General features: G+C 44.3%; 1 protein-coding gene across 1 annotated transcript; it reads left to right on the top strand.

The window, feature by feature from the left end:
* Positions 1-50730: 50730 nt before the first annotated feature.
* On the top strand, positions 50731-136404 carry LOC138467996 (bone marrow proteoglycan-like). Its single transcript, XM_069608356.1, has 6 exons — positions 50731-50843; positions 59826-59903; positions 62020-62246; positions 120280-120414; positions 125284-125386; positions 135552-136404. The coding sequence occupies exons 2-6, from the start codon at positions 59831-59833 to the stop codon at positions 135608-135610; spliced, it is 597 nt and encodes a 198-aa protein (XP_069464457.1). The 5' UTR covers positions 50731-50843; positions 59826-59830; the 3' UTR covers positions 135611-136404.
* The last annotated feature ends 7775 nt before the right edge of the window (positions 136405-144179 follow it).

Raw genomic sequence — 144179 nt, 5'->3', positions numbered from 1 at the left:
TGTGTTTGAAATTGAAAAGCCCCCCGGGGGAATCCCCTCCTATCCCGTGATAGTTTGCACAAGGAAGGAGTGAACTCCCCAGGGAAACCCTCTGGGGAAGAAAACCCTGACCGCCTCAGTTGTTGGAAGTCTTCTCTGTGAGTAGGGAAGGGCGAGTCTCTAGCACAGTTCCAGGTGACTGAATGCAGGTACCGCAAAGAAAAATAACAAAGGCATAGATTAGAGAAAGGTAAGTTTGCACTGAAATACAGAGTAGATGCGGGATATCAGTTGCCTAATAGTTACCCGTTATAAAGGAGATTGTGATCTACATTGTCTCACGATTGCATACGTTCGGATTTCATCTGTGAGACACTGAGAGCGAGGACTCGTGGATAACGTGATGTAACTTCGGGAGTCTAATACGATATAAAAAGGAAACATGAAAAGACCAGAAGGTAGAAACAGGCAGATCTTTCTAAAAACGAAAATAGAAGAGAAGGAGAGAAGGGTACCTGGCGGCAGATTAGATTTGAAGCAAAAACCTTATGAATAACGCAGCTGGGAAATGAGTGAAGCGGCTGAATAGAATCAATGTATGTGAAGTGTCCAACCCGGAGCGAATGGAAGCGGTTGCAGTAGAAGGGAGAAGGATCTGTTTCGAGCTGCACTGGCACTCGAAAATAAAGGTTACGAGTCGGAGTCTCTGCCTTTGGAGTACAACAAGAAGGCTTCTAAAAGACAGAAACAGAAGAAGATATTTAGCAAGGTACAAATGAGAATTCAGGTAAGGGTAAGCCTAGGGACGAACTTACGAAGCGCTGACTGGGGAGAGTAGCAACGCACTCGAGCGTTGTGCTTGCCGCAAGATAACCGGATCTCTGCTGAGGAGGAGGAGCCTCAATAGCCAGCAACTCTTGCAAGGCTGGAATACCGCCTTCGGATGGCGCCGCCATCTTGGGAGAAATAATGGCCGCCACCCGTGATTGGGACCAACGGCGCCACAACGACCACCTCCTTCTATGGAATATGACAGTATCCTATTCAAATTAGGTGAATCTAAAAGAGAAAAACAGCATATTGAAGTGGAGGTCAATATTCCAAAACATTTGATGGTAGCAATTCTCCAAAGAGACACTGCCACACGGTTAGAGGAAGGTACAGAGTTTCTACCTTTGGAGAATTTCCCAGAGGTGTCCAGAATTGTAGAGGAGCAGATTCAAGCTTCAGTTGCTTGCACAAATGAAGAAGAAAAAGACCAATTGAGGAAAATACTTATGGCGCTCAAACAGGTTTTTGCGAAGGATGCCTATGACTGTGGGCTGACCAATGTGCATGTTTACACACTACAGAAGGACATGGTAGTGATCTGGTATTTGTGCTGCAATTTAGGTAGCCCTTGGCATGTCTGGAGTCACTGACTGAAATAATGAAATACTTAGAATCTAGAGAAATCATTAGGCTCATTCATAGTACATCAAATACTCCCCAATGCCACGTGTGTGCAGTTCTATGAGAATTAAACAAAAAATATACCTGTTTCAAGGTGGCACCTTCCATGTATCGATCAGGGCCTTGTACAGGTTCACGGGTCAAAGGTATTTACCACCTTAGATCTTACAGCTGGATACTGGTGTGTTCCACTAGCTGAAGACATTCGAAATGTATTTCCATTTTCATTTGATAAATCACAATATGCATGGTCTCGGACCCCTTTTGGGTATGTCAATAGTTGGAGCGAGTTTGGGATATTCCTGAGCAAGGCACTCCCAGATGCAGCTGAAAAAGAACAATAGTTTATGTGGATGATATCTTAATCAAAAACAAAGATTTGAAAAGCCATTTCAATGAGATTAGACTTGTACTCAGTCAGCTACAGAAGGCTGGGTCAAATTATCTTTACAGAAATCACTGTGGTGCAGAAAAAGGGTAAACTTCCTATGCCATGACGTGACAGAGCATGGATTAAACCCACAAAAGAAAAAGGTAGAAGCAATTCAGAAACTAAAAGATCCCACTAACTTGAAAAGTTTAAAGAGTTTGTTAGGAGTGCAGAGATTACACAACCTTGGACTAGATGACTGAAGCAGGGTGTACCTTGGACATTGGAAAAGGAACAAAGTGAGGCAGTGGCCATGCTAAAAGGGTGTTTAATGAAAGTGCCATGTTTGGTATATCCAATGAAAAAACTGGATTTCCTTGTAGAAATAGGGTTCAAAGATCAATGTATGTCAGTAGTTGTACATCAAAAACATGATGCAAATAGCAAAAAACCATTGCATGTTCTAGCAAGGTATTGTCACAGGTAGAGATCAAATTTAGTGAATGTGAAAAAGTGCTTCTGACCACTGTCTGGGCATTACACCATTTCTTTCCCATAAGGGAATAAGATTAGGAAATTTGGCCCAGTCAAGATCACTTCATGGACAATGGCACTTCTGGGATTTCCAGTAGAATTGAGATCTGGACAAAATAAAAAGAGCCAAGTTGCATAAGGGCTAGCAGAGTTGCATGATGTATAGTTGTTTGTGCACCTGATGAGTTAGAGACAAGTTTAAATGAATATGAGCAATCCCCACAGAAGGCTTTCAATGAAGAATAATGTAAGGATTTACCAACTGTGTATGCAGATGGATGTGCATATCACATAGAAAATGATGCTTCAAAAGAACTTGTGGCAGGAATAGGAAATGTGTGGGCTAACTGTGACAGTATTCCAAGAGTAAGCATGAGGATAGGCCCCAAAAGCAGTCAAGCGGCAGAATTGGTCGCCATTCATAAGGCAATATCTACAGCAGTAGAAAATAGAATTAAAGAAATAGTTTTAGTCACTGATTCTGATTATGCACAAAATCGTTTTGTGGAGTATTTACTTGGCTGGAAGGTAAAAGGCATGCTCACAAATAAGCAGAAGCCACTTAAACATGGCAAAATGATTCAAACTATAGACAAACTTGTGTCAGAAAATGACATGGTAATCCATTGGAGGAAAATACGCGGTCATTTGAAAACACCACGGTGAGGATAAGGAAAGAAATGATAAGGAAGATCAATTAGCCAAAATTGGAGCTGTAATGGGAGTTATTTTCTATTGAACACCTGCTTATTGAAATACAGGTGTATGTGATAACACACTACAAACCCCTCGAAAACAGTTGAACAGCCTGTGGCACAATGGAGTTTTGATACTCCAGATCAATAATTCATTAAGGCACAAAAGGAGGATCTTATTCTAGGCCCCTTTTACAACCAATTGCTAGATGCGGAACAAAAATCTCTGAATGAAAAGGACTGCAAAGGGAGAGAGGAATTGAGGGTGTTATTTAAAAAAAAAAGAAAATTAGTTTACAAGATGGACTGATGATTAGAGAATCTGTGACAGGCCAAAACCAATGGGTAGTGCCTTTGCCATTTCGGGGCTTGATGTTACAAAATGCCCATGATGCAAAAACTGCTGGCCACAGAGGTTCACAGAAAATGTTGGACATTTTAAAAGATTATGCCTACTGGCCACACGTCTCAAGATGTTGAGCTCTACACCAGAGGGTGTTTAGTGTGTACACAGTTTCAGCCTGCATCACCAGCTCATAGAGCACCATTATTGAAAAAGTGTTTCACACTCCCATGGTCCGATCTGCAAGTAGATTTCGGAGGGCCTGTGAAGAGATCATCAATGGGAAACAAATACATGTTAACTGTCATTTGTATAATGTCTAAATGGGTGAAGTGTATTCCACCTCCAGACTGCAGTGTGCAAACAGCGGCCACTTTACTCGTGAATCATATTTTTTCAAGATTTGGTTTACCTCAAAGAATCGAACCAGACCGTGGAAGTCATTTCACTAGTACAGTAATGACAAACATGTGGCAAATCCTGGGTGTAAAGAGGAAGCTACACATTCCTCCTATTCATGGGCAGTGGAACAGTGTAACAAATCGATAGTTGACATGTAGAAAGCAGGATCTAGCTGGGATTTGCAGCTTCCTTTGGTATTAATGGCTCTCAGGTCAATGCCATCTAATTCAACAAATATCAGCCCCCACAAAATGTTGACAAGTAGGAAAATGTTTTTGCTGCAACACTTGCTCTAACGAACAAATGAACAGGTTCTTGTAAATGCGTGCACAATCCCTGAATATGTGGAAAAACTGAGAAAGCACTTGCAATGTGCTTTTGCATTTGCGCAGCAAAATTTGGAAAAAGCCGCTGACAGTGCAAAGCCATATTACCATTGGAAGACATCTGTGAGAGTATATCAGATGGGATACTAGGACTAAAAATTCAACTTTGAGAAAGCTAAGCATAACAACTCTAAATGTCTTGTAGCATAGCACGAGCCATATAGAATTGTAGATAAGGTTTCACCTGTGGTCTACAGAATTGCTAAAAAGGATGGAGAAATAACAGTGGAACAGTTTGTCCATGTTAATCAGATTGAGCCCTTCCAGCCGAAACATGAGTTGAAAAGGCTAGAGCAAATTGCGACTAGCAGGGAGTGAAATGTGTAAAGTGCTTACATATTAAATAGACTTACCATAGCATGTGAATTGGTATAAACAGTTTGAAGATATCAAAATGGTGTTTAAAGGGATGAAAAGGGAAAGATATATCAAATTAGTGAACAAAAATATAAATAGGTAACTAAGAGAAACGGGTATTGTAAATAGGTAAAGGCTTAGTTAATTTGTATTATTTTATTAGATGTTGTGTTAAGATTGGTTATGTTTGAAAAAGTGCTGTGTTGTATTAATGTGATTAAGTTATGTTATTTTCAAATGGTCCTAAAGAGATGTCCTCACTGCATTATATGGTATTTTGTCTATATTGTGCATTTCTGTGCCTAATTAATATTGATTTCAGATATCCAAATGAAAAGGGAAAAGTAAATGGATTGATGTACTTGATTCTTAAGTTGGCCTTTTCTTTTAATCTTAGAAAATAATGTATTTTTCTGTTTGCTCTCTGGGAGTTAGAGTGCGCTGGATCCCTGCAATCCCTGGATCCCTGGAGGATGCCACTGGAATGGAGTCCCCTGGACTACACCCTGGACCAAAAAAGTGAGTGAAGGTGATGACCCCAAAAGAAGTCCCACCTACAGAGGATGGAACTTCACTTCACCAAGAACAGTTTCCTGAAAAATGTCTGACTTCACAGGGAACAGAGGTTCACTTCACCAAGAACAGTTTCCTGAACAATATCTGAATTCATAGTTAGACATCATATTTTATTTTATTATTATTACAAATATTGTTTTTTTATCAGAATGTCTCATGGATTTAAGGTTGTTTTAAAATTCATAATATCTTTATTTAATGTTTTATAAAACAATTCTTAAAAAAAATAAAAACAAACAGGTCACCAATTAAAAGAAGATAAAATATAAAGGTGATCAGGAGATTAAAGTATAGGATAAAAAATAAATTCTAAAATATGAACAAAAAACATTTTATTTAAAAAGAAAGAAAATATTTTTCTGAAAATACAGGTATATTATATATATATATATATATATATATATATATATATATATATATATATATATATATATATATATTCAGTAAAAACACTTTGTTAAAGGGATCTTATGGTTCCATGTAAAACCGAAAAAACCCAGTGTGTACAAGGGATTGTCATTGGAATAAATATCATGAGCTACTTAGTGCATTAAGCAGTGCATTGATATAAATAGCATTCTATTATGAAATGTTATACAGTATACTAAGCTACTCATGTATAAACATAGGCATTGAGCCAAATTAGGAGGTAGGAGGTAGCCAAGGTGCTATTAGATTCTGAATACAGAATCTATGCTTTGCTTTGAATGAGGACAATCCTAGTGTTCAATATTGTCTATTTTTCTTTGATCCATACACCATGGCAATATGTTGCACAATGAGTTCTTTTTGCCTGAAGATGTTTATGTGATTTTCTTTTAGACTATATGTAAATTAACACATGTCCCCTGATTGAAAAGGGTGCACAACAATTGACATGATTTAATCTGTTTTGCTGTTTCCTAGAAAAATGCGAGTCCATGTTTAAGCTCTTGCAAGTTTGGAATAGGGTGATTACCTCTAAACACAACTACAGCTCACTTTAAATTAAACATTCTAAAATCTGAGAGTTGTCTCAATTTGATCATCGGTAACCACCCCCCTTGTTATACAGTTTTGTACCCAGCCTAAGGTTCCGCCAGTACGGCTTCCCCTTCTGTTACAACACCCCTTTGATGCAGCACCTGCTGTAATAGGGCCCAACTCAATAAGCTTTCCTCTGAGCATTAACCTGCTCTATTTAGAGACTAGCTACTTGACCAACTGGGGAATGTTTTCCTTCTGACCCAGATTGTCCGGCTCAACCCCCCTACCCACTAATTCAACCACGTTCACACAATGGACCATACCATGAGCTTCACAGAGGATCAAATAAATGCAATAATACAGGGTCCATCGCTGTTTAACATGCCAGGGGCACTACAAATTACCACCTCCACAGCCTCAGGAGATGAACTGTTGAAACTAAAAAAGAAATGTTTTCGTACCGAGGTTCATGGCCATTTTCTTAGGGAATATCTAAAAGCCAACCTAGTTCCAATGGGCCTGACCGTACACAATGAACCAGCTTTATTTCTTGAAGACCAGGAGTATATGCTAGGCTTCAGCCAAATTGCAACAAAATGTAGCAGAGACCTGATGGTCTTAACCATCATGACGGCACAACTAATCCATCTTCGTATTCAACTAGACATAGAAAAAGAAGAAAGGAAATTCCTAAGTAACACCGTATTGGATAATGCCAAAGAAAAATTGAAAGAAATTAACAAAATCATGGACCAATTTATGTCAGATACATTAGAGAAAAAACACAAAAAACTAGCTAAAGATATGAATGAGTTCAAACTGGAAAAGGTGTACCCATATCTAGCACCTGAATTCAAAGAAAATAAGGAAAAGGAGAGAGCGCAAAGCAATGCTGGTTCAGCAAGACAAAGAAAAAGATGGGTTACGTTCTCTGATACCTCTAGCTCCGGGTCAGGATCAGGAGATCCAAATCAGCAAACCAGACCTCATCTCCAACAGAGACCCCCATATTTCCAACACAAGCCGCCTTTTTTAGGCAGAGGGGGTCCGGGCAACATGTTCTCGGGCCCCCCACCAATGCAAATGTACCCACAGTGGCACCCGCCACAAGGACGCCGCCGCAACCGACGACGCTTGCCAACATTGACACCTTGCCGATCTTTAACCTCTCAGACCACAATCTTTCGGACGAAGAAACAGCCGTCCTTGGCAGACGGCTTTCATATGTACCCACCAACCCCACCAATTGGTTCACATTGGAAAATGAGCTCCAAAGTTTCTTTCGGAAAATTCGTCTGAAAACCTTTTTTCAAGACTCTGAGCCTCCCAGTATGTAAGAAAGCACAGGCCTGAAACCTAAATCCACTTTTTGTCCTAGTGACAATGAGACCAAACCAGCCCTCATAAGCTTTGAGAAATGCGTCATACAGGAGATCAAAAAACTCCAGAAGAAACAAAAACCACTCCGTCACAACCTCTCGAATCGAGAACAGCAAGCCCTCAGGCAATTATCATCGAATAACAACATTGTCATCAAGACAGCTGATAAAGGCGGCGGTATAGTAATACAATGTTTGAGCCAATACAAGGGGATGGTCGCCATACTTCTTGAAGACGAAAATAACTACAGAAAACTAAGTCAAGGCCCAACCCAGGCCATCCAACAAGAAATCTCTACCAGTACCAGCCACGCCCGAGAACAAAACTGGATCACACAGCATGAAAAAACGTTCCTTAACAGCTCTGAGGGAAGAACCCCGGCATTTTATGCACTTCCCAAGATTCACAAGGACGCCACCAACCCACCTGGCAGGCCCATCGTTTCAGGGTGCGGATCCATCCTAGAACACCTGTGCAAATTCATAGACTTCTTCCTCAAGCCCCTGTGCCAACTCACACCGACATACTTGAAAGACACTATGTCTACAATTAACATCTTTGAAAATCTTCCCTTTGGCAGTAGCCATGACACCCTTGCCACGTTGGATATTAAAGCTTTCTATAAGAGCATTCCCCAGACAGCAGCCATGGAGTGTATAAGATACCACCTCACTCACCATATGGAGCAAAGCAGAGTCCCTGTCAATTTCATTCTTGAGCTTTTGGAAATTGCTATGACGAGAAACGATTTCACCTTTGAAGAAACATTTTACTTACAGATCAGTGGCACCGTCATGGGAGCGGCATTCGCTCCGAGTCTTGCTATCATCTTCATGGCAGAATATGAAGCTTCTTTTGTGCTCAATCAACAGAACCCATTATTTGATAAAATCCTCAATTGGTACAGATAGATAGATGATATTCTGTTCGTCTGGAAAGGAACCATACCAGAACTCACTACGTTCCACACATGGCTGAACACTCAAGTAGCAGAAATTCAATTCACCTTGAACAACAGCCGTACAGCTATCAATTTCCTGGACTTAACAATCACCACAGACGACAACAGGCTTCAATGCACATTATACAGGAAAGAAACTGACCACAACACACTGCTCCATTTCAACAGCAACCACCCACAAAGTCTGAGAACTAATTTACCATTCGGTCAATTTCTCAGAGTTCGCAGGAATTGTTCAGAAACGCAATGGTATCGCCAGCATGCATCACACCTTGAATGTAAACTCGTGGCACAAGGCTGCCCTAAAAAACTGGTCAAAAACACTCGCAAAAGAGTCTTATGCATCCCCAGGGAGACATTGCTCCAACCCAAAGATCATGGCACACCAGAAGATCGTATCACCTGTGTGACCACTTTTGGACCAGACACTAACAGGATCAAAAAAATCATTAAACAATTCTGGCCACTTGTCCACCAAAACCTCCCAGACGAACCAATACCCAGGATGGCACTTAAAAGGTCAAAAAACCTCAGTGAGTGGCTCACCCATGCTCGTCTGCCCAAGAAATCTACCAGAACAGGGTTGTGGGACCTCAGAACACCAACAGGCCACCACCCCTGTGGCAATTGCACAGTCTGCAAATATATGAGCAAAATCAAATCCTTCAAAATTGAAGGTAAGGACTGGACCCTCAGGCTTTTCACCAATTGCACAACTCAAAATGTGATATACGCCATTGAGTGCCCATGCGGGCTCCGGTATGTAGGCCAAATGACAAGACCAGTACACAAACGCATTGGGGAACATCGCTCCAAAATAAGATGCCGCTTTATCACAGCACCACTGGTCTCCCACTACGTGCAATTCAAACATACACAGGAACAGCTGAAATGGTGGGTCCTTGACAAAATCCAGTACACCTCAAACATCAAAAATGCCCTCAATTATAAAGAGGCGTGGTGGATGTTCAAATTGCACACAATTGAACACGGACTAAATGAAGCCTCTCCCCCCGAAAACTACCACTAGAACTGAAATATCTGCCCCTTTTTTTGTGTTTTCTCAATCTTGTTCCCCTTTTTCAGCAGGGATAGACCTTACAAGATCATGTTCCTATAACATTTCCAACATAGGCACCTCCTCCACCCCCCACATTGGCACAGCCCAGCCTACCCCGCTTCAGCAACTCCAAACATCCACAGTACATGGTATAGTACTGACACACAGGCTCGTGCGCTCTACCACTCTGACAACCAGGCAAAACACACACAGCTTCTCAATTTGTTTATCACCTTTATTGCCCATACTTCACGACCAGACTATCTGTCTCCGCTGCCACATCTCCAGCCAGGCAGTCATCGCGGCCGAGCACACCATAGTAATGACTCATGCCCCTGGGTACATGCGCGAGTAGATGAGTGGCTCCACACTAGGGACACTACACACACTGTCCCTGAGCCATTCCACTAACTCCCAGCGCATGCGCCATAATGCTTGGCTCCCCGTTCTGAAGCGCACACTGCTCTTTAGCACATGCGCACATCAGTGCATTCACTGTTGAGCGAGCTTGCAGAACGAACGCACACCCGCGGATGGCAGCAGCGCTCGTGACAGCCGTATCCGCGAATTCAACGCAGGTAAGCTGCAGATCCCAGCAGTCCTCTACCGGTTTGCGCACACATAATACCGGTAATCTGTTTTTGCCCCATGACATCCTGCTCACAGAAGCTCTCCCACTCTTTCCAGATGCACCTTGTAATGAAGGCACCTTTGGCGCCTGATCGGGCCTCATGACCGGTCTCCCAGCCATACGGACTCACCCCTGCTCCAGTCACACAACAACTCCCCTAAGGCTGGGCCGTTAATCAGAGGTATGCTATATCTTGTATACCATTAGATACAAATGCTTATTTAACTTGCAACAAAGTTAGGATACAGCGGCACCCTTATATATTTCTCTCTCTCTTTTTGCTCCCTCCGATAGTATGCTATCGCTGCAGCCCTGCCTACGGACACTACAGGGCACAACAGCCATTATCCTGTACGCCACAACAGGGCACTCTACATACCCAGATACTGTATCCCATTCTACAGGGTCCAGTGCAAGTTCGGTCCACTTCCTTCCCCTCCCTAGCCCGGACATATGCAAGGTCAGTTGTTTTAATCCCTTTTAGACCAGAATACACATCCGCATGTGTATTCCAGTGTTCTTTCTTTTAACTGTTGACTTTATCGTACCTGCCGTGGATGCCTTCTCCCGAGCATGTCCTTTATCTAAAACAAATCTATCTTTTTTCTTACACAATATTGTAGGCTTCCACAATCCTTTTGGCCCAGAGGAAGGCTGATAATTCTAAAGCCGAAACGTCACTGCAGCAGGCTTTTGCCTGCCTCCAGTCAAACATCAGGGATTTTTCATTTCCTGACGTAGACCAAGGATTGGCCATCACCCCACTAATGTGCAAGACTTCACTACAAATCAACAGAACTTGGCTTTTCTAACCAAATTGCAAAAAGTCAGACTCTGTACTTTCCAAATAATGCCACACTTGAGATGTGTGCTCTTTTTCTCCTGACCGCAATGTCTTGTACACAGCTACCTAATGGCACTCACAGAACACAATGTACTTAACTTTCTGTGTGAATTTTCTGTTTGGTATAATTGTATTATATTCTGATGCCATAAACACTGACTGCATTAGAGAGTACTTCAGCTCTGTCAGCAGACCACAGTAGTAGCACAATTGTGTATATATACGCTTTAAAGGTTTCCGGTTCAAACATTAAGAACCTATTATTGTTGCAGACAGGTTCATGTAAAGGAAATATCCTTCTAACTAAATACAAATGTTGGTTGCACTCCTGAATACATAATCTATGCTTTGTTTTGAATGAGGACAATCCTAGTGTTCAACATTGTCTATTTTTCTTTGATCCATGCACCATGGCAATATGTTGCACAATGAGTTCTTTTTGCCTGAAGATGTTTATGTGATTTTCTTTTAGACTACATGTAAATAAACACATGTCCCCTGATTGAAAAGGGTGCACAACAATTGACATGATTTAATATGTTTTGTTGTTTCCTAGAAAAATGCGAGTCCATGTTTAAGCTCTTGCAAGTTTGGAATAGGGTGATTACTTCTAAACACCACTACAGTTCACTTTAAATAAAACATTCTAAAATCTGAGAATTGTCTAAATTTGATCGGCGGTAACCACCCCCCTTGTTATACAGACCGGACCTAACACCTGACCACATAATGCAAGATGAAAGCTGCCCTACCATGTAAATGATGCAGTGTCACAACCAGTCCATAGCCATCTACATGTGCACTGTACTTAATCAGACCGTATCCCCCTCAACACAATGCAGCTACAAGCAATTACTATGGCCAATACACAGTACCAAATACCATCAACTGAAAGGACAGTCCCCCATTACTGCGTACAAAGGAGTCACATGAGGGCCAAATACATGAATACACCACTACACTGACACAGAGGTCCAACAAAAGTGTATGTCACCATGTGTTGTGCATAGTGAGATCATCATGAGGCTGACATCAACGGTGCCAGGATGAAAGCATACAAATTACTGGACATCAGCCTGATCATGGAAACAACCGGCATGGACTAACACAGTGCATGAGCACTCACAAGGAACTGGAGCCCCCTGTGCCCACTAGTTGATGGCACGCACACCAGTGAGGAATACACACACAGCAGTCACATTGTTTGCCTCCATTCATGCATGGGAATGTGGTTGCTATCAGGAAATCAATGCATGCTATGGTGTCATTGATACAGGTCCCATACGATGTGATGACTTACACATATACATTGTTGCCCACATGCAGGTGATGCAGGCTATCCCTTGAAGAGGTGGCTCCTTACCCCAGTCCGGAACCCACAGAACAGGCATGAGGAGGACTTCAATCGTGCACATACACGTACCCATGTGGTGATTGAGCAGACATTTGGCCTCTTGAAGGCACGGTTTCTCTGCCTCAGTAGGTCTGATGGGGCACTCCTGTACCGCCATGAGAAGGTGGCCAAGATTGTCATGGCATGTGTCATGCTACACAATATGTGCATCAGACGGAATGTGCCCCTGCCCCCTGACGCTGAACTGCAACCACCTGACGATGACGATGAGGAGGGTGGGGATGGGGCAGCACCGTAGCGATGCACAGGAGGGACGTGCCATGCGTCAGACTCTGATCAACCAATGTTTCTAGCACACATGGACGGGGAGTGTGACATGGAGGTGGCACTCAGGGCACTGGGTGTGTCAGGGACATGGACACTGTAGACGGTTCACCAATAAAGCACACGTACGCAATAAGCAATGTCCACACATGTGAATCATGAGTTACTAAAATGTGTATTAAAGAAATATAACAAAGGGAACAAGCCCTCCATCCACACACCCTCTTCCCCCTCCCCCCTCAACTCCCCCACACACCCACTCCCCCCTCCCCCCTCAACTCCCCCACACACCCTCTCCCCCCTCCTCCTCAACTCCCCCTCACACCCTCTCCTCCATCCCCCTCCCCCTTGACTTCCCCACACATGGTGTGCAGTAGCGTGCACCAGTAGTCCACATGGCACCAGTATGCATGGCTGTACCTACTGCCCTCCCCCTCTTCCAGCACCAGGTGCCCCCCTGTCCGATCTGCACAGGTTCCTGCCAGACCTACGCACAGGCTGGTCCTGGTTGAACTAGCATTTGAAGATGTTCCAGGCTGTTCTGGCAACTGTGGTGGACGCATGGCCTGCATTGCTGCCACCATTTCAGAGACGACGTGCTGCACTGCTGCCAATTCGGCAGAAATGTCCTTCGAGGATGACTCAATAGCTGTTTTCAAGGATGCAGCACATTCCTGAATGTCATCCCTTGCCCTCCCACATTCCATAATATGCTGTGTCAACAGGCCTGTGAGCTCCTCCTGGCGCCTCCGAATAGCCCTGATCCCCTCTTGGCTGGTTGTAACTGGGGTGGATGTGTGTGGGGTTTCCACAATGCTCTGTTCATCAGGCACAGTTGGCGTGGGGCTGAAACTTGCCGGCCATGAATCACCAGGTGACAGCCCGTGCATGCTGCCGTCCTGCACGCTGCATGGGGATAGTTGTGGTGAGTGCAGGGGGCCTGTGGCGGGTGTTGCGCCATGCAGCTGTACATCTGCCTCATCGTCCAATATGGCTGCTGTGGCAGCTGTCTCACCGACTGTGCTGCTGGCAGCCGATGCTGTGCCCTCTGCCAATGCCTCCTGGGTGATGGTGGCTGGTGTGGGTGCTGTTGAGGGTGCTGTGGTGCACATTGGTGCTGTTGCCTCTGTGGTTTTCTTTGTCTTTCGCAGTGCTGCAGGTTAGGCCCCGGCCCCTTGTGGTTGAGGGGCGGTGTTCTCGCTCCTCGGCCCTGGCCTTCTTCTGTGGTGTGGCATCTTTCTCCCTGGTGTCCTCGTCACCGCTGTCGGTATGTGTGCCTGTGGGGGTCCAATAGAGGGAGAGGGTTAGTGATGGGTCTACAGGCATCAGGCATGCATTTGGGGTGGCTGCATTAATATGGAATGGTAGATGGTTAACATTGAGGGAGTGACATACGGGTTGCTTTACTTTTGGGTGGGTGATGCATGGTGGCATCTGGGTTGGATCACATATGGGGTGCATTATGTGGACAAGATGATGCTGTGCACTGCCTGTTGGCAGTCTTGTACATATGTGTCTAGTGGACCCTGCTCTACATCATTGCAATGTCATTTCAGGTGGACATCATCGTGGTGGTATTAGCATTGTTTCATTTGTGACACCTAGCTGCATCGGCTGATGACATGGCTCCTCGCTCCATGTCCCCCACTCCCTCAATTGCCTCCACCCCTTTGGTGCTGGCGCATATCTCCTCCCATGGTTGCAACTTGATGGGGGAGTCCGCACCTCCACCTGTCGCCATCCCCAGGTTGCGGTTGGTGGAGAGGATGCTGCACACACGCAAACGCAGATCGTCCCAGCGCTTATGGCAATCTTTGGAAGTGCGGGGTGTGGTGCCAACGGCACTTACTTTCTGGGCCACCTCCGCCCATATTTGTTTCTTGCGCTGCACTGCAGGGTGGGACATGTCGGTGGAGAACACGACATCAGTGTGTTCCTGCAGCGTCTCTGCCAGCATGGTCAATTCCTCTTGGGAAAAGCACTCCTTGAGCAGGCGATCGGTGGATTTTTTAACAACTTTTGGCATGGTGAGATGCAGCAGGTGGTGTTGGAGGTGTGAGAGAGTTCTGGGGATCAGATGGCTCCTGGTTGTGGTGGATGGCAATGGATTGTGTTTTTAAAGATGGCCGATGTGCTCTTTCCCGTTCCTGTGCGATGACGCTACTTCCGGTTCTGCTTATTAGCGGTGACCGCTAATAGCGGTTACCGCTATTAGAGGTGACCGCTATTACGCTAATGCCAATGGCTTGGATGCCGGAGGAGCTATTTACACTACGTACGTTGCCGGAAAGGGGGCTTTTTTTTACTTTTGTGGCATGGCGGTGGGGTCATTACCGGCATGGCGCAAAGCTTGTGCCCGCGTTCTCATAAAAGGCCGCTTTTAGCGGTCTATTGCCAGCATGGACACTGTACTTGCGCCATGCCGGTAATGACCGGTACTTACCGCCCTGGTCGTAATGAGGGCCCAGGTCTGGGTTCTCGGAATGGGTACTTACCGGGTCATTCCAACCTTGGAGGACCTGGTAAGTCCCCATTCTGAGAACCATTCCCCATTCCCATATGCGCCCCCAAAGGGCTCAATGGGAATGGGTAAGTAGCTAATAGCGGTACCGCAATTTGCGGTACCGTTATTAGCTCTGAAGTCCCTTAGCGGGTCCCGTCCGTAACACCTGGTCAGACCAGGTGTTAAGGAAGGGACCCGCAAAGGGACCTCAGAATATGGAGCTAAGGGATTACCGGCACCAGCACCCTTACCGGTGCCGGTAATCCCTTACCTCCTACCTCGTAATGACGCCCATTGTGTGCAGCATACATGATGGAGGTGCAATATTCATAATCTTGCCATTTTGAACAGTGCAATGATAACGGCTTTCTTATTAGAGTTTTGCGTACTGTGAAACATGTAATAAGTAACTAATGAAACCCACATACTAAATAATTTCTTTATTACATACAAAACTATTACATACAAAACACAAAGACCCAACAACACATACAAATATGAGTATATACAGGCAAAGCGAAGTATGCAAAAAGGCAGCAGCAGTACCAGAAAGTGTTCATAACCTAACTGTTTATCTTAATGCAGAGAAATTATTGCTCTGTTTCAAAGCTGCTACTTACCCTCAGTATATGTATCACATGATGTGACTGGACCCTAAGGAAAGTACAGTAATAAAAAGAACAACAGAACTATCAGAAAGTGCTGATAGCCCTATTGATTCTCTTCATGCACAGAAAGCATTGCTGTCTTTCAAGCTTGTGTCTTCCCCTATGTATATGTTTCATATGATGTGACTGGACCCTAAGGGAATTACTATAAGAACATACTTGAAGGATAAGTCTACAAATATAGAGCCTTTTCAATTTTTAGTTCCTGACTGTTACTGAAGAAAACCATTGGGCCTAGATATGTCAGTAAAGGAAAAAGGGGGTAGCCAGACATGTGATGTCATCAGTGATGTCATCAATGACATTTGTGATGTCATCTTTGATGTCCTGGGTGTTAGTCTTAGCAGTGCACAGTGGTGGCACGAGTTATGGTGCTTAGTTTACCATAACTGGCGAATTTCAGGGGTTTTTCGGTTTTACTTGAAACCATAACGTCATATGTTTTTAATAGCGCAACTTAACCATAACCTCCCTTTATCAAATTTATTTTACTGAATATACAAATTCATAGTGTGAATTTGATAGATGTTTGCTAGGAATCCCTTACTTTATATACATGTAAAATAGAGCATACTGAACCGGCTGCTAATGATTTTGATGTCCACGGACTGTGCATAAACTGCAGAGCTAGAAGCAACAGTAGACTTACACAATAGTACAAATACAACATACCAGAAACTAGTAAGTAAACTTAATTTTTCTTATATATTTCTAAACTTTTTGCATTAGGTACACTACAATTAATATATTTTTGTTTTTCACAAAGAAATGTGAAGTACTTTGGAGTGGCTTGAGGAAAATTTTCCACTTGATGAAATGTCTGAAGACAGTGATAATAATGGTAAACACTTCTCTATATAAGCAAATTAATAATCATTACTTTATGTGCACTTAACATATATATTACATGGCCACGGTAGTGGCCATGTAGTTATGGTTAAGTTGCTGTTTCCATAGGAAGAGCACTTTTTGGGTGGCTTATAACTTCGCTCTCCCTGGACGGATCCTCACCAAACTTTGCAAGAAAAGTATTTGGGTCACTCTGAATTTTGTTGCAAAGTTTGGTGAGGATTCGTCCAGGGGGGGCAAAGTTATATGGGGGGGTCCCAAAACCTGAGGGGGGTCAGACTGAATCGGAAACATTTTTTGCTTGCGCCTACAGCCCAAACCGCTGGACGGATTTCCACCAAATTTTGACCAGGAGCAGCGGCTTGGTCCCGAAAGCGTGCTTTTGCAAATTTGGTGAAAATCCGTACAGTATTTTTTTTTTAAAATGACCAAAAAGTAGGTAAAAAAAAATTTGTGATATCTGTGATCGGTTCGCGGACACACTTCCCTGTTCGCTCCGTGGACAATGTCCTGATTGGCCAATCGTCTTGCGTGATGTTCGCGGACATGCAACGTGTTCGCTGATTGGACGGCGTGGAGCGTGAAGCGCGTCAGATTTTTCGGTAGCGCACGCCATCTTGGATTCGCGGACGTCCGCGGACAGCGCTGTGAAACTTTGTTCAAAATGTGTATTTAGTAGAGTGTGTTGGTGTGTAGGAGTGTTTGGGGAGGGTGGGAGTTTTTGAGATAGGATGAAAGTTGTGTTTTTTATGTGTTAGACGTTCTTTTTGTGTTCGATTTGTTTGCGGACATCACGGGTGTTCTGAAATGTTCTAAATTGACTGGGGGGTGTTCTAAGGACTCAATATGTGTCCGTTTTGTTCGCAAGCAAAGTGAAACTGTTCTAAGAACACTCGCGGTGTCCGGGGAGTGTTCGTAGGGGGTGTCCTGAGGACACTGTCCGTATTGTTCTCTGTCAAGTTGAATGTGTTCTAAGAACAGTCGCGGTGTCCTGAAATGTTCGCAAATAAACAAACTGGGGGTGTTCTGAAGACGTATTTGAGAACACTCCCGGTGTCCTGAAATGTTCGTAGGGGGTGTCCTGAGGACGCTGTCCGTATTGTTCTCTGTCAAGTTGAATGTGTTCTAAGAACACCCGCGGTGTCCTGAAATGTTCGCAAATAAACAAAATAGGGGTGTTCTGAAGACGCTTCTAAGAACACTCACGGTGTCCGGGGAGTGTTCGTAGGGGGTGTCCTGAGGACGCTGTCCGTATTGTTCTCTGTCAAGTTGAATGTGTCCTAAGAACACTTGCGGTGTCCTGAAATGTTCGCAAATAAACAAAATGGGGGTGTTCTGAAGACGCTTCTAAGAACACTCGCAGTGTCCGGGGAGTGTTCGTAGGGGGTGTCCTGAGGACGCTGTCCGTATTGTTCTCTGTCAAGTTGAATGTGTCCTAAGAAAACTCGCGGTGTCCTGAAATGTTCGCAAATAAACAAGATGGTGGTGTTCTGAAGACGCTTCTAAGAACACTCCCGGTGTCCTGGAATGTTCGTAGGGGGTGTCCTGAGGACGCTGTCCGTATTGTTCTCTGTCAAGTTGAATGTGTTCTAAGAACACCCACGGTGTCCTGAAATGTTCGCAAATAAACAAAATGGGGGTGTTCTGAAGACGCTTCTAAGAACACTCACAGTGTCCGGGGAGTGTTCGTAGGGGGTGTCCTGAAGGCGCTGTCCGTATTGTTCTCTGTCAAGTTGAATGTGTCCTAAGAACACTCGCGGTGTCCTGAAATGTTCGCAAATCAACAAGATGGTGGTGTTCTGAAGACGCTTCTAAGAACACTTGCGGTGTCTGGGGAGTGTTCGTAGGGGGTGTCCTGAGGACGCTGTCCGTATTGTTCTCTGTCAAGATGAATGTGTTCTAAGAACACTCGCGGTGTCCTGAAATGTTCGCAAATAAACAAGATGGTGGTGTTCTGAAGAAGCTTCTAAGAACACACCCGGTGTCCTGGAATGTTCGTAGGGGGTGTCCTGAGGACGCTGTCCGTATTGTTCTCTGTCAAGTTGAATGTGTCCTAAGAACACTTGCGGTGTCCTGAAATGTTCGCAAATAAACAAGATGGTGGTGTTCTGAAGACGCTTCTAAGCACACTCGCGGTGTCCGGGGAGTGTTCGTAGGGGGTGTCCTGAGGACGCTGTGTCCTGAAATGTTCGCAAATAACCAAAATGGGGGTGTTCTGAAGACGTTTTTGAGAACACTCCCGGTGTCCTGGAATGTTCGTAGGGAGTGTCCTTAGGAGGCTGTCCGTATTGTTCGTTGTTAAGTTGAAAGTGTTCTAAGAACTATCGCGTTGTTCTGAAATGTTCGTAGGGGGTGTCCTGAAAACGGTGTCCGTATTGTTCGCTGGCAAGTTCAAAGTGTTCTAAGAACACTCACATTGTTTGCGGACATTAAAGGTTTCCCATAGATCATAGTTGAAATGTTTGACTCTATGGATGTGATATGCTGCGGTGGTTGTTGCCAGGGCATAGAGTCTTGGGTGCATGGCCATTTGGCCATGCACCCAAGACTGTATGCCCTGGCAACAACCACCGCAGCATATCACATTCATATTTGCTTATAACTTTGGGTGAAAAACAAATGTATGGTTCTCTGTCAAGTTGAATGTGTCCTAAGAAAACTTGCGGTGTCCTAAAATGTTCGCAAATAAACAAGATGGTGGTGTTCTGAAGACGCTTCTAAGAACACTCGCGGTGTCCGGAGAGTGTTCGTAGGGGGTGTCCTGAGGACGCTGTCCGTATTGTTCTCTGTCAAGTTGAATGTGTCCTAAGAACACTCGCGGTGTCCTGAAATGTTCGCAAATAAACAAGATGGTGGTGTTCTGAAGAAGCTTCTAAGAACACTCCCGGTGTCCTAGAATGTTCGTAGGGGGTGTCCTGAAGACGCTGTCCGTATTGTTCTCTGTCAAGTTGAATGTGTCCTAAGAACACTCGCGGTGTCCTGAAATGTTCCCAAATAAACAAGATGGTGGTGTTCTGAAGACGCTTCTAAGAACACTCGCGGTGTCCGGGGAGTGTTCGTAGGGGGTGTCCTGAGGACGCTGTCCGTATTGTTCTCTGTCAAGTTGAATGTGTTCTAAGAACACCCGCGGTGTCCTGAAATGTTCGCAAATAAACAAAATGGGGGTGTTCTGAAGACGTTTTTGAGAACACTCCCGGTGTCCTGGAATGTTCGTAGGGGGTGTCCTTAGGAGGCTGTCCGTATTGTTCGTTGTTAAGTTGAAAGTGTTCTAAGAACTATCGCGTTGTTCTGAAATGTTCGTAGGGGGTGTCCTGAAAACGGTGTCCGTATTGTTCGCTGGCAAGTTCAAAGTGTTCTAAGAACACTCACATTGTTCGCGGACATTAAAAGTTTCCCATAGATCATAGTTGAAATGTTTGACTCTATGGATGTGATATGCTGCAGTGGTTGTTGCCAGGGCATAGAGTCTTGGGTGCATTGCTATTTGGCCATGCACCCAAGACTGTATGCCCTGGCAACAACCACTGCAGCATATCACATTCATATTTGCTTATAACTTTGGGTGAAAAACAAATGTATGGTTCTCTGTCAAGTTAAATGTGCCCTAAGAACACTCGCGGTGTCCTGAAATGTTCGCAAATAAACAAGATGGTGGTGTTCTGAAGAAGCTTCTAAGAACACTCCCGGTGTCCTGGAATGTTCGTAGGGGGTGTCCTGAGGACGCTGTCCGCATTGTTCTCTGTCAAGTTGAATGTGTCCTAAGAACACTCGCGGTGTCCTGAAATGTTCGCAAATAAACAAGATGGTGGTGTTCTGAAGACGTTTTTGAGAACACTCCCAGTGTCCTGGAATGTTCATAGGGGGTGTCCTTAGGACGCTGTCCGTATTTTTCGTTGTTAAGTTGAAAGTGTTCTAAGAACTATCGCGTTGTTCTGAAATGTTTGTAGGGGGTGTCCTGAAAACGGTGTCCGTATTGTTCGCTGGCAAGTTCATAGTGTTCTAAGAACACTCACATTGTTCGCGGACATTAAAAGTTTCCCATAGATCATAGTTGAAATGTTTGACTCTATGGATGTGATATGCTGCGGTGGTTGTTGCCAGGGCATAGAGTCTTGGGTGCATGGCCATTTGGCCATGCACCCAAGACTCTATGCCCTGGCAACAACCACCGCAGCATATCACATTCATATTTGCTTATAACTTTGGGTGAAAAACAAATGTACGGTTCTCTGTCAAGTTGAATGTGTCCTAAGAACACTTGCGGTGTCCTGAAATGTTCGCAAATAAACAAGATGGTGGTGTTCTGAAGACGCTTCTAAGAACACTCGCGGTGTCCGGGGAGTGTTCGTAGGGGGTGTCCTGAGGACGCTGTCCGTATTGTTCTCTGTCAAGTTGAATGTGTCCTAAGAACACTCGCGGTGTCCTGAAATGTTTGCAAATAAACAAGATGGTGGTGTCCTGAAGAAGCTTGTAAGAACACTCCCGGTGTCCTGGAATGTTCGTAGGGGGTGTCCTGAGGACGCTGTCCGTATTGTTCTCTGTCAAGTTGAATGTGTCCTAAGCACACTTGCGGTGTCCTGAAATGCTCGCAAATAAACAAAATGGTGGTGTTCTGAAGACGCTTCTAAGAACACTCGCGGTGTCCGGGGAGTGTTCGTAGGGGGTGTCCTGAAGACGCTGTCCGTATTGTTCTCTGTCAAGTTGAATGTGTTGTAAGAACACCCGCGGTGTCCTGAAATGTTCGCAAATAAACAAAATGGGGGTGTTCTGAAGACGTTTTTGAGAACACTCCCGGTGTCCTGGAATGTTTGTAGGGGGTGTCCTTAGGACGCTGTCCGTATTGTTCTTTGTTAAGTTGAAAGTGTTCTAAGAACTATCGCGTTGTTCTGAAATGTTCGTAGGGGGTGTCCTGAAAACGGTGTCCGTATTGTTCGCTGGCAAGTTCAAAGTGTTCTAAGAACACTCACATTGTTCATGGACATTAAAAGTTTCCATAGATCATAGTTGAAATGTTTGACTCTATGGATGTGATATGCTGCGGTGGTTGTTGCCAGGGCATAGAGTCTTGGGTGCAAGGCTATTTGGCCATTTGGTTGTTGCCAGGGCATAGATGATGCAGTTAGATCTAGAGGTCTTGAATGTGATTGGTGCATGGTCATGCGATTTTTGGGGTACATCCAATGAGGGAATGGCAGAGAGAGTGTAGTGGAAATGGTAGAAGGGCTGTTCATGTTACGATATGTCCGCTGACATGGCGGTAGTTCGCGGACATCGGGAGTTACATCCGGGGATTTTTGGCTTCAGAAGTCATGCAAATGAGAATAAGCACTGAAAGGGATTGGTCAGGAAAGTTTGGTGGGTGTGTTGTGCCAGGAGAGATTTTCTCAGATACTCTTTTTGCTGAGACAACAAAAGATAGCTATGGCTGTGTGTTTCAGAAAACAGATTGTTTGGATTTTAGGAGATTCGTGGATACATTGCTTGAAGGTGCATGCAGAACCACCACTTCTTTCCAGAGAAAATGACAATGTTTGTGATGGAGTAGCAACCCAATTTTTTTAATGTTTGCGAACTGTCTGCGGACAGTTAGGAGGGTAAAGGAGGGTAAAGGGGGACACCAACCACAGGGATAAGAAAGGGCGAGCTGAGAGAGGAAGATGTAGAGTGGGTTTTATTTGGGTAGTGAGCAGGTCTTCTCGTGCTCTGAGACGATAGTCTCAAAAGCACTCCGAAGTCGCTCCCCCCTGCAGAGTACTGTGTCACAGTACATACATACAACTGTGACTCTCGAAAGGTAAGGGTCATCAGCATTCTGTATGGCCTGTGAGGCAGCTTGAGGAAGACGCTGTCCCTCAGAGGTGATCCTTGTGGTGACAGGATCAGAAACAGAGGATGAAGTAGAGGAAATCAACCTGCTACGTTCTTCGCAAGGTACAACCCTGCGAATAGCCCCAGAGTGAAATGACCTCAGGTGTCGCTTCATAGTAGTGGTCCCAAAGCTGTACATACCGTGCTTCCCGCGACTGAGTATCATTTTGCACTCATTGCAGGTAACACAGTTCGCACGAGCCTTAGGAACATTACCATGAATGGTAAATAACCGCCACACCCAAGACTCACGCATAGTGCGGGTAGTAGGGTTTTCCTCTACCTCATTCTTATCATCCTCTTCTTCCTCCTCCGCATCCTCACTCCTGTTCCCCTCTTCAGGCCCTTGGGGAGGTGGTGGTGGTGGAGGGGGTGGGGGTGGTGCTGAAGCAGTTGCAGCACCAAGTGGCAGTCCAGCAGCCAAGGATGCCATCTCGATGATGGTGTAGTCTGCAGGTGGCAGCAAAAATCACTGTGTTCTGAAGAATAGCCAGAAACACAATGGGAATAAGCTCTTGGGCGTGGTCTTTTATAGGGGTGCTTGTGCGCAGTTTGCGGACATGCACACTGTCCGCGGACAGATCGAACACAAAAAAAGGATCGGAACATTTGTGATGTCATCTTTGATGTCCTGGGTGTTAGTCTTAGCAGTGCACGGTGGTGGTGCGAGTTATGGTTGCTTAGCTTACCATAACTGGTGAATTTCAAGGGTTTTACTTGGAACCATAACGTCCCTTTAACAAAGTTTTTTCACTGAATATATATATATTTATTTTAACAGACCATACAAACATTGAAAATAATACACCAAAAGACACATTGGAAAAGACTCTGCAATGCATGGAACAGAAAATAGACATGCTCAAGGAAAATTTCAATGTTTTTAAACAGTTTCTGGAGGACCACATAAAAGAAAAAATTAAATACCATTGTCCCACATGTAGCTGTTCCCCCTCTCCATGTCCCAGTCAACTATCCCCAAACCCTCAACACCAAGAAAACTTTTGATGAGACTTCAATCCCTTCATCCCCTCCCATCCATCCTCTCCAAACCCCTAATGCCCCTGTATTTGTATCAGTTTCTGCTTCCCCCTCTCTTTCATAAATTGTGTATATGTATATAATAATAAAAAATATTCTGTTTGTTTTAATGAAATTCTTTGTGTCTTTTTTTTTTTCAAAAGCAGTTAAAATGTCCGGGGACAGCACACCTGTCCGGGCTGTCCTTAATTAACAAAATGGCAATGTCCTGAGGACACTATACCTGTCCGTACCATTTGCAGCAAAGATGGAACTGTTCGTAGAACACACCTGGTGTCTGGGATGTCCATAAATGAACAAAATGGAGGAATCTTAAGGACACTATACCTGTCTGTACCGTCCGCAGCCAAGTTGAAACTGTCCTAAGAACACGTGCGGTGTCCGGGATGTCCGTAGTCAAACAAAATGGAGGTGTCCTAAGGACACTATACCTGTCCATACAGTCTGCAGAACATCTACACACATGCGCACCACACCTGTAAGTCCTGCGAACATCGCGCTTGTCCGTAACTGTCCGTTTCACTTGTGTCGCACTTTTAATTTGTTTGAGGACCCGACCACTGAGGGCGAAAACCCGCGCGCATGCCCACGACCGTTCCCATGCATTTGGTGTCCTGCCGACACCCATTCCCTTTGTGGACGTGTTCCCAACGTCATCAAGTGACCACACCCATGCTGAGCATGCGTCCTAATTTGCGGACACTGTCCGGTTCCCCAACATTTTAAAATAACTTATTCTGACAATCCAAATTATTTTACAGTAAAAATTCACCATTGCACATCTCCCAGACAATGACCCTGGCTCTGGCCTTCCACATACTTTTTGGAACTTTTTGAACCTTTTTGGGTGTTTGATCTGTTCGCGAAGCACACCCCTCCACCCCTATAAAAGGCCACACCCCAGAGCTGATCTTCATTGTACTTCTGGCTATTGCAGATTGACTTTTGCTGCCTTTGCTGCTCTTGCTGAGATTATCTCATCAACCCTGATGGCATCCATGGCTGCTGTTGCTACATCTGCCTCAGAACCACCCCCAAACCCTCCACCACCACCACCTCCCTAAGGGCCTGCAGAGGGGAACAGGAGAGAGGATGTAGAGAACGAGGATGAAGAGGATGAAGAGAATGAGTTCGAGGAACTCCCTACTACCAGCACTCGCCGGGAGTCTTGGGTGTGGCGGTTGTTTACCATTCATGGTAACGTACTAAAACCATGTGCGAACAAGGTCACCTGCAAACAGTGCAAAATGGTGCTGAGTCATGGGAGATGTGGTTCGTACAGCTTTGGTACGACATCCATGAAGCGACACCTAACGTCGTTCCACGAAGCGGACATTCTCAAGGTTGTACCTTGTGATAAACGTAGTAGGTTGATTTCCTCTACAGCATCCTCCGTTTCCGCTCCTCTCACCACAAGAGACACTCCTGTGGGAGAGCACATCGCTCCAGCTGCTTCACAGGCCATTCACGATGCTGTTGACCCTTACCTTTCGAGGGTCACAATATTGTATATGTACTGCAACGGAGTACTATGCAAGGGGAGAGTCTTTAAAGTTCTTTCGAGACTACGGTCACGAAGCACCAGAAGACTTGCTACCTACCTAAGTAAGGCCCACCCTAAATCTTCCTCTCTCCACCTGCCCTTACTTATTCCTGTGGTTGGTGTCCCTTCCTTACCCTCCTTTTCCCTCCTCTCCTAGTGTGTCATGTGTAAAAAAAAACAAAAAATATAGAACAACTAAAATCCCCCAAAGAAAGGCTCTTTTCGGAACCGCCTTTCACAGTTTAAAAATAGAAGTGGCAAATAAACAGTGCAGGGCCTGTTGCTTTTTTTGCAAGTCCGCCGACAGTCCTAGGACATATAAAATTTTAGGGTGCTGCCCTAGCAAAACCAATGTACGTTTAGGGGTCACTCTGAATTTTTTTGCAAAGTTTGGTGAGGTTTGGTCTGGGGGGGCAAAGTTATAGGGGGGTCCCAAAACTTTTTTGCCCATAGACTGAGTAGGGGAAAAACTTTGCTCATGCCTACAGGCCAAACCGCTGGACGGATTTTCACCAAATTTGCAGCAGGACGGCGGCTTGGTCCGGAAAGCGTGCTTTTGTTAATTTGGTGTAAATCCGTCCAGTAGTTATTTTTTTAAATGACCAAAACTTAAAGCAAACAAATTAGTGATATCTATGTCTGCTCCGCGGACACACTTCCCTGTTCGCTCCGCGGACAGGACACCGATTGGCTAATTGACTTGCATCATGTCCGCAGACACCCAACGTGTTCGCTGATTGGTTGGTGTGAAGCGTGAGGTGCGCAGTGGTGTAACACAAGCTCTGGGGGCCCCCCTGCAAGCCATGCTGAGGGCCCCCCGCAACTCTGCAACAAAACACGAGTCGCACCACACTTTGGGCCACCCTAGATGCGCAATACACAAAAACGTATTACTTAAGGGGTATGCCACACACTGTATTAGGAGAAAGATATAAATATGTGTTTTAATGCAATATACAGCACACTTTCTGAGAACATTTTACTAAAAAGCCACAGTGTTTGCTATTGTTGTGCAGGGTAACAGCAATCCAAAACATGTAAGTCACCAACAGTGCACATGAACATTAATGCTTTGCTATAAGAAATGCCATGGCACAATGAAAACATGTCCAACTGGCTGCACAATGTAGACCAGTGTAGACACATAACAACATTACAGTAAAGCATGCCAGGCCACATTAAGACATACCTAGACTGGTTGCACCAAAATGTCAGTCAAAGCAATAAGGCTCATCAAGAAGAGAGCACACATTCAAGCCTGAGTCTCTGCGGCCTCTAACAACACAGCCAAACTCTTTAAAATCTGCAAGGAACTGGTCAATCCTGTTACGGTTTCTACCTCTCCTGTTCCCTCAACAGGCCGTCTGTACGGCTTTGGCCTCTCGCTTCTCCGCTAAAACTCAGGACATCCTGTCCACTATCTCCTCTTCCTCTCCCTCTTCCTCTCTCGGCCCCCTTTGGCCATCTCTCCCTCTCCTCCTACTTTCTGCTCTTTCTCTCTAACACCTGACAAGGTTTCTAGACAAGTCCCATCTATGGAAGTGTCGTCGAAACAGGTGCTCGCCTGCTCCTCCAGAACCATTCAGGACCACATTGACACCCTTGATCCAGCCTTGGCCAATTTCTGTAATCATTCTTTGGCCACTGGAACTTTCCCCTCTCCCAAATTCTTGGAAAAGCTGGCCAACTGCCAGCTTAGTCTCCACACTGAATTTGTTGGTTGTCTCCATGACCATCAGTCTGGCTTAAGAGCTGCCAGAGGCATGGAAACTGCTCTCCTGAACACCTGTGAAGATCTTAAATCTAACCTTGATTCCAGTATTCCTTCTGTCCACATCATCCTGGAACTTTCCTCTGCTTTCCACACGGTCAACCACACTATCCTGATCAATTGACTCTGTGAGAACCTGGGCATCATGGATGAGGCCCTGGAGTGGGTGACCTCCTTCCTCTTGGATAGCCCCTGCCAGGTCCAACTTTGTCCCTTACACTCCGCCACCTCTCTCTACATGTGGCGTTCTCCAGGGCTCTATCCTCCCACCCTGGTTTTTCAACCTCTACTTGGCCCCTTTGACCCACCTGATCTCTACCTTCTCCTCTAACTTACAGTGTTATGCAGATGACACTCAGCTTTCCTTCAGGCTCCCCTCAGCCTACTCTCCTCTCTCGCTCATTCCTGGTGTCATCTTCAACTCCACTCTCTCTTTCTCTCCTAACATCTCAGACGTCGCCAAGAAGTCCCACTACCAGCTGCACCTCCTCAAAGGGACTCTTCCATTTTTCATTTCCCCCAGAAGCTCACTGTCTCCAGAGCTCTGGTTCTCTCTCTAGGCTGGACTACTGAAACAGCCACCTTCTCAATCTGCCTTCCTCTACTCTCCACCCTCTGCAACTAATCCAGAACAGGACTGCGAGACTTATCCTTGGCCTTAAGCCCAGGGACTGTATCTCTCCAGCCATGAAATCTCTCCAATGGCTCTCAGTGGCTGCAAGGCGCCGGCACCGGCACCGTTCATACCGTCCCACACATTACGAGTTCTGTTCGCGGGTTCCCGACAGCACGTCAGGTCTTACCTGGCGGGCGGTGCGGCACCCACAAGTATGACTCATAATTGCACCGGCACCGTTATCAACGGTGCCGGCGCAACCATGCTCAGATAGGGAGCCTGGCAATACCGCCACGCGGGAATGGGCAATTATCGGCCCATTCATCTAATAATGGGCCGGTATTGCCCAATCGTAGGAGGCGGTGCTGCAGCAAGCATGGCGGTAGCCGTGCCTGCCATACAGGCACGGCTACCGCCATGCTCGTAATGAAGCCCATTGTCTCTTTTTGAAGTCACTCTGACTTCCTAAAGAAATTATTTCCGTTAAGGACTGAACCATAACGGAAATAATGTCTTTATGAAGGCAGAGTGACTTTTTTTATTTTTGAAGTCATAGGGATCCCCCACCCCATGACATGGAGGCCTCCAGACTAAGGTCTTCATGTCATGGGGTGAGGGTAGCCACCATACTTTTTGTATTCACTCTGCCTTCATAAAGAAATTATTTCTGTTACAGAAATAATTTCTTTAGAAATGCAGAGTGAATTCAAAAAGAAAATGTAAAAACAAAAAGAAACGTACAAACATTTTTTTTTTTTTTTACTCCAAGTGGGTGCCCTTTCCAGAACATGTGATCGCGGGGCCCCCCGCACCGCAGGGGGGTGCCGGGGCCCCTGTTATGCCAGTGGAGGTGCGTCAGATTTTTGGAAACGCCTGCCATCTTGGGACATTGGCCGGTGTCCTCGAACATCGCGGTAAAAACACATTAAAAAACACAACATTGCACTTGTCAAACTTATAAAATAATCTCTGGGGAGATGAGGGGTGATTAGGGTGGGATGGAATATGGCTGCAAGAAGCAAAAAACAGGTGGTTTTTACCGCAAAAGTCCGCAAACAGTCCTGAAAAGTTTGCAAACACCAGGGTTGGTGAAATGCAGTTCTTGGATGGCTTATAACATTGGCGCCACTTAATGGAACTGCATGTATATTCCTGGGCTGATTCTGAGTGAGTATGCAAAGTTTGGTGGGATTCTGTTGAGAAGGAGCAAAATTAGAGTGGGGGTCCCAAAATATTGTAAAGGCTTATAAATGTGGTGCCAATTGACAAATCTACACAAAGGTTTGCAAAAAGATTATAGATCTAGATTTAGATGTTTTCATAAAGTCTGAATGGATTTTGTCAAGTGGGGGCTAGGTTATATGACGATTGTATGTGCTTACATTTGATACTTTTGAAAAAATAAAACATGCATGGATTTCTAGCAAACTTGCGTAAGGAGCATTGGCATGGACCTACAAGCATGGTTTTGCAAATGTGCCAGTGTTTTATTATTTGGCAAGTGTCATAATGATGCTACAAAAAATAGCGGTATACCTTTAGTGACTGAGGGGTAGCCTGTGGCCATGGGCAGTGGCCAGATTGTCCGGGTCATGGAATAGGGTCATGATCCAGACAATCTGGCTACTGGCCCTGACCACAAGGGACAAAACATAGGATTAAAGGGGCCATGTCCACCTGGGTCTGGCTTTGTGGTAAAGTTATTCGAATTTAGGATAGATTTGAAAGGGAAGAAAAATGTGCTTGTGGTAATATGGTCATAGGGTTCTCTTTTTGCCTTCTGCAGGCTGCTATGGAAAGCGAAGAGGGGCCCTGTATGGAACCCTCACCTTCCATTTCCATGGTGGCCATCCTGCAAAAGGATTTTCCTTCCTACACCTGGATGCCGCAGGCGTCCCGGTGTTGGAAGAAAAATCCTATTTTTTAGCACCCCGGGTTCCCACTTTGGGAACCTAGGGTGCTAATGGCCTTCATCCGACCTTTTCAGGGGCTGGAATGGGGGGATAATGGTCCAGAGAACTAGTTAACAACCCTCGCTTCGCTTGGGCTGATAACTTGGGCTGCTGGGCCGGTATCCACCGTTCCAGTCCCAGGAACAGAGGATGAACGCCACAATATTCCCATTAGCATAGCACAAAATGCAAATGGAAATGTTGCAAAATCTTATGTACTTTACAGAGAAATATAAAGTAGATGGAGTCTACACATTTTTTTTTTAGTTCTATTTTTTAACTGAGAAAGTTGGTTCCTAAAGGAATATGTCGTTTCTTGTTTTGGATGTATTTTTTTGGCAGGAGAGCTGAGAACGAAAGGTGAGGAGGGAAATGAGGGAAGAGCAACCAAACACTAATATGGAGGGGTAGGTGGACAAGGAAAATGTTGCGTGTGTGTTATTTCTAAGTTAGGGGGCACTGTTTCTCATGCTCGTTGATTACAGTAGTGGTGGTGGCTCTTGGGGAAGAGGGATGGCATTAGCTGATGCCATTTTAAGATAAATAGCAGTTTCGCTAAAAGTATGTACTGTGTACTAGCTTGTTAATGGGTAATGAGTAGGAATAGGTGTTGAAGCTGTGCAAGGGAAATTTTGAAGTTGGAAGTTCCTAGATCAGTAGAAAATGCTGTTACGAACTGTCTGCCAAGCAGAGACCTTATCGTGAAGTGCAGATGGGTTCTCAGACATATCATCATGCCGTGCGCCAGTGTATGGTCATGTGGCACTGTCCAGAAGGTCCGCTATGAAGTCAGATGTTCGTAGACGTCTAAGGATGCAAAACTAGTTGAAATAGTTGCAAGAAGTGTATAGAAGTGTTAAAAATTATTCCAGATGGTGTGAAATGGCAGAGTTTTAAGGTGAAACTTTGGAAAATGCACACAAATATTGCTATATTGGGTAAGTATGATATTAGTAACTTGTAGGAAAATAGCATGCACTGGTAAAAACGAAAAAACTTTGTTAAAGGGATGTTATGGTTAGGTTGCACTAATATAAACCTTTCAAATTCACTGAAAAAACGTGGTTAAAGGGACGTTATGGTTCAGTTGGAATAATAAAAACCTATGAAATTCAAAGAAAAAACTTGGTTAAACAGACGTTATGGTTCCAAGTAAAAACTAAACACCCCTGAAATTCTCCAGTTATGGTAAACTAAGCAACCATAACTCGCGCCACCACCGTGCACTGCAAAGACTAACACCCAGGACATCAAAGATGACATCACAAATTTGGGCACAATCGAACTCCTCTTCAACGTCCCAGAGGCGGGCCTCTTCCCTGGCCTCGAGGTCTTGCAGGGATGCAGTCATGCCTTGTTCCAACTCCCTGCGAGTTGCCTAGAGGCACTCAGCCCGCCTCAATGCCCTGCGCATGGAGTTCTCCGCCCTGACCATAGTGAGCCGTGCCTCTTCTGCCCGCCGCCCCTCCACATCGATTTGCTCGCCCAAACGCTGTCACACGGAAGACACTCCCAATCCAGGGACCTCCTGCCCTCCGGTCAATGCCTGCCCCTGTGATGTTGATGGCCCCGAGCTATCTTCCCTCCCACCTTGAGCCTGCTGCTGCCGTGCATGTGCCCTGCCTGTCAATGCCTGCATGTCCTACTCCTGCTGGGGTCCAGTTGTTGGGGTGGCCACCCCTGCTGGACCTCCGGCTCCCGACTGTGGCAGGGATGTGTCCTCCACCAGCCTGGCCGCTGGGTCAGGAGCAGCTCTTCAGGATGCCCTGGTGATACTTGGACAGGAAGATGGCATGGAGGACGACTGGCACATAAGGGGTTCAGTTGAGGAGGGGGTCGCCAGAGGTTCAAGCACACGGAGGAACCCAGCCTTGCTGACCTGTCCTAGTAGGTCGACGCGGTCAATGAGGTATTCGAAATGACATGCATTGTCCTCACAAGGACCCTGCACGTCATCCCAAATACCACATTGACGCAATGCTACCCCAGCTAGGACAGGCCCAACACGGTCCCGGATTGCCACGTCCACAGGGAGAGGAAGTCCAATTGTTGTGTGCACATCCCCTCCCTGAAAACAGGTCTGGACGGAGGCCTCCCTGTTGGTGCCGGATGATGCATTCACAGGATCGGGGACAGGATTACACACAGGCAGCTCCGCGACAGCCTGTGCTGCCTTCTGTCCCTGCCCCTGGACTGCACCACTAGCACCAGTGGAATCCCCCTTCAGGCCCTGTGTGTGGGCCTTCCACGGCCTCCTCCTCAACCGAACCCCCCCACCAACCTGGATGACTCCGTGCCATCTTCCTCCATAGGCCCCTGTGAGGGCTCAGCTGCCCCTTCTGCTGCCGAGGAGTCCACCTCCAACCTCTGCCTCTTGGACCTTCCCTCGGCAGCTGGGCCGTGGACACGGCACCAGACTCCTCACTCCCTGAAGAGATGTAAACCTGGGAGGGGAGCTGGGCCTTGCATCTCCGGGCGGTGGTGGGATCGCTGCTGCTGTGCTCCACAGCCCCGTCTCCGCCCTCTTCATCAGTTGACACTGCATACAGGGAGAGACAGAACACAGGCATCAGGGTACTGTACAATGGTCTGAAACACACATGGCAGTTGCACATGAGTGGCAGTCTCAAACTTCACAGTTGGCATCACACTCCCCAACACACATATCATATGAACCCACACACATGTGCAAATTAACAGGAAAGTTGCAGCAGGCAGCAGCAGCTAGTTGCTGGCCCTTGCTTTGCTCAGGACTATATCTACATGGTCCATGACACCCGGTACGGGCCGAGCTGCAGATGGATGAAGCTATGTTGGCGATGATGGTTTAGTGATGCATGTCTACATGCATATTACATGTGTCATTGTGTGTTTGGATCCACTTGCAGCTGTGGTCAATTTGCAGTTCAGACATGCTTATGGTATGTGCCATCTCTTTGTTGCCATCCGTCTTTTCTGCCTGTGACCGAGGTGGTGTCTGATGGATGTGATATACTACAATTTGTACTTGTGTGGGCTTTGCTATTTAGACACATCCATTTCTGCTTTTGGGATGTGTTTGCATATCAATGCCACTGGATGCATGCCAGGTTCTCATTTGTGTGTGACATGTCTGCTTCATGTGTTGGCTGTTGATGTGATGTCTGTGTGTGTGTGGGTTATGTGATTCTGACATGTATACTCATGTTTGTTTTTTCCACTTTTCAGATGATGACGCAATGGAGGCAGAGGATGGTGATGTCAAACCAGACACAGGGTGGCTATCACACCAGCAAACCAGCACAAGTGGGGATTGTGGGGTGGTAGGCCACGAGAACCCACTTGTGCCCGAGACCATCGTGTCTAGGGCTGGCAATGAGTCTAGCCCGGATGATCACTCTGACGACAATGTCGAGTGGATGTGCGTCATGTCGATTAGTCAACGTTGAGTGATTCTGATGTGGACTATGGTCTGTCCGCGACACCTGCACTGAGGGGCCAGACACTGGTGGGACGTCCACCTGTGGTGGATCGGGATGCATGGTCACACTCCACACCAGTTGCTGATCTGCCTGGGGCATCACGTCAATGGAGGAATGTAGTCCTGAAGCTGCAGGCGGTGCCAACCCAACAAGGACTGCAGCTCCAGCCCAGCAACGCGGTGGCCGTGCACCACCGAGGTATACTGAGTGGGAGCAAGCCACGGTTGCCAATTCTGAACACCAGGGGGCAGCTATTGATAATATCGCTCAGAGCATGGAGCGTGTGGACCAATCCATGCTCCCTCTTGGCAGGGAAGGTGGATCTCCAGCAGCGGGCGGCACCGTCCATGGCCCGCTCGCTCAGGATGTGCATAGTGGCCTCAGACAGGGCACGCCGGGCTGAATTGGTGTCTCTGCGTCAAGCAATTACTGCTCATGGAGAGGCACACAGGGAGGCCCTGAGGGATGACCATATACTCTCTGATCTACTCTGGGTGTGCTCTTGATGTCCCAGAGGCAGCAGACAGAGGAGAGGTTGAAACAGCTTGAGAATTCCATCTCGGCTGAGCTATGTGCTTGCCGGGAGGTGTTCCAGATGTCATGACAGGCCATGCACGAAGAACTCTGTGTTACACGTGCTACCTTCCAAGAGGAAGCATGCGAATCACGCAAGGTTCTGCATGCTGACCTACGTGTCATCATCGCATGTGAGTGTTGAGGTGCACCCTGTACCTCCCCCCTCCTGGGTGCCCCCCCTGGGTCGTATGTGGCCATTTTTGATTTTTATAGTTAGTTTAATTAGTTAATATAGTTTAAAATAGCTTGTCTATAGTGCATTTATGTGATGGTGTAGTTCTTTGTGGCTTTTGAAAGCATCCACTGTCAGTTCCAGCTGGGCCCTTCAAGCTTGTCTCGTGTATGTGTTTGCAGCTTGGGGTCCTGACTCACATAAGCCACTCCTGCTTCCCCTATCCATGGGCTCGCAAGGATGGTTCGGTGTTACAACCATTTACACAAGGGCCTGTCTGCTGCTGTACTACTTGTGTTAACACCACTATTGGGGATTTTGTATGCTTTTTCCACAGCATGTATGCAATCAATTTTGGTGAGTAGATTATTGATATGTCCATTTATTGATGTTGATGTATGTTCTTTTCTTGCCTGTATATGTGCTTGATGCACTTCATGCTGTAGCCTGATGGTGGGAGGAGGTCAGATGTAGGTCTCAGACATGTCCCAGTGACAACCAGCATGAGGACACACACACAGGAACATTTCCAGCCTTATTAAAAGCGTTTATGCCCTTTCTGCAGGAAATTGAGCCTCCAGACTGGCTTTCCTAGCAGACACAGAGCCAAGAAGTACAAAAACCTGGCCACGTTGGGTGATGCACACGTGCGCATGTGTGCACAAGCAGAAGCATAGGGCTTGTGCTCAGACGTCTGACAGAATCAGAAGTGTTTCCAGGAGCTCCAAGCAAGGTGAGCAGCACGAGGGGCCACACCCCAAACAACCTTCCTCCAGGCCTCTTGCACATGCATGCTAAGTCGCGCCAGTGCTGGGCAGGTTGGCCAGGCATTGGGGAAGATGTGCACAGTACAGCTAAGCCACATTGATGACCAAATGGCAAGTAGCTTTCAAAGTTGTCAGGGGCACACAGAGGGGGCGTCACCCATATCCTTGAGCCCCCCTGCTCCATAGAAGCTAAGTTATTAGCGCAGTAGCGTTCCTAGCCAGGAACTAATTCAGTGCATGGAGGGCACCCAGCAACGCACAGACTCGAGTGCAGTGCATATCATTTGCATATGCAAATTGCCACATGCGCTACCTATGGAAATTCGTGGCTGCTGGAACACGACTTGTACTGAAGTCGCACCTCGCCACATGCGTCTAGCAGATCACCCAAGGACCATTGTATCATGTGTGATCCCTGACACATTGCTCTTCCATTTACCGTGGGCCCACATGCCGCTGCCTTACCGCATTGACAGTGTATGAACCATCATGGGGGCAAGCAAAAGTATACAAACTAAGCAGCAGACAAGAGTGTTTCTTTGGGGAAGAGTCACTAAGTTTGTGGCATGAATGGTGTGTGTGTGGTGAAAACACACACAGAATAGTAACTCACACTCTCTTTGTAGCATTGACCCATTTTGTACAATGTGCATGAAGAACATGGTTTCTCTGAGTGAGTATGTGTTATTGTCAATAGTTGTATTTTGTCTTTGCCCTACTTTCCCTTGCCCATCTACCTCCCTTCTCCTGACCCTCTTTCCGGTTTTCCTGAATACTGATGCCTATCCAAAGAACGGATCCCTAACCCTCTTTCCCCGCCAGGGGTCTCAGAGGCCTGTGTAAGTTTTACATTGCAGGCGCCCAGACCGTGGAGGGGGTGGTTGGTTCATGCCACTCCCACCCCTGGAGAACAGAGCTGTGACACTACCCATCAGTTGTTGCATCCTCATTGATTATTGTGTACTGAAAATGCTACCCATCCTGTTGAACCATTGTTGAACTGTGCTACCTGGGTTGTACTTCTTTCATTCTGCTTGGACTTGTACTTGTCAATTTTCAGTGACTTCTTTTAATCTACTGGAGACTTTTCCAGGGTTTTTTGGTGGCTACAGGCTTCTTCCCTGATTTGGGGGTTTGGCTCCTTGGAGTTCTCAGCGATTTGGTATTTTTACTAGTCAAGGTGACCTCTGAGGGGGCTGGACCCTATTTACACGCAAGGTAGAACATGGAAACCAAGGGGTGGGGGGATCCTGAAGCCAGGTAGACTAGAAGTATGAAGGCAACGGACCCCAGATACAGTTCTTCAGAAGGTCATGGTGACGTGTCAATGAGGGAGGGCCATTTGTTGTGGGACAGTACGCTTGGGTTACAGTGTTTGGGCACTCTCTGACATTCTAATTGCGGGGTACTATGTGCATGATGTGTTCTGCTGGTCAATGGCTGTTCCAGTGTTGTGTTTACTTTTCAGGTTTCAGGGGATTGTTGTGGTTTGACATGCTGGGGTGTACACATGGGCAATGTTCACAAGTGATGTGTACAGGACACTGTGGGTCACTTGATTTCACATGCATCTATTGAGTGCATGTCCCTACTGACACACACACTTACGCAATGCCCCACCACACATACAACCACCCTTCCATGCCCACACGTGCACACAGATTGCCTTCTCTGGCATGATGTGTCCCTCCAGCGCATGATCACTTACCATTTGGGGATCGTGCACATGGCATCAGTTGGTTATTTTTGTTGCTTGTCCTTTTTATATGATGCTCAAGGTGTATCTTCAACACCATGGCTGCTCACTTTGCTGTGTGTTGCAGGAGACACACACAGCACACAGGTTAGGGATTCGCGAATTTGGCTTGGCCAATTTGCATGACAACAGGCATTCAGTGTTTTGTTGATGGTACCACTGGTGGCATGCATTTGTGTATGACTTTGTATGTGGGGGAGGTTGTTGGTCAGTCATTTCATCTGATTCCATGTCAGGTGTGATTGTCTTGGGCCTCTTTCCATTTATCACATGTCACATCGTATCTAATTGGTCATGTGTTGGGCTTTTGCTGTTGCATGCCATGTCATGGTGTGGCTGACAAGGGTGATATGGGTTGGGAGGGTTTGGGTGACATACCAGTGATTGTCATGGCCTGTTTTGCAGGGGTTGGTGTGATACACACCTTGCATGTGTTCCTTTTGGTCACACAGGATTGGTTATGTTTAAGTAGCGAGGGATGCACACAATGTAGCACTTCTGTGGCAACATTCTCAGGGTGGTAAGGTTGTGACAGTTGACTGACTCTTTGTCATCATCGATTGTCACCTGGTATGTGCCAGGCCTGTTTGCACTCCGCAGGGGTGGGCGTTTAGGTGAAAAATGTGGCCTCAAACTGGGTCCGGGCTGCCTCACCACGTGCCCTTTCCCCTCCAATGGGCAGCGCCTGTGCCTGTGGTTGGGGATGTGGGGGCACCACCATGTCCACCGGTACGTCCCGCCATGTTGCAACATTGCAGGACTGCTCTGGGGAATTCCTCTGTAACTGTGACTGCTCGATCCAACGAGTTATATATTGGTTACGGCCATCACGGCTTGGACTTGACACCAGCGTAATACTTATAACGCTCTGCTTCTTGTGGGATTTCCCATTTATTGATTTCTCCGATATACTCTGTGTTCTTGTGCCTTGAAAACGACCTGCGTGTCGAAACACGTGTCGGCTGTTTCTACAACAATTAAAACATCAATTTTATAATTAGTGCTCCTTATTTATATGGTGTTTAGCGCATCTCCACCTCAACTCCCCTCTTGTACATATTTTGTGCAGGACACACGCTGCCAAAATTGATCCTGCACACTACTGGATGTGCGTATAGTAGCTGCCCGCCAGAGCGGTCAAGGGAGCGTAAGCGTGACTTGAGCACTCTGAATGTGCGCTCCACTGTGCCCCTGGTTGCAATATGGGCAGTGTTGTATCTTACCTGGGGTGGGGTGGTGGGGTTCCGTATTGGCATCATCATGTGGTTGCTCAGAGGGTAGGCACTGTCACCTGGGAAGGTGATAATGGCTGTGATTAGTTGGGTGTGTGTATTTGTCTGTGTGTGACATGCATGCATGTGCACAGGCATTTATACTCACCTAGGAGCCATGTGTCGCCATGCTTCCCAGCTTCCAGGGCTCGGCTCAGGGAGGACATTCTGTATATGAAACTGTCATGGATAGACCCAGGGTAGTTTGCATAGACAGAAGTGATGATTCCCCTGGCATCACATACAACCTGCACGTTGATGGAATGCCAGTGCTTGCGGTTTCGATAGATGTGCTCAGTGGCCCTGGGTGGACGTAGGGGCACATGGGTGCAATCTATGGCACCAAGCTCTTTGGGGAAGTGTGCCACCCTGTAAAAGTCCTGGACCACGGCTTGCCTTTCTGCAGGTGTTCTGGGCATGTATATGTGCCTGCGGACTGAGGGGCGAGCATTCATTATTGTCAACACCTGGTGTAGGCATCGTGACTGCGTGGCCTGTGAGACACCCCCGATTATGGCAGTTGTCCGCTGAAATGACCCAGTGGCCATAAAATGCAGGACATTGAGCACCTCTCCAAGGGGCTCAATGCTTGGGTGCACAGGGTGGGTGATGTAAGGTCATGTTCCCACTCCCTGACCAGGTCTAGGATGATACGAGGTGGAAACCTATACTTGCCATAGACCTGGTCGTCAGGCATCCCAAAAAGGCTGGTCCGGGGCAAAAAAATGCAAGGCTTGGCTATTCTCCTCCTTCTGCGGTGTCCCACGATCAGTGATGCGACACATGGGGCATTCATCGTAGCTGTATATACGTGTTTGTTGTTTGCGCGCACTTTTATACTGCGCAGGGATGCTTCCGCCTGCCTTCCTGTGGTGTACATGTTGACGCATGTGCACGTCTTTTGGCGTGCGCGGGTTTCCCGTATTCGATTCCATGAATACGTGTAGTTCGCTTGTGTGTGGGCGTTCTGTGTATTTCCTAGCAGCACTTCCCCAGTTACGCCCTCATTTTCACGCATTGTTCCCCATTCTGAGTGTTCCGCCCCGTGTTCCACCCCCTTTTGGTGTGTGCGCTACACGTTGTGCGCTTTAGCTGTGCACGTCCGCGAATGGCGTTCGGGATGGTGCAATGACGTGTGCGCCCGTGTGTGCCACCCGCAGATTTGGCACACTTCCCTGGGTAAACACGCGCAGGGCATTCCATGAATCGCACGCATGCGAGTGCGCTTGCTTTTTCACAGTTGCGCCAGCTTGTGCCGCATTTTTCGGCGCTTATTTGTACCATGAATCGGCCCCAGAGTCTCAACATCTTTTTGGCTCATCGCTTGTTCAAAACAACAAAATAAAAGACACACATCTGCACAAAGCTCAGCTGAAGGGTCCATGCCCATTTCCACCTGGTTTGCCCGGTTGAATAAATAAGAGGGCATTTCTGCGCATTTCAATTCACATCCTCAATTTAAAAACACATGTCCATTTAACAGCCTGATTCATGGAATTAGTTGCGTGAAAAACGCAGAATTCCGGGCCTTTCTGCCCGAAAATCCCTGTTTGAAGTATGGGGATTTTCGGGCAGAAAGGCGCACAAATCTGCAATTTCCACTCAAATGAATCAGGCAGTAAATGTGCAGAAAACAACCACAGTCCCCTGTACCTGTTTTGAAGAGACACATAGTGATGCACAATACAAGACAGGGGCAGCTCTGACCCGGTCAAGTGTATTTTATTAAGTGTGACAGCAGCAGTTTCAACGCTATTTTCAAGCATGCATTTCTATTAACCCATTCAGGGATAGAAATGTGGATGGCCAGTATATATATTGCAATGCTATAAAACCCCCATTCAATTTGTAGGTCATCTTTAAGAATAAGGTGACCTGCACATTTCTGAAACTAGCCCAAATAAAAAAGTGCATCCTCTTTGAGCATTTGTCACTTAGTATTTTTTAATAAACTATGACCAAATTAAGAAACACATTTTACTAAATGTAAGCAAAAAGTATTTAATTTTAATTCATTTAATCATTTTTGATTTTTTAATATGCATTTAGACAAACACTTATTATTGTATTTTTAATTTGGTTGGTGGTTCTTAATGCACACAATTACCAAACGTTGTTTAACGCAAAAAAGAGGGAGAGTATGAGGGAAGTGGTTGAAAGGCTAAAGGTAGTGAGATAAACGATTGTAACAGACATACACAACTGCAAAAAAGACCATAACAATAGTAACAAAATATGAAGAGCAAGAACGGACAAGAGCTAGGTGAATGAAGGGCTTTAGTCTCAGCGCAAGAGTATACTTAAATGCGAAATGCTTGCCAATAACATGCTGCCAGCTGGATGAACGGCAAGAGGCAGTGAGATGATCAAGTCTTTGGTGGTACAGTGGTGGTACATCTATCACTGGAAAAATGACTAAGGGTGACTAGGATTAGTGGGGAATGTTTTCTAAACAGATGCATGGGTAATGCACACTTGAACCTAGGGACTGTTATCAGACATTAGGGTAAGTCCTTCCAATACATAGTAACGTTGACCTGAAGGTGCCAACTTCATGATAAAGTCTTTTGAACTTAGGGACGGGGATCAATTCACTCTCATCTGCTGATTGGAGAGTTGCTTTGGGGTGGTAGCGCGTGAGAAGAACTGACAGGTATTTGGGCCCTTTGTTTTTTTGCTGCATTGTGTCAGGCTGAACACTTTGGTTGTGAAATTCATCTCAAGGCCTGGAACCTTGAAGCGATCATGTTCCCTGATTTGAGGAACAAGGTCAATTGTGCTGCTCGTTTTGCATTTTTTGTAACTGATGTAGCTGGAATTTGTTTAATCCATTATAGGAAATGTAACAGTAGTCTAATATCCATAACTCTAGCACTCTTACTTTTGGAGTCAGTTCAATGTTTGGGCTAAGTTTCCACAGCATCTGAAGTTGGAACTGTGCTTTGGTGACTACCTCTTCAAACTGTCCTACATGGTGTCATCCAATTTAAGACCTATGTTTCTAACATTTTGCATGTAGCCTAAAGTGTCGTGAAGGAGTTGGAGCAAACCCAGGCTAGTGACGTGAAATATAGAATATGAAAAAGTTTTATTTGAGTTAAGACAACATGTTTGGGCCATCCATTCCTGCCCCACCCGGACATGGGTGTAGGACATGGGGCGGATAAGGGGGACAAAGAGGGATAATTGTGTAGGTGGGGAGACACAGTGTTGGTGTGCATTGAAATGGTGTTAGGGAGGTGTTTATGTGGGATGCGTTCAGTGTGAAAGGAATGGGGCTGTGGGGGCTGAACCCGGGAAAGAGTTAATGAGGGGAGGAACACAATAAATAAATAAATAAATAAATAAATAAAAGCAAAGTCCCCAAGGTGTCCCCAGTCCCTCCAGATTTTATGTGTCTCCTATGCCCTGCACCGGGAGGCAATTTGTGGTATTTTCTGTGATGTGTTTGCCTTGTGGAGGTTAAGTGTTGGTTGCAGGTCATCTGCTTGCAATGTAGTGAACAGTTAAATGTGTGTAGTAATGTAACTGTTAAAAAGCAAGGAGGTAGCGTTGTTCCATGTAGGACCCCTAACCTATTTTTTAGGTTAATAAATGTGCATCTGAAATCTACCAACTTTATAGAGGTGGTTCTGTGGCTCAAGCAGGACACCCTCAATGCCTATGTTGGTGTGTAGTCTAGCAATCGTTGTGATCTACAGGATTGTCAGGAACATACCATCAGGGAATAACGGGGTTTCTTCTCTCATAAAATGAGTATCATTTCAGTGCTTCTTCTTGTCCTGAATTGGACTCATTTTCATCAAAGATGGACATTTTCATCAAAGGCATCCCTCTTTCCTCACCGGCATCAACACAGCTGGCTGTAACTAAGCCTCCCTGCGACCACAAGACTTAGTCCACCACCCACACAGAAACGGAACTTCACGTAAGCCCAGCAGGGCTTTTTCAGAATTTTACAGTGTTCCTTGTGCTACAACGAATTTAAATTGCCTGGCCTCTGCTATGATTGACCACCCGGAGCAGCCTTAAGGCCATCAGGGGACCTTGGAGGGCTTGGAGGGTCCCTCACTCCTCCCTTGCAGCGCCTCTCACCATAGACCAGTCCCCCAGTATGCTGATGGCTACTTCAAGATCGTGTGACTCTCCTGGAGCCTTACCCTCCCACTACAGAGCACCTGTGAGTTACCTGAATACCTGATGTCCTCTTCACTAAATCTCTAATGTTGAATGGAGCTGTGTTAAAGCCAATTTTCTGCTGTTTGTGTATCTACAACCTCCATAACCTCCTCTTATTTCATTTGTGTGTTGTTTGGGCATTTTCGAACCTAGGTGTGTTTAATAACTGAACACCTCCCACCCCCATTTTGCATTGCATGTGTGTGCTGTTTGGGCATTTTTTAATCTAGGTGTGTTTACATCTGCACTCCCCCAATTCTGTGCCCAACTGTTCTACTGCATGTGTTTGCTCTGCCCCTTTCCAGCTACTAGGACTCCTGGTAGGTTTGTGCTTGTGCTGTGCAGTATTTCCTTCTATTTTCCATCCTTATCTCTCCACTGCCCCTATTGCACTCACTATCTCGCCTATCTATTCTAATTGCTTTACTATCACCTATCCTCCTTCTCTCACTAAGTCTGGAAGGAAAAAGTTTAAAAAAGAGTTCCTGACCACCAACCCTGGTCTACCCATTGCAGACACCTATATCAGCACAACGTCCAGACAGATAGTCACAGAAATCCTCTTTTCTGTCCCCTCTCCAGAACTCTGTACCCCTCATCTTATCTCTGCTTTGTCTCCTGTCCTATCCTCACCCAATAATGGTGACACCAGGTGGGAAGAACTCTTGGTGGGCTTCTCATCATCCAGGTGTATCATTAATATCTATCGCAATGACACTATCAAGGCTCAGTGTCCTCAACCCAACCTCCTCCTCTTTGACCGGCGCCTGCCGTCCCTTATCAACTTCATTCCTGCACCTGCTACTCCTTCCTCCTCTCTCCCTTTCCTTCCTCACACTCCTCTGACTGGGGTACCACACCCCTGTACCCCTCCTCAGAAAACCTTTAAAGGCAGAGACCTGCTTCACCTAGCCATGCTTAACGCTCCCTCTGCTATCAAACACTCTTCTGACATCTGCTTCCTCCTTGAAGACATTGACCTTGATTATCTCACTCTCACTGAGACGTCAATGCCAGCTCACTCATTGCCTTTGACTCCCTTCTCCCTGACGGCTGCAAGATCATCTCTAAGCCTGCCCCAACTGCTTTTGCGATGGGGTTGCCCTTATCTTCCCTGAGTGGATCCATTCTTCCCTCGTACCCACCCAGCCATGCTCCTCCTTTGAGAGCATGGTCTGCAAGCTGGACATCTCACCTACCTCCTCCCTGACCATTGCCACCATCTATAGGCCACCTGACTCTATCACCCTGTTCCTCTCTGAATGGGCTGAATTATCCTGCTCTCTGCTGACATCTTCTTCTAAACTCCTGCTCTTGGGTGACTTCAACATCCTCCTTGATTCCTCATGCACAGCATCTACTCTCTTTCTGGTCCTCTGCACCTCTATTTTCTTCTCAGTTCTCCCCTCTTGTCACACCCACTCGACTGGACACACTCTGGGTGCCTTTATTCACACAGATCATTTGCGCTCTGCCCCACTCACTACCCCTCTCTCCTGGTCAGACCACTCACTCCTCTCCTCCCACCAGTGTCCTCTCCACCCTCTGACTGCACCTTCCCCAGCCCTGCCAACTTCGATCACAGACATCCACCCGATGAAATGAGTGTCATTTACTGCCTTTGCATCCACCTTCCTCCCACCCTCTCCTCCCAATACAGACTCTATCTCTAACTCTGCTCTCAGCAACCTCCATCTCGCCATTTCTAACACTCACGACATTCTTGCCCCAGTCACGAGGATCCACCTGAAACACGCCACCAAGCATAACACTTGAAGCGCAAATTCAGAGCTGCAGAATGGAAGAGGCAGAGCAAAGGCTCATCCTCTGACAAACTGGCCTGTCGCCTTCTCCAAAGGCAATACCGTCTCACCATTCACTCTAACAAGAGGGCTCACATCCATGCCCGTATCTCTGTGGCATCTAACAACATGGCTGAACTCTTTAAAATGTGCAAGGAACTAGCCAATCCTTCTGCATTCTCCACTGTGCCTCTTCCCGCTCAGGCACTTTGCACTGCACTGGGCACCCACTTTGCTGCAAACAACTCAGGACATCCTCTATGTTCCTCCCCTTCCCCCATCCCCCTGCCACCCTTGGTCTCCTAAACTCCTTCAACCTCCTATCAGACTGGATGAGGTCACTAAGGTTGTCTGCTCTATGAAGGTCTCCCCCAAACAGGTCTCCCCTGGTCTTCCAGAACTATTAAGGACAACATCGGCTCCCTTGCCCCTGCACTTGCTAAATTCTGCAAACACTCTCTTGCTACTGAGTCTTTCCCCTCTTCTATCAAGCACTCTCTAGTGCGCCCTCCTGAAAAAACCTTCTGGACCACTCATGTCTGCTAACTACTGCCCCATCTCTATCACTTCCTTCCTTGGAAATGCCTTGGAAAGCTGGTCTATCCCCAACTTGCCCAGCATACTGAGCTCTTTGGTTGCCTACACTAGCATAGATTGGGATTCTGAGCATCCAGAGGAATGGAAACTACTCTTCCGAACACCTGTGAAGAACTGCTTGCATCTCTTGAAACTAACTCTCCCTCTGTCCTCATTCTATTTGATATTTCCTTTGCATTTGATACAGTCAATCATTCATCCTCATAAAATGGCTCCACAATACCCTGGGTATCTCAGAGCGGGCACTGGACTTTCTGACCTCCTTCTGCAGTGACCATCCCTCCCATGTCATCCTGGGCTCTTTCTCCTCTCCAACCTCTATCTCCACCTGTAGTGTTCCCAAGATTTCTAACGTCTTATCCTGGCTCTATTTCGCTCTGCTTTCACACCCCATCTCCACTTTCTCCCCTCACTTCCAGTGTTATGCAGATGACACTCAACTCTTCTTCAAACTTCCCTCTGATGCTTCCCCTTCTTCCTCTACCATTCCTGACTGCATATCTGCTATCCATTCCTGGTGTGCCTCAAATGATCTCTGCCTCAATCAAGAATGAGATACTTCCTAATGGGACTCCCACTTCATCTTTCCTCCCTTCACTCTGGCCACCCTCTATGGGCTCCCCTCCCTCTCCTGCATCTGAAGCCAGAAACCTTGGCGTCATCTTCCACTCCTCTCTCTCTTTCCTCCCTCACATTTTGGAGCTTGCCAAGAAGGCCCATTTTCAACTCCACCTCCTCAGAGCTGTCCTTCCTTTCCTCACTTTTCACCAGAAGCTCAACATCTCTAGAGCTCTGGTACTCTCCAGGCTTGACTACTGCAACAGCCTCTTCCTTAATCTACCACTTCTTTTCTCTGCCGCATCCAGCTTGTCCAGAATAGGGCTGCAAGACTTATCCTTGTCCTCAAGCCTATGGACCGTATCTCTCCAGCCCTAAAATCCCTCCACTGGCTCCCGGTATTGCAAAGAACACATTTAAATCCCTCTGCAACATCTGTAAGGCTGTCTGGGGCTGAGGACCAATCTACCTACAACTTGCTCTCACAAAATACCATCCTTACAGATCCTTATGCTCCTCTGGCTCCAACTCTCTGTGTGTCAGGCGTTTTTCTAAGCAGTGAACTGGTGTCAGATATCTCTCCTCAGCTGCCTCTCTCCTCTGGAACACCCTCCCCCTCCTCTCCAACTTGAACCAGATCTCCTCAAATTACAGAAGCTCCTCAAGACTTTCCTCTTCACCCCCTCCTTCCTCCTCTCACTCCTGTGCTAATACCCCACAGTCACTGAGATTGGTGGCCTGGGACCTTATGTGTCCTTCTGGGCCCGACCTTTAGCCCAATAGCCTTCTGCATTCCGCACCATCCTAGCACTTGCTATCAGGCACCCACAGGCTTGTGTTTACACAGGCCTGCACTTATTAATGACAGGCAATAACTGTGTACAAAGCAATCTCTGCCAGGCACTTACTGTTGCACCCAACTGACTCCTCAGCACTTCCCTCAGTGGAATTCCTAGTACTTACCCTATTTCCCTTTCCACTCTCGCTCCCTGCACTTGCACGTTCTGAATGCTCACAAGGCCTAGTAGGACTGTCCCTTTTCCATATAATCTGTTTATTCTGTTGCCTTCATTCTCATGTTCTCTCCCTTTACCCTGTGGGTGCTTTGAAACACAATTTCTTTATGTATAAGAGACATACTAATGCACAATAAAATAAACAAAATGTGGTAGGTGATAGACTACATTCAGTGAGTTGGGTGGTAATGAGTTCTTCTACGATCCAAGATGTTCTGGGAATGCTTGAAATCAAATAGTGCTTTCTAGAAGTAGATGTTCAGTGGTGCACGGCTAACTATCGCCCGATCTGCATCACTCCTTTCCTGGGCAAACACTTGGAAAAGCTGACCATCTCCCAGCTTAATCTAGATACTGAATCGGTTGGTTGCCTCCATGACCACCAGTCTGGCTTCATAGCTGTCAGAAGCATGGAAACTGCTCTCCTGAACAACTGTGAAGACTTTCTCTCCAATGTGGACACTAATCTCCCTTCTGTCCTCATTCTCCTTGATCTATCCTCTGCTTTTGACACGGTCAACCATGCCATCCTGCTCAATTTTCTCCGGTTGACCTCCTTTCTCTCGGACCGACCCTCTCAGGTCCAACTGGGGCCTTTCCTCTCTTCTCTCTCTCTACTTGTGGTGTTCCCCAGGGGTCGAACCACTCTCCTTGGCTCTTCAACCACTACCTGGCACCTCCTGCCCACTGCATTGCTAGTTTCTGCTCCAATTTTCAATGTTATGCGGATGACACTCTGCTCTCTTTCAGGCTCCCCTCAGCCACCTCTGTTTCGTCTCTCATGCCAGACTGTCTGGCTGCAATTCAGGAATGGTGGGCCACCAATGATATCTGCCTTAATGTCAGTAAGACTCAGATCCTCCGCATTGGGACACCCGCGCCCTCCTTTCCCCTCTCTCTGCCAACCCATTCTGGGCCCTCTTTCAGCTCCTTCCTGTGAGGCTAATAATCTTGGTGTCATCTTTGACTCCACCCTCTCCTTCTCTCCTCACATCTCTGACATAGACTATTGCAACAGCCTCTTTCTAAATGTCCTGCCTCTACTCTTCGACCTTTACAATTTATCCAGAACAGGACTGCAAGACTTGTCCTTGCCCTCAAGACCACGGATCGTATCTCTCCAGCCCTGAAATCTCTTCACTGGCTCCCCATTGATGCAAGGATCTCCTTCAAGACACTCTGCATTGTACACAAGGCTTTCTGGGGGCTGGGACCACTCTACCTCCAACTTTCTCTTCCAAAAACACATTCCTTCTCGAGCTCGTCCCTCTACCACCTCCAACTCTCTGAGGGTCAGATGCTTCTCTAAACGGAGAGTTGTGGGCTGATTTATCTCCTCGGCTGTGACCTCCCTCTGGAAAAACCTCCCTGCCTCTCTCAAACTTGAGCAGAACCACCTCTTGTTCTGGAAGCAACTGAAGACCTTCCTTTTTTCTTCCGCTATCTCTCTTCCTCTCCCCTGCTGATGATATGATATGGAATTTATAACGCGCCTATACACAAGTGTTGCACCTGACTGCTCTGCGCACTGGTCACCTGGTCACCCTCTAAACTCGGGCCCAGGCTCCTGCATGTCCAGTTGCTCTCGCACTGCCTCTGGGCTCCCCAGCACTTAAATATCTGTATCTGCAACCCTACAGTCGCTTCTCTGTACACTTATGAGCCACCCACTGGATGCACTTGTGAATTAACTCTTGTTTCCCCCTCCTTGTCTTGTTGCGCCAAGAAACACTTGTGTACAGGCACGTTATAAATGCCACATCATATTATATCATGAAGGGAGGAGGTGAAAGCATGTTTGAAGGAGGGGTGAACCCCTTTGAGCTAAAAGAGCCTTTAAATACTCTTGCCATAGGTGTGACAAAATAAGTAATGCAGTCATTTATCAAGATGGCAAGACATGGTTCCAACTGAGTACCTGATGCTTTCATTGTTTCAATCAAACTTCTGATCTCCTAAGGCGAAGATTGGTAAAACCTTCTAAATGCAGGTTGGGCCTCAGGTTCTTTTGGGCACTCTATGTATTTAGGGATATGTTCTATCCTTAATTGTACATTTTAAGAATTATATCGGTTTGTAGTCATTTACGATATTGTTAAAGAGCTCTTGGGGGATAGTTAAGGATGACGTTGGTTGTGGGGCTGCTCTGAGTTCTTTGAATATCTTTTACACTTCAGGAGTGCTTTTGAGAGCTGATGCCACAGCCAACTTTGAATAAAGCAAATGTTCCCTTTGAATCATGGCATGAGATCCCCTTATTTGAATGTTGTAGTGAAGTTTCTCCTTTGTCTCTTTACATTCACAGTTTGTCTTTTTTCAGAGCCGAGTTCTACATCGAACCATCTGTTAATTCTCCTATTGGAGGTTGATATTTTTCTCATGTTTGGGTAACTAGGATCGGCTCTTCCAGTAGGAGGTCTAGATTCATCCCGGTATTTGCTTTGAGGTTTGTTGTATTGAAGGGTTGGTGGAAATTAAACAGTTTTAAGCATTTCATTGGTGTAATGAACTCAAAGGTTGTTACTTTCTGAGTGTTCATCATCTTTTATAAACAATGAGACCAATTACTGAGTAGTAGCTGGTGATTATAACACAGTACTTGGATATGAATAGTGGAGGCTGAGGCTGGTGTCGGTAGCGGGTGACCAATTATGATCAGTGTGGCTTGACGCTGTTGGACCTGGACTTCCGTAGGCCCTTTCCTCTAGCTAGCAAGTTGCTGGTAGTTGCCAGTTAGGATCGGACAATAGATTGCTCTCCTGGACCGGTTGCTTAATTCCTCTTGCGAGTTTTTTCAGGTGCTTCAGCTGTGTCTCACAGGAAACTGGCGGTAAGATCGTGTGGCAACAATCCTTGACAATTTCCGGTAAGGGGGACAGGCGACTGGTGGCCAGTGACCATGCGGGGGACCCTCTGCACCCTTCGGCACTTGTGCGTGTATTTTATAAGAAAGCGTTGTGGAGGGGGACATGGGTGGTGACTGCAGGGTTGTTTGCCCATTGAGCTGTTGTAGACTCCTTTATAGAAGTACTATCTTCAAGTGAGTTGTGCAAGTATGACTGCAACTCAGCAGTCCAGAGGCCCAGTGTGGGTATGAACAATGATTATATTATATTTAATGTGAGTGAACAGCTGCTACTTGTGCTGAACTACTAGAGATCTGATGTGCGGTGTATTATCTCTTCTGCTGAGGAGTGCACTCCATGAATATACACCTGTTTATGCTACTTGCTCAAGACTTTTAGCTCTGTTACATCTTACTTGCAGTGTATTGGCTTGTTTAAGCGTGAATTGGGAAGGGGGTTCTTGGTTAGTTTCACAGTACATAATCAGACTTTCCCAGGAATGAAGGGCAAGATTCTATCCATAATTACTGCTGACCACTCTTTATCCATGTGGAGAAATGCCTGCAAAGGCGAGTAATTACCATCTGTGAAGTGCGACCGATGCAAATCATTCTAAAGCTGTGTTGGTGCCGTGTGTGAAAACGGCAAAGGGCTTAAAAAGGCCAACCCCTATGGATAAGGTTTTGCCTTGGGCTGCTGGTGTCTCCAGCAAAAGAAGTGGAGCAGGGAAAATCACTTCCTTTTTACAGGCTGAAGGTGTCACCGATGGAGTGGTTTCGGAAGACATTGGATTAATTCTGCACAGGTCTTGCCTACACTTCAGGTTGAAGGAGAGGGCTCGGAGGGCAATGTGATGCTTTCTGCCTCAGTAGTTACTTTTCCTTCGCTATCTCAGGTTACATCTGTGCTGGCCTCTTCCATATTTGCATGGATTGATAATGATAATTCCCTGCTTTATCTATGTTATGCTTTGCAGAGGAACCCTTCATGTCCACAGGATATGATTGCCCCTACGGGAGGGAGGGAGGGAAGGAAGGAAGGAAGGAAGGAAGGAAGGAAGGAAGGAAGGAAGGAAGGAAGGAAGGAAGGAAGGAAGGAAGGAAGGAAGGAAGGAAGGAAGGAAGGAAGGAAGGAAGGAAGGAAGGAAGGAAGGAAGGAAGGAAGGAAGGAAGGAAGGAAGGAAGGAAGGAAGGAAGGAAGGAAGGAAGGAAGGAAGGAAGGAAGGAAGGAAGGAAGGAAGGAAGGAAGGAAGGAAGGAAGGAAGGAAGGAAGGAAGGAAGGAAGGAAGGAAGGAAGGAAGGAAGGAAGGAAGGAAGGAGGGAGGGAGGGAGGGAGGGAGGGAGGGAGGGAGGGAGGGAGGGAGGGAGGGAGGGAGGGAGGGAGGGAGGGAGGGAGGGAGGGTAACGTACAGGAGAACATGAACAATGTGGGAGAAAAGTGAAATATGAGAGGGGAAGGAAAAGTGGACAGAGGAGAAAGGGGAATATAGAACATAAAGTATGAGAGAGGAGCTGGGGTAGTAGCGGTGAAAAGAAAGCATGACCATAAAAGAGGAGAGAGAATGACAATAATAGAGAAGGAAAATAGCTAATTGGGGACAAAAGAAAGTGACTAGCAGAGGAAAGCGGACGAGACTAAACAAAAGTGAAAATGAATACATGGAAGAGGTGAAAGGATCGTGAAAGGAAAGTTAGTGGACACAAAGTGGACTACAGGCAAGAGAAGGGGTGGAAAGAAAGCTAAGCAGAAAGGGGAAAGAGTAGAAGAGAGTTTGAGCAAATTAAAGATGGAGGCCATTAAGTAATCGTAAGGGAAGGCGATAAATGAAATTGGGGATGTGAGGGAAAGAGGTATAAATGAGGTGAGTAAAAGATTGTCAAAGGTGATGGTGGCGAGGAAAGAAGTAGTAACGCGAGAAAATGTTGTCAAGCAATTTTGTGCAGTAAGCCCAAAAGAATAATCGTGGATGGATAACATAGAAGTGGTGAACTTTGAAAGGTTCAATGAGAGGATGACATGTAGAAGGCCATTGTGTAAAGGGATTTGAGACAGGGGAAAGAAAGACCTTTCACAGGCGCAGAAGAGTGGGAGAAGTACGGCAGAAGGAAACGGGAAACTTCAAAAAGGATGGCAGAGAATGGAGAGACGGAAGAAAAAACGGCGTGAAAGAGAGGGAGAGAATATGCGCACTTGAAGCAGGTGTTTCCGAACCCCTGTGAGAGGAACACTCGGATAACATCTTTAGTGGTTAGAGGGAGGTATTGGCACAGTGGGCGCATGTGATCTGCCATTATCTCTCCACCTCAACCCAGGTGCCTCATCTCCACTTCCCTAAAATATACAACATAAAGCGTTGCAGGTCAAGTCAAGCAAGGCAGGCCGTGCGACACAGATCTGAGAGCAGGCTTGGATAGCAGGTGAGTGAGGGGTTATTACCAGCCACTGGGGCGGCCTGGCCGTTCCTTCACCCAACTTGTACTCAGGTCCTCCTAGTTCTCCCTCCCTCTCACTATGGACTGAAATACTGCATTATTATGTACCCTAGCCCGAAGCTACGGTAACCTAGCAGAACTTGGTGGTAAACCCAGGCCTCCAATGCCCTTCAGTGCCACGTCCGTGCTATATCAGATGGCCCACAAAAACAAAATCGCATATCGTTCTCATGTATGTGAAATGCTACATTGTGCCAAGGTGCTGCTCAATGTGCCGAGCGCATTATGAATCCAAGGGCTAGGGATTTGGGCGCATGTTACTGAAACTATGCACCAGTATAAGTGCATGTGTTCCCTGTGCAAGCAGCAGCGACATATTGCCCTGTTGCAAACATACACTGAAAGAGTACGTGTTTGCAATAAGGCGACGTTTGCTATCGTGCTTATGCTTTTCAAAGTTGCAGTTGCTTCCGGGAAAGGTATCTGTAGGCTGGCCTCTGTCAGATGAACATGGCAAACTCACATGATTTCAGGCGAAGTCTTGGTCACGTAGAGGTATTACATGTACTGCATAGTTTATTCCACCATGTACATATTACTTTTTCGACATTTGAAACTATCTTGATGGGTTTTGGAGTACATAGAATTATTTATTTGGTGCTATCGTGGGGAATGTATGTTATTCTGAGAGACTCCACATTCATGAAGACATGGGCTGTGTGAGGCACAGTCTTCTGCTGCAGCACACTCAGAAGACTGGAGCTGTGTTATAGGACGTTTTCACCACTATAAGTGCAATGTTGCCCTAGTCCAGTGATTTTCCCGCATGCAAACATCTATTAACAGAATATGTTTTTTTGCACTAGGGCAGTTTATTGTCTAAGTGTCTGTAATACGGAGCAAGATGCCTTTAATATAGTAATGCTATTGCCAGAGAAAGCCAGAAACATGAACCACACTTGCTGTGTGAGTCCCGACTCTCTCCTGTGATGTTGCTGAGAACATAGACCCTAGGTGTCTGGCAGTAGCATTTTATGGAGAGCCAAGCTTGCAGCGGGCCCCTACCGCCAGGATTGGGCAGTGAGCACAACCATTAACAGGACACGGATTAGGACCAATGAACACGTTAGAAGAAGAACCACAGAAGTGACCAAGTGATGACCCAACCAACTGGTGTTGTTAGAAGTCGTTCATGGTTAACGTTCATGGTTAACTGCCAAGGACAGCAGAGAGATATAGAGGCAAAATGCTAAGATGTGACTATAATCAGTCAACATGATGCAGGTATAGGCAAGGAAGAAATGTGTCTGATTTGTGTGGCATTTCCTTATTACCAGATTACAGTGAAATAAAGGACATATGTGAAGAAGACATTTGAGGTCGCTAATTGATTATTAAGATTATCACTATATATTTCAACTGAGGAACTTGATCTGGGAGTTTTCCCGATGGCTATGCCAGTGAACTAGGTGTTCAACAGTAAATGGGTAAAGGTTTTTGGTAAGCCGCAAACAAATTAATAATTAGGTAGATAAAAATAAGCGGTTTCTGATTGAATAATTGGGTCGAGATCTGCAAGGGTTTGAAAGTGGCTTCGAGGATTAGAAGGAGGAGTGAATTGTTGGTGCATATCCTGTGAGAATATGGGGAATAGGGAACAGAACGAGGATGCAAAGCTTTGCTCTGTTTGTCTGTTCCTTCCCACAGAAAGAGGCTATAAACTAATTTGGCATCAATGGGTTTAAGGTTGTAGAAAGTGCGGAAGGTCGACAGTTGCAGATCTGGTGTGTTTTCAAGGGTGTGCATAAACAAAACAGATCAGTGCTAAACAAGAGAAGAATTTGGTGAGGATTAAGGCGGAAGAGAGACTACAAAACAAGAGTCCACATTTCATGAAGATGTCCATAAATATATGATCTTTCTCGATTTGTGAAGGTGGTTACCTATGTAGCATCTCATTTCGAGGAAAAAGCATGTATAAGATAGAGTTCGGGCTGGATCGGGGTCAACGTACAGAAAATATAGGATGCACTTTAAAATGAAAAGGGTTCTGGCAGTGATTGTACAGGGGTGTTTTCAGACATTGAGGGATGACAATGAACTGCAACTGGGCTCCTGCGCTAAGCTGTAAGGGGACAGCCAGCTCTGGCGGGCCTGTGCTGCTGATGCAGTTTTAATGTTGAGGTTACCTTTGCTCACTAGAGCAAAGAGAGGCCAAAGAGAAGGGGGCGTGAGGTTACTTGAGGTCAGAGCAGGAGTCATTGTTCACGGAACTCAGTGATTGTATGCAGACAGGCACTCAAACAGGAGGGACCAAAGTTAGAGGCTACGAGAACATTGACAGAGAGGGTCCTGTTAAGGTAGAGACACTCCACTCCTATGATGAAGAGATGAGGACAACAATGTGTGCTCAATGTGAAGCAACGTTGGTTTGACTCCGCCATCAGGGTGCGTCTAGGATTTTCTCTAGACAATTAACTGATGGAGGTTAAGGTGAGTCAAGGTAGTAGTGATGGAGGACTTTTCTGAATATGTATTTTTATTACAAAGGCAAAATGATAAGGTCAGGGAATAAAGCTGTTGGGTAAGGACAATGCAGGCTTAGAGTATTTTGGGATGGGGTAGATTACCTGGTTTTGGAAGTGCAACCCATCATCAGAAGTGGATGGAGGGATGTGATGCATTTAAAAAAGGGGTTCAGATTATAATGGAGGAACTGGGAAAGTGATGAGATGGGAAGATGTAAAGAAGAAGTGATATTTTGTTCTAAATGTGGATGGTGGGAGTTTAAGTTGAGGTGTCATGAGAGATGAATGCGAGCTACAAGAATCCAAGCGGAGGGGAGTGGTTTTTGATTGTGCAGGAGAAAATGGTGAGTGGGGACTGGTCGATTCATATTTTGGTGGGATAAGTTTGGAGTTGAGGATAATTGAGTGTAGGATGAGAGTGATTCGAAACTGAGCATTAGAGTGGTGCAGGGGCAGGACTGTTTTTGATGAGTTTGTCAACTGAGAGCTTTTGGTATTTATTAGAGACATCTCAGCAAAGAGAAAGAGAACTCATCCTAAACTCATGTGAGAGAACCACAAAGATATGCAGACCAAGAAGAGGGCACATTCAAATACATACTCTGACACAAGCCAAGATATGTTCCCACTACTGAGTAGTCATGTACCTAGTAGCAGATATACAAGACCACACATAAGCACACTGCTACATTATTGGACAGCGATATATGCAAAGACACAAACACACACACACACACACACACACACACAAATGCATATGCAGAGAGGCAAAGTCACACACACACACACACACACACAAATACATATGCAGAGAGGCAAAGTCACACACGAAGAAAAAGACACAATTTGCAAACACAGAAACCCCCCTCCACACACACACAAACAGAAATACATATACCCAATTCTCCACAGGCAGATATGCAGACATCCACCAGATGTTCACTGACAGAATTACACTTACACATGCACACTGAATAATGAAACATAGCTATAGCTATTAAACTAAATAGACACACATAAATTTTCAACTCTTCTTTCCAGGAACACAGGCATGCACAGCCCCAAAAAGACGACATACATAGAGGCACTGATTCTCCAACTTGCATGGGTAGAGGAAGTCACAGGTCAACAGTCATACAGATTCACACTTATCAATTCACACAAGCCCACACCCACACAACACACACACATACACACGCATTTGCAGGAAATACCCACATACACAATCTCATACAAAGGCAAACATAAGCATCTCATTGATTAATGAAAATACTGCAGTTCATCAGCAATTGCTGAATCAAGACAACTACATTTATATGCACAGAAATTAGATACAAGAAGACAAAGGCAAAATATTGTGCACAAGGAGATGACCTTACACATTAACACTAACATATCCACAGATTACAAGAAAATAAATAAAAATGCACACACACAAACACAAAAACCCACACGTCTCAAATCTCCTCCAGAGAAAGGCCTTAGCAGGGAAGCACTTTTAGCACAGGTACACAGGCACATATCTATCCACAGCAGCAGATAACTCCACACATACACATATTCAAGCACAGTAGTACAAATACAGAGACATCAAAAGAGAGCACCAACAGTACACAATTTTCTAAGAAGACTCCAGCACATATATCCAATAGACACATACCATCATCAGATACTTAGAACTGGACTACAGCATGGATCATCTAGATTCAGGCAAAGAGTTCAACCAAAACCAAGCATAGCTTTACCAAAAAGAGCACCTATTTATAGTTCAATTTGGCTCATAGGCTCTCCTCTAACACACAAAGCCAGCAACATTCCAACTACCTTAATAAGCTGATAGAAATTCTACAAATCACTCACATTCTCTGTGCTGGAAACAAATTCTACGCCCCTGGAACCAGGGTGTTAAGCAACATGATAATGTTGGATACAGAGACTTTGTGTGGCAGTGTCTCCACTTTATTTCCAGAGACGCTCACGTTACCTTGCATGAACTCTGAAACTAAGTGAGTAACGTGTTACTCCTGGATTGTGTTCTTCCTTTTGGGTGGATGCCTTTATTGTCAAAGAAATCCACAGCCCCGCTATTCAAGAATCACTGTTCTCTTTGTTCTTGTTTCCCCTGGAGAGCTCAATAACAATGGACCTGAATGTTGGGGATGTTTCACAAAACATTGCGAGAGACATATGAGGGGTAGTGTGCCCTAGGAGATAGTATGGTGCCTCTGTCCACCATGGTACACCTTTTGTCAAGCGTTTCCTGAATCATCCACAAGTCGGTTTTATCTTCTGACATAGTGTGGCTGTTACCACCAGAAAAAAAAAAACAATTTGCATTGAAGCCATCTGAATTTATTTCATGATTGAAAGATTGTTTTACTAGCTTAGGAAGACTGGAATTAATAACCACTTTGAAATCTCCAACCAAAAAATATGCTTTTATTTTTACATGAAATATAGTAATTCAAGTCTGGACCTTCATCAAAGGTGTATTCACTCCTGAACCTCTATAGTTCATATTTGTCATATTTCACAGTTGTCATATTTCGCTAGACACTCGCAGTTGATAAGCTGGAAGGAGTAGGTTCAGACATAGAAATCTCAGCTCATGTAGTACAGCCAGAACCATTAAGGATGCATGTCATGGCAGTTCCCTGCATGTTCACCATCACACGCGAGAGGAGATGGAGGTGTGTGTGCATACTGTATGTTCATTATTACGCAACTGCAGTAGGGTTTTCCATTGTGTTATTGTCAGTTCTCTCCATTACGGTTTTGGTGCATTACTTAGCAGGCATAATTATAGTAGTTTGAACTTAACCTTGCTCGCTTCAGGCATGACCGAGCTTCCGCTGCTGGTCTGCTGAAGCCTTATTTGACTCTACATCTCCTTCTCCCAACCCTTCAGCTTCATAACTCTCAAAGGCTTCTGCATCTTGAGGGGTGTGAGCTGCGACTCCATCTTGACTCGATACTCAAGTTGTTTAGCCTTCTGCTTGGAATATCCACTTCTCTACGGCTTGGAGTGTACTCTATAATCCTCAGCAGAGCTGTCTGGGTGTAGAGTGTTCCCCTTTCTCCCTTTACCTGCCTGAGCTGGAGGTTCCTCCCTTACTTGTCTGCATCATGATGTTTCCTGCTCTGCCGCAAAGGTTCTCCTTGCTAAGCCACTTGACTTGTTATATGTAGCCTGCGGTGGAGCTGTGAACGGAAAACCCCTTTCTGGTTAATCCTTCCTGTTGGCCCGCCAACAATGACCTCACTTTAAGGCTATTGCCTTCTCTCCTCAGCCCCTGTTGGCTCTGCAGTGACGGCTGCTTCTAATGCAAGCTTCTGAAACATTTGACTCTTGAGATGTTTTGAACTTCAACTTTCCTCAGCCATAGCCAGCATAGGCAATGGTAAGTGAACATGGAAGTCATAGTCAAATCATCTGAAGAGTCACAATTTGCAGACCCTGTTCCAATGTGATGTACTTCATGTTGTTTCCTGAAATATACCAATCATGTATAAACAATATATTAATCAAGTTAAGTTCAGCAGTCTTCAGTTTGAAGGCTCTACTTTGGGTTTAAGTGGAGGAGTCTAAACACTGTACATGGTTAGGGTTGCACTGAAACTGGAGAAAAAAACCTTCTACTTCACAGTGTTTGTTACAGCAAACTTGACCAAGGGCAAAAGAAAAGTTTGACCCCTGCAGCATCTCAGTGTGTCAAGCAACACATGTGTGGTTTACAGTCATTTTCACATTACAGATTTGAATGACTGTTCTTAAACTGCACCTGCAAAGTTGTGGTAACTTTTTCTGCGAACTAGAGTTTTCTCTTTCAATTTGTAAGGTCCCTGGAATACAAAATAGAGTTAGATAGTGCAAATTACTGCCAAACAAATCATTTACATTTAATTAGCCAATGAGGAATTATTATACAAAAGTAAATATGAAATAAAAATGGTAGCATTGGAAGTGATTTGAGAAGTAGCATAGTAACTGTAAACTACTCATAAACAGCTAAGTATGATTATGCCCCTTTCCACCACTTACCTCTGCAAACTGGTAGTTCGAATCTATCCTAACCAGACATCCTGCAATACCCCTAAATCTATGCTGGGTGACTGGTGTTGACCTATTTCCCAATCCATCAACCCCTCTTTAGAATCACATCCTTCACTAGTGCCTTCCCTTGGCTTCTACCCCACATCCCTCCCAACCAACCCCCTACGTGCCCCTTTGCCCACACAAACTAGTTTTGGGCATTGGCATGGATTAATGTCTAGTAAATATGTTCATTATCTATTTTAACTTATATAATAACATGGTTGTGTGTGTATTGCCAGACTATGGGCCTCGTTACGAGGTAGGAGGTAGCCATGGTGCTATTAGCACCATGGCTACCCTCTTACCGCATACCGGGTCCAGGTTCTCGGATGGGCTACTTACCGGGTCATTCCAACCTTGGAATTCTGAGAACCATTCCCCATTCCCATTTGAGCCCCCATAGGGCTCACTGGGAACGGGGAAGTAGCTAATAACGGTACCACAATTTGCGGTACCGTTCTTAGCTCTGAAGTCCCTTAGTGGGGACTTGCACCGTCCCTGCACCGTCCTTAAATCCTGGTCAGACCAGGTGTTAAGGAAGGGACTCGCTAAGGGACCTCGGAATATGGAGGTAAGGGATTACCGGCACCAGCACCCTTACCGGTGCCAGTAATCCCTTACCTCCTACCTCATAATGAGGCCATATGTTGCTGTACATCAGCATGAAAGACATTGCTACCACTGAGGACTGTTTCTCTTCTATGTAAAACATCCTGACAACCATTTGGGCTTTGCCCAAGATTCATAAAACTATACAATTTCAATAAAGAACATCTTGGTAGGTGAAGAGGGTGCTCAGGCTAGGCAGAGGCAGGAGTGAAGGGAGACCTTGGGGTACAAATAGAGGAAGGATAGAGGGATGCTCCAATGAATTAATGAATATGGGGGTCATTACGACTTGGGCGGTGAGGGATACCGAGCACTGGTAAGGAGACCAGTGCCAGTAATCCATTACCACCCAATTCCGAGGTCCCTTAGTAGGAACCGTAAAGGACGTGTGGTCGGACCACACGTTCTTTACGGGTCCCGCTAAGGGACCAGGGCTCTAATTACGGGCCTGCTGTTAGCAGGCCCGTAATTAGCGCGTTCCCCATTCCCATTGAGCCCTATGGGGGCTCAAATAGGAATGGGGAATGGTTGGGTGAATGAGGATTAACTGGGTCCACACAGGTCGGAATGTCCCGGTAAATCCTCATTCACCCAGACCGGACACAGACCCGGGTTTGGAGGCAGCAATGGCGCAAATAGCACCATGGCTACCTCCAAACTCGGAATGAGGGCCTATAAATCTTAGAGTAAAACAATGGGTCTCATTACACAGATTACGGTGTGGGATTACCGGCACCGGTAAAGGCACCGGTGCCGGTAATCCCTTACTGCCCTACTACGAGTTCCCTTTGCTGGTCCCTACCTTAACGGCTGGTTTTACCAGCCGTTAAGGACGGGACCCGCAAAGGGACCTTGGAGGCAATTACTGTACCGCAGTTTGCGGTACCGTAATTGCCGCCTTCCCCATTCCCATTGAGCCCTATGGAGGCTCAAATGGGGAAGGGCCAATGGTGAATGGGGACTTACGGCCCCGCCAACCCTGGAATGGGGCAGTAATTCCACCATTCACCATGGCGGGATCGGTAAATTACTGGCGGCAACCATGGCGCTAATAGCACCATCGTTACCTCCTTCCGTGTAATGAGGCCCACTGTCATCCTCAACAGCATATGGAGTCTGTTGTCCTGGGCAATTGTGTATTTAAGGTCCAATTAATGGAAAACCATTCAGGAACTGCCTCTTCTCCTGGGTTGGTCTCATTCTGGATATAGGCTTATTGGTTATGACAAAGCAGTGATTTACATGCGTACATAAACCATGATCCTACAATAAAAGAACATTTAGTCAAGCTATTGAATGCATAGTAGATTTAAAAATACATTTTAAATGCAAACTGAAGTAAAATCTGCACTTTGCATACAGTGTTTCACATTTTCTACTGTAACCGAACAGGGGCATGGGGGCACGAATCGTTACGCCAAGCAAATGTGGAATTACATCGAACCACTAACCCTGACCCAAGCCTGCAAATTTGTTGAATGGTACAGAAGATTTTGGGTAACATTGTTCTGAGGCACCTGATGACAGAAACAGATATTGGTGGATTTTGAAAAGGGGTAATTTAAAGAGTATGAAGAAATAAAAGGCATCAATTACTGAAATTCGGGATGATGTTCAAATGTGTGTCTAATCTGATGAATTGCGGCATAGTGTGATATGAAATGGCGGTCTGCATATAGGCTTGGTGATTCTCTCATCTATACATCTTTGGACCTATATTCTCTTTCCCTACAGAAGACATGATGAACGCTGTCACTGTGTCAATGTTGTTGGTACTCTTCCTGGGTGCAGTTACCAGCCAGGAGGCATCTGGTAAGACATCCTCCTGCTCTGCTCATACAGACCATAAGGAAGTGCGAATAAAGAGTTAGCAATGATCAGGATATCAGAAATAATCCAACCATTTTTGTTACATAATACATAAACAAGCTTTGGCAAATACACACTATTTTGGTTGGATGAACATGTTTATCACATGGAGGGATGGCTGGATGGACAAGACGTATTGTGTGGTCGGATGGATGAAAGCATGAATGCATAGTTGGGTGATGGACCTTATTGGGGCGATGGATGTAATTGTTTCAATGTGTGGGTGTATTCGTGTGGGTTAATGGCTGGATGGGTTAATGGATGGATGTGATTGTACAAATGGATGAGTCTGATTGGATGACTAGATGGAGGAATGGATGGCTGAATGGATGCAATTGTGTAGAATGATGGATTGGTTACATTGCGTGAAAGGATTGATGTAGGTGATTTGATAGATGTTTGAGTTTGATTGACTGGATAAATGAAGATGATTATATGGGTAAAGGTAATGCTGTGAATGGAAGTTTATGTGTGATTGCGGGGCGGATATGTGCATGTTGTTGTGTTAATTGATAGGTGTGTGAACTAGCATGGATTTATGAATGATTATGTGATGTTGGAGGATTGACAGATGGAGGGTCATCAGGTGACCAGAAGGTGGCAGAGTCAAACATCGCTTAATGAAACCAGATACATATATTTCAGCTTCCTGTGAATGCAAACTGTATTCTAGAAATATATTCTGCTAATAGAACCTCACTGCCAACTTCTATGTCAAAAACAATAGCCCACTTGAAAAACAGGATGTACAGCACAAAGGCGTAACAGCTTCCACCAGAAGTGAGGCCAGCATAAAGTGGTAGCTCTCAAGCTTCCACATGTGTAATGATTGTACTATGGCATCACTTTGCTGGACCAGCCTCAAGTTTACATGGAAAGGCATTGGATTTCCATTTTTGTTACATAAACAAGCTTTGGCAAAGACACACTTTTTACGGCAGGTGAATATGTTTATCACTGGATGGAGGGATGGATGGATGGATGGACTCGAGTAATTAGGCCGGAGGAAAGCTCAGGGGCAACGCATCATAGCAACACAAATTCAGGATCCGGTCACACGCTTAGAAACTGGTCTCTGGTATTAATCGCTTTATAAAAGAACAATTATAATTGTGCGGTTGGATGGATGGAAGCATGAGTGCATAATTGGGTGATGGACCTTATTGGGGCGATGGAAGTAATTGATTTAATGTGTGGGTGTATTTGTGTGGATGAGTGGGTCAATGGATGGATGTGATTGGACAAATGGATGAGTCTGATTGGATGAATAATGGAGGAATGGATGACTGAATGGATGCCATTGTGTAGAATGAAGGATTAGTTACATTGTGTGAACACATTGATGTATGTGATTTGATAGATGTTTGAGTTTGATTGGATGTTATGTTTTGTTATGTTAAAGGATGGATAAATGAAGATGTTTAGATGGGTGAAGGTAATGCTGTGAATGGAGGAGGAGTGCATGTAATTGTGTTAATTGATAGGTGTGTGAACTAGCATGGATGTATGGATAAATGTCGATGGTGGATGATTGAGAGGTGGAGCGTCATCTGGTGCCCAGAAGGTGGCAGAGTCAAACATCTCTTAATGAAACCAGATACATATATTCCAGATTCCTGTAAATGCAAACTAGTTTGCTTCATGTTGGAACCGCTTCAATAACTGTCAGTCACTTCAGCTTCTAAAAAAAACTTAAACTAAAGGCGTAATTATATTTAAATAAACAGTAGTCGAATGTGTTACATTGCATTGAAGGGGTTGCAAAGCTTCAAATTAGGCATAGAATAAGCAGCTCTCAGCCCCTAACCCATCAGGCCAGTCCATCAATCCATTCATCTGAAGTGGCAACCTGGCACTGCCACTGTAGCAGTCCCACATCTAGGTGTTGGATTGTATTGTCATCTCTGCTACTACAGATACATGTATTTCGTTCACCATCACAGTGACGTCACAAGCAGTGCAAACAATATGAAGAGACACATACATATATAAGTGAGAGCTACTGTAGCACTTCGATATACTTAGTCCATTTTCACTCCGCCTTGTCCTCTTCTTAAAGGTGAATATCCTCCTGATGAAGAATACATGCAGGCCAACGGAGATCCACATCCAGAGAACTGCAACAATGCATACCCTAACGAAGAAGATGACATGATGCCCAATAAAGTTGCAGCATGTACGAATGACACAGAGGGAATACCTATCACACTTCCCGGATCATGCGGAGAATCCAAATCCTGCCGCTATATCGTTTACCCTTGTGGCCGCCCCTTTCCGCAAGCTCAGGTGAGTCCTGGGTAGTACTAGGGAAGGTATTTTTAGAACAGTTGTTCTGGAGTCAGGTGTTAATGTGTATTTAATTATTCAGACAATTGGGGGAAAAATTATCTGATATCCACAATAATCAAACCTTTTTAGTTGATGAGCAGTGCTGAGTTTAGGATATAGGCATGGTGACTTCACATTCCAGAAAAGTATAATACATGGGGCTCATTACGAGCAGGGCGGTGCGGGGAAAAAGTGTTGGTAGCAGAAATGCTGCCTCTTTTTGTGCTTTGCCATACTATGAGTATGGCCCTGGAGTGGGAGATTTACTTCCATCATGCTGGCGGTAATCCTCCCACATTCCTCTGAAAAATCGGCAAAATTCCACCAGCGGTAATTTCGTCAAAACCCGAAATGGAGTCCTATGGACTCCAAACTAATGGGGACTAACACAGCCACCACCACTTGTAATCTGGCATTAAATCTGCCAGACAAAGGGGTAGTAATAGTAATTCTGTTGGGCAGCATTACAGCGGATTTACAACGGGAATACCACCCAACTCATAATGAGGCCCTGTGTATTTTAATTCGTGACTGTTTGTGATCACAATCAACATTCAAAGAAAAGTGGGGTTCCTGTCAGTGATTTGAAGTTAATTAAACAGATAATTGGGACTAGCTGTGTGTGTTTCCAAATAGATATTTAATAAACAAGGTTCAATAAATTCACAAAGGAAAATATTTAAAATGGTGATGGTTACATTGGGTGATCCGATACTCACTGAAAACAAATCCGAATAATATTAATGCACAATATATGAACTGTACACAAGCCCCTAAGAGGGCAACATATTGTTGACACCACAACACCACCTTAAAGCAAAAACCAATAGAGTGATACCTTCACCAAGACCAATTGACATGTAAATGGAAACACACAAATAAGTAGGACATAAGGATAACGAATGGTTCACACAGGGCCTTAAGACCCTTTGGGTGGTACACCTAGTGCTGCATAGACATGTCAGCCCTTACAATTGAAATGTCATCAATATTAGTGATTCTGTTAGACGGGTAGCTGTTGGCAACTGACTATGCCTCCATCGCTGGCTATTATTGAACATCAAACACTATAAGCAGGTCTAAAGACTGTGCTGTCTCGCCTACTCGGGTTTCGGCTAATGTTGGCCAGAATTATGTATTAGGGCCAAACATTCATCAGGAAGCATGGAATTCTGGTTGAGATAGTAGTAGTTGCACAGACTGTAAAACGCAATATGTATCAATAAGCACGCATGGCCTGCATTGTACGTGCATGTTTGCATGAACATTGCAATATTATTTACATACACTGCACCCCAACTCCCCACTTGAAACTGTTGTATTTGCTGGGTAGGGCATTTGCTAGTTTGATATACCTGATTGCCTCAAGCATTATAAGAACACTTCCAGGCAGAAATTAGTGAGGCAACACGTCTAAGCCCACAGGTTTTCCACACCCATACCAACGTGAAGCCCAGAAAGTGCTTGCAAGTCCCACTGTAGCTTAAAGTCAACAGTGATCGCCAAGATTCATAAAATCTTATTAAATAGGTCAGTCGTGTCCTTTAGATGGTTTAAAGACTACCCCACTGCCACTCGCCGGCACTGTAAAACCAAACAAACTTCACATTTTTACGACTATGCCTGTGCTCACAGGCACAGTGTCCTTAATGACTTTCTGTGCAGAGCAACACATCAAAGATAACCATACCCTATTCAACATTCCACAACCGGACGGATTTCAAATGGGTATGATTCCCCTCTCGTGTTTCAATACAGTTTCCTCTTGCAGCAGATATTCTGGAGAAAGGGATGTGCTGCAATCACTACAGGGAGTAGTTGCAGCAGCCTTGTAAAGTAGAGCAATGCATTTTTATTCTTTGAATTTTTTTCATTCAAAATTTGATTTTAAAGTTTGTGGGTTTTTTAATTTTGTTTACCAAGTTTTATCGTAAAACAATGAAAGTATGTGCTTCATGCCCTTGGTGCTTTTCCAAGGCAATTAATGTGTTACGAAATTAATAATTGGGTTGTACAGTTATCAGAAGCAGACTTAGCACTCAGAAGCCGAATGGGCCTTTCCATGGTCTGGCCCGCTCCCTTCCCATTCTGTTTACATGAAACACGACACAGACAATCCATCCCTCCATGCGTGCAGGTAGGCACAGAGAAGATAATGAAGATAACACAGAGCAGTATCGGCTCTCTGTGCATTGTCCGGCTGAACATTTGTCAGGGCTCGTGGGGCCAATTTCAATATGATGATTGGGTCCCCCTCTTGCCTATAGTTGGGAGGTGTTATGGGGAACAGTCTGTGGCACCGTTGGGTTGTTTAAATAGTAATGGATACAAATAAATGCCGACTGCAAGGATGTAAATCTCGCAAGGAGCGGAAAAACTAAACGTCCACTGAAAAGCTTGCTACTGCTCTGTCATCAAGTCCAGAGCAGAAGCCCATGAGGTGATGGCAGTATGTAACTTGCTGCAAAGCACACAGTTAATGAACTTCAATTAGGGTGACATAACATAATAACTGTGCATGCTTTAAAACTATGTTATTTGTGGAGAATCTTCCCTCCTTTTCGCTTATCCTGATAACCAGAATACAAGAGCCATTCCAGAAATAATGTACAATGGCGTTAGAAGGCACATAATGTTTATGCAGGGTTGTCTTTCTGTTCCAATCCTTGTTTTCAAGCTGAGAGATTTCCATTCTTTGACTTCCCTGGGGCACTGCCCTGATTTCCCAATCTTTCTGTCCCATTCTGCACCCCATCCCCGCTTTCCTGATCTTGGTGTCCATTGGGGCCTCGGCTTGTTTTCCTGGCCTTTCTGTCCCCCGCACCTGTTTTCCTCCCCTACGCAGAGTGGTCAACTTTATAAAATGGCACATCAGCAGCAGTTGTGCTGCACACGATTCAGTATGGCATCATATGCAACCCTCTTCCTTGCCAAATCCTCTTTTCTGGTACTGCAAAAATTATTTGAGACATACACAGTACAACAAAATACCAACACTGTATGATGGTTAGGCATACAAGGCACCAACATATTTGATTTCTCTTCTGGGCCTGCCCCTGGATTTAAGAGACCCTGTTCAGCAAAAAATATGCAGACCCCCCTAATTTGCATGACATGATCAGAAGCTAAATCACAGAAAATAACATTACAAGCAGTGACATAAGTTTTTAATACACTTAATGTTTGCCATTCTGAAAGCAAGATTGTAGTATCAGCCTGCCAAGCTATGTGGGCCTAAAAACAATTAATTTGGTTTTAAAAAGAAAAATGCAATCTAAGGTTATCTGCATGAGCCATTATTTTACAAGACAAGCATTGTATTCCCCTCCCATTTATTAACAACCACCATGTGCACCTCTTTAGGGACAATAGCCCTTCTCCACATACCCCAGTGGTTGGGTTATTAACCTCTAATCTGTTCATTGAAATGTTTTGTTGACACAAAGCTGAACTTCAGGGTGCTGGCGTAGCAGTGGGAAAAGCACTGTTGTTCCCTGCACTTTTTACTGCTACATGAAAAATGTGAACTGGGAAGGTTTTGGAGAGCAGATGCTATGTCACTTGAGTAAATTCAGGGCGTATTCCTGTCCCAAGAATGCTGTGTCCAAGGCACAGCTCATGAAATCAGGACAGTCTTGCAAAATGCAGGATTGTTAGTCAGACTACAGACACACCCCATGGTTGAGTCCCAACCTTTATCTTCACCTGCGTTTGAGTAGCTGCCCTCTTGGTATAAGATATACAAGGAGAACTCACACAAAGGGTATTTTCCTCACCCATGTGGATCTTTTCGGCCCATTTCAATCTAACCTCATCTAAGTGGTTTTAATTGTTTCCATGTTCATGTATCAGGTGCATCCGTCATGTTATGTGTGTAGAAAGCATGCTATGTACAGTGGGGCAGCTGTAACTGTATAAGGGTGGGCTGATCGGGCACGTGCCGCCCCTCCTCGCATCACAAATATTCTCCTATTTCACTCTTGATCCTTTTTTCCCTCACACAACATCCGTTTGGGCCCACTTCTAACTCGCTCTTTGCTGTCCACTATCCCACCCTTTCCATTACTCTCCCTCCCCTTATTTTTATGCTGATTATCTTGTTCCTGGAAATCGTGGGTTTGTTAGTGGGAGGAGTGGGAGAGAGCACAATTGCTTTGTGTTTCTGTTGGTAGCTTCAGTTTGGAAATAATTGTCACTGTGTGTGAGTTTGCTTCTAGGTAGTATGGGTTGGTGGGGGTTTGGGTGCTTGAATCTATATGGGAGGTCCTGTCTGCCTGTGACGTAGGGTGGATTGACCGTGTTGCAATTGTGTGAGTTATTGGATGAGGTGTGGAGTTTTGCTGTTTGGCAGCGTAGTAGTTGTCGTAGCTCTGTGTGTGTGTCATATTCGTTTGATGTGTGCTGTTTCTGCAGGAGTATGAAGAGTTTTAGTAGGGTTAGTTAAACAAAGGGGGGGGGTCCTTGTGCCATTGTTGCATAGAATGTTTGGTGTTTAAACTGAAATCTGGTCGGCCAATCTGCTTGGTTCACATGACCTTGCAATCCCGAGCGGGACCCAGTACTTCATCGTGTTCCACTTAGTATTGAAGATGATTCTCTTAGACCATGATGTGACGTTTTTGGTCAGCAAACCAAAGGGACATGTTTTTAGTTCTTTCCTGAAGGTCAGGTGTTCCTCTATTGTGTATATTTCCCTCAGAAGTGAGTTTCAGAGTTGAGATGTTTGAAAAGGCTGTTGCACCATATTTAATTTTCCAATATTGTTTAGGTTCAAGACAAATGTCATTGTTAGAAGGCGGGGTCCTTTTGGCCTATAGATGGAGATTTGTTCTTGCTGGAATTCTGCCCTTTGGCCAGTTATTTAAAACATATCTGTTTCTTGGCTGGTAACCAGTGTAGGGATCTTAATGCTTGTGTGATGTGTGCTCTCTTGCATAATCTGAGGAGGAATCTTGCTGGTGTGCCCTGTATCTGTTGCTGTTTTTTGGTGAAGTAGTCTATCATTCCAAGGTAGATGATGTTGGCATAGTCCATTTTTGACATGAGGACAGAAATGATGGCAAGTGTTCTCTATCGGAAGGTGAGAAAGAGTATCCGCACCCTGGTTGGTGTAGCCAGCCAATCAGGTGGCGAGGAACGCAGGCTTTAACTACGGGTGAAAGCCCACGTTCCATCTCACCTGAAGGCTGGATGCCCCCACCACTATCTTCCCCCATCCTCTGTCCCTGATATTTTATTTGTTTCTCCCCCTACCATTCCCAAATGACTGTATCTTTGCGGCGGTGGCACTCCCTGCCGCTCTTTCCTCTCCACTCCTGCAGGCCCCCATAGAAAGGGAAGAGCCCCACTTTCCTTTCCATGGTCGCCATCTTGGAAAAGGATTTTCCTTCGTACAATGGGATGCCACATGCATCCTGTTGTAGGAAGGAAAATCCTTTTTTTTAGCAACCAGGGTTACCGCTTTGGCGACCCGGAGTGCTAATAGCCTTAATTAGGCTTTGCTCAGCCGATAACTTGGGTCCTGCGGACTGTTACCCCCGTTCCAGCCCTTGGACCAAGGGATTAACGCCATATTAGCCTCTTGATGGTATGTACATGGAAGAAGCATTTCTTCACTACTGCATTGTCTTGGGGTTCCAGAGTTATGTCATTCTCCATCAGCATTCTGTGATTTGTAACTACTATGAATGCTTTCAGCCTGTTTCCCTTTTCAGGAGGCCATTGTATATGCTGTTGTACGCAGATCATAATTTCAGTTTTGTCTGAGTTGTGTTTAAGGCTGTTGCTGCTCATCCATGCGTTGAATTGTGGAAGGTAGTTGACAAGGGCTTGGTCTATGTCCTTGCTGGTATTGATTTTTTAGGTGATTTGTGTGTCATCTGCATAGTTATAGCATATGAGTGCATGTCCTTTGATGAGGTTCATGAGTGGTGTCATGTAAATGTTGAAGAGTAGGGTTGAGAGGGATGAGCCTTATGAATGGGTGCGTATGATGTTGACCTGAAGGGTGGTAGCCAGGTGATTTTGTTCTTCTTGTTAGGAAGGATGATATCCACTGTAGTGTGGTGTTGCTTATTCCTACTTCTTGTGGGGCCCATTTGGTGGCCTTGAAATGTGAAGTCTTGTAACTGCTCTAACTTAAACTCAATCATGTGCAAAGTAAAATGCTGCCTAGACTTGCCTGAACTGGGGCACGGATGTAACCCTGCCATACACCACAATTGATTCCAAAACGATTATTGAGCACATTTAACATCGACCGACAGAACAGACGTAACTTTATATTCACATTCATCATTTCAAATAGTGGGAATGCCTTCCCTATCTGGGTCATGTTTAATCCTAATATAAAACTGTCCATTGCAGACAAACATACAGCTGTGAACACACAAGTTTGGAAAGCATCTAAATGAAAGGGTAATTTGGATCAGGTTTCTTGCAATAGAATATCAAACAAATTGGTATACTTTAACAAATCAGGATCCCATTCACATTGTACAAAGCCTACCACATTCCAAGACACACATTTGACTATTTCAATGTAATGTAGAGGTTGCAGTTAACACGCCCCTTTGTATATACCGAAGGTGAGAATTGATTCTTGAAATGCAAAGGTGGGACATAACTTTGAAAAATGATCTCGAGGGATCACCTTTCTCCACTCTTGGCACATGCTTGAGTTTTGTAAACTGTTCTCAAAATGTCTTCCTCTTTTAAACCAAAACCATTCAGTAAACCGGACAGCAGAATGGAGAGGAGATGATGATGATGAGATTTCAACATGGAATATCCGGATCCCTTCTGCTTGTGCAAGTCTGCCTCTCTCATAGTCTTAATTTGAGTAAAATCCTTGAATGTAAGACTAGCTATGTCCTTCTGTTTGTCTAACACATTATGGGCTAAGGATATTTCCAGGGATTGTTTTTCTATTTTCAACACCTTTGACTCTATCTTACACCAACTCTCCATTATATTCTTTATGACACGTCAAATAAACTCAGCATGTTCTCACTATAGCTTTTAAGTGGTCACTCAAGGGAAAAGCTACAATAATGTATACTGGGCTATAGGTTTACATTGGTGAACAGTAACCTGCGTGTTATCCAAGACATGCATTGGGCCTCATTATACGGTAGGCGGTAGGGATTTAACGTTACCGGTAATGGAATACCGGTAACATTAAATCCCCATGCCAATTACGACCCGGCTCACCGCTATTAGCGGCACCACTAAGTACGGTGCCACTAATAGCGGCCAGCCCGCGTGCGCGCGACCCTCCATCCCGTAAATAACGCCATGCCGCTAGTAGCACACCATCACAAGCCAAGCGGACATGCCAATAGCGGCATGGTAAAGCCCCCAAAATCCCTTACCGCCATGGCGCTAATACCGGCATCGCGAACCACCCGTTAAGAGAACGGAGCAGTGTTCCCACCTGCCACAGGTGGACACAATCAGCATAGGTGGAGGCAATGGAGACTGTGGCAGCACAAAAGGAGCACACCACACCCCTTCACACACCCCTTCCCACACCAAGATGGTCCCAATACTAGCAGCATTACATGGGCTGGAGGACATGATTGCAGTGCAGCAGCAACAACAACAGGCAGCACAGAGGAGACGCAGGAGGAGTAGGAGGAGGAGGGCAAGACAGGCACAGCAAGCACCACCACGGCACCTAGTCATACCACAGAGGCAGCCACCAATCCCCAGGATCAGAGCCAGTCCATTTAACCTAACCCCTGAGCAGATACACACCCTGTACCGTCTGGACCGGGATACCATCACCAGCATCGTGGACATAATACATGATGACATTATGAGCCTCATAGACATCAGAACCGCCATCCCCCCTCTACTAAAGGTGGTGACCGTGCTCCACTTCCTGGCCAGAGGCACCTAGCAGCATACAGTGGGGCACATGCATGGCATCTCACAACCAGTATTCTCACGCACGCTGAACCAGGTACTCAATGCCCTCCTGAGGCATGCACCTGAACACATATTCATGCCACGGACTGCCCTGGAGATTGCAAACACCAAAGTTGGCTTCTATTCATCGGCAGGCATCCCAAGTTGCATTGGGGCCATCGACTGTACCCATGTGGAATTGGTGGTCCCACATCACAATGAAGTTGTCTACCGAAACAGGAAGCAATTCCACTCCATCAATGTCCAACTGGTATGTGACGCCAACAAGATAATCACACATTGTGGTGCCCGATTTCCCGGATCAACCCATGATTCCATGGTCCTGCGGAACTCAACCATCCCACGCTACATGGAGCGACAAGCCGGACAACGTTTGTGGCTACTTGGTGAATAGCAGGGCAAGCACTTGGTAGTGTGATTGGGGGGGAGAGATACATACTCCAACTGGGTGTGATTGGGGGGGGAGATACATACTCCAACTGGGTGTGATTGGGGGGATACATACTCCAAATGGGTGTAATGGGGGGGAGATACACACTCCAAATGGGTGTAATTGGTGGGGGGGGGAGATACATACTCCAACTGGGTGTGATTGGGGGGGAGATACATACTCCAACTGGGTGTAGCTTGTCGTCCTTAGGACAAATGCACATACAGATGTACGCCAATGTCCATCTGGGAAGGCCGCAATCTACCTGAGATGAACCGACATGCAAGTATAAGCTACACAACATAGCGAAAAATCTAGGTCTAGAAACATTAAACATCCATCCACATCCACATTGCACAACATTCAACACCACAAAATACACAAATCTCCTACATGCCGTCAAGACAGTCATACAGAATCAGCGCTGCACAACCACAATAATGCAATGTGCCCTTGAGTGCATGCAAAGGGATCACCCCTACCCATAGCATTGTACCACACACCTATAGCACCACTGAAGTGATGCCTCTCAGCATGGCAACATAAATGTTTGAATGGCAGTACACTAGCAGTGTGGTACCAATTCTGCCTGGGCCCAGGGACACGTAAAACCGGGTCTCACCCAGGACATGTCAATTACGTTAGGAGGCATTAATGGGGCATGTTCACTTGCAGGGTCGAGCTCAACTTTGCACATTGCAGTCACACAGATCGACAGCATGCATGCTGTTAATTGTGGACTTCAATCACAAATCAAAGTCAATTTGTGTAATATAAACAGGCCGCTCTCGAGGTGAACAGTAACCAGACCCCATTCGTCCCCTCATACAGGTGATGCCGGCTATCCCCTGAAGAGGTGGCTGCTTACCCCTGTACAGAACCCACAGAACAGGCACGAAGAGGACTACAATCGTGCACATACCTGTACCCGCGTCGGGATCGAGCAGACTTTTGGCCTTTTGAAAACACGGTTTAGGTGCATTAGCAGGTCTGGTGGTGCTCTCCTGTATGGCCATGAGAAGGTGGCCAAGATCACCATGGCATGTGTCATGCTGCACAATATGTGTATCAGACGGAATGTGCCACTGCCCCCTGATGTAGAAATAGAAGCACCTGATGAGGATGATGATGGTGATGAGGACGGAGTTGACGGGGATGCAGGTCATGCAAGATGGGATGGCCAGGAGGGACGTGCTGTGAGACAGCATCTGATCAACCAAATATTCTGAGTTACATTTTTTCTTTTTGTAGGAATGGATATGGGTAGTAATGCACTGGTGTCTGTTTGGAAGCGTACAATGGACCCTGTCGCCAATAAAGTAAACGTACACAGTGAAGAAGTGCAAGCCTGTGTATGGATCAAATACCAGTGTATTAAGAAATGTAAAGATGCAAAAGTGCATGTCCCCAAACATCCCACCACCCTTCCCCCACCCCCACAACAGCCCAAAACACCCTTCCCCCCACCCCCCACAACAGCCAAAAACACCCTTGCCCCCACCCCCCACAACACCCCAAATACACCCTTCCCCCCACCACCCACAACAGCCCAAAAACACCCTTCCCCCCACCCCCCACAACAGCCCAAAAACACCCTTCCCCCCACCCCCCACAACAGCCCAAATACACCCTTCCTCCCACCCCCCCACAACAGCCCAAAAACACCCTTCCGCCCACCCCCACAACAGTTCCTTATGTGTCTGGCACAATGTTGTCCAGCTATACACGTGGAAGCTTGACCATGCAGTCCCTATTTGCCATTGCCACCACCAGCATTAGGAGGCTGGCTAGACGTGAGCCTTGTGGTGCGTGAGGAGCGGCGGAGGGGGCTTGTCTGCCTCAAACTGGCGGATGAGGAAGTGGCTGACTGTCCTGGTGGTGGTGGTGGTGGGAACTGGCAGTCCATTGCGTCCGCTATCCATGTGAGGACCTCCCTAAATTGGACAATCTCCCCACACAGCCTGTTGGTGCAGGCCTTCATCGCCTCCCTGGAGTGCCTGGCTCTCTTTGTAATCTCCACCCTGAGACGGGCAGCCTCCTCCACATGCTGCCCAACCAGCACAGTTATGTCCTCTTGCCGCTGGCTGATTCTGGCCAGGTCAAGGGCACTGTTGCGTTCCGGTGGTGTGGCTGCTGCGCCTTCTGATGCAACCAGGACAACAGGTGAAGCCACCGGTGGGCTACTGAAACCTCCCATGTTGTCCTTGCCAGGGACACTGGACCCAGGTGTCTGCTGTGGTGATGCCTCGGGGGTGGCAGGGGGGGGTTGGGGTGTGCATCTCCATGTAGAAATCTGTCGTATCCGCCACATCTGAGAGTGGTGCAGTGGCTGCCACCTCTCCTGTGGAACTAGTTGCAGCTGAGGGTGGGCACTCCGTGGCTGGGATCTGTGGTGGTGGGTTCACCTCAGGAGGTGGGGCAGTTGTTGGTGGTGTGGACAGTTGCATCTTGGCAGTGGCGCTCCACCGATGTTTGCCACTCTGCATGTGGACTCTTCTACCTTTGCCCCTTGATGTCGTGGGGGTGTCCTCTGTGTCCTGTGCCCTTGATTTTTTACTCGCAGGGGGTGCCTGAGATGCAGTGCCAGTATCCTCACTGTCTGTATGTGAGCCTGTCGGGGACAAAGAAGGGGATGGCATTGGTTACGGTTCTATGTACTTAATGCAGTATACGTCAATAATGCAGTTGTGGGCATTTGGACTTCATTGGTAAGGATGCAGGTGATGTGTCAGTTCAGTGGCTCATCCATACATGGTTGTATGTGGCACCTGTCTCTGGTGATGTGTGCATGTGTGTGTGTTTGGGTTTGACACTAACATGCCCTGGTTGTATGCATCTGTTAATGTTTGGGCATCCATGAGGTGATTCTGGGCTCACATTTGGGGGGACCTTAAGATTCACAGTGCATACTTTCATGTGCACACTCACCTCCATCTGAAGTGGTTGCCACGCCATGCTCCATTGTCCCGACTCCCTCTAATGATTCCGCTCCAATGGGGTTGGCGCAGGTCTCTTCCCACTCCTTTAATTTAATCGGCGAATCAGATCCACCTGCTGTGGCAATGTTGTGGTTCGCAGACAGGATGCTTCTGACCCGGAGGCGGAGATCATCCCATCGCTTCTGCACTCACGCACATTGCAGGTGGTGGTGCCCACAGTACTCACTTTCAAGGCAACCTCTGCCCAGATTGCCTTCTTTCGGATAAGGGTCTCCCGACGCATGTCGCTCACAAAGACCACGGCGGCATTAGCAGCAAGGGTCTGTGTGAGCATTATTAGCTCCTCCGTGGGCAACTTTTCCTTGTGCTGCCAGTCAGTGGTTTTTTTAACAGCCTTAGGTATGTTGAGGGTGTCCCTGTGGATTTCCAATTGCAAACTACTCAAAACAGGTCCAGGGGGCAGAGGATGGCAATGGATTGTGTTTTTAAAGATGGCCGCAGTTCTCCTTCCCGTTCCTGTGCGATGACGCTATTTCCGGTTCTGCAATTTAACGGTCACCGCTAATAGCGGTGACCGCTATTTGCATGTAGCTTGAGGGCGGAGGTGCTATCTGCACTTTCGTCGATGCCGGTAAGGGACTTTTTGGGACTTTAGCGGCATGGCGGTAGGGTCATTACCGCCATGGCGCTATGCTCGTGTCCGCGTACTCGTAATGGTACGCTATAAGCGCCCTCTTGCATGGGCGGACAGGTTAATAGCGCGATGCCGGTAATTTGCGATTTTTACCGCACAACGTGTAATGAGGCCCATTATGTTTTTCACTGTTTATATGCAAGCCACCATTAGTATTCTTTAGAGAATTCTGGGCAGAACACATACTTCCAATTGCATTTGTAATGACTAAAGCAGCTAATAACTGGGTTGCAACCCTTACAATCTCATCTTCACCAGTGCATATAGTTTGATCTATGCATACCTTATATGCCTCCAAAGTCGGAGATAGAAGTTGAAAAGAATGTTAATCCTCTATAGTGGCAGCCAACTTCCCCTCGATCATTGAGCACACTTTATCAGATAAATATTTTAAAGAGCCCTTTTACGCAGGTTCTTGAGTCTTTTGTGCCTGTATCTTCTGCTGGTGGTGAGCCATTTGCCTTTTCATTCTATTGCACCAATTATGGTGTAGGTTCCATCCAAATCCTATTCCTTGCGCAATATCCCACTCCTACAATGTCCTTCGCTAGAATGCTATGTTCTTTGCCAATTTCCCATGTAAGAATGTAAGTTATGGAAATGATTACCCAGCTAGTAGATGTTAATCTTCTAAGTCGCATTCAAATTTGAAAGGTTGAATAGTGGAGATGAGTCGAGACAAGGCTGCGAGGAGAGAAATGACAAAAACAATGCCAAAGAAACAGAAAACCAAAATATGAAGTCACCCTTTCGCCCAATCAGCAATTGTGCACGATAAAGCTCCAAGTTGCCATTCAATGAACATCGAATGAGCCTCAGATCTGATGCATACAAACATCTGAGGTATCCTTTACCCATGGGGCTAGTACCATAGCATAGCATGAGTACTAGGTAACACCTATTTGAACTACATGAACTGCTGGCCCTTGCCTGGGCATGATACAGTGCTGATTCACCAGGGAGACATTCTGAAAACAAATCCCCTGATGAGTTCTCCAGGTTCTGATTAATTTGTTGTAAACTCAATAGCTTCCACTTTCAAAACTGTGTACATTTGGTCCAGTATCCAAACAAAGTGCTCACACAAACCTTTCAATTGACGATTCCTACTGCGCCCTCCTGGATCCTAGAGCTCTGCAGTTTCCTCCACCAACTACTTTGTGGTGTCCTCAACGGCCTCCATTGCAGGAACTGCCTGCCCTTGCCTGGACTTTATGTAGCATGGAAAAGTCAGGACGAAGGTCTAAACAAGGGTTCCATGTCATCCATGTCATTTCATTGTGGGATTTTTTTTGCAGGTTTTTTACCGCATATTTCTTTACGAAAAAACTCATAGAATTTTTAATTTTTTAATTTTTGGGGGGTTTACCCCCAAAAACCTCATCCCCTTTATTTATTTTTTATATTCCTGTTCACCCACAACCAATTTATATATTTTTCTAACCCCCCCCCAAAATGTGATGAGTTTTTTCGGCAAAAAATTCATTGTAAACAACCCCACGAGAAAACATCCCGCAATGAAAGGACATCATACATGAACAAGGATCCCGCAGAAATCTCTGCGGTCCTAGCACCTGTGTTGCAAATTACCAAGCCTAACATTGATACTTAAGGAAGAGGTTTTGAAGTAAGGCTTCTGTTGAAGTCTACTGGGTCGTAGAGCACTCCAGCTTCCTACGCCAACTACTGAATTGCAAACTCGACAGCCTTCATTTTAGAAACTGTCCTGGCCTCAGCATCATTCTGAAACCAAAGTTTTGGAGCGGCCTCAACACCATGTAAGGGGATGGAAGGGAGAGAAGTAAGGGCAGAATTAATATTTGTGTGTTCTGTAAGAGTGGGGTTTGAGATGTGTTGGTCTTCTGGGAGAAACAACCAGGAATTCTGGCCCCTTCAGCAATAACTTGATATATGCTTGACAAACACTATCTGTTGTGTGAAAGTTGTTGCCCTGATTGGTAACCGTCCCAGGAGGCTCACTGAGTGCAGCACCTGAGCAAGTTATATCCAGGTTTAATATGGCTCGCAGCCAGCCCCAAAAATATCACAAAGGTGAACTGAGTGCCTGTATTTTCATATCTCATGAACTCTTTACTTGGAACCAAATGTTCATGCCTACTGTGTCCGTTAGTACTTTGCTTATTGCAACGAGTAGATTCTCCAGACTATCCTTACCCTTCATCTGCCAATTACCAGATTCTTGTTGCACATGTTGTGCAATGCATCTGGTTGAGAGCGAGAGAGAAAAAACGAATGTTTGTGTGCAATGGAAAGAGATGGAGAGAGAGACAAAAATAGAGAGAGAGAGAGAGAGAGAGAGAGAGAGAAGGGAGGAGAGAGAAAGAGAGAGCGAGCTATAGCGAGAGAAAGTTAGAGATGAAGAAACAGTTTGACATTTGACCATGGCAAACTAAGAACGTGAAATTAGAGTTGTCCTTAGAGGCCAGTTGCGAAGAACAGGCCATGTTTTTTTGCCTTGTTAGGCCTTTTTCAAGATTTGCTATGTCTTTTAATATTTTGTAATGTTTTTCAAAACTTGTCATACCTTTTCATGCTTTGATATTGACATGTTAAAATGTGCAGAAGAACCTGCCTGTCAAGATTTCAATTGACTGCTCCCTTCACTATCACACACACATTCTCCATTCCCACTCACAACACACATAACGACTAAGCCCCCACACATGGGAATTGAACACTGAATTGCACAGCTCTCCCAACCGACATCAAACATCTCAACACAACAGTTACAATGCCCCCTCTGCTGCATCAAACCTGCACTGTTCCGATGTCTGCAACTGTTAGCCACGTTATGGAGGTACCATCATCGAAATGAGGCAAAATGCTTTGAACCAAGCTTTTGATTCATGATGGTCCATTGATCTGGAATCTGGGTGTTTTCATATTGGACATTTGAATCATCATGTACTCATAGTGGTCCTGAATCATGTTGTGCTCATTTAAAGACTCTGAATCATCGCATGCACATGCTGGACTCTTGCATCATAATGTGCTTAGTACTGACTTTGAATCATGGCGTGTTCATTCCAACTGTTTGTTTGCTCCTGGTCACTGATTTCCATTGGCGTTTTATCTACTCACCTTACTCACTGATTCTCAGTCTTCTCCCCCTCTCCCTGCCTGTACCTTCTCTTCTCCCCCCCCATCAGAAACGTTGTCAGGCCTAGTGTGGTAGTTATTGTCTGTTCCTCCCCCCCCACACATTTTTCCCTCATTTATTGTCAATGCCTGTGCACTATCAGAAAAGTCATCAAGCCAGCCTAGTACGGTAGTATTGTTTGTGTTCCCCCCCCCGCTTTTTCCCTCATTTATTGTCAATGGCCTGCACTATAAGAAACGTTGTCAGGCCTAGTATGGTAGTATTGTTTGTTCCTCTCCGCACCCCCCCTTTCTCCCTCATTTATTGTCAATGCTCTTGTCTATGTCATCAGGCCTAGTATGATAGCCAATTACTCATTCTTATTGTCTCAAGGCCTTATAAGAATGTAATTGTATTTTCCCCTGCTCCCTCCCCTGCCTTGAAGCGCTTTGAAACTCATTGTGTATAGGCGCTATATAAATAAACTATCATATCATATCTACAACGAGTAAGAAAACATTAATAATAACAGACACTAAATATGATCTCCTCCATCAAGAAATGTAAGACTATTTCTCTGCAACAATTATTTTTTCTGGTCACAACAAAAAAAGGGCACAGTAACTAGCAGCCACTAAATATAATCTCCCCCACCTACCAAGGAATAGAAAATGTTTTTTATGGTACTAGTAAATAGGTATGTCCATTGAAAGACAACACACTCAGTTAAGAATGCTGAATATATTCTTCTCCTGAATATCAAGGAATATAAAACATGTTTTTCTTTTATTAATTTTTATTGGCATTTCAAGTTTTGAACAATCACAGTAACAATCACCTTCATAACTGCCCTCCCTCCTCGTCCCTCCCGAGTCCTCCTCCAACCATGGATCGCAACACTAAGGGTTTCCTGTCCCGTCCTAAAACATTTTTTATCTACAATTGGTATTTGGTATGGCCACTAAAATGGTGTATTCGCTAACATCCATTGGGCCTCATTACGACCCTGGCGGAAAGTGACTGACCGGACCGCAACAGCGTAAATAGCGTTTCCGCCATTGCACGAAGGAGCAAAGTGCGGCCAATCACGACCCATCGGGCACGAGCATTACGCCATGGCGGAATCCGAAAGGCTGCGATGGCGGAAATGACCCCAAAACGGCCCTTACCGCCGCCGTACGCTGCACCAGGTGCAATACCGCCACCCATCTTAGCGGTCACCGTAATGAGCGGTCACCGTAACGAGCGTGCACCGCAAATTACGGCCACCGTAAATATACGGAAACGGAAGTAAAAGCATGTGGCCGGAACGGGAAACAGCACGCCGCACAACTATAAAATCCGAATCCCAACACAACCATAAAAAATCCGACCCTGACACACATCCCAACCCGTTAGCAACCCCAGTTAAAAAAATAAATATGGGAAAGGTAGCCAAGAAAGCGTGTGACCGCAAGCGGCAGGTACACTTCTCCCGAGAGGAACTGACCGTGCTCACCGAGACCCTCCAGGAAAATTCCGCCGTCGTCTTCTCCAGTCAAATGACCAGGACGGCCCTTGCCAACAAGAAGGCCATATGGGCCCTGGTGGCACAGCGCGTAAGTGCGGTGGGGACAACACCCCGCACGCCACAGCAATGTCGCAAGCGGTGGGACGACCTGCGGATCCGCGTACGCAGCATACTTTCTGCGAACAGGAACATCGCCACAGCTACCGGGGGGGGTTCAGAGTCGCCCATCAAGTTGACCCCCTGGGAGGAAATCTGCGCCTCCACCATAGGAATGGAGAGCATAGAGGGAGTCGGAGGGATGGAGAAAGGAGTGCCGACATCCGGAGAATCAGGTAGGTTGGCCAAGAGAAACAATGCGAAATCCACAAACCACGAACATGTGCAGTACCATGTGACCCCATAGTGCAATACATACTTTGCCCTGACAGCGCCCTCTAAAAGTCAGAATGAACAAACAAATCAATCAAGAAGCCATAAACAACCCCTACATGTGCAGCATGCACCCCCTAACTGCAGGCAGCCAAATGAATGCATCCTCAATCCACACGAAAATGAGACCACCTCCAAGGCCCAGTCCCAAATCAGCCTCATGTACCACCCCAATGCATTTGATACGTTGCCATTCCAAATCCGACAGACCCATAACTAACGCTCGCCCCTCTTTACTCCACCACAGGGTCCGATACCAACGACGAGCTGCAGGACACCCCTACCAGCACGCCTGCAAAGAGGGCCAGGACCAACGTCCCAAGAGCCTCCACCTCAGGTGCAAGGATCAAGACACGGCACCAGCAGGAATCAAGTGGCAGCACACTGGAGGGGACTGCAACAGGCACCCCAGCAGCCAGCAAGTCCACAACCCCAGCACCACAGGTCCCCCCAAAGAACGTATCTGATGGCACTGCCTCTGGTGGTAGCAGCACCATAGGTGACACAGCTGTCATGCCAGCATGCTCCGACACGGAAAACAGTGCTGGCGACGTAGGTACCATCCATGACCTTTCCCAATCCCCCTGCATGTTCCATCCCCTACACCATGACGAAACCACGCAGGGGCACCCTGAAGACGACGACTGGCCAACCCCCACAAGTCCTGTGCCAAGGCAACATGTGTTGAGCAGCCCCCCTGTCACACCACCGCAAATGTCCATGGCCCAGCAGAGGCAACAGTCCCTCGACCTGCTGATCGAGCAACAGCAGGAAGCGTCCACGCTACTCAAGGACCATGCAAATGAATGCGGGGGTTCCAGGGCAGCCATGGAAACATCCACCGAGACACTCAGGGCACAAATAGAGAAAAGTAGTGAGAGCCTCAGGGGAGAAATGGAGAGAAGCACCGAGAGCCTGAGAGCACAAATGGAGAAAAGCACCGAGAGCCTGAGGGGGGAACTGCATGCGACGTCCAAAGACGTTTGTGCTGAACTTGCTGCTGTGCGCCGTGTGCTCTCGGAGCTCTCACAAACCCTCAGAGACATGCATGGACGCGAGCAGGCAGAGACATCATCCGTGGCAAGTTCCGTCCAGGGCAGCCCCCAACGCAGATCTGGCAGGAACCTGCGCTCCACGGGCAGGGGTGCCCCTGATACCCGTAGAGGGGGCTTGCAATAGCGTCTACCCACGGACAGCATGCATATTTGGACACTGGTGTTGGGGGGGAGGTAGTAGGGTGGAGGGGGTGTGTTGGGCTTCACTGGGTGGCGGGTCCATAGGGTGTATAAATCAAATCACATTAACAATACAGCACCTCATTATCATCTAATTACATGTGTGGACATTGATATTTGCGTACGAGGCCTTCATAGGCGTACAGTCCACAATGTGCCTGTACTACACACACACAGTGCCACAGGTCCCCTTTCCGTGTAATAGGCACCATGCGTGGTTGCTAGAAGCATGCATCTATGATGCTCTGTCGGATTGCACGTACATCCTGTGCCTCATGGACTCCTTGAGGTGCCTCCACATCCCCACCCTCATCATCATCATCATCTTCAGGTGCATGCAGTACAGCGTCAGGGGGCATGGGCACATTCCTACGTATGCACATGTTGTGCAGCATGACACATGCCATGACCATCTTAGAAACCTTCTCATGGCTGTACATGAGTGCCCCGCCAGACCTGCTGAGGCTGCGGAAACGAGCCTTCAGTAGGCCGAATGCCTGTTCAATGACCACACGGGTACGTGAGTGGGCATGGTTGTAGTCCTCCTCATGCTCGTTCTGTGGGTTCCGGATTGGTGTAAGGAGCCATCTCTTCAGTGGATACCCGGCATCACCTGTATGAGACGAATAAAGGGTGTCAGTGGAATGATAGTGCTAAGTAGCCCCCCCCCCCCCCCTGCAAGGTCATTGACGCATCAAATGGGCCACGATGTCATGCATGGAATGAGACTCACCGAGTAGCCAGGATCTGTGCCCTGCGTGTCGCTCCATGTAGCGTGGTATTCTTGTGTTCCTCAGGACCATAGAATCATGGGTAGATCCTGGAAATCTGGCACAACAATGCGTAAATATCTTGTTGGAGTCACACACCATTTGCACATTGATTGAATGAAATTGCTTCCGGTTGCGGTACTGGACCTCCATGGCATGTGGGACAACCAATTCAACATGGGTGCAGTCGATGGCACCAATGCAACCCGGGATGCCGCCAAGTGCATGGAATCCCACTTTAGCGTTGGTAATCTCCTGGTACGTGCGTGGTAGTGTGATGTGGTCGTCGGCGTGCTTCAGGAGGGCATCGTGCACTTGGAAGAGTGTCCGTGAGAACAGTGGCTGTGAAATGCCATGCAACTGTCCCACTGTGTGCTGGTAGGTGCCTGTGGCCAGGAAGTGGAGTGCAGACACCACCTTCAGTAGGGGTGGGATGGCGGTTGGGCTATCTATCATGCTCACGAGGTCAGCATGTGTCATGTCCACAATGGCGATTATGGTGTCCCGGTCCAAACGGTAGAGGGTGTGGATCTGCTCAGCAGTGAGGTTGAACGGATCGGCTCGGAGGCGTGGGATTGCGGGCCGCCTGCGTGGTGGTAGTGGCAGTGCTTGTGGGCCTTGCTGACCCTGCCTTGCCCTCCTCCTCCTCCTTCTCCGTCTCCCCTGTGCGCCCGGTTGTTGTACCTGTTGTTGTTCGTCGTCTTCTTGTAGTTGTAGCACTTGCAGTGCTATCTGGTACCCCAGGCCCAACATCGCTAGTCCTGCCGGCAGCATTTTGGAGTGGGAGTGGTTGTGGGAGGGGTTTGGGTCTGCAATATATGTGCTGTCGGCCTGTATGGCCTCCACCTGTGCTGATTGAATGAATCTGTGGCAGATGCAATCCCTTCTGGCCGAGCACGTCCCGCACGTAAGGCTGCATTTGGCCGCATGGCATCTTGGGATTTGAATCATGTGTCAAATCCCGATGGCAGTGTGATGTACTTTGACTGATTTTCATGCTATGCTCCCATTGTTACACATGCTATGATTGCAGCCGCTTACATACCTGTGAAGAGTCAGTGGTATGTAGGGCTCGATCGATGGCCGACCCTCATGCAGCACAGTAACGTACTTCACCGACGGGCGTGGCGTGCCATTTGTGATTGCAGCCAGTTAGCATCATGACACACAGCCGCACTACATTGATGTGATTGTGAATGCAAGCGTTCACAGAAGCCTTTTCGACGTAATGTTGCAAGTGAGGAATTCGAAGGCCAGCATTTTGGGTTTTGAAGTAGCGGCGAGGATACGCCCACAGGTCTGGCTGGAAATGTAACGTTCTATTGTAGAATGTCCTTGGGACATGGCCCATAACGAGCAGGCAATGAATGATATGAATTGAATGGGATGCGCAACAGCGTAGTGGACGATAAGGCAGGACGTTCCCAAATCCATCTTGCTTCACAACACTACAGATCCGGCCAGGGGCACAGTGGTTTTTGCGGACTGCATTACGCACAGACGCGATGGAAGTTTCACATATTATGTGAGTGAATATTCATGCGTTTTCATTGCGGGATGAGGGAATGATGAATGGATGCATGGACTGATGATTCCGTTTAGGGTCTGCCATGTACATGGGTTTTTTGATTCACTCCCCTTCCCCAGCGTTATGTGATGCAAGGCTGCCATAGTGGGACATACGTCTATCTGCCCTTGTCGGATCCTCCCTGTCTCGACGCGCCTTCATACACTTGTGTCTAGGCACGTTACTAATCCCATGTCATGGGTTCTATCTTGACGGACGCATGCACAGTAACCGACGTTGACAATGGTGTATTTAGCTCGATTGGTTTCGTTATGATTCGATACTGATTTAGGGGTGTGTATATTCCTTTGGAGTGGGCTAGCATGCATATGGGTGTGGATTTGGTGTGTTGAATGAAGATTGTAATGCATCATGAGTCCCGTAATGCAATCGGTTAATTTGTGTTTCTTTTGGGTGACAGGTATCTCCTGCCCTATTGCAGATGCCATCTCTACGCCACTCCTCCAGATGGTTTTTACTCTCGACTCCTGCAGCTTCGGGTGAATCAGTGGAGCACCATTTCGATCTTATGGGACGATCGCCAATGGGCCACATGCCCTTACGCTGTACTGGTGGCTAGGTGCAACATTTCGGCCTTTCAGCTCGACTAGTGCCTGCCTCATGGGACGGACCTGCGGTTCTTGCCGCTTCCATGTTGCCTTTTGGAACGTTGATGTAGGCCCTGTGTGCCATGATGGTACAGGGCGTCACACAAGTGGAAGCCGGTCAATTATTGCAGATGCAGCCCTCGGTGATGATGGTTGTTTTGGTGGTATTTTGCAAATTGCTGTGGGGCCTTTGTCATTTGGATGTGCATTTAAATTGTAATCCGATATTTGTCGTGTTGCGTTGTTCTTTGCAGGTGATGTGGCGATTTTCGCTTTGTGGCGGTATGTATTGCGTGATGATCTGCATTGTGTTCCGCCTTCTGAGTTGAGTTGTGTGGTACAGTACTGGCCGCGTTTGCCTACGTAGCACAGTATGGTCACGGATAGGGGCTGCCATTGTGACTGTTTACATGATGTGCTGTTCAGGGGCGGGGGATTGGCTTTTGGCCGACTGGTGCCTGTCAGCCAGGTCGATTGGTGGAATGATGGGTTGTTCAGAATGTGGCTGGTCACAGGTGACTGTGTTTGCGTGCGTTTGTTGGAGGGGGACTGGGGTCATGTCCATCGGAATTGCTTCTGTATTGATGCCATCTGTGCCCTGCAGCTCCCATCGGCCCCTCTTGGGATGAGCCTGGCTGCTCAGTCACTCTGCCGACTTGTGTGGTACATGCTTCTGCTGATGGTTGGTTTGTTTACTGGCATGAGTACAGGGCTGGTGCAATCCCCCTCAGGATGCTGTTTTGGATGTTGCCTTGCGCTGGTGGCAAGCGATGGGGGACTACTGTTGTTTTGTGTCATGTGTTCTTGATTTTCAGTTTGATGTATTGTACCTTCACATGCCTGTGCTGCGTCAGTACGGCTATGGTGACATGCCGTACATGGATGCCCACTCACGGGGCGCTTTGAGCCCCTGCATGCTTTTCTACGTTGGCATGCATGGGTGGATTGTGGATTTCACTGGTTGCATAGTGTGAGTACATTGCGCCTGCCAGGAGTTGTGCAATGAGGCCAGGGAGTGGAGTACAGGCACTCAGTGGGCCATTTACGGTTGGTTCGCGTTGCCGTATTTCTCGCCATGGCGGAATGGTACTTTACGACGTGCTTGATGGCGTTCAGTACATGTCCGCTAGGGTCAGAATTCGCGTACCGTTGCGCCATGGCGGTGATTCCGGTTTTGCAAGGCGCGCGTGCGCGTACTTGGTGCAGTTAGCGTTGCCGTTCACTGCGGTGTCGCTAATGGCATCGTACTTTACGGTGACGGGTCATGATCGCAACGAGCGGTGTTCGATGGCGGTATTGCTTTTCCGCCATCATTTTTCCTTTTCCGCAAGGGTCGTAATGAGGCCCATTGACTGTAATATCCTCCTAACGACCAAGAAATATTAAAAGTTTTCTCATAAACTAGAATTTGGACTGGATAATAAAAGATGGCACAGTTACTAGCAGTAGCTGATTAAAATATTGTCCTGTCTGCCAAGAAATATAACATATTTTCTCTGCATCTAGTGTTTGGTAGGGCCACTACGCATTACTGCAGAAAGTAAAACACTGAATATAATATCCTTTTTCCTACAGAGAAATATAAAACTCTTTTTCTGCAACTTGCATTTGATAAAAGACAATGCTCTCAGTTACAGACATTGAATATATTCTCCTTCTGCATACAAAGACAATCAACACTTTTTCTCTGTAACTATTATTTGACATGGCCGCTAAAAGGCAGCACACTCACTTTAAGGTTCATAATATATTTTCATCCTTACTACCAACATATACATGACTTTTTCTCTGTATATATATATATATATGCCATGTAGTTATGGTTAAGTTGGTGTTTCCATAGGAAGAGCACTTTTTGGGCGGCTTATAACTTCGCTCTCCCTGGACGAATCCTCACCAAACTTAGCAAAAAAAAGTATTAGGGTCACTCTGAATTTTTTTGCAAAGTTTGGTGAGGATTCGTTCAGGGGGGACAAAGTTAGAGGAGGGGACCCAAAACATTTTTTTGCTCGTGTCTACAGCCCAAACCGCTGGACGGATTTTCACCAAATTTGGACCAGGAGCAGCGGCTTGGTCCCGAAAGCATGCTTTTGCAAATTTGGTGAAAATCCGTTCAGTAGTTTTTTTTAAAATGGCCAAAAAGTATGTAAAAAAAAATTAGTGATATCTGTGTTCGGTCGGCAGATACACTTCGCTGTTCGCTCCTGATTGGCCAATCGGCTTGCGCGATGTCCGCGGACATGCAACGTGTTCGCTGATTGGACGGCGTGAAGCGCATCAGATTTTCGGTAGTGCCCGCCATCTTGGATTCGCGGAAATTCGCGGACAGCGCAGTGAAACTTTGTTCAAAATTTGTATTTAGTAGAGTGTGTTGGTGTGTAGGAGTGTTTGGAGAGGGTGGGAGTGTATGAGATAGGATGAAAGTTGTGTTTTGTTATGTGTTAGATGTTCTTTTTGTGTTTGATTTGTCTGCGGACATCACGGGTGTTCTGAAATGTTCTAAATAAACTGAATGGTGGCTGTTCTGAGGACTCAATATGTGTCCATTCTGTTCGCAAGCAAGCTGAAACTGTTCTAAGATCACTTGCGGTGTCCTGAAATGTTCGCAAATAAACAAAATGGGGGTGTCCTGAGGACGCTGTCCGTATTGTTTGTTGTCAAGTTGAATGTGTTGTAAGAACACTCGCGGTGTCCTGAAATGTTCGCAAATACACAAAATGGGGCTGTTCTGAAGACGTTGTCGAACACTCGCTGTGTCCTGAAATGTTCGTAAATATGAATGGGGGGTTGTGGCTGGCAAGTTGAATGTGTTCTAAGAACACTCGCGGTGTCCTGAAATGTTTGCAAATAAACAAAATGGGGGTGTCCTGAGGACGCTGTCCGTATTGTTCTCTGTCAAGTTGAATGTGTTCTAAGAACACTTGCGGAGTCCTGAAATGTTCGCAAATACACAAAATGGGGTGTTATGAAGACGTTGTCGAACACTCACTGTGTCCTGAAATGTTCGCAAATATGAATGGGGGTTGTGGCTGGCAAGTTGAATGTGTTCTAAGAACACTTGCGATGTCCTGAAATGTTTGCAAATAAACAAAATGGGGGTGTTCTGAAGACGTTTCTAAGAACACTCGCGGTGTCCGGGAATGTTCGTAGGGGCTGTCCTGAGGACGCTGTCCGTATTGTTCTCTGTCAAGTTCAATGTGTTCTAAGAACACTCGCGGTGTCCTGAAATGTTCGCAAATACACAAAATGGGGGTGTTCTGAAGACGTTGTCGAACACTCGATGTGTCCTGAAATGTTCGCAAATATGAATGGGGGGTTGTGGCTGGCAAGTTGAATGTGTTCTAAGAACTCTCCCGGTGTCCTGAAATGTTCGCAAATAAACAAAATGGGGGTGTCCTGAGGACGCTGCCCGTATTGCTCTCTGTCAAGTTGAATGTGTTCTAAGAACACTCGCGGTGTCCTGAAATGTTCGCAAATGAACAAGATGGTGGTGTTCTGATGACGCTTCTAAGAACACTCGCAGTGTGTCCTGAAATGTTCGCAAATAAACAAAATGGGGTGTCCTGAGGACGCTGTCCGTATTGTCCTCTGTCAAGTTGAATGTGTTCTAAGAACACTTGTGGTGTCCTGAAATGTCCGCAAATAAACAAAATGGGGGTGTTCTGAAGATGTTTCTAAGAACACTTGCGGTGTCCTGGAATGTTCGTAGGGGGTGTCCTGAAGGCGTAGTCCGTATTGTTCGCTGGCAAGTTGAATGTGTTCTAAGAACACTCGCGGTGTCCTGAAATGTTCGCAAATATACAAAATGGGGGTGTCCTGAGGACGCTGTCCGTATTGCTCTTTGTCAAGTTGAATGTGTTCTAAGAACTCTCGCGTTGTTTTGAAATGTTCGTAGGGGGTGTCCTGAAGATGCTGTTCGTATTGTTCGATGGCAAGTTGAATGTGTTCTTAGAACACTCATGGTGTCCTGAAATGTTCGCAAATAAACGAAATGGGGTGTTCTGAGGACACTGTCTGTATTGTTCGTTTTCAAGTTGAAAGTGTTCTAAGAACTATCGCGTTGTTCTGAAATGTTCGTAGGGGGTGTCCTGAAAACACTGTCCGTATTGTTCGCTGGCAAGTTGAAAGTGTTCTAAGAACACTCATAATGTCCGCGGACATTAAACGTTTCCATAGACCATAGTTGAAATGTTTGACCCTATGGATGTGATATGCTGCGGTGGTTGTTGCCAGGGCATAGAGTCTTGGGTGCATGGCCATGCACCCAAGACTCTATGCCCTGGCAACAACCACCGCAGCATATCACATTCATATTTGCTTGTAACTTTGGGTGAAAAACAAATGTATAAGGAACAAAGATATTAGATACTATGGATGTCATATGCTGCTATGGTTCTCCTTATTATTGTATACTTACTGTTTGGTCTAGTAACCGGAGTACATGTATTTCTTGTTAATTTCTGTGATAAAAGAAAATTGCATGTTAGTATTAGTATTTTGGAATGACTTATTACATTGTATAATCAACATACTTTTTTTTTGGATCCTCATATTTAGTAGATTACAAATCAGAGTACTGTGCAATTTGCTCAGTTTCTGTATTTGTTGCTAAAATCATTGCGTCTGTGGGAGAAAATAAAATCCATGTTGGATTAAAAAAAAACCTTTTTCTGTTATGCTACAGTTTATTTGTTTGTTTGTTTTCAGTGTTCTCTTGTTGTTTCTGGCTAATGCTTTATACTTTGGCTTGTTGCATTTTTTTGGAGCAGTAACATATTATTTATTTGTTTGGATATTATTAAATTTTGGAGCAGTTAGATACCAATTGGCGTATTCTAACTGTCTATTTTTTTGATATATTTTAGTGGTATTGATTTATCTATTTGGATATTGTTAAATTTTGGGACAGTTAGATACCAATTGGCGTATTTTAACTGTGTATTTTTTGGTCTTATTTAGTGGAATTCATTTATCTGATTAGTTGTTGTAGAATCGTTGAGCAGTTAGATAGCTTTTGGAGTATTCTAACAGTTTATATTTTTTTAACACAAGTTTACTTAGGGTTTAAATACAGTTTAGTTATCAAATTTTGGTTTTAAGAACATCAAATACGCGTTTGTAAGATTTGCTGGTAATCTCTGCTTTAGAGTAATGGTACTATCATTACATTCAAACCATCCACATTTCTTTTTTATATGTGCAGTGTAGTGCCCTGAATTGGTTGTGGCTCGTGCGTGGTAGATCATACCTATTGTTGTGAAGGTTTTCTTACCAAGTGATATTTGACCATGTGTGAATCCAGTCAGCTTGCAGTTGTTTTTGGTAACATCTGCATTGTAACGTAGAAGCATTAGTATTATGTATTTACTATGTGTTTGTATTACTAACGTGGAGCGATTATCTGAATTGCAGGTAGAGCCTAATCTACCATGGTTTGCATTTTGTACAAGTCGCTGAAATGGAATGGATTCACAATTTGGTATTGATATATATATGAAGCGTTCATTGGGGATTTCTTCTTGTGTCACATTGTTGCAGAGAGTGCATGTATGTTTCCAAATGTATGAAATCTGTAAGATTTCATTTATAGGTATGTTTTTGTTTTCCAGTACTTGTAGTAAGTACATTAGAAATTCTTGTGGATCTTCCTGTGAGTTTATAGTGAATTTCACCTTCCAGCACAGTAGTCCAATTGTTGTCTTATTCCATAAACACTATACGTGTTGTCAGGATTGCTTGCTGCATTTCTGTGAAGTACTAACATTTGCAAAGACAATGGGTCTGTACTGTGTAAGTAAATGTTGTCAACAATTGGTGGTAATTGAAATAGAATATTCATTGCTACATTTGCGTAGCAACTTACACCAACTATATTTGAGAATTTAAATGGTCCAGTTAGTTCTGTATCTAACTGCTTTTTTTGGAGTTTGTCTTCCTTCTTTAAAGAAGTACCTGGTTTACTTTCCCTAATTGATTCTTTTTTGCTTGTGGTATTTGATGAAGTATTAGTTTCTTTTACTCTCTTTGGAGGATTTGCAGTGACATCCTGTTGCATTTCTGTTTGATTTATTTTTCTTTTATAACGTTTTACTTTTTGTGGAACAGAATATGTCTTTAGGTGGGCGGTGTATAGTGAGCGAAGTCTATTGTATTCTTAAATGCAAGGAATATCAGTGTTTATTTTACTTGCATCAAAGTTGATTAGAAATAGACCGTCAAGTGTATGTAAGTGTGATAGTGCTACGTAGCTCATGCCTTCTTTAAAGACTGTGTTACCAATATCTATCATTGCTTTGTCTAGGGTAAGACCTTGTGATTTATGAATCGTGACTGCGAATGCAAGAGTTAGAGAAAATTGTTCTGTGCGTACATACATATCTTTGAAGAGAAGGAATCTAGCTGTTGAGCATCCTATCCTTTTTACTTCTGAAAGTTTGTCAAAGAGTATATTGACAAAGTGAATTTTGTTGTTGCATGGGTATGTTTGAAAGCCAACAACTGTACCCAGTGCTCCATTCACTAGTCCTTGGTCCATGTCAAGGTTACGTTTAAGCATTACTCTGCAATTTAAGGATCATTTTAATATCTTTTCTAAGCCTGCTGTGTTTGAGATTGATTTTTCTAAACTATTTGGTCTTGTTGTGGCTTGGTCACACATGGGTAGTGTCATACCATGTACATCTAGTTTGTCTGTGGCGCTAATTTCCATGATTGGTTGCATTTCTTTACTTAGCATGATTTCATTGAATTTGAAACAGCTTGCAAGAGTTGTCATTAAGGCCATACAATTGACATTTTTGAGGGCTAATTGTTCCATAACATCTGTAGCACATGCATTATCGCCATAAAGTGCATTCATGTGCCGGGTTTTCAATATTGCTTCTGCTTCTTTAGAAAGTATACCAACTCTGATACTTTTTAAAATGTTGGCATAAGTGAGATCTGCAGATTGCCGCATGTTTTCTGTTAATTCTCTGTATTGGAAATGTTGCCAAAGGTTGACATTTCCAATGCTGCCAACAGTTTTACGGCAGAGTTTGTGTCCTAATGTTTTAAAAATAGGCTCACCTTTTACTGGTGTTAATTGAAGCAGATCTCCAAAAACAATAATGTGTTTTCCTGCACAAAAATGTGAGACCATGCTCACTTCATCTATTAGTAGCATTTTCATTTGTTTCAATACTCTGCGTAATTCCATTGCAGCTTCTGCAGAAAGTTTGTAATAGTCTACTGGTAATAGTAGTAATCGGTGTAATGTAACACCACCTATTTTGTAGGCAGCTAAACCTGTGGGGGCAGTGACAACAGCTGACAGTTTGGTGTTTGTCAATTGTTGAAGGAACTTACTAATGATTTTGATTAGGAATGTTTTGCCAGAACCAGCTTCACCACTGACGTACAGTAGTATAGGTTTATAATTATGGCAGGAATATTCTTTATTTTCATGTTTTACACCAAGTGCAATTAGTTTTGTTACTTCTTGAAAAATGCTACTTTGCTCATTGTTTAGTTTTGATTGTAGTATAGTTAAGTCTTCTTTATCTTCATACTGACACATGGTGTTTTCTACTTCTATCATAGCTAATTCTGCCTCATTTATTATTAGTGGTTCTCCCAGTGGTTCTTGGCTTCCTGTTACAGAAGTTTGACTACTGTCAGGAGTGTCCTTATCTAGTTGGGCTTGGAGTTCTTCTTCGTGTTGCTGTTCATTGTGCAACATTGTTTTGTACTGTGTAAAGTTTACATCAGTTATAGTGCTTTCATTTGCTTTGAAAGCATCCTCATATGAGTCATAGTTATTTAGTATTTGTTCTTCTTTTCTCCATGGTTTGAAGAGTTGTAGCCGGGACATGTAATATACTTCTTTATGTTAAGGAGTCTTTAATGACAATTTGATATGATTAATTAAATTTGGTTTAGTGAGTTTAACTAAGCTGCCTTCACAGTTTGTCACTCTATATTTACCTTTTTTTTCATCAGGTTTCATATTATTTTTGTATGTGTAGTTTTGGGCTATGTGGTATAGACACATGTTTTCCAAAGTATTACTTCTGTTTGGGTAGTATGTGTCCAATAAATTGTTTTTTAAAATGTCTTGGCTGTTGGGATCATGTTTGGCTATTGTTTCTATATCTTCATATGATTTTAGAACTCTTTTTCTAGATTTAGCTGGACCAAGACTTAGCCATACTATATTTTCAGATTTACCATACAATGCAGTACCAGTTAAACGATCATCTGCTTCATATGATCCACATTCTCTATGGGTGAGCATTTTTATGCCCAAGCTGTATAATTTCTGAGACACTGTTTTATCTGATGACAGGTCATTCCAGAGGTCTTGGAGCTATGTCTTTTCTGCTTTAGTTAAGTATGCTGTGACATATCGTGCAACTGCAGTAGAATTGTGTGCAATGTACTGCACATCTATGTTTGCATTCCATATGTGGGCAACGATTGCATTATAATCATTGATATATTTTTTTTCTTCTTTTCTTTTTATGTAATATGTATTTTTAGGTGACTTACCTTTAACACTATGTCTAACTGAAGACATGAGGTTGTTCACTTGACCTCTATTTGTAACCGGTCTAGGGAAACCAAATCGGCATTTTGTGTAGTATTTCCCTTTGTTTTTGTATTTGCGACGACAATATTTTCCACATTTGTGTCTTTGAAATTGTAAAATTTGTGCATGAAGATCACTATTTGTGGCTTCGGATGGAATTTCACAAGTGACATATTTTTCAATAAACTGTAAAACAGTGGCGTCACTGTCTTGACCAAATTTAGTAGCATCTTTAATCCATAAAAGCATGTGGATATGTGGTGCTCCTCTGGCTTGGTATTCTTTTCTCCAAAAGAAGTGTTGCACTTCTCCGAGGTGAGGAGCAGTTTTATTACAAATAAAGTGGGCGCGGTCATATGATCCGTTCGCGAACAAGTCCGCGAAGGAATCGCATGTCCGCAGGACACCAAATGCACGGAGATTGGCTAGCGCTTGCGCGTTGATGTTCTATGGACACTGTTCGGGTCCTGAACTAATTAAAATTGCGTCACACGTGAAATGAACATTTCAGGACACTGCGTGTGTTCTTAGAACAGTTTAAACTTGTTAGCGAACAGTAAGGACAGATATAGTGTTCTTCAATACACGTCCAATTTCGTTTATGTACGAACATTTCAGGACACCAATTGTGTTCTTAGAACAGTTTCAACTTGCTAGCGAACAGTACAGACAGGTATAGTGTTCTTTAAGACACCACCATTTTGTTTAATTACGAACAATTCAGGACACCGCGTGTGTTCTTAGAACAGTTTGAACTTGCTAGCGAACACTACGAACAGGTGTAGTGTTCTTCAGGACACCTCCATTTTCATTTACGTACGAACATTTCAGGACACCAATTGTGTTCTTAGAACAGTTTAAACTTGATAGTGAACACTACGGACAGATATAGTGTTCTTTAGGACACTTTAATTTTTTTTTTTACGAACATTTCAGGACACCGCGTGTGTTCTTAGAATAGTTTCATCTTGCTAGCGAACAGTACGAACAGGTATAGTGTTCTTCAGGACACCTCCATTTTTGTTTATTTACGAACATTTCAGAAGACCTGCACTGTCCGCGGACACCTACATTATTTACAACACAATATAAAAATTAAACTTTAACATGGAAGTCTCATCAAAACGTTTTGGGTTATGGAGAGGGTTTGGGGATAATTGACTGGGATATGGTGAGGAGGGACAAGAACATGTGGGGCAATGGTACGAGGTTTTTGGTTTAAAATGATCTTCCACAAAAGTTTTCAAATTATTAAAATTAGTCAACAATAAATCCATTTTTTCTTCTATACTGTGAAAAGTGTTATCCATAACAGGTTTTTCTGAAGTATTTTCTATTTTGGTATGCTCTGTACAAAAAATAAAATATATATGTTACATGTATACAAAATAATAATAATTAAATGGTTTATATTATAAAGTGTTTACCATTAGTTTCACTATCATGTGACATTTCTTCATGTGGGAAATGCTCCTCTAGCCATTCCAGAGTACTAGACATTTCTGTGAGAGAAACAAAAAAAAGATAATATATTTTTTTATCTAATACAGAAAGTTAATAAATATATGAATACAATTAAGTACACTTACTATTTCAGGTAAGATATGTTCTATGTACGCAGTGGGTCTGCTCTTGTTCTCAGTTCTGTCGTGTTTGTGAGGTAATTATGTTGGAAGCCAATTTATCTTCTTGTGGTATATTCCATTTTAGAACATAGTGCATTTAAATGAATGGTTACTGTGTTGTATATATGGGTTACATTTCTTATGTATTAGTACATATAATGTGTGTGTGTGTGCTCCTTTTTGAATTTGTTAAATGTTCCTATGTTATGCTATTACAATCAAACATACCCCCCCAGAGTTTTTAGATAGTGGTACTGTTCTTCGAACATGTCCGCGAACATTAAATGAGTTCGCGGACATCAAGTACAGTAGAAGAGATTCAGTCAGTTCCTTATGACATGTATATAAAGTCAAAGTCATTATTGTAAGTTGCACTACTAAAAACCTATGAAATTCAGTGAAAAAACGTTGTTAAATGGACGTTATGGTTAAGTTGCACTACTAAAAACCTAAGAAAAACTTTGTTAAAGGGACGTTATGGTTAAGTTGCGCTGTTAAAAACCTATGAAATTCAGTGAAAAAACTTTGTTTAAGGGATGTTATGGTTAAGTTGCGCTGATAAAAACCTATGAAATTCAGTGAAAAAACTTTGTCAAAGGGACGTTATGGTTCCAAGTAAAACCGAAAAACCCTTGAAATTCGCCAGTTATGGTAAGCTAAGCAACCATAACTCGCACCACCACCGTGCACTGCTAAGACACAGGACATCAAAGATGACATCACAAATGTCATTGATGACATCACATGTCTGGCTTTTTTTTTTTTCTTTTGTTGACATATCTAGGCCACAAGGTTTTCTTCAGTAACAGTCAGTAACAGTAACAGTAACAGTCAGAAACTAAAAATGTTATTTTATTTGTAGATGTATCCTTCAAGTAGGTTCTTACAGTAATTCCCTTAGAGTCCAGTCAGATCATATGAAACATATACATAACAAAGTCTATTGACTTTAACAAACTCCCTTTAACAAAGTTTTTTCACTGAATGTGTAAGGTTTTTAGCAGCGCAATTTAACCATAACGTCCCTTTAACAACGTTTTTTCACTGAATTTCATTGGTTTTCAGCAGCGCAACTTAACCATAACGCCCCTTTAACAAAGTTCTTTCACTGAATTTCATGGCAGTGAACAAAAACGAAGGGGCTGCACATGTGATGTCATCAGTGATGTCATCAATGACATTTGTGATGTCTTCTTTGATGTCCTGGGTGTTAGTGTTAGCAGTGCACAGTGGTGCGGGCAGTTATGGTTGCTTAGCCTGCCATAACTGGTGAATTTCAGTTTTTTTTTATTTTACTTTGAACCATAATGTCACGTTTATAAAGTTGTTTTAGTGAATTTCACAGGTTTTTAGTAGCGCAACTTAACCATAAAGTCCATCTAACAAAGTTTTTTTTATTGAATTTCAAAGGTTTTCAGTACAGCAACTTAACCATACCATCCCTTTTGCAAAGATTTTTTGATAAAAATGATCGGTTTATAGTAGTGCCACGTAACCATAATGTAACACAACTTCTGACTTATTTAAAGACCTTGCAGAGAATACCACTTGACAATATGCTGGTGTACAGCACGGTAACGTGTCCCAGAATCCGTAAACACTTAACAGTAAGATGTTTGCCTCGTGGACAATGTGGAAACAGATTTATATTGATGTAGGAACGTCCACCTGCAACATTTGCCTTGCACATCGCCAACACGTATTGGTAGTCAGCCATTAACAATGTAGTACACATACTTTTAGCAAAAGTTTTAGTTATCTGAAAATGACATCAGCTAAGGCCATCCCTCCTCCCCAAGAAACAGCAGCACTACTGTAATGAAGGAGCATGACAAACACTGCCCCAACCTTAGAAATAATAAACGCACAATATTTTTGCACCGGCCACCCACCCCCCATATCACTATTTGATGCGTCTTTCCACATTTCCATTCGCAAATGGCCTTATTAGCTGTCCTACCAAAAAAGAAAGCCATCCGTTAACAAAGTAAATGTTGTGTTAAGAACCACCTTTCACAGTGTAAATATATTTTTTTTAAAATTGCATAAACTCCATGTACTTTATATTTCTCAGTAAAGGACATAGACACAAAAAAGATTTGTCATTAATAGTATAGACGTGCAAAACATTAACGTGTGCTACGGAAAAATAGGATTTCTGGTTCTAATCCTTTTTCAATATGGCCACCATCGAAAGGAAAGGTGGTTGTTCCATACATGGCCCCTCTTCACTTTCCATGGTAGCAAGCAAAAAGCAAAAGTACGTGCCGAGATGCAGAACATGTACATAAACATACAGCGATTACAAAACAAAATCCTTTTTCAAGATGGCCACCTTAGAAAGGGAAAGCAGTTGTTACATACATTGCCCCTCTTTGCTTTCCATGACAGCCTCAAAAAGCAACAGTACATGCCGTGACGCATAACCTGTAAATAAACATACAGTGACGTATAACGTGGGGTATCTTACATTTCGAAATGATACACAGGATTTTAAAAGAAAACGTTAACATTTTACAATTTGTAAAGTACTTTTATTTAACAAACAACTGTCAGAGACCAACGGACTAATCCCATTTCCAATTAAATTGTAGCAATGATTCTAATGGCGACATTGAAAATGTTCATGGTGAGACACAATCAGTTATTTTCGCATACACAAAGTATACATTTCTGTTAAAGCACCTGCTTCGTTTGCACAGGTATTTCCAAGACGGCACCATGACTGTTGCTTTACACCACCATAAATTATGTTATGTCACTCCTAATGGCTAGTTCAGCCTAGGGACAGAGGGGGCCTGGCAGGTCATCCCATAACATAATAATGGACAGGCAGTCGGTCACAAGCAGTTGCATCTGGCGTTGAAAGAAGCCGTCACTCGGCATCTGGAAACCATGGCACGCACAGTACGGCAAGATGTAGCTAGGCGTAAAATGTAAGAGAAAATATGTGTCAATACCCAACCTTTAGGAAAAAATTCCAAAACAGACACAAAGATTGTGGAAAGTAGTACACAAATGGAAGTGGACAAACATGACATTTTAAAGAAATATTAGCGTTGACCATGGATACATATAGTGACAGCCTACAAACGCTGAGAAACAGCAGTCCCGAAACAGCAGTCCCTGTAAGGGTTAACAAAAGGGCAACTACATAGTGAGATGGTAATTCAGTTATGAAGGCAGCATGAATGGACAAGCAAGACAAAATTACATGTCTTGATGTTACACAAGACCAAAAGAACGTGCAAAATGATACACAAAGCTATATGGGCAAGCATAACATTTGAAAGAAAAAGAAATAACGGTCAACAAGGGTGATTCTAGTCATAGCCTGCGAACAAAAAACAATGTGCACTCTCTGTTATTGGAGGAAAATTACAACTGCGCAAAAAGATAATACTTCAGTTACATTGTCACAATTAGTGTTTGGTAATTAAAACGCGGGCCGGTGTAGAGTCGTCAAAATTAAACTTAAATGATCTTGACAGCCTCCATTGTTTTTGGCAAAGTCAGACAGCAAAGTGTTTGCATCAAAGAATCTTCGTGAACTGATATTTCATGTTCCTTACAAACGTTTTTAAAACATAACCTTATCAAATGATATGTTTTTCCAAGCTTTCATTCCCTGCATAGCTTTTGAAGTTTCCCTTTCGCTCAAGGTCAAAAAACATAGCCCCTTATGGATTGACTTGGATGCGTGGACCTACTGAGCTTGCAACCAAAAAAGCAAGTGAACTGACCTTCACTCAGAAGGCAAATACATTCTCACTTTGCAACAACATATGACAATCCAATCATGAGAACCACTACTCCCATACGCCTCCAGAACCACTGTTTCCATCAAACACTCCAGGTGTTGGCCTCAGATGTCAAAACATAGGACGCCAGTCCGACTTCAATATTAATCTGAAAACATTGTAACACAGACGCAGGCATTGGTCGCCGTACATTGAGCACCAACTTCCACTTTACCGTATGATTTTGGTGGCAAGAAAACTGTTGTATATAGGTTGTGCATTTGGATGTTATCCAAATGCAATATCTGTTAGTGCATCTCTTGTTAGTGCAAAATAGGCCATCAATAGGGCTGACCCATTCCATGGTAGAACTCCATTGTGTCATCTATTATGGAGTGCTATTGCTTTAGAATGTTGTTCTTTGACTGCTGTCAGTTGGACCCTGGACATGGCCTGTGTTGGGGGTCTCTCACTATGCTGCATGAAATAAAGACAATACAGCTGTCTTAATATAAAGATGTTGTCACTTGCCTTCATCTTTACAATGTCAACGAGCATGGGATGTAATTGAATATCCCTGTTGAAGGCGAGCAGAGACCCCCGACCGACACGTAGCGTGAAGTGGCTGTGGTACGTTGGCTACAGGACCGGAGGAACCGAGGGAAGGAAGGAACGGACGTCCAGGAGGCGGCTGTGCTGGTGGCTGTCTGACTTTTGCTCCGCTGCGCTCCCACTGTGAATTCCGCTGCCACTTGCTGTTTCGTTTCTGCAACACTGTAGCGGATCCAGTCACAGGCGCAGGGGGGCACCGACACTATCCGTTCCGAGTGCCGTGAGCTGCCCAGAAGTCGGACCGTATTGCAGACGGTTTTGAAGGGTGTCGGGATTATTACCGTGCAACGCGGACTGAACCACAGCATAGAAGATCCTGCGGAGTCCCAATCCCTGCGCCCCCCTGAACCAGCGCGGCAGCTACAGAGACGAGTTTTCAGCTGCTCTCGAGCGGGCTGTGAGAGGGGCTCGCCAAGCTCCTCCCATCACGCGGAAACGGTGCAGCCTAACCTGGAGACAAGCTCCTCAAAAGCAAGGCTGGTAATAGGGCCGGGCAGGTGATTTACCAGGCCCCCACCCGTCACGTGGGACCAGGTAGAGAAAATCAGGAAGTGCAATCCCTGAACGTGGCTGTGGCGCTGCATCCTTTTCAGACGTGACTGTGACTGTCTTTGGAAAAGCGGATTTCGTGAATTTTGCCCAGGGCCCCTTGTGGAAAGGCAAATTAGGTTTGGACCATCACGGGGCACCACAGGTGAAGAAAAGCATGCTACCTGTGTGTCAACTGGTCATATGAATATTTGATTGCGGTGTATACTTCTTCTTGTATACATCCCGTCTGATGTGTCTGTAGCACTCGCATAACACGCAATCAAAGTAAAGGATTTGATTTTTTGCCGAGGGCCCTCCAGAGAAGGCAAATTGATTTAGAACTACTGTGAGGCATTGCAGGTGAGCAGTGGAAGACTATATTAACGACTTCTTTAGATTCTCATGGTTTGGTGAGGATGGAATGGATTCTTTGTCCGTGAAAGGATAATTACCTGGATTGTATATCAGCAGGAGCACATATACAGTGTCGCTGTGCTTACCCTCCACATTGAAATTTTCAGGTGCACTTTGGGAATAACATACCAGATATTTTTGGAACCTGACAGTACTGCATTGCCATTTCAAGCATTTCAAGAGAAGGCTAATAGTGTGGCAGTGTATTAGGAACTGAAGATATGGCACTGTCTGGTGTTCCCGGTCCACAAGTATTCATGCCCTCTCCAGGCCCACCGAGGATAAAATGGGCACCCTGGAAAAAGGGTTTTCTCCATTATGTTAAGGCCACATGTGGTAATGGCATGTCTGTTGAGCGTAAGGTTGCCATGTTAATGCATTTTTTGGGCTATGAAGGCCAGAGGATATATGACACATTACCTGATGTTAGTGAATTGGACATTGAGGAGGGAGCTAATGATTTTGACATTGCTTTAATGAAACTTGATAAACATTTTGAAGCTAAAACTAGCACAGTGTTGGAAAGATACCATTTTGGCATGAGATGCCAACATGAAGGAGAATCTGTTGAAGAATATATAACTGCGTTGAGACATTTATCTTTACGTTGCAAATTTGGTAATGGGTTGGAAGAACATATAAGGGATCAGTTTATGATTCATTGTTCCAATGATAAGATACGGGAGGAGGTTTGGTTAAAAGACGATCCTAGTTTGGAGGAGGTTATTAGCATTGCAAAAAGGATTGAACATACATTGCAGTGCGTAGCAAAATTGTCTGTAAAAGAAACTAAGCCGGTTGGACGAATCGAGGTGTTAAGGGTGGGTGATAAGAAGGGAGCATACCCCAAAGAAAAGAAGAAACAGAAAAAGAGACCCATTAGGCGAAATGAAAATACCCAAATTAAGGGGGGGAGGCTGAACAAGCCAATAAAAGCGCCCAGAAAGATAATTCCCAGTTCAATGCAAAGAGGGAAGACAGGTTATGTTTTCGTTGTGGGAGTGCACGGCATCTTTCTACATCTCCCATATGTCCTGGGAGACGTGCCAATTGTAATATATGTAAGAAATGGGGTCATTTTGAAAATTGCTGTAAAAACTATCGGATATGAGCAAGTAGTAAAGGAACACTTCTTATTGAAGAATATGATGGTCCCTCCTCAGAGGAGGCGGATATTTCTGAAAATGAAATTGTTACGGTGCATATGGTAAAATGTTTAGAAACTGATGAATGTGAGCATCCTTCAGCATGGATAGAGGTGAATGGTTGTTATGTTAAAATGCTTGCTGACTCATGTTCAAAGATCACGTTAATGTCCAAAATAGTTTTTGAAAATGTGATTGGTGGTGCCATTGAACAACTACGCCCATCCGATAAGACCCCAGGGGGATATAATGGTGACAGAATAGAGATTTTGGGGTGTTGTGATGCAGAATTCAGATTTAAAGGGAGGGTTACGCATGGAAGAATATATGTCACAGAGAGAGGAGAAACATTGTTGGGTTGGAGGGAACAAAGAGGGTTAAAAATTAAGTTAGACCCCAATGGTGAAGAACAGGTTTTCAATGTAGTCTACCCTCCAGAGTCCAGTGGTAAGATAGCCAAATGTGAAATGGTAACGAAATACCCCGAAGTGTTTTGTGAAAAGGTAGGATGCCTTAAGGGAATGGTTCACAAGATTGTGATAAAGGAAGGGAGTAAACTGATTGCGTCAAAGCTTAGGCCGTTACCGCTGTCAATGAGGAAAGCAGTACAGGATCAATTGGTAAAGCTGGAGAAGGAAGGAATTATTGAGCCGGCCAAGGCAGTAGAGTGGATATCTCCTGTGGTGGTGGTGAAGAAGGGAAATGGAGATTTGAGGGTGTGCATCGATTTGAGAGAGCTCAATTGCTGTGTTGTGGCGGATCGCCATCCGTTACCAAATATGGGAGAACTTTTAAGCAGGATTGGGAGTGCAAAATGTTTTGCTAATCTTGACATGGCGAGCGCTTATCATCAGATTGGTTTGGAAACTGAGTCCCGCAAGTTAACTGCTTTCATTACGTATGAAGGCATATATCAATTTAAACGCATGCCATTTGGATTGGTATCTGCTTCCTCTGTGTTCCAGAAGGTGATGGACAAATTACTAAAGGAGGTCAATGGAGTCTGGTGTTTTCAGGATGATGTACTCATTTGTGGGAAAGATGAGAAAGAATTGAGAAGTAGGCTAGATGTGGTCGTAAAGATATTTAAGTCGAGAGGAATAACTTTGAGGGGCGAGAAGTCCGTTTTCATGACTCAGATTGTAGAATATTTGGGTCATGAGATATCTGAACAAGGTCTCAGAACGAAAAAGAATTTAGTGGAATCTATTGTGAAAACTCAGCCACCAAAGAACAAGGGTGAATTAAGGTCATTTTTGGGTACTCTTGAATTTTATCATCGATTTGTGGAGAATTATGCAGATTGCATAACGAATTTGAGGGCATTACTAAGGAAAGGTGTTGAATTTGTATGGAGCAATGAATGTGAGAGAGAATTTGAGGAGATGAAGAGGAAAATCGATATGGCAAAACCCTTGTCGATGTTTGATACCAGGAAGAAAACAATTCTTTCTGTGGATGCCAGTGACACTGGCGTAGGAGGGGTTATGCTACAGCCAGATTTTGATGGGAAAGAGATGGTGGTGATGCATGCATCCCGCATGCGAAGGGGTGCAGAATTAAATTACTCTGTGCTGGAGAAAGAGGCTCTGGCGTGCCACTGGGGGATTGAAAAAATGAAGAATTTTGTCTGGGGACAGGAATTTGTTCTAAGAACCGATCATAGACCTCTAAAGTCAATTTTTGAAAACAAAGGACTTGACAAGGTATCAAGGAGAGTAGCTGGATGGGTAACCAGACTACAGTGTCACAAATTTGTAATTGAGGTAGTTGCTGGTAAAGAAAATGTTAAGGCTGATCAGGCCTCAAGGGTGAAACTTGAGGATAACGTGGCTGATAATGACAGAAGTGTGTATGGTGAAAATGAAATGGTGTTTGCTACTGTGGAAGGCATTACACAGAAACAGGAGTGGATTCAGGCTTTAAAATCAAGTGAGATGTGGAGACGGATCATGACTTTTATAGAAAGTGAATGGCCTGAGAAAAGACTTTTATTGAATGAAGAAAGGTCAATGTGGGAGGTGAGGACTGAATTGTCATTGAAAGGTGAGATGTTATACTGGTGGGAAAAATTGGTTGTTCCGGGATGTTTGAGAAGTAAATTAATAAGTCGTGCACACCAAGGTCACATAGGTGTGTGTAAGACTAAGGAAGTAATTAAAGTTGATTACTGGTGGCCAGGGATGGATCCTGAAATTGAAAAGTTTGTGGGTGCTTGCACAGACTGTATCTAGTCAGGGAAAAACCTACTTGCTATGTCTCAACCAATGCGGAAAACTAGCACCCCAGCGGGTGTGTGGCAAGAGCTGTCTATGGATGTTTTGGGTCCATTGGATATGGGTGCGGGTAAAGGAAGGTTCATTCTCGTACTGGTTGATATCTTTTCTAGATGGACTGAGTTCAGGATTTTGAGGGAAGTTACCTGTCAACGGATAATATAATTTCTGGAAGATGTTTTTGAAAGGGAGGGTTTACCTAGAAGTATCCTCACCGATAATGGCCCACAATTTGTGGGGAAAATGTTCTTATAGTATCTTGGCAAATGTGGTGTCAAACACAAAAGGACACCTTTATACTACCCTCAAGCAAATGGGATGGTTGAGAGGGTCAAAAGATCTATTATGGAGGCTATTCGTGGAGCGAATGTAAGTGGACTTGACAGAAAGGTAGCTGTGAGAGATAGATTGTATGCATTAAGGATGGCTCCACGGATTGAAACAGGAATCAGTGCTTTTGAATTAATGAGAGGACGAAAAGCTAATACTTGTGTAACACCTGCCTGGTTGGGCAGGGCAAGAGAATCGGATGCAGTGGTGGATGACGTGAGGAAAAAGATGGATGCCCGCAAAGGTAGGTGGGTGGAGAGAGTTAATGAGAAAAATCCAAAAAGAAAAACTGTGGTTGAGGTTGGGGATTTGGTGCGTATAAGAAGGGCGGTTGTCTCTAAGAAGGGCGAACCACTCTACTCAGAACCTGTTAGGGTGACACAAATCTACAAAAATGCTGTGTGCGTGGAAAGTGGTCAAGTCTGGAGTTTATCTAGAATTGCAAAGGTGAAGAGATAGATGTGCAATCCAAAATGTGCTTACGTTTTATAGCACAGAGGTACAATTTCCAAAGTGTTGGACCTGATAATTTTAATTAGTTAATTTGTAATAAAGATGTTTTTTTTTAGGGGAGGGAGGTGTGTTGTCTGTAGGTTGTGCATTTGGATGTTATCCAAATGCAATATCTGTTAGTGCATCTGTTATTAGTGCAACATAGGCCAGCAATAGGGCTGAGCCATTCCATAGTAGAACTCCATTGTGTCATCTATTACGGAGTGCTATTGCTTTAGAATGTTGTTCTGTGACTGCTGTCATTTGGACCCTGGACATGGCCTGTGTTGGGGGTCTCTCACTATGCTGCATGAAATAAAGACAATAAAGCTGTCTTAATATAATGATGTTGTCACTTGCCTTCATCTTTACAAAAACACCACTTTTTGAGTTTGGGCTACCACATTCCATCCCAACCTAATTAAAGCTCACCTTCGGCAAAAGTATTTCATAAGTATAACAAGTGCATTGCTGTCTTGTTTTGTATGTGTTACCAGCGATGTCTGTGTATACCAAAACATGAACAAAAGATGGCGGAGGCAGCGAAGAAATCTGACGCACTTCACGCTGTTCCACAACCAATCAGTGAAAGCGCCACATGTCCGCGGACATGACGCTACGGATTAGCCAATCGATTTCTTCTCCGTGGAGCGAACAGGGAAGTGTGACCGCGGAGCGGACATAGATATCACTAATTGTTGCAGACCTACTTTTTGATTGTTTTAAAGAAAACTAGCAGACAGATTTTCACCAAATTTACAAAAGCACACTTTTGGGACCAAGCCGCTGCTTCTGCCGCAAATTTGGTGAAAATCTGTCCAGCGGTTTGGGCTGTAGGCGTGCCCACATTTTTTCCCCCATTCAGTCTATGGGAAAAAAATACGTTTTGGGACCCCCCCTATAACTTTCCCGCCCCTGGACCAAACATCAGCAAACTTTGCAAAAAAAATCAGAGTGGCCCATATACTTTTTCGGCAACGTTTGGTGAGGATTCGTCCAGGGGGAGCAAAATTATAAGCCACCCAAAAAGTGCTCTTCCTATGGAAACAGCAACTTAACCATAACTACACACCCACTACCGTGGATGTGTAATATATACATACACATATATATTAATATTACATGGCCTGCGGTAGCGGCCATGTAGTTATGGTTAAATTGCTAAACCCATAGGAAGAGCACTTTTTGAGCGGATTATAACTTCGCTCTCCCTGGACGAATCCTTTAGGGGGTCCTAAACTAATGTAAAGGCTTATAAATGAGGTGCCATTTGTCAAATCTACACTTAATCTGGCAAACTGATAATAGATCTAGATATAAATGTTTTTACAAAGTTTGGTAGGATTTTGTCAAGAGGGAGCAGAATTAGAGGGGTGGTCTCAAAATATTATAAAGGATTATAAATGTGGTGCCATTTGACAAATCTACACAAAGGCTTGCAAAAAGATTATAGATCTAGATATAAATGTTTTTGTAAAGTCTGAATGGATTTTGTCAAGTGGGGGCTAGGTTATATGACGATTATATGTGCACACATTTGACACTTGTGAAAAAATAAAACATGGGTAGATTTCCAGCAAACTTTTGTAAGGAGCATTGGCAAGGACCTGAAAGCATGGTTTTGCAAATGCCCGTGTTTTTTTTTGACAAGTGTCATAATGTAGGTACAAAAAATTGTGATAAATCTTTGGTGACTGAGGTGTAGCCTGTGGCCATGAGCAGTGGCCAGATTGTCCAGGTCATGGAATGAGGCCATGATGCGGACAATCTGGCTACTGGCCATGACCACGAGGGACAACACATGGGGTTAAAGTGGCCATGTCCACCTGGGACTGTCTTTGTGGTGAACTTATTCGAAATTGGGACAGATTTGAAAGGGAAGAAAAATGTGCTTGTGGTAATAATGTCATAGGGTTCTCTTTTCGCCTTCTAAAGGCTTCCATGGAAAGCGAAGAGGGGCCCTGTATGGAACCCCATCTTCCCTTTCCATGGTGGCCATTTTGGAAACAGGCTTCGATGGAAAGTGAAGAGGGGTCCTGTATGGAAAATGATTTTCTTTCCTATACCAGGACGCCGAAAAAAATCGCACTTTGGGAACCTAGGGTGCTAATGGCCTTCATCCCCCATTACAAGGGCTGGAATGAGGGGATAATGGTCCAGAGACCTCGTTATCCACCCCTGCTTCACTTGGCTGATAACTTGGACTGCCGGGCAGGTATCCACCGCTCCAGTCCCTGGAATGGAGGATGATCGCCACAATATTCCCATTAACATAACACAAAATGCAAATAGAAATGTTGGAAAATCTTATTGAGTCTATGTACTTTACTGAGAAATATAAAGTAGATGGAGTCTGTAGGTTTTTTTTTAGTTCTAATTTTTTAACTGTGTATGGTGGTTCCTAAAGGAACATTTCTTTTGTTGTTTTTGGATGTATTTTTTTTTGGGCAGGAGAGCTAAGAATGAAATGTGTGGAGGAAATGAATGAGGCACCAAACACTAATATAGAGCGGTGGGTGGACAGGGGAAAATGTTGCCCGTGTGTTATTTCTAAGGTAGGGGGCAGTGTTTTCATGCTCCTTGATTACAGCAGTGGTGGTGGCTCTTGGAGAGGAGGGATGGCATTAGCTGATGCCATTTTAAGATAAATAGCAGTTTTGCTAAAAGTATGTACTGAGTACTAGATTGTTAATGGATAATAAATAGGATTAGGTGTTGGAGCTGTGCAAGGGACATTTTGAAGTTGAAAGTTCCTCGATCAGTAGAAAATGCAGTTCCGAACTGTCCACGAAGCATGGGTCTTATCGTGAAGTGCGGACGGGTTCTCGGACAAGTCATCATGCCGCGCGCCAGTGTATGGTCATCTGGCACTGTCTGGAAGGTCTGCAATGAAGTTTATGGAAGTGTTAAAAACGATTCTAGAAGGTGCGAAATGGCAGAGGTTTAAGGCGACACTTTGTAAATTGGACACAAATATTGCTATATTGGGTAAGTATGATAATAGTAAGTTGTAGCAAAAGAGCACGCACTGGTAAAAACCTATGAAATTCAATGAAAAAACGTTGTTAGAGGGACGTTATGGTTAAGTTGCACTAGTAAAAACCTATGAAATTCAATGAACAACTTTGTTAAAGGGACATTATGGTTAAGTTGCACTCATAAAACTGAAATTCAATGAAAAAAACTTTGTTAAGGGGGTGTTATGGTTAAGTTGGACTAATAAAAACCTATGAAATTCAATGAAAAAACTTTGTTGCAAGTGGCTTTAGACAGTGTTAGTCCCCATTAATTGGAGCCTACGGGGGATTCGGTGGTATTACTGCCAGGAGTAATAACGCCAGATTGGCCGCTTTTGGCCGGTAAAGTGGCAGAAATACATCCACTTCTTGCTGGAGGTTTTTCCTCCACCTTACCCCCAAACTCATAATTGAGCGGTGCGGTAATGCGGCGGTAGCGGCATTACCACCACATTTATACTGCACCGCCAATCTTATAATAAGGACCATTGTCCCTTCTTATCCGTTTGTGATTCTTTGATGTCCTTTCACACAGACCTGAAAACATACCTATTTTGTCAACGTTGGCTTTAATGAGGCTTTACCATCTGAGTGTTCTTACTCTCGGGTGTAAATGGCAGCATGAGGGAGGATGAGGGAGCAAGGGAGGCACTAGACGAGGGACACGCAACAGTGAGGGAGCTCAGAATGAGGGCTTATACCAGAAAACTCAGCCCACGTTCTAAACTCCTTGATGGGCTAGTGCCCTAGCAATTAAGTTGTTTCAACACAGATGTAGTTTAGTCCATATGGCCCACGTTATAAATATATCATATCATATATTAGGTCAGCAGGCACATTAGATAGGCCAAATGAAATAAGTGAACAACAAAGTACATAAAATAACACAGACAAATAATATTCTGTACTGTATCATCGCCATGAACATATGATTATTGCACAGAACATGTATATTTATAGACTCGACTTTAAAAATAGCTGCAGTTTCAGCTGTAACGAATGAAACACAGAATAGTATCCACGCACCTGTGCATGTGATTTTTATAGATGCGGTTATACTAGATGTTTGCTGATAACCGCGGCTATTTGCAAAAATGACAAATTCAAAATTGCATTTCCACTCCACCAAACTCCAAAAACTGTCGCCAACATGCCTACCAGCCAGCCCTCCATTCCTCATAGTCCTCCTTCACTCCCCTAGTCTCTTACAATGCCCCAAAACACTCAATGCATATAACATGCCACCCCACCCAAAATTCCGGATAGCCGCAGCTACCACACATCCACAAACACACAACGTGTCACTTTAGAAACTACAAAACACACACATCATACAAACCATACAAACTACTAGAAATTCAAACTAGGAATCATATTTCTGGAAACAGAGAAAGACTGCAGATATCATGGCTGAGTTAAAAACTGTGTGGCTTTTTTGTGAGAAACTAAATATTAACATGTACCTAGGTTTTAGAGATTTTACAATTAAGTGGTTTGGATTGCAGGGAATTTGTTGGTTCCAAATTTCTCAAATATTGTTAAGTCTGAGAAGTACAGGGCATTTGGGGAATGTACGAGGGGTGTCCCTTACTTTAATGATGAAACAAGACATGGGAGAACTAATAGAACTATTTACTCACACTAGCTTTATCTTTTCCAATCTCATTCAGAGGCAGAAATGGAGATGAATCGCCCATTTAAATGGTAAAATTGAGAAATCCCAGAGAAATGTTAATAAAGCAGTTTCAGCATTCATGACAGACCACAACCAATTATGGATTGCGAACAACAACATACAGTTCTACATGGCCAATTTTTATAGACATGACAGAGTACACCTAACCAATGTTGGAAATGCAGTGTTCCTTCATAAAATCAAAAATGAGCTAAAGTTCTACACTCATGTACCGCAAAACACTACTTTTACGAACTACTTAGCATATAAAAATACACAAATATGATAAATAATACCACAATTCTTTTTTAAATATAACCGCATCTACAGTTCATTGACTTTTATCATAACCGTGGTTACAAAAACTCAGTTGACTTCAAGTTTTATACTACAATCCAACTTAAATGATCAATACAGAACAACACCACTCATGTACTTATGCAAAGTAACTGAAAAAAAGAAACCATAGAAAAAGATATAACAGTAAACTAGATGGGCTCACATTGCACACCCACACAACATAATACCATAAGTGAGAATACACGACCTAAAAGACATTGTATGGCACATCTAAAACTAGACTGCAATTGCACCTTTTTATATTAATTTTGTTTAACTATTTTCTTCTATCTTTTTCCAAAGTCTCACATGCTCAAAAGTCTGAAAATACACATCCAAAATCAAAAAAGACTCTATAATACCTACCAAAAAACTGACCATGGCCTTATGCCATGGCCAGTGAGTTTTCACCCCCAATGTCACTATACATAAAAATTGTACTTTCAAATAAATATAAAACACTGACACCCCTAAACTATATGGCCATGGATACAGAACTACACATACCCTTGTCTATCTGTAGTCCTTTGCAGCCTCGGATAAAGCCACAAATATCAGCAAAAACGGCTGTGAAAAACATATGCTTTCCTGCCCCCCGCACCTCACCAAGTGCCCCCTCATCTGTGCCAGCTCCTCCCATTCCCCAGATGGCCTCCTCACCTCCTCTGCCCTCTCCCTTCCACCCCACACCACACGCAGCTTCTGTGACACAGTTTGCTATGAGATGTCGGCTATTCGCAGATATAGCCAAGGCTACGGAAAGCTTTGTGTTGGAAACTCGGTCCCTGTAGCATCGCAAACTCCAAAATTTTGCTCAGTGCGCTCTAGCCATCCCCCAACCTCCACCATAATGGCATTTGTATGTTTTGTAACCTGAAAATAGCTTTTTACTGCATTTAATTTTCCCATAACATCGGCTATATCGAGAGAAAAACAAGATGGCAGTCATTTCATTTCTGAAAACCCTGACCCTTCAATGTACCATGGGAGATATAACTCTAATTTTTGGGGAAGGGGGCACCCTTCTTCTCCGTCAAATTTTAAAATAACTACGTCACAGAATAACCCCAAACGAAGCATGGATCGTGAGTCAACGCTTTGTGCCCAAGTTTTTTTGGTCCAGGGTCTGAATCCACCCAGCGGTTTGGGCTGTGTGCTTTGGCAAAAACTGACCTTTTTTGTACATGGGAAAATGAAGGGGAAGCAGGGCGTACTTTTGGAGAAAATAAATGTTTTTTGACGCTTAATAACTTTTTTATTTTTCAACACATCTTTACGAAACTTTGCCGTCTGGGGGCCGCACACTTTTAATCCCTGTCAAAGTTACGGCCAAATCCGTTACTCAAATCAGAAGTTAATAACAATAGAATTTTGAGGGGTTCCTTAGTGTCTCCTACTCACCTTAACTATATATATATATATGTATATAGCACTACTTCTCTGTACTTAGTACAACCAAATATAGACTAACCTCCAGGCTTCCCCCACACAGTTATGTGGTTTTTGCCCATCGACTCTGACAAGAAATGCCATATGCATTTATAGCATGCTTGGTCGTCACAGGGATGCATTAGAGTCAGTAGTAGTGAAACTAAGATGACCTCTCTAATTTCAACCTAATTCTATTTAAATTGTTCACCTTTCCCTCAACTAAAGTCTGTTTTAATGTTTCTGCCTCTTCTTCAACTCAAGCCTAATACATTTCAAACTCTGTCTTAACAAAAGCCTATTCCCTCTTCTGTCCTAGCAACTTCCTGTCTCTGCCTAACAAGGCAGATCCAAAAAGAAATACATTCATGCACTTTCTATACTGTTTGCACCCCCCCAAAACACTGTGTCCAAATTACTGATAATGTTTTGAACAACTTGATTCATAAAACATGAGCAATATTTGGGTATTTCAGATAATGTCTGAAAAGTTTCATCCATCATTACCTAAATCTGTCTAAAAGAATAGCTCCATATGCTCATGCTTTATTTCTTACACAATAATATTTGGCTTTAACTTGTAAACATACAGTATTTGAATTTGTAGCTTCACCGCAAATCCCAAAATGTAATTAATTTATGTATTTATTTATTTTATGCTGAAGCCCGCAGGCATCAGGATGCACAAACAAAGACAGACACACGCATCCTAAAAGAAAGTGAGGCCGGGCAAGCATATCATTCGAACAATAGGGTTTCCAGACGTTTACAAATAATTAACAGGTCCTTTCCCTACGTAGGTCCACTGGTAGCTTATTCCAGGCCATAGCCACTTGGACTGGAAAGGAGCGGCCATGTCCTGCGGTGCACTTACTTCATGGACAGGTTAAGTACATAGAATTACTAGACCAAGTAACTTGTGTCGATTGTTGTTGTACACATTTCTCACGTAGATAGAACGATGCCAGTCCATAAAGGCATCTGGGCGTAAGAGTATTGATCTTAAAATTAAATTCTTGCTGTAACCCGCAGCCAATGCAATTCCCTCCAATGTGTGGAAATGTGTTCCTTCCTGGATACATCTTTAACAATGTGAACAGCATCGTTCTGCAGAATCTGTAATCTTTGAATACAGCCCTTACTAGCAGCACTCAATAGAGCGCTGCAGTAATCAAGCCTCTGCATTATAGTTGCTCTTACCAGTGTTGTACAGTTTTTAGTAGAAACATATGGCTTAACTAGCCACAACAATCTCGGATCATAGTGAGATTTTTCACCACATTTTTTTCACATGGACACATACAAGTCACAAGAACCTACCACGCATGCGTGTGACCTCTGGGCATCTGGGGACCCGATTATGACCCCACAGTGCAATAGAAAGAACTCCAGAGGGGACCGGCCTCGGAAAGGCAGGCACGGTGGTGACTGAGTGGGTTACTTGCAGGGATCAGGGGGGGCAACTCGCCCCAGTTCTTGCACTAGCAAGGGCCTCACAGAGGGATCTATTGCCACACCCTTGCACACATTGGGGGGTAAAGGGGAGCAGGGGCTTGCATTCGCCATCACCCTCCAGCAGTGGGAGGGAGTGCGTGTGATGCAGGCAGGAGCCGCTGACTGTGGTGCCAGGTCAATGAAAACGCTGTTGCTGTTATTAGTCCCAGTTCTGAGGCCGGAGCAAATGTAGTTTCTTCACGAGGGCTCAAAACCACCAATCTTCAGCCATTGTATTGGGGCACGCATTGCAGTGCAACTCCAGGGACTGTACGTGCGCTGCCCCAGTGCTGGCGCAAATGCATGACAAGTCTTCCCCCAGGGATACTTTGAAAAAGACTCCCAAGATTTTAACTTTATTTGCTACATCAATACGATGGTTATCAATGGAGAACCCCAAGTGCTGGGCTCCCAACTTAGCTCTTTCCTGAACTGAGCCAAAAATAATAAACTCAGTCTTTGCGCCCCTGAGGCAAAGCCAGTCAGTTGTCATAAAATCTTGAATTGTCTCATAAATATGATAAATGTTCTCAGCATCCTTGTCATAGTTTCCACTCAGCTCAATAATGAGCGGAGTGTCTTCGGCATAATTAGTGAATTGCGCTCCCATGTTCTAAAGTAGATCACAGGAGGAGCGGATATACACATTAAAAAGTGCCAGAGAAAGGCAAGCACCTTGGGGTACACCATCAGTAATCAAAGCTGACTCCGAGGTAGCATTCCCCCAGTACATTTCTGACTTCCTATTTCTAAGAAATTACTTAATCCATTCTATGGCTTCTCCAGAACAATACCCTCACCCGAAAGAGTAGTAATAAGCTTCTCATGATCCACAAGGTCAAAGGCTGATGATAAACCTAAAAACATCAGCAGCCCCGATTTGCTTTTATCAACAATATTCATCATATGAGTTTGCAGGTCCACTAAAGCACTGCCATGGTAAAACCTAAAGCCTGATTGTCTAGGATGTAAGATAGCTGCAACGTCCAGATGTCCTTGAAGTTGCACAGTAGCAAATGTATTGACTATGTTTAACAGGAATGGAACATTCATTATAGGTCTCAGACTTCTATGTTTCTTAGGATCCTGGCTAGGTTTAATTCAAATGAGTAACTACCACATTTTGTATATTATCTGGGACGATGTTATGAGCAAAGGTAGCATTAGTGAAACGTGTTAAGAATGGAGTAAATAACTCAACATTATTGAGAATTGTTAGACGGGATTGCATCACAAGAGCATGCTGTAGGATGCATCTTCCTCAGTATGCTCTCCATTTGACACCCCAAAATAGGCTGAAATCTAAACAATGGCTTAGCAGGTTGCAGGGAAATGACATTACTCATGTTGCTTGTAATCTTAAAATGACTGTTTTAATCTTGTCTGCAAATACTAGCTGAACTGCAGTACAATCAGCATTAGTAGGGATGAATAGATCTAACTGAACATGGGGTGTTTCTACTTTCCTGAGAATGTCAAACAACTTGTTTGTGTCACTTCCGAATTCTTCAGTCTGAGTGTTAAACACATTTCGTTTGGCTTCATATATCTTGTTCCTATATAGTTTTCTAGTGATTTCCAGATAACAATGTTTTCTTCTGTATTGTCTTTTACCCAATTGCTTTCTGCTCTTCTTTTTTCTTTTTTACGAATAGTAAGGGCACATTGAAATCTATTCTGATAGTTAGATCTTTCTCTAAATAACTTTAGTTTCCTGAAAGCCACTCAATCTTAGAGTGCAATCAGATAATGTGCATAGTTAGCTGCCAATGTATGTGGAGAGTCTGAATCTGAAGTGGCTTAACCATACAGTTTTCTCATTCTCGCACATCTGCATTAGTCAAATGTCTACAAATAACCTTTTTAAGCATGTTCTTTTTTGAGCTAGCTCGGTCAGCAGTATGAGTACAGAATTGACAAAACAGTGGTCAGACCAGACACATGGTCTAATGTCTAGGGGACTAAGGTGAATTTAAAGTTCCCCTATGCACAATGACAAATTATTCAGAAAACACTAGCCCTTTCTAATGAAACCTCCATCTGACACCTTTTCCAACTCCAATGCAGTATGCAGTTCCTGGGGTGTGTTCTCCTATGGCAAATGTGCTTACTTCTGAACTAATAATAACTTGAGGGACCAATGAGTTGGTAAACATAAACGAGATTCTGATAATGATGCAAGTACAAGGACATTGAATTGAATTGCACCAGCGGATTAAGGTGATTCTGACATCTTTCGTGAAGAAGTGTGTTGAGCTCAAACTCTCCCTCAATTTAGGGAACACAAAATCCATGGCATTCAGATGTAAGTTAGCGAAACAACAACTTATAATGATTAGTATTGAGGGAACTGTGCTTGAGCAAGTGTCATTTTTTGATTATTTGGGGGTTAGATTTAATGAATATGGGTTTTGGTCCTTCAATTAACAAATAAAGTACTAATCTAAATATTGGGGTGGGATTTTGAGTTCCCACAACCGCCATGGCAGGAGAGCTACTTCACCTGCAATTGAATTATAGAGGAAGCAGGCCATACTGTCTGCCTTTTATGGAGCAGATATGTGGGGCTATGTGAGTATCTCAAATCTAGCTAATGAAGAGTACCTATTTCTGTGGAAATTGTATTTTCTATCCCGAGGGACCCAACTGCCCTTACCCATATGGAGGTTGATCTGGCATCAATTGCCAATGAGATAATGATGAAACCATTGGTTTATTGGCTAAGACTGTTGTGCAACCCATGGCTGGAGCTATATTGTGATGCCATTGTACATTTTCTCAGACTGACTTGAAGGAAGAGCTTACAGTGGGCATTCATGTAAAGAAAACCTTGGCCAGTCTGAATGAGCAAGATCGTTGGAGCAATCTCAAGCTATCCCAAGCTCATTAGTAAAGTAGCCCTAACTATGGTTAAGAAAGCTATAATCTCCCATAAAAGAGAAACTATGGTCAGTGATTGTCATAAATTGAAGTTGATAGACAAATACCTTGGGAGAAAGTTCGAATTTGACATTGAGCCATAATTAGATTATATTTAACCATCATATGCGCAAGTCATATTTTGACGTTCGCTTGGGCACCTGAGGTTAGCCTCATATACAAAATCTTGCGGTTGTGGTAGTACAGACCTATGCCCACTATGTAATTTGGATGTGGAGACCGTGTTTCATTTTCTATTCTTCTGCACATGCCTAAAAAGGTTGAGGGGTCATTATTTAATGCCTATCCTGACGTCGGTTAGTGTAACAACTGCCATTGACTTCCCCCCCAGACACAGATGCTGTTATATCAGTGGCTACGTTTATTTACCGGGCCTGGTTTAAAAGACAACTTGCTTCTTTGCATGGTTTAAATTGACCAACACATATATACCAGGTTGCGATAACTTTTTGCCCCTGGATAGGCTTTTTTCTAAAGTATTCGAAGTGCTGCGAGTTATCTCTCCCTTTGTTGATTATATTTAGTTTTGTTTGGGGTTGTGAATGACTCCTAATGGTGCTATTCCTCACATTTGGCTGACATTGTAATATGTTGATTGAGTAATGTTTTCATCTATGTTATTACTGTGAAATATTGCATTTGTTCTCTCTTGTTGTTTTGAATGTATATTGATATTGATATTTTATTTCTATCGTGCTCGTACACAAGTGTTTCAGAGCACGACAAGGCAAGGGAGGGGAACAGGGGAGAACAAAACAGAGATCTTACTAGGCCCAGTGACATTGAGAACGCGCAAGTGCATAGGAAATGGGGAGGGGAAAAGTGCATGGAAGGGGGGGAGAAGTGGAAAATGCGAAGCAGGGGAGAAACATATAAATAATAAAGGCAACAAACAGTGGTAGTGCAGCCAGCAATTTGCAAGTGCAAGGTTTAAGGTAGCAGACAGGGTAGGTATGATAAGTGCAGGAAGAAAAAGGGCATTTATATGATGTTCTTGTATGGCCTCAGGCTGAATAAAGAATATTTGGATTGATTGATTGATTGAATTGTCAGTATTACAAAATCTCCAAGTACCATATAACCCATATAAAATATCATATGTGAAGCTTCATGTGCTTTGTTGGATAGCTGCTTACATGAACACTTGCAGTTCTGGACTCCCTCTAGGTGATTTCAATTACCCCCAATGATAAATAGCTATCATTCTTTCCCCAAAATTTCTCAATGCTTCTCTATAATATTATCAACCAAATAGGTGGAACCATACACATGTAGATTTAGCAATGTGTACCCCTTCTGGAGCTGTTTTCAATACTATTGATAGTTACAACATGCTCAATTCTTTGGGAAATTAGTTTTGGGGCATTAATGCTGGAGGTGAGTTTGCAATTTCAGACCATCCTGACATCTCCCTAGAATTGGACCTTGTTGCAGGGGAAGAGACAACAACTACTTGAAGGCTGAGCTCACCTATGCTGTCTGATGAAGAGTTTGTAGAGAAAGTTACATTTTTTATAGAGGAGAATGTGCACTTGGTGTGTGCTTTTCATGTGTTTTGGGATGCCCTTGAGGCTTTCATTAAAGGTGGGTTATACATTATGCATAGGGGTTGTAGAACACGAGAAGAGATGAACAAATGAAGTTGGAAGTCACACAGAAAAATATATTGGAGGCTAAACACGTATACCATAGGGAGACAAATAATACATTTAAATGTTTCTTGACATAAGAAGCAGGGTTTGACATATTCTTCCCTATAAAGGATGTCTGTGAGTTTGGAGATTTAGAAGGCAGGCTGTTATTGACACTTCTAAAATGGTGGACAATAAAAGATGGTGGTTTGTACTTCAAGTGGCAAAATGGTTGCAGTGACGAATAACACTGGCCTACTAGTTAAACTTGTGTGCAGCTGATTGCGTTCCAAAGGATAACATTTTGCATGATTTCCTTACCAACCTTTATAGTCCTACATTTTGGGTAGGTGATCATGATGCTCTTGATAGAAAGATTGTTGTTGATGAAAACTAGTTAGATCGAACAAGTGACCTGGGGTAAATGGCTTGCTGGTAGATTTGTATATGAAATATGCGCATGTCATCTTTGCAGTTATGCATAGGATGTATGCATGGTGGAAGTCCGAGATCCATGAGGAGGCTGTAATTCCTGTGATTCTGAAACCAATTGAGCCCACAACCATTGAAATCCCTGCTCAGTTCAGACCTGAAATTCATGACTATGATATACACATAAAGGTTGAATGGCATGATGCTGAAGCTCATTTACGACCATCAAGTACAAATCATATGAGAATATGAAGGCCATGATAATAAGAGAGAATTGCTGGACATGAATTCTTCACAAGAACAACCCGAAAGATTAAGTGGGTGTAACTTTCATGCTAAAAAAGAGTTTGACTAGGAGGAGTGGTAATGTCTCTCATATACCTTGTCAGTGTTTCCTTCAGACCTATCTTGCTCACATTATTCAGAGCAATACCTGTAAATATACTTGTGTGAGTGGATGCTAATGACTAATTGCTGAGCCAATACAGCTCCAGAGGTGTACAAGTCAAGGTTGACTGCTATCTGCATACCTGCAGTAATTCAGGCCAAGGGAAGCATTGTGGGTCTGAAGTGTTGTGTATCCAAAGTTTTATTGTATGCTGATGACCTCCTAGTTATTCTATCCTGTGTGGAAAGTATTGCCCTGGTCCATTTCTGAACTGCTTGAATCATTTGGAAGAGTGTGCTTTGAATTTTTCCATCCTCTTACTCTTGCCACAGAGTGACTGGATCACATACCTCAGGAATGGGGTTTCTTACTAGAGATACTGACCCTGGTTCAGTGTGGTTACACATTGGTTGGGGATGATGTAGCTTCTCCAACCAAGTTTAAAGCTGTTCCAGGAAGCGTATGTAGCTTTCTTCATTGTCTCATATTATCTTCGAATACAAGAGTGTGGATGCGTAAATGAGAGACAACTACGTACTGCATGGAGAAGCTCCTTTGTAGGATAATCATGCTTTGCAATTCAGAAATATGAAGCTGAGATGGGATTCCTAAATCAAGGCAGGAATCCTTAAAATAAGTGATGTCTGAGTGGATAATGATCTGCTCTCTTTTGAAATACTGAAGAATAAATACAATGTAGCACAGTCTAATAATGAAACTTATCAGATCTGATTAAGAGGATTGTTCGAGTACTTCAAGTATCATTATACTAGGCCCCACTCTACGTAACCTTTGTATGTTTCACCCCCTGTCAGCTTCCACACGAAAACATGGGAAAGGGGAGATATTTATTTTCTGCTTTGGGAATAGGAATTTGGTGAGTGACTTGTAGGAGGAGGTTGGACAAAGGCTTGTGCAACTATTCAATTAATGGAGGTTCATAGAAGCATAATGCTGCCTCAACAGAAAGGCGTCTGTAGTATTTTCTAGACCAAGGTAACAATGCCATAGTGGAAACTAAGTGCCTCCAACATGTGTTGGGCTTGTAGGAGTCATTTGGGTATACACCTTCACCTACTTTGGGAGTGCAACCTTGTGGAGGACTTCTGGAACAATTACATCACCCACTTTGAGTTGGTTGTTGGCTGTGTTTTCCTATATGTTCAATCTTCCTGATCTTTGGTGCCTCCCTAATGGAGGCAGGTGGTTTGTGTATCATGACTTGGTTTTGGCAAAGAAAGAAATCCTGAAGTTATGGAAGTCATCTAGGAAATAATTAAGTGAATAATGCATTGAATGCTTGAGTAAGCTGCCTGTGAGGGAAAAGATTTCACATGACCGAAGCAACTGCCAAAGGAAAAATGTGGATTTATAGACACCCATTAATGGTATTAATGCTTAGCTCTTCTCTTCTGCACTACTCTAGTGTACCCACTTTTGTAAATTAGTATCCATATTTGTCTCCCTCCTCCATTTGACACCCACCTAGAGCGCTAGTGTAACACTTTGTGTCCTATTTATAAAGTATCAGATTAGTAGTTTTATGTCCAGTTGTGGATTGTTGTGCATTGTTGTTGTGCAAGCTAAGGTAACCTTAGCTTGGTCTGCAGCCCATTAATCCCATCTTAGATGGTGACATTGGCTATCAGGTTGTGATACGTTAATTGTTGTTGCTACTGGAATGCATTATTATATAGGGGTCCCATGACATTGGATTTAGTGTGCTTTCATTATTATTATGTTGTATAGACCGCCTGTTTTTGGACTTGCTCTTTAATCTGTATTGTTCTTTTGCGCAATAAAAAGTGTTTCAAAAAAGAAAAACATGAGTGTTGTGTAATAAGGGCCTGTGATGTTTACAGATACGTGATACTGATTTTGGCGGCTGTATGATCATGTTTTTGATATTATTGGGTCACTACAGAACTAACCATTCAGGGATTGCCTTATACAGGTGTTGGGTGGGGTGTTCATGGCCAACATTTAATAGTGTGTTTAGGTTGGCTGCATAGTTGGTCACAATGCTTTTGAGGGGTTGGTTGGCTTGCCAGGAGTTTGTAGTACTTGGTGGAGCCGATTGTATGCTTTGTTGTAGCAAATATGGGCCAATGAGTGAAAGCACCTCTAATGAGAATGTACATGGCCCAATACCTTGCTCTATGGGATGGTGACTATTCAGGAGGATCTACAATCATGTTTCAGCTATTTTGCCCCATCAGAGTACAAATACCCATTGGCATACTATTTGAGTTTCACTGAGTCAGGTGTGGCTGAGGTGCAGGTGTGGCTGAGGTGCAGTATCATTCTAGACACACAAGAGACTCACATCTTTATTACCCTCACTAACGTGTGGTGAGGCATAGTAAGTGTGTGTTTGTCTAATGGCCAGTCAGTGATGCTTGTTTGGTAGAAATCCAAGAGCTAGGTGATATGGTCTGGATATTTGGACACTGTAGGCTCTATAGAGTAGATATCATTGAAATTCATTTATTTAAAGGCTCAAGATGCAGTCTTAGCTGATCGGTGGATGGGCTGGAAGGCTGGGTATTGGAGAAATGTGCCTGTATACCGGTACTGGATGGCTGAGAGCTGGAATCTGATGTTTTCATGTGGTGTCAGTGAGTGCTAAGATTTGATTACCAAGATTTTTAAAGGATGTAAATTAGATATTGGAACCTGCATATTGAATGTTTAACATATGGATTATAATGACAATTAGTTGTTTCGTATAGACAATCCTACCACAGTAGTTGCCATTATTCACATAAGTAAATACCAGGTGGCCCTGTTAACCAGATTAATCATACTCTATTTCTTAACCAAGTGAGGACAGAAGGCTCAGGTAGTGCAAATCTCAATAATTTCCCAAATGATCACACCTTCTGTGGATGTCTATCCAGTCGTTATGGGTATCTTGTGATCTCAATTCACAAGTACATGAAATGTACCCATTCACAAAATTGTCCACAGTCACCTTCAAAATGCTTATCTGTATATACTCAGCAGAACCTCAACAATAATGGTCTCCATTCTTCATATGAATACTGCTTCAAAAGGTTTCTCTGCATAGAAATATTACTGCTATTCTCTGAAATGCAGATCAGACACCATGACATTTCAATGTGTACCAGGACGGCTGCAGCTACCTATTGAATGTAGGAGGGTCTGGATTATATGGTGGATCTGGACCTAAATAAAGGCTACTGTACATTTTGGAGATGTTAGAGCTCTAGAGATTGGATGATTGCATGCTGGAGGTGTGGATGCTGATATTATCTAATTTGAAGTGTGGAATTTAAAGCAATCAATGTTGAGATTTGATATCAGGGATTGGGATGTTTTTTCTGACACTTATGAGCTGGAAATTAGATGCATGTTTTCTCTGCTGTCCTGTTTCGAAGGTAGAAATAATGGGAAGAGGCTGTCTCCTGTTTTTTGGTTTGAAAACTTGTTGGAACAGGGATTGTTTGGATGGATGAGTGCTGAGTGCTGATAAAGATGTTCAAAGGATGCACATTAAATGTTTGAGTGTTCTCAGAATTCTGTATTTGGGGCAGGGGACATTGAAGGGTGTGTACCTGAGGCATGGACATTTTAGTGGAAGGATTTGTAGCTATGGGTTTATCAAGGACATTTCCACATATCTATTTGTTTAAACTCTACTGCATGAACATCTTCTTGATATATTTTTTATCCCAGCAACAATGTCGGAGAATTGGAGGGAGCCTTGTGTCCATTACCAATCGCTGTCTCAACCACAAAATCCAGCGACTAGTCCGTCATATGAACAGATGCATTTCACAAGTCTGGATTGGACTCCTTAGGCATGGCAGTGTAAGAAAGAAATCAAAGACAATCCTCTCCAGCTGACAATTATCTGCACAATAATTGTTCGCTGTCTATGTCTTAAAGTATGTTTTTCACTCCTGGATGCTTCCACCATCACCTCACCTGATAATATCATGTGTATCCTCCTACGTCTTTTTCTCTCTGTCCCTTTCTACATCTCTTTATCTCTGTGTTTGTAAATTAGACTCTGCACTTACTAACTCTAATTCTTTCTTCTCTGCCCCATAATTGTTGCCATCCCTCAGTTTTGCCAATAATTTATAGTACTCCTCAATTACCTCACATCGCTCTATCTCTCATTTTGTTTTTTGTTGCCTTCCCTTTCTCTATGTATTGCATCTTTGCCCCAACCCCTTCTCGCTTTCACTAGGTCTTGATTGCTTTCTAGTTGTATAGCTCTTGGTGTTTCTTTCTTTAATGCACCCTTTATTTACCACTATTCTGTCCTAGTTTGCCTTTCTTACTTCACTCTCTCTAAAGAATCTTAGCTACATAATTACTGTATGTCTCTATTTCTCCCTAGCTCCACATGTATTCATTCAATAAATAATAAAAATAAAAAGGTAAAAAATAAAAATAAATTAAATAAAAATTAATAAAAAATAAAGGAGGGTATCAAATTACAGTCACTAATCATATGGGTAACTAAAAGGTAGATGGAAAGCTATGCAACACGGAAGGAATAATCAGAAAACAGTTTGAGAGAAATACATTTACTCTGACAAAGTTTACTTCAGGAATTGATTGTAGGCATGCTAGGCCATTGAGTCCAGCTAATCTTTCAACTGTTAACTTTCAGCCATGGCTCTTGAACAATATTATAAACTGTATGAGTAAAACCAATATTCCTGTATTTCCTACCTGATCCAGAAACCACAAGAACTTAGATGTTCTGAAGTACCAAAACAAAGAACCCTCACGATTAAAAAGGGGACAAAGAATTCATCAGTAATGTGGCTGTGGGATTATTACATTGGCAAAGATGTGAAACAATAAAAATACACAATATAAAAAAGGTTGGTTTAAACATGTGTTCTAAAATCAGCAAGGCATGTATTAATAGTGTACTTCCTAATCGCTGTTTTATTGCCTTGTTTGGTTTCTGAATTAGAATAAAGGTGACCTTTTTCACTTTGCCAAACTAACATCAAAAAGGAAAAACTACCTTTGCACACAATTCAGCCCACAAGATTCTTAATTTTTTCTAGCACTCTAGTTCAACAAGAGTTTTTTATCAGGACTAACGCATGACTTTACACCAAAACCAATTGGTGACCTATGATTCACATTCTTTATTGTGCACAAGGGTCTGCCGTGCTGATAGATGGGGCTATCCCACCCAGGTCCTTAGCTCAGCTCTGGCTGCACACTTCACGGCAAAAACCCAAGACATCCTTTCCTATCTCCCTTCCACACCACATCATACACCAACACCTCTGGAGGCTCCCTTGGTGCCTCCTCCACTTCTCATCTCTTCTCTCACTCCCATCACGCCTGATGAGGTCACCAGACAAGTCTGGTCTATGAAGGCCTCCTCCAAACAGGTGGACCTCTGCCCCTCCAAACCATTAAGGACAACACTGACTCCCTCTCTCCAGCCTTGGCTGATCTCTGCAATCTCTCTTTGCCACTGGAGTTTTTCCAACTTCTCTTAAGCACTGCCTTGTTCACCCTCGGTTTAAGAAACCCTATGCCGACCCCTCCATTCTGGCAAACGACCGTCCCATCTTTATCCCCCCTTTCCAGGGCAAACTCCTGGAGACGCTGGCTATCTCTCAGCTCACCTCCCACACTGAATCTGTTGGTTGCCTCCACAACCATGAGTCTGGCTTCAGAGCATCCACAGGCACGGAAACTGCTCTTCTGAACACCCATGAAGTTATGCTCTCAAATCTCAATACTAACACTCCCTCTGTCCTCATTCTTCTTGACCTCTCCTCTGCCTTTGACACGGTAAACCACAACATTCTGATACCACGTGTCTGTGACACCCTGGGAATCACAGGTCAGGCTCTGCCATGGTTAACCTCTTTCCTTTCCGACCGCCCATCCCAGCTGGAATTTGGCCCTTTCTGTCTACTATCACTGTTTCAACCTGTGGCGTTCCCCAGGGTTTTAACCTATCCCCCTTGTTCTTCAATGTCTACATGGCTGCCCTGGCATGTGTTATTGCCACTTTCATCTCTAACTTCCAGTGTTATGCAGATGACACTGAACTCTCCCACAGGCTACCCTCAGCCACCTCCTCTACCTCGCTCATATCTGACTGTCTGTCCACAATTCAGGAATGGTGGGCTGCAAACGACCTCTGCCTCAACGCCAGTAAGACTGAGATCATTCACATTGGGACTTCTGCTCCCACTCTCTCACTCTGGCCAGCCTCCCTTGGCCCTGTGCCCGCACCCACCTGTGAGGCAAAAAACCTTGGGGTCATCTTTGACTCCACTCACATTTTGGACATTTCCTAAAAGTTCAACTACCAGCTGTACCTTCTCAGAAGTACTCTTCCTTTTCTCACCTTCCCCCAGTGGCTCACCGTCTCCAGATCCCTGGTTCTCTCAAGGCTGGATTACTGCAACAGCCTCTTTCTCAACCTCCCTGCCTCTGCTGTGCACCATCTGCAACTCATCCAGAACAGAACTGCAAGACTTATCCTTGTCCTCACGCCTGGGACTGCGTCTCTCTGGTGCTAACATCCCTCCACTGGCTCCCTGTGGCTGCAAGGATCAAGTGCAAGACCCTCTGCATTGTCCAAAAGGCTTTCTGGGGCATGGGACCTACCTATCTGCAACAATACCTACCTAAATACTGTCCCTCCCGAGCCCTCCGCTCATCTACCTCCAACCTTCTGCAAGTGAGCTGGTTCTCCAAGCACAGACTTGGATGGATATCTTTATCCTCAGCAGGGGCCTCCCTCTGGAATAGCCTCCCTGCCCCTCCGTCTTGAGACTGATCGTCTTAAGTTCCAGAAACTCTTAAGACATTCCTCTTCTCCTCTTCCTTCTCTCTCCCTCTACCCTTTCTCTCCGCTCTATCCCTCTCTCCCTCCTATTCCACACAGCTTGCTGACTGGCCTCCGGGTGTACTTCAGAGTCACACTGGTCTCTGGCACCCTCGCCAGTCCTCTTGCACTTGCCTCCGGGCCTGCACTTGCCTCATCGCTACTGCACTTGGTCAATGACCCATGAGAGTGGCATCTCTCAGCACATACCCCAGTTTTTGACTGACTGGGTGCACTTGGTCCCCCCAGCACTTGTCCCCCCTCTCCTGTACATCTATGCACCTGCACAATCTGAACGTGCCATGTCTTGAAGATCGTCTATCTATCTTCCCGGTCTCCCCTTCTTGTATGGTGACACCTCAATGCACTTGTTAAAACTGAAGAATCGGAGTCAGACCTATTTGTTGTTATCTACACTGTTAATTGTATTATATGCACCTACTCTGCCTGTGCAGACTTGTATCATTCTGAAATTCAAGGGCTCTGAATGACTGTTGTTTTTTCCCCCTTGTTCCCGTCTTTATAAATTAGAAATATCGTCTGGGCAGATGATACAAGAATAATCTAGTACACAAAACACACCGTTCCACAGCACATTCTCCGTTAAAGTTAATTATAGCTACTGATCTTTATTAAGATAATGACACAACTACATAAACAATCCATAATTCTACTTTTTACTAAACACATTTCCTTTCTACCCATGATGTCACTCTGTCATATTCAGTGGAGCTAGTTGACTTAATCACATTTCTCTTTTCCTACTTTCCTTCTTGGCAACTTAAATTTCAACCTCAAACCCTTGCTTTATTCTCCTCTGATAAACTCTGTCTTGGACTTTGTGTTCTTTTACCCCCTCTTTCTTACTCTATCTGTCTGTCTCGCTCTCCCTCGCTGTCTCTCTATCTTTTTAATTGTCTCTTTCTCTCCCTTTTCTCTCTATCTCTCTGTCGTGCTCTCTCTCACTACCCCTTTTCTGGTACTTAATGTTCCATTGTTTATGCTCCTTTATTTCTCATCTTCCTAATCCGTAGAACCTCCTCCATCTTTTATTCTCTTCCTATTCCCTATTTTACTTATGTCTCTACCTCTGCTTTTCTTCCTTCCTGTCCCTTAATCTGACCTTTGCTTCATATCTCTCCCATGCCCATTCCTTCAATCCACCCTTTCTCACTGACATCATTTATCGGGTACTATTTCTCTCATTACTTTTCCATTTGTCTCTCCCTCTATCTGTCTCTCTCTCTCTCGACCTACCCAATTCTTTCTCTTCAGATCTTTGCTTGTTCATCATGTTTCTTCTGTCACCACAGCCTCCTATTCCTTTGCTCATTGTCTCGTTTATTCAGGCGCCCCGTCCTCTCTCAATATTACTTTCACTTTTTCTGTATTTTTCTCCTCTCATTCTCTCTCTCTCTCCCTCTCTCTCTCTGTCTCTCTCTCTCTCCGTCTTTCTCTCTCTCTCTATCTCTCTCTCTCTCCCTGAATCACACACACACCCTGTAGTTGTGCTGTGGTACATCCCATCCTCTCTCTACTCTCTACATGTTCTCTTTTGGCTCCCATGCTCCCTGATCCTCTTCTATCAGCCTGTACATGTTTTTCTCATTTGAACAGTTTATTCCTCTTATGTTTTTTGTCCTCGGTCACTCTCCTATTTCCACCCTCTCTCTGTTAATCAGCCTTCACCTCCTAATTTTGCTTCTCCCACTCCCTTTTTTACAGGGCCTTCTTTCTCATTAATTTACAACTTCCCTCATGTATGTGCATTGTATATTTGTCCCTCCTTTGATAGGATGGTTTGCTTGAATTGTATATTTATATTTAAACGTCTTTCCTGTGTTTTATTTCAGTGCATTCATTATCATAACATCAACGGATCACGTTCTAGGTACAGGAACTGGGCCTGTGGACAACCTATGCGTGGAAGAAATTGTGCAACTCTCAACATCTGCAGTGAGTGTTGCGAAGAGGAGAGAGAGAGGGAGCGAGAGAGAGAGAGACATACAGGCACATGAGAGGCACACGAACATACTGGCTGGGGAGAGAGAGAGAAAAAATAAATGTATCAATCAATGATAGATAGATGATTGCCAGAGCAATGTGTGCATAACCAGGACATGATCAAGGTGATGAAGCATACGAGAAAAGCAGCAGTGTTGCAAGAAACTGCAAATAATATAATTCAAGTGGTATTTCTGAAGTACCACTGTTAATATGTTAGGAATACCCTTGCATATGTAGGATTTTCAGAAATGCCTGCAATAGAAGTGGTATTTACCTTTTACAGTATTCATGATTAAACCCAAGAGGTTGTTGAAGGCAGAAAATTAACATTATTGGCTCTGAGTGAGCAACACACACGCCACATTTTTGTGAATAGTACTTAAAAGCAGAGAATCGCAGTGTCTACACCACATGAAATGCATATATGTGGCATTACTCTTCGGTGACAAACAGGGAGGAAAAATCCCAGACTTGGTTTGAGGCAAAAGATTACCATTACGTCTTAGTATCTGATTGTACAACACATGTGGTATCTATTTTGTAAAATCTAACGTACAGGACATCATCCCAATGGCCACCTCACATGGCATGTATGCATGTGGCATTTGTTGTCAAAAATCCCAGAGATGATTAAAGGTAGCAAAATGCCACCAATGAAAAGTAACTGGTTGTGCAATTACCTTGCCGTCTTTCTGTCAGGTATACTAGGTAAGAATGTATCCCAGTGACCACTTCAATTAACATTTGTTGTCAGTGACTACTGGTGTGGAGTCAGGATATTGCCATTCAGTGGCTGTAACATAGGTTGGAATACACATGACATCTTCTTGGCGAATAGCGTTTGGGAGGGGAGAGTTCCAGTGATCAATTTTATTCACATACACACATATGAACTTTGTTGGCAGTGACCACTAGGTTGGAAGACATCACTGAGTTAGTTCAAGGCAGAGAAAACCAATTCAGGAGCTCTAACCGACTGTGCAGCATATGTCCCATTCTTTATGCGAGTAGTAATAAAGAGGAAGTAATACTAGTGCTCGTCTCACACGACATACATTCATGTGTTGTCAGTGAAAAGAGACAGGTGAAATTTCAAGTTAGTTGGAGACAGCAGATTAGCATTCAGTAGTTGTAACTGAGTGTATTAACCCAACTACTTTGCCCACTGTATCTCCTTTCTCTGTGCTCATCCTTGAAACCTCTACGCTACACTCCAGGCCATGCTGTACTCCCCACCATCATATTATATCTATTTGCCTACTAGCTAAAACCTTGCCCTATATTTTTACCAAAACATATCTAAAATTTAGGGCAACCTATCTACTCTCCTCTCTCTACTTCATAACCCTTTATTTGCCCCCATCCCCACTTCCTCCTCCTGCATTCACTCTTCTACCCCACCTCATCGTTTGCACTGTCTTCCATTCTCAGGATTGCCAACGCCTAATGCTTCTTGGTTGATCCCTTTGCCCCAAAACCCATCAAGTAGATTTTCCAATTGACTGCTTATGTTACTTCTCCATCTTCAGCCTCTACCTTCCACTGGAAATGTTCCTGCTTGATTCAAAGTAGCCATAATATTATCTATCCTAAAGAGGCCCTGTGCAAACCCTAACTTCCCTGACAACTACCGACCTACCCCATTACTCTACAATTCTGGGATGTATCACCCTTAACAGGCTAACTAACTATGGATGATCGTTTTAATCCCCTTCACTCTGTTTTCCACAGGTGACATTGCAACTATACAACGTTGACCTTTGTATCTCTCGCATTCTCATTCTTCTGTACCTATCCGCTCCCTTTGTTAAAGTTGAACCCCCCCCCCCTTCTTTCCTGCTAACCTCTCTAACCTCAAACTCCAGGTCACCACTTTCACCTGGAATGGCTCTAACCTTTCTGACTGTCCCTGCTCTATTTCTGGGAACATGGGAACCTCTAATCCTATTCATCTCCCAGTAGGTGTCCATCAAGGATCTGTCCTAGGCCATCCGCTCTTCACACTCTACACCTCTACCCTCGACAAACATATCTCCTCAAGTAATATTGAGAGAGAATAAGAGGCTATAGTGACAGAAGAAACATGACGAACAGGGAAATATGTGAAGAGAAAATGTTGGCTAGATAGAAGGGACAGAGAGACAGATGGGAAAGTAATGAGAGAAATAGTACTCCAGAGATAATATCAGTGTGAAAGGGTGGAGTGAAGGATGGAGCATGAGAGAGATATGTTGAGGGAGATGAAGGAAGAAAAGCTTATGCATCAGAGACACAAGTAAAACATGGAATAGGAGGACAATGAAAGATGGTGGAGGTTCTACAGATTAGCAAGATGTGAAAGAAAGGAGGAGAAACAATGGAACATGAAAAGAAACCGAGCAAGAGGAAAAAGGTAGTGAGAGAGAGCGAGAGAGGGAGAGAGACATAGAGAAAGAGAAGGAGGAATCTGGGAAAGCCAGAGGGGCTCCATACTGTGGTCTCATTGCATAGCAAGGGCAGCAACATGGGGACTACATTTCTCATAATCCTTTTGTTTTCCCGACACCACACCAGAACTACAACTATACATCCCATACCCTCCTTTCACCGGAACCCATTAGCAGACCTGACTAAAGTGCAGGGGGAGCAAACCCTTCCCTATCAGGAAATTGGCATGGGTCCTGTTAAATTTAGAACAGCACATTATAACTATAGGAATGCTGCCAAAGCCCAAAATCCATTTCCACTGTCCCCAGCTGAGTTTTTTTAAAGTTTGCAGAATCCACCTTCCCATATTTCAATCAATGAGTTTCAAACACTGCAGGATCTGCAGATCCAGTCCTAAGTCCTCAGATCACAAAAATAACAACATCGCTAGTATAAGTAGATGAATCACATCTCTGGTCCCACAACACCCCAGCAAGCATTTTCATAGTCCTGAAGTTACCAATTCAACATAATGATTTAGAGGTGCAGAAAACAGGCAGACAATGTAAGAGGGTTCAGTCCAGTAAAATCCAAGATGGTGGCCCCACCTCAATTCAACTGTTAATTAGCACCACTTCCTGTGACTCCCACCTACAACAGAGTCACAAGAAGGAAGTACTTTCAATCAATCACAAAGCAGTCCTTCCCAAAGGCTAAAGGAACAAACTAGCACCTTGAGAGCCAGCCTATGGTAGCAGCCGAGATGTATAGAAAGTCACTCAGCCCAAGCAAGAATGTGGATGTTGGAGAGTAAGAAGCATTTGTAGAGAACTGGCAGGTGAGGGGAGGAAGTACTGCAGAGGTGAAAGGAGGAGACTGGAGAGGCACAGAATGGTGGAGGAGGAATGGTGAGGAGAGATGGGGGAGGAAGAGTTGAAGGAGATGATAGTACATCATGCTGAGGAAGTAAAGCAGGAGTAGAAAGTAGCTCTGGGGGAGAGTTGAGATACTATGAAAAGAGGCACGGCCCAAGCCAGAATGTGAGTTGCTGAAGAGCAAGAAGTAGAGTGTTTGCAGAGAGCTGGCAAGTGAGAGGAGTTAGCGATGCAGGGGTGAGAGGAGGAGACTGACAAGGCAGAGAGTGGTGGAGGGGGAAAGCTTAGGAGGTAATGGGCAAAAGATTAAGGAAGGTGGTAGTACAACAGTTGTTGAACTCCAGGAATTAAGGGACGGAATCCTGATGGGTTTTCAGGGTATCCTTCCTTAATATTCATGAGAAAAAATGTCTGCATTAGAATCATTATATGCACCTTGTTCTCATATATATTAATGAGGGCTATCCTGAAAATCCAACATGTTCCGGCCCTCAAGTCCTGTTTCGAGCCTCGAGTCCTGAAGTTCAAAAACCCTGTCATAGAGCATCAAGTGGAGAAAGGAGGTGAATCTGATTCCAGGCAACAGGTGCAAATTATCACCTTTAAAGGCAGCCCATGGAAGGAGACAAGACACTGTAAATAGAGACACAGCCCAAGTCATAGTGTGGGTTGTTATATAGAAGAGAGGACGATGCAGACGCAATGTGGAGGCAAATTGAGGAGAAAGGAAAAACAGGGAGTGGTGGTGGAAGAATGCTGAGGAGCTAGAGGGGGAGAAGGTTTTGAAGGCAGCCGGTAACTGACAGAGGTGAAGTTAAGGAGGAGCAGGCCACACAAAAGGAGGAAGGAAGCAGAGTTAAGCAGGAAGTGATGGCAGAACAAGTGGAAAAAGGAGATAAAGTTAAGGAGGCACCTATAGTGCAGAAGGAGGAGGTGTAGTTAGGAAGGAGATGGAAGGAACAACAGGAGAAGGAATTAGAGCTAGTTAAGAAAGGGGTGAATGAACAAGAAATAGAGGTAATACATTTAAGGAGGAGGTGGTAGAGCATCAAATGAAGTAAGTAGGTGAAGTTAAAACCAGAAAGAGAGGGACTGGACTAGGGGTGAGCTCCTGCTCAGAAGGGCTGGAGCTGAAGCTGGGTGGAGGAACAAAGCTGTGAGAAGGGATCTCCAAATGCAAACCTCCCTATGAGAAAGGGCCAGAGACCGTGATACTCAATCCTTTTGATTTTCTAAACACTTTGTCTACATCAATAGCAAAGAGTGGTGGAGGGGGAAAGCTTAGGAGGTAACGGGGCAAAAGATTAAGGAATGTGGTAGTACAACAGTTGTTGAACTCCAGGAATTAAGGGACAGAATCCTGATGGGTTTTCAGGGTATCCTTCCTTAATATTCATGAGAAAAAATGTCTGTATTAGAATCATTATATGCACCTTGTTCTCATATATATTAATGAGGGCTATCCTGAAAATCCAACATGTTCCGGCCCTCAAGTCCTGTTTCGAGCCTCGAGTCCTGAAGTTCAAAAACCCTGTCATAGAGCATCAAGTGGAGAAAGGAGGTGAATCTGATTCCAGGCAACAGGTGCAAATTATCACCTTTAAAGGCAGCCCATGGAAGGAGAAAAGACACTGTAAATAGAGACACAGCCCAAGTCATAGTGTGGGTTGTTATATAGAAGAGAGGACGATGCAGACGCAATGTGGAGGCAAATTGAGGAGAAAGGAAAAACAGGGAGTGGTGGTGGAAGAATGCTGAGGAGCTAGAGGGGGAGAAGGTTTTGAAGGCAGCCGGTAACTGACAGAGGTGAAGTTAAGGAGGAGCAAGCCACACAAAAGGAGGAAGGAAGCAGAGTTAAGCAGGAAGTGATGGCAGAACAAGTGGAAAAGGGAGATAAAGTTAAGGAGGCACCTATAGTGCCGAAGGAGGAGGTGTAGTTAGGAAGGAGATGGAAGGAACAACAGGAGGAGGAATTAGAGCTAGTTAAGAAAGGGGTGAATGAACAAGAAATAGAGGTAATACATTTAAGGAGGAGGTGGTAGAGCATCAAATGAAGGAAGTAGGTGAAGTTAAAACCAGAAAGAGAGGGACTGGACTAGGGGTGAGCTCCTGCTCAGAAGGGCTGGAGCTGAAGCTGGGTGGAGGAACAAAGCTGTGAGAAGGGATCTACAAATGCAAACCTCCCTATGAGAAAGGGCCAGAGACCGTGATACTCAATCCTTTTGATTTTCTAAACACTTTGTCTACATCAATAGCAAAGCTGTTAGGAATAGACATATCAACAGCAAAGGGGTGCCAAGACCTAAACATGTAGTATCTGGTCAAAGTGAAAACCAGTATGCCAGAGACTTTTAGTTATCTTAGAAGATTCTTTAAGAAGGAACCTTTATATTGTTCAATAAAAACACATGTACTAGAAAACATTTCCATATCCAAACACCACCTGCTCCCATCTAGTTCACATATGAACTCACACACATATCACTCACAGGCACATAAGCATAATCTCTGTCTTTTGCTTTTCATCTTCCCTCTCACACACATATGTACATGCACATCTGTCAGGTAGAATTTCACTTTCCCTCCATATTCTATGGACCACCACACGGTTTGCTGTTGGTTTTCGACCTTGCCTGACATTTTACAAAGGTGTGAAGCCTCCAGCTACACTTCCCTTGCCTTTTGCTCATTTGTTATGGGGAAACTGACTATTCCTTCAGACTGTCAGTACTGGGAAACTATGTTTCCATTTTTTCTTTTTACTTTATACCTTCTTTGGTAACATTTTAACATGCACACAGTGTCTTACAATGCTATAATATGGGGATATTTCTGTGTACCCCAGACTCTTAACTATAGGATTTTTGGTTACTTTTTAATGTGCCTAAATACAAGCTGGTGGCAGCAGATAGCTTTTTACAATTTTTACCAGTTTGACTATTAACTGTGGCTAGTGTCCAAAGATTGCTTTGCCACAAAATGTTTTGCTCGTTCTTTGGCCATTTTGTACTTTGGCCTTATTCCTTTCCTGCCTTCTCAGGTGAGGAAATCTTTAATATAGTCATGCATTTGCACGGGAAAGCTGCTGCTTTCCTAGGCTAGTGCATACCATTTGTGTGTGGTCCCAGGAAGTTGGTTGGGACTGTCTGTTCCCAATCCACAAACTGGTGCCACTGAGCCTGGTGTGCATGCATGAGTTAGCCCCACAGGGGTCCCTGATTGGACCATTGCTGGTTGAGTGGGTGATGCAGATCCTTTCTATTGGAGGGCTGAGTTTGATCACTCACTTGAATTTAAGAGAAGACAGGAGTCCTGCAGCCATTCCAGCAGATCAGAAATGGAGCCAGGAATCCTGTGTAGCTGTATAGCAGACTGAATACCCGAGGACCCGAGGACAACTTCTGAAGAAGCTGGTGACCTTTCCTGCACTGTCCTGGTGAAGCACTGCTGGACTACCTGATCTCAGAAGTCCCTTGTTGGTCATTTACCCCTGGACTGGTGGGACTAACCAGTCTCAACGCCTTCTCATGATCCAGCAGCCTGGAGCCTTTAAAAGTGTCCCTGAATCACACCGTGGACTGACCAGCTCTGAATTGTGCTACCATGCCAGAAGCATCAGTGTTCTTGTTTTCATCTCGAACAACAGTGGTCACTAGCTTGTTCTACACATCGCCTTCCTACCAAGTTTCAGCTTCTCAGCATCAAGGGATTCTGTCCTGGAAGTCAGTTTTTATTCATGAATGGAAATACACCTGCTATTGTCTGTGTGCCGTGACTGTCACTGGACTGGCCTTCCCCTATCTGGTAGAGTGTCCTGAAGAGCCATTGGTGCCTGCTGCTTTTCCTCTTTGGAAAATGGTTGCACTGAGCTCTTGGACCCAACTGGACTCATCCTTGCACCCACATCTCCTGGGCATCTTCTATTGGATACAACGTTGGGAAAACCTATATTCAGCTACTCCCATCCACCCTTCCAAATCCTTTGGGAAAATCAAAGTATGGGTGGTGAGTAGTCACAATACTTCCCAGTGCTACATTCTAAAGTGTTGTGAACAACTTTGAATTATTCTATTCTTTCGCTTTTTAAATGTTTACCTAAAAAGCTGCTCTATGAGATAGATAAAGTAATTTGCATAACTGTAAAGTCCTTTTGATCCCTTCTCACCGCCACAAGAAATCCTCCTGCCTTTGTCCCCTCTCCTAAAGGAACATTGTGAACTTGTGGGCACAAAGCCCCATTCAATTCAGGGGCTGGACTTATAATAAAGTTAGGGCTTCTATTGTTGTGGACTGGCGCTCTCGTTGCATAACAACTTAGCTTTGTTTCAGGTGTTTACCTGAATTGTATGCATTTCTAAAACCAAAGGTGACTGCATATATGTGATAATGTATTCATTTTTCATAGTGAATTTTGGGCCTACAATAAATAAAGTATTTTTGTACTTACCTGTCTAAGTAGAATCATTGTGCATTTCACTGTGTGGACTCGTTGTAAACCCCTGGCCCCACTCACCTCTCCTGAGGCTAAGGCTTGACTACTCTCCACGCTTACCTTGATTGGGTTTAGCTAACCTCTCTCCCCTGTTCACATAACTAGGATGGCCTCCTAAAATATGTCCACCAGGCCAGATTTGAGAAATCCATCTTAACAACATAAACACACACTCACAAGCAAAGAGGCAGATCAATATTCACTTCAATGGTGTAGGCATGTACACATATGCACTTAAATGCACAAAGGCACAGTAGCATGCATTGATACACACCTATACACTAATACACCCAGAACTATGAAATGAAAGAGACATCCACTGACATCGACTCCGATGTGCACACACACACAAAGCCATGCACATACACAAACATTTGGGTGTGCTAAACAATTGAATACTTAATGTTCAGCTAATGTCATCTTGTTATACCACACTGCTGAGTGAAGAGCAAGTGCAAGAGTTGCCAGGCCAGAGTTATAACCACCATGCAATGTGTTCATTGGCAATTTAGCGGAAAGTTAGTGTTGACAACTGTGGAATATGACTTCCCCTAAAAGAGCACATTGACTGGGCAGCACCCACATCCATGTGAATGCAAAAGGCAATTATAATGGGCAGAGTGGACCCCCACTAATCGTTTACATGACTAAGAACCACCAATGTGGCATTAGCTGGCTAATGCTGTGTTCAGATTGACTATATCGTCAGACTCATTATATATTTTTTCAGGCAGTTTTTGGATGGCTGTAACAATCTGATTTTCCGGGCCCGGGCTCTGTAGCATATTAGGGGTTATTTCTTATTGGATTACATTAGAGGTAGTTATGGCATTATCACTAGTTGAAGGGTGCAGTGTAATTTTGGCCATTTAGGCCATTGTGGCTATGAGATAGCACAGATTTCCGATGGCAACCCCAGGCTCTGTCCCACACTATAGAGTCAAACAACTCCCATGTAGGCAGAAGAAGCTCTCGCATTCGATAGTGTTTAAGTATCGTAAAACCGCCACTTGCAACACCACCTTGCGTGCTCGATCTGTGGATGCATGAGAGATACAGACTTCTTTGGTGGTGCACACCAGCGTAGGAAACGGGCCGGAACAAGACGGAGCAGTGGTCTGGCAAAAAATGTCTTGCTGGAGCTCCGTTCTGTCCTCTACACGAGCGTTCAGAACATGCAGTACTGGAGCTTGCATACAGAAACTGCTGAAGCCTCACATACAGTTTTGCAGCTGTTGAAACTGGTATACATGTCCTGCATTTTACAGGCATCTTTTTATTAGGGTGAATATTGTGACCAATCAAAACAGATCATTAATCGCTTAAAAGGTTTTCTTGATAAGACATATTTAACATTTTAAATTGTGGACATACTGCATTTTGCTTCGTGCAAATCGCCAGGATTGGATTCTATGCGGAGATACTGTGTTGCGCAACCTGGCCCCGTCCCTTCCTTCCCAAAGCCCCGCTCCTCCTAAGAAGTGACGGATCCCCCAATAAATGTTTTCCATTACCAGCATCACAGTACAACATATGGGGGGGTGATTAATGGATTATTTGCGCCGAAAAAAACTGATTTGTGCGCCATTCTGCCCGCAAATCCCCATGTGTTAAACAGGGATTTGCGGGCAGAATGGCGCACACATCCCGTTTTCTTCGGTGCAAAGAATCCATGAATCAGGGCCACAATCTCATCAATTACAAGCCTCAACTAGCATCATAGTTATTTCAATAGATGCAATAGCTCTGCAAGAAAGCTAATTCTTTCACTTGAAAAACTTAAAATACTTAAAAGCTTGTAGATCTTTATGTGTACCTTACACTTTCTTCAAGCTCTGGATAGTCAAGAATTGTAATTCTTGTTTTTAATCTTAAAAGTCCTTAAAAATGCGTGAATGCTTGGTAGAATTGTATATAGAGAGGGCCACTGCTATGTCCATTTCCGGAAAAAACAATCTGATTCCCCTCTACTAGCTAGTTTCTTGTGTGCCTTCCATAGCACATCACGCCCCTCCACTCCCCCGACCCCACACCCCCACCGTCAGAGCATGCCTTCCTAATCTCATGCCATAGGCTGTCCCTCCCAGGTTCCTGACATTTTCTGGTTGAGCAGGGCCTTGCACTCCAACAGCAAACATACACTACTAAACATAATACCATCAAATCAACATTAGAGACCTCGAGTATACCAACACACTGCTCCCACCTTCTCACTGATTAGTGCCATGTTTTCATCACAGACTTCCATAACACTGCCTGGCCAAAACCTCTCCCGGGTTCTCAGATTACGCTTACGAAAGACATGCCAGTCATCGCCGTTCTGTTTCTTGTGTCTCTGCAGGTGGAAAATGGACGTCAGTTTACTGCAATCAGAGAATGCCCTTCGTTTGCAGAGTGTGAAGAGAATTCATTGCCCTTGGGCAGTGTGGTGACGCTCTGCTATTGTGGACTGAAGACCCTGTGCTGCAGACTCGGGTCAGCTGCTGAAAGCGATGCACGAGACCCCACTGATGGCCCTTTTTCCTTGCGTTTCGACATACGCCACGTTTCTTTCTGTATCTATGCTTATGTTCTATCACCTTTCAGGATGAAGACGGTGTTTTCGCCTTACTTGTTTAATCTTTTCAATGTGCCTCATCACGAGTTGGGCGGTAACGCTGGCGCTATTAGTGCCGGCGGTTAATAGCCCTACCGCCAAACCCCCCTAATAGCGCTGGATCACGGGTTTGGCGGAACGGGTATTGCCCATTCCCTACTGAGCCCATTCAGGAATTCCCCATTCCCCATTGGGCTCAATGGGAAATTTTCGCGCTCTTACCGACGGAGGATTTCCCGCCGGCGGTAATAGCGTAAAATTTCGGCGGATTTCCCCCCAGCTCAGACCTGGGGGGGAAATCTGCCAAACCCGTGATTTAGCGGACCCTTCACATTTAAGGGTTACCACCAAACTCGTGATGAGGCCCAATGTATTAAAGAGTGAAAGCATAACATGCTTTTTTCAATTTTTGTCTCCATAATTGCAGTTTTGTAATTGCCTAAATAATCTCCACTCTTGCCAACCCCCACGACTTGATACAGACCTCTGTTTAGATGGCACTTACACTGCCACCAGATCCCATTCCCAAATGTACAATATTGTTCACTTTTGTATCGCCATCTTTCTTGCCACGCAATAAAGCTTCATGCATTCAGCAGACAGACTACGATGGACGTTTTGTTCAGGTTGATATAGCAATATTATGTCTTTGTTTGTTTTCTCCAATGGGCTCTGTGTGTCTTTTTTTTTTCCTTTTTTTTTCTCATTAGATGATACACAGGTCTCCCAACTGTGATGGCATGCTAAATGCTGATATCTGGACCAGGTGCAAAGCTGTGTGCCAGAGTCCATATTCGTTCCAAGTATGTTAACATTTGCACCAGAAGGTTTAAGTGGTTTGAATGCTACTCGGCCTGGCCACTAAGGAAAGCAACACACTGTAGTCGGCTCCCTCCAGGTTAAAACAAGCATTGCAAAAGCCAGTAGGTGTGTATATAAATTACAACAGACAAAAACAATATGCTTCCATAAAGCAATACTTGTTTTTCTAAGGCAACCATAATCACAAAATACTTATTTATGTATGTACATTTATATACAGAAGGAACAGTGCTCTTATGATCACAAAATAATGTACAATAGATAAGAAATCTAATTTGACGTGAAGCACTAAGCCTCTTACAATGGGGTGAGTTTGAGAGACAGTCTGAACAGGTTTTGGAGGGGAGTAAATGGAACAGTCACTGGGACAATACATAAGTGGACATACATAGATTAAGGATAACGAACATTGGACATTTTACAGCCAGCTATGCTCGGGATTTGACCATTATGGGTGAAGTGCTGGAGTGGAAGCAGTGAGGGACAGAGGGCTGCTAGAGGCGAGGCAACAATGTTAGCTAGGAGGTAGATGAGAGGTAGGTCCAGAGGGTAACTTGGAGGTGAGGAGGTAGGCTTTTAGTTTGGTTTTGAAAATATCTGTGCAGAATGTTTCTCGGATGTCCACAGGAAGCAAATTCCATACAAGTGGAAGAAGAAGAGAGAAAGAATGAAAGTGAGGGGAAGCACAGGGAGGGCGAGGAGCCACACGGTTGGTCAAGGGGGTGGAGCAGAGATTACAAGAAGGCTTGTAGAGTTGGATAGAAGCGGATAGATACAGTTGTTCCTTATCATGGATAGATTTGTGATCCAGGAGAAGAAATTTAAATCTGCCCTAGTTTTGCATCATCAGCCATCCAGCCTGTTGACGGTACAAGGAAGTAGGTGTGAAGTGAGGGAGTTCAAAGAGAATTCTGGTAGCAAAGTTAATGATCATATTGAGAGAACAGAAAATATAGTTGGGGAGACCAAAGAGGATGCTGGCACAGTAGTCCAGTTTAAAGACATCAAGTGTAGTTCAGAGATGCTTGCTGGTATTGAAAGGAAGGAGGTGCCTGATTTTCCTCATATTTAAGAGGTTGAGGCCTGCTACTGTTCCATTTTTGGAGATGAAAGTAGAGAAGGTGTGAGAAGGGCCATAGATGACACAGAGTTTTTTTGCTGAAGAAGAGTAGGACAGAGTGTCAGATGGGTACTGGAATGGCAGAGGAAGAGATGAGAAAGAGCTTTTTGCAGGGAAGAAGAGAGAGCAAAATCATCCAATATTTAATGGCAGCGAAAGAGTTGGACATTTTGATAGAGAGATCAGAGGAGAGATCAGGAAAAGAGAAGAAGATTTTGGGGTTGACCGTGAATAGTTGGTACGAGAACCCAAGGAGGAGATTAGTGCCCCAAGAGCAGAGGTGTACAGTGTAAGGTGGACAGGACCCAAAACAGAGCCTTGTGGATCACCAAAAGTTAAAGGAGGGAGTTGAGAAATGTTGTTGCTCCAGAATACAGAGAATTGGCAAGATGAAAGTTATAGGATTCAATGCAGGCAAGGTCTCTACCGTGAATCCCAAGAAGAAAGAGGAGATCAGAGTGATTGACAGTATCAAAGACAGCAGACAGGTCAAAGTGAAAAAGGATAGAGGATAGGTTACATCAAAATAATACAATAAATAAAGATGATTCACACATAACCCTAACATTTAGATTGATAAAAGAAATAAAGCAATTACAGATACATGTATAAAACATTAATTATCGTAATATTTATCTTCATTGCATAAACCATCATTATACAATGAAATTTAAGAAAGAAGATAAGAGTACTAAATGTAAGGTACCTCGCACCCCTGCACACCACTAAACTGCTCACAGTCAATTTCAACCGTAATGCCAATATACATTAATCATAAATTATTTACACAATCAAGGGTGTAGCTTGAAACAGAGTTTTAATCAAAACACAAGCAGAAATCAATGCTAATTCATCCAATAGTACATTCTGAGCTCTACGTGTTTTGGCTAAATAGCCTTCATCAGGAGCAGCATATTGTGCATCATAGCTCCAGATTCTTCAATTCAAAATCTATAAGTCAAAAAACACAATATAATGAATTATCTATCCAGTGGATATCTTCATTAACAGTATGTGTAAGTCCTTCCATGTCTAGGAGTAGTCATTCATCTGGATTTAGTGCCAGTAAGTATCCAAAATTCCAACCGGGACTTCTGCTCAGAGTTTAGGAGGAGAAGTCACTCCTTTGTGCTTCAAGGTTAGTAGTTCCCAATAGAAATCAAGAGCAATGGTAAAGGGTCAGAGAGGCCGAACCTGAGGCTTAACTCTAGGCAACATAGAAGAGAAAAGCGTCTCAAAGACATACCTTTTCAGTCCAAAATGTAGTTAAGAGAAGTTAAGGGAAGGACTTCTCCAATTGGTAAATTCTTGCTGTAGCAGTGAGCCACCTCTTGTAGTAAGGACAATAGAACGTTTATCTAAATGGGATAAATTAGATGAGCAATGTCAGAGTGGGGTATTTATATACAGATCGCAAGGTCATGTTATCCCTCAGCAAGTCCAAACGCAGATTTGAGCAACATCTATGTTGTCTTCAAATTCATCCAAGGCTACACTGCGTGCATTTGCTGTTCTAAATATGCACAATAGGCTATATACCAGATTTTCTGTGATACTATGAACTCAGCAGGGAATTGACACTGCTGAACTGCAGCTTATGAATCCATCTCACAATATGTTATGTTATGTTATTTTGCATTTATAGAGCGCCTTATGTACCACTGGTATGGTCTCAAGGCGCTGGTAGGTTGAACGCTCTCGGGAACCAAAGTTCAAGTCAGTGGAGAGAGGTAGAGGGAGTCAAAAGGTGCATGTGAGCATCAGTTATGTGTGCAGCTGGTGTGGTATTCGTGTGATAGTTGCTTCTTAGCGGTAGGTGTGGTGGTTGAGAGATCAGTATTATGTATTCATTCTGACAGGTTGTTATCCAGACCGATAATGGCTGCGTTAGGCCTGAGGAGAACACCTAGGCTGGAAGGTGTATAACCAGCAGTGTTTAGATAGGGTGATGGGAAGTATGAGGCAGAATGATGGTATGAGAACAGCTATACCGAATGGTGTCATAGTATCGCTGTGTTCTAGATGAGTGGTGGTGTAAGGAAGAGAGTAAGCGTGGAGGTGTGATAAGGTGGTTTATCTTATGTTCTTGCAGTCGCGCTCACTCCAAAGGTTTCATGTACGACATCCGTTCCATGTACTCACTGTTCTACGCTTTTACGACCCTTTCAGGCGCTTAAGGCCATTTGTATCAGCACATCCACACTACGCGCTCATCCGGACTACACACTCATCTGCATTACACACTTATCCACTCTATATGCTCATCCGCTCTACCTTCTCGTCCTCTCTACGCACACACCCGCTCTACGCATTCACCTGCTCTACGCAATGACCCGCTCTATTTACTCAGGCGCTCTATTTACTCATCCACTCTACGCACACACTGGAACTACGCGCTCATCCACCCTGCGCACCCATCGACTCTGCGCACCCATCGACTCTGCGCACATATCTACTCTGCGCACCCATCCACTCTGCGCACCCATCCACTCTGCGCACTCATCCACTCTGCGCACTCATCCACTCTGCGCACTCATCCGGTCTGCGCACTTACCCTCTCTAGACTCATCCGTTCTAGGGGCTCTTCCATTCTACGCATTCACCAGCTCCACGCAATCATCGGCTTTACGCACTCATCCGCTCTACGCAATCATCCACTCTAAGCAAATCATCCATTTTACTCGCTCATCCGCTCTACGCATTCATCCGCACTACGCACGCACCAGAATGACACCTGGCCTAGTAGGATCGCCATCTCTTTCCTCCCTCTGTTCCCCCTCCCTGGTCTCGTTGCGCCTTGAAACACTTGTGTATAGGCAAGTTATCAATGCACTATCATATCAAACAATGGGAGTTCATGTTTCACATCTTGCCCAGATATGGGTTCCCCCAGCACCTTATCCAATTAAGCTTCTGTACACGGGCCCAATTGCCTCTGTGGTCACCAATGTGTTGGCCTCCACTGAATTCGCCCAACAATCAGTTACGCGCCAAGGTTGCCCGCTATCTCCTCTATTATACGCCTTATCCATTGAACCCATAGCAATCAAAATGTGCACAGACCCCCGAACTGGTCGGGTATACGACAAGGGATGGAATAACATTGTGTATCGCTCTATGCAGACAACCTACTTCTGTATGCTAGCAAGACCCCAAACAACCCTCCCATATATCAAGTCACTCTTGCAGGACATAGGCCCAATGGTAGGATACACAATACATTTGAATAATTCAGAGGTGATGCCCCTAAAACAAGCTATCCCGTGGGACCCAGGTGGAGAGTGTGGGGGGGCACCATTCACCCTCCAGCTTCAATCCATAAAATACTTAGCGCCTCGGTAACGGAACTCTGCGACCTTAACTATACGCCGGTCATTCAGAACATTAAAACAGATCTAGAGAAATGGGACACCCTGGCTCTATCCCTGACTGGGATGGTTAAGGCCCTAAAGATGAATTCCCCAAACTGACATATATATAGCTATGATGCTCCCATTTGGCCCAATGTCTAGCATGTTAAAGAAACTAAACATAGCCATCGCCAAATTCTTCTGGCGAGAGGAAAAAAGCAAGAGTCCACCTCCCCATATTACAAGCGGATAAAACCAACGGTGGGCTGGCAGCCCCCCACACTGAAGGCCTACCATCAGGAGGCTCAAATAAGCTGGATGGAACAGTGGTTAAATAAGAGTGAGACACCAGCCGGCTAATCTTGGCGCTAGCCATGGTGGCCCCATTAACTCACATAGATATTATGGCCACACCACCACACAAACTCCTGTCGAAGCTTAAAACACATCCGATAATAGAACCTACCATTCAGCAATGGAACAGACTCAGAGCTGCACAAGGAGTAGCAACCAAAGTAGCACCAACATGGGCCAGCATAAGGTCGGTTGTAGCATATGGGCTAACAGACAATTCACCAGAATCAGACAGTCGAATGGGCAAAAACACGGGTAATGGAAATCATGGAGGACGTGGCACTGGTATGCTTCCAAGAAGCACAACGCATCCTAGGACTGGGGGTGGGGGATGGTCTATGCTACCATACCATTCAGGCTACGATCCTAGAACATACAACAGCAGAAACCCGCCTACTGCCCCCCGCACAATGCGAGAAAGAAATGGAACAAAACGTAGATATCTTCCCACGACTTCACACATTCTACTCTGTCAATCCCGGATAATAAAGGCAGAACGCAAACGCTGTCCACAATATGGGCAGAAGATCTAGGGGTCCGAATCATCATCCCAGACATGAACAACTGCTTCTCAGCTTGCCCCGCATCCTCCCTCAGCCTCAAAAAGAGATACAATACAAAATCCTCCAAAGACTTTAATACACCCCAGTTAAACTCTACAAAATGGGGCTGCAAACCACAGCACTATGCTGGAGAGAATGCACGGGCATTGGGACACGTACTCTGGTCATACTGCACACTAACCTCCTACTGGCGTAGAGTACACCAACAACTAGCAGGCATTGACGGGGCAAATATAGCTTTCACCCCTAACGTTATGATCTTAGGCACAGATGGAACGGGCTGACGCGCTAAAACGCAAGTTCATGAGCCTCGTACTATTCACTGCACGAAAACTCCTGCTAACACACTGGAAAGGCAGCAAAGCCACCCTCCAACAATGAATGGGTCACAATCCTCTCAAAGACATGCCGACTTGAAAGGGCAGCCTTAAAAAAACAATCAAGGTTCAACCCAATAAGAGGGGACCGGTACTTGAAACTATTAGAGCCATACATTTGAACAAGTCGGGCCCATGCAGAGACTACGACACACCACTACAACCTAACGGATATATTCGGAACTGAAGACCATACTCACCCATTGCGACTGGTATAGAAGCACGTCCCGAATTAGGAGGGTACGGAGGGAGGGGACCAAGGGAAAAAGAGGGGAGGCGGGGAGCTTGGGAGCATTTGTTACAAATGTTATTGACCAGTGCTAGTGTAATAATGCCAAAATCATCAGCAATCGATGTATTCTTGCACATGACGTACATGATTGTCTGTAACCGTTTTGGTTATGAAAATTAATAAACAGTTGGAAAAAAACACTGAGGTCTATCGACCATTGTTCTATACAAGCCTTATTCTTATTGGGAACGTCTCATGAGGGCAATATATGTCCTTCTAAGGTACAAGTAAATTTGAAAGGAAATAGGGTGGTCCGTTTTACTAAAAATGTTAACACAAAGATGGAAAAAATCATCAGATATGGTCCTGAATCACAGTTCCAGTGCCTACCCTCTCTGGGTGGCTATGTAGAATTCTTATGGGATATAGAACCTTCAAAGATCAAAGGAATTCCTAGACTTAATAATTATTCACATAAACTTTAATGAGGAAACTTATTTTTTTTAAAGAGGCTGTGTAATAAGAGCCTCCTGCCTTAAAATCATTAGGCCTCTCGAAGCACAGATTTGTGCAAAAAAAGAAGGACATTTGCAATAGCTATTGTAATTGGTCACGTGAACACAGATCTTTGCACAGCACTATGGATGGTCAGCGGATGCTCGAGGCTGTTGTACCAATGCATACAAGGAATGTTTGGGCGATAGTTAAGAACCAAACTATCTCGCAAGGAGCCCAACAATCTAATACAATATCAGAAAAAGGTCTGGTCTAAGTATTTTAGCGATGTACCGTCCAAATCAATGCCGGAGCAAAGGGTTGTATTTAAGGAGATAAGATGGGACCTTCACATAGAAAGGGTATAGTAAGATTAATTAACAAGGCTTCTAGATAGAGATCGGCGGATCCTAAACGACTCACAAACTTGATCTTGAAGACTAACATAGTAGGGTGGTCTAAAATTCTATATGGTCTCTTTAAGAATGTTATACAGACCCACAGTCTCCCTGAGTCATGTAGACAAGTCATCATCCCCATTTATAAAAGGGAGATAAGGATGAGACAGTCAACTACCGTCCTATCGCACTTTTGGACTCCCTTTTTGTTTTGAAATTGCAGGACTATCATACTTGTGGATTTAGTGAAACTATCTTTTTTCTTTATAATTTTTACATGAATCCTTACACAAACATACAAAAATAAAATTAAAAAAACAAAGCAAATACAAGAAACTATCTTCAACAAAAGAAAATGGCACAAAAGACATTTTTTCACAAACAAATACATAACATTTTGATAGAACCATTTGCATAAGAAGTTCTACCGCTTTAAAAGAATTTGCAAGGGAAATAATCAAAGAAACATTTTCACCCCACTTACATCTCAACCAGAGCAAATCCTTAGCATAGTCTGAATTAAAACAGAGAATTTCTTTGCAAAGGCAGTAGAGCGGATCGTGATAAGAGCGTAGCAATCCAAAACCCAGTATCTCAAAGTCTCGATCCCCTCCATAGAACCATTAAAGCGACATGCCAAGGATGTCTTGCTAGGATACCTT

The sequence above is a fragment of the Ambystoma mexicanum genome, chromosome 4q (genome assembly GCF_040938575.1).
Source record: "Ambystoma mexicanum isolate Mex_15411 chromosome 4q, UKY_AmexF1_1, whole genome shotgun sequence".
Taxonomy (NCBI): Eukaryota; Metazoa; Chordata; class Amphibia; order Caudata; family Ambystomatidae; genus Ambystoma; species Ambystoma mexicanum.
Note: the sequence above shows the minus strand (reverse complement) of the source record. Positions and strands in the feature narration are given on the sequence as shown.

What these genes read in the sequence shown, in the direction of transcription:
- LOC138467996 (XM_069608356.1), top strand. Translation starts at nt 59,831, where the DNA reads ATGATGAACGCTGTCACTGTGTCAATGTTGTTGGTACTCTTCCTGGGT. An exon ending in TACCAGCCAGGAGGCATCTG is followed by an intron (nt 59,904 to 62,019) that starts GTAAGACATCCT and finishes CTCTTCTTAAAG; the next exon opens with GTGAATATCCTCCTGATGAA. An exon ending in GACTCCTTAGGCATGGCAGT is followed by an intron (nt 120,415 to 125,283) that starts GTAAGAAAGAAA and finishes GTTTTATTTCAG; the next exon opens with TGCATTCATTATCATAACAT.